Below are 144,179 nucleotides of genomic sequence, written 5' to 3'. Positions count from 1 at the left end.
TATCAAAATTTTCAGTTTCAACATTATTAGGACAAAAATTAATCTTTCGTCCAAACAAATTTTCAGAACTTCAAAGTACCTATACTAGAAACTGTAAATGGGAGTCTGAATCTAAATGAAAAGTCTACAAATATTGACATGAAATGTTTTAATTTACTCAAATCAACATGTCTTCTTTAATAGATTGCTGGAATGAACATATGTAAGAGTTTGATTTTTCATCCTCCTTCAAGCTAAAAACTTTTTTTCAAATGTCATCTTCCCTAAGAAAGATATAATTTCCTCATTGGTCCTATTTCTTGTGAACCTAAATTTACTAAGTGCACGATACACTGATTTCTGTCAGCAGATCACAGTGAGAATATACTATGGTAGAAATTAACTCCATCTTCTATCCTGAACTGTCTTAAGCAGCTCTGTTAATATAATAGGCTTGTGGGTATATATTATACAGTGACATGAGGCCTAACCTTTCCCTTTCAAGCAGTTTCTCATTTCCTGACTTCAACAAACATAAGAGAATATCACATGGTGAAAGAATGCTGTGAAAAGTATATTGAATCATCTGGCAGTATTTAAACCATGAGATGACATTTTATTTTGCTTATTCTACATGGAAATTCCTAACATCAGGCCTTGCTCAAATACATCAGGCCAGGCTCTGCTGTTTCTTTTCAAACACTTTTTATTATCCTCTTCTTCTTTTTGTTATATCTCTTTATCTTTTAGCTTGAATATTGATTTCTGTAGATCTCTAAAAGGAGATAAACACCCGAAGTCTGAGGTTTTCTTTTTTTTTTTTTTCTGAAAAAAAATCTGAATACAGAATTATTTAACAAGACTTTTTTCCCTCTCCCATTTTCTGTTTTCCCTGGACCCCGTCAGAGTCATAGGTATTCAATAGGGTGTTAACAACATGTGCTCAATGGCTGCCCTAATGTTTCAGGGATGCTCTAAGGGAACCTTCAATATATAATGGTCAAAACAGTGACGTTTTATATGTTTAAATCAATTGATTTCTGGCAAAGTGGCTACTATGGTCCAAGGGATCCATTTAAAACCGTGGTGCTTCTCAGTCCAGACTGCTCATACACCTAAAGCTGACCATTCCCTAGGAGCTTTCTTGGAGATGGTCCAGAGCTCTCAACACCTTGAACAGCTGAAGCTCCAACACAGGGTTATTTCCCAGAAAAGGCAGCACTTAGTGAAGTTATAAAAGTAAGAATTCAGGAAAAAAAGATATGTGACAGTATGAAAAGGAAAGAAAATTAACAAAGCACAATAAGACACCAATTGCATACCTCTAGAGACAAGTAAACAATGCATTACAGCCAGCAAGTAGCAACTGATTGCTGCCTTTGGAACCAAAGGGAAAAGGCTGTGCTGTTAGCAGGGAGGATCTTATGACACCACATATGTTTTCATGGATTCATAATCCAAAAAGGGCTGTTAGATCTAGTTATACTTGCTTAATAACACTGGCCACAAAACCTCATGCTCCTCCTTCCATTCAGTAATGACTTGTGTGCTGGCAAAAGCAGTCTGCCCCCTTGGGAAACCTTAATCTGAAAACTTCAGCAAGGGAAGAAGAGTCTCTCAGCCCTTACGGTCTTCTTACAGCCCATCCATTCCAGCGAAGGTTTTCCAGCCCACATGCACTCCAACAGCAATGCTGCATTATCCAGTGACACATTATGATAGGTGACAGTCCATGGTTCATTGCTCGCTTTAGGTGTTCCCAAATGTGTTCTGGCCACTTGTCACTGCTGGTGCTGGCAGCAGCTCACAGCTGGACAGGACAGCCCAGCGATGTGCTGCTTTGCTCTGGTGCACATACAGCTGTTCAGGAAGACCAGGCCTGGCTGAAAATCAGGTTATGGCAGCTACAGCACCTCCATTGCTGCCTAGGGCAAGGTAGAGACATTTGAATGTCACAGAAAACTTCTATATGTGTCAAGAAAACTTCTGTATGTCTCAAACTGATTTCAAATTCTCCTCGGTCATGAGGGAAATTACTGTCTACTTCAGCTGACTCCATGGAAGTAGGGGTATGCTTACTCAAGAAAAGAGAGAATATGAGATTATAGTATTAGATATGGTATTAGAAAGGCTGGAGCACTGTGACCTTACTGTGTTCTTTAGGGCAGTTCCCAGAAAAATTTGGGAACTGCTTCTCCACATAAGAAAAAATAGCTTTTTATGAGGGTAAGAGTTATGCCAGTCAATTTCCAACAAAAAAAAAGTCTCAGAGAAGAGGGCATAACCATACTTATCCTATACTAGAGCTTTGCTGTATTAATTAATATATGCAAGCTTTCTAGAATTAATTTTCTTTTCTTTTTCTTAATTTTTTTCTTTCTTCTTTTCCCTTCTTTTTTTTTTCTTCCCTTTTTTTTTCTTTTGTTAACAGTAACCCCTAAACCTATAAAAGACATGAGAAAATTTCTGTTTCTTTCTGGGCTATATGAACTAGAATCCTCAAAATGCATTTGTTCCTCATTTTATGAATAACTCTTCCTAAGGTATATAATAATGTTGAGTTTTTGTTGTACAGGGATTCTGTTCATTCTTTTTTAGTAATACTTTAATACTTGGTTGTCTTCTATCAAAACTGTACCCTAAAAAGTGTTCTGGCTTTTAGAGATACAGAGGTACTTGTAACAGAAGAGGAAAGTTCTAATGGTACCACAGAGGAAAATAGTTTTTCAAAAATTCCTTGGACTGCAACACTGGTACCCATTCCATACAAAACCCTGGCATGGTACAGGCACAATGTACCTCATTCCCTCTCCAAGATTGTGGTCAATCTATTCCATGCTTTTGCAGTAGGGAAAATTCAGAATTTATTCCACTATTTAACAAACGTTGATGAGATCTGTGTATGCCTAATATGAAATTGTAAGTTGCAAATAAAATAATGTTAGCAGCAAAAGAAGTTCAGGTCCCTGGAGAGCATTCATAACAGTTGAACAAGAGGTTTCATTGTTCCTGTGCAGCATGTATCAGAGTAAATACTAGGAAAAAGTCCCTCAGCGCTCAGAGAACAAATGCAGTTATTTTGAAAGGGCAAAAGGAAGAAAATGTAGAAGGGAAAAAAAGAAATTTACTCAATTAATTCAAGACACAGATATTTTGCTGACAAAGAAGAAATTATCAGTCTCAAAGCTCAGTCTTCTCTGTTGCTCAGCTTTTACTCAGTTACATGGATGCCCTGCACTTGCAGCAGTTTCATTGTCTGTTTTAATCGTACAAAGAAAGTTGGAAACTTAGGTAACCTGCCTGAGTTCCAGTTATCCTAGTAACAGCCCAACAACAGCCATGCAGTGTCTGCGAAACATCCAAGAGATGCCAGACAAATTATCTCCGAGGTTTTTCCAAAACAAAAGAGAATCTTTAAAGACATTTTATTATCCATAAACAGTTCTCAGACAGATAGCAATTTAAGGAAGACAAGCAACTTCAAAAAGAGTGGAAATTCTGAATTCCTGCCTAAAATTAAAATAACTTTTTAATAGCCTTGCCCTTAAAGAGGACTTAATGAATGTTCTTTCACATCTTTACATAAAGCCAGTCTGGCAGATGTGAGATAGATTACTACACGCAACATAAACAATATTTGGTCTTTTATCCTGACAGCCAGGAGCGTACATCTCTGTACTTGAACAAAAGACCGTTTCTAGCTCAGCACAGGATGTAAACAACCCCGGTCACTAGTTGCACTCCAGGAACCCAGAGGAATACCTGGGCAATGTTCCCACCAAACCAGCAGCAAGCCTGGAGCAGGATTTGGCCTGAACAGCAGGATTCATGACAAGAGTTTGCTTTTGTGCAGGCTGAGGACTGCCAGCCCCTGCCCAGCTGAGCTCTCCAAGCTGTAGCTAGGAGACTGCCTCCACCATGCTAAAAATATCCCCTGCACCCACCAGTGACAGCCTGCGTGCAAGTGCCGGGGGTGACCTTGGATGGTGCTGGGCCTGCTTTGGGAAAGCAGGGAGGCTGGCTGGCAGCTGGGCCCAGGCACTCACAGTGTCCCACCTCGGCCAGGGCCAGCAGGGCCTGTCCCCCTCATGCCACATGCACCGCTGCCCTCACACAGCTGCTGACTGGTGGCACCCTGTCCTGCTGGGAGGCCACCTCTCCTCCTGGCCTACAGCCAAGGAGACAGAGAGATCATGGTCCCACACACCCACCCACCATGAGGAGGAACGTCAAGGGCTTTTCCTCATGGGGAGAGCAGAGGAGGGACACAAAGATGATCAGAGGGATGGAACACCTCTCCTATGAAGACAGGTTGAGAGAGTTGAGATTATTCAGCCTGGAGAAGACCTTGGGGAAACCTTAGAGGAGTCTTTCAGTACTGAAAAAAAAGTCTGTAAAAAAGATGGGGGTACATGTTTTAGTAGGTCCAGTTGCCGTAGGACATTGGGTAATGATTTTAAAATATAAGATAGTAGATTCAGACTAGACATAAGGAACAAATTTTTTATGGTTAGTGTGATGAAACACTGGCTCACATTGCTCAGAGAGGCAGTGGTTGTCTCATCCCCAGAAACATTGGAGGTCAGGTTTGATGGAGCTCTGAGCAACCTGATCTTGTTCTAGATGTCCCTGTTCACTGCAGAAGGGTTGGACTAGATGATATCTAAAGGTCTCTCCCAACCCATTGAACAATTCTATGAAAACTCACTTGGTGCCAACCAACATTTCCACAGAACCTTAGCTTTGCTCCTCATAGAGCCAGTCCCCAGTTCTCTTTTCTGAACTCTGGGTTACCTGGGGTGAACACTGGGAGAACACAGGGGACATCTATCCCCACCATCACCAACTCCAGCAGGCTTCAGGCAATGGAGGATCTCTCCTTCCATTAGTAGGCTAGAAATAGAAATAGAAATAGCCCTGGGGACCTCTGGGGCAACCATACATCCCACTTCCAGACAGTATAAATTGTGGTTGAATAGATGGTTGAAGTTGACACTTGTCTTCAATATGGTGAGAAAAACAATATGGTGCTGAGTTGGACTGTGCGTGGTCAGGAGTGGGAAGATTGGTTCATCTGAGTCATCATCTGTTGAGATGTACATTGCTCACCCTGAAAACATAACTCTGGGGTGAAAACATAGCTAAAACGTACAACAGAAGAGAGAGGTCTTTTAATACCAATTATTCCCTGCTAGTGCTGCCATGCACATTGTGTCAGGCAATAGACAACCCAGAGTAAACAATTATGAGATTCTGCACAGAGATTTCACTCTCTCAAATTTCTGCAGATATCTGTGGCTATTTCTAAATTCCCATGCACATACCAAGAACACACCTTTGCAACACAGAAATGTTTGGTTTTGGGAACTGTGCTTTCATAGTTCAGCAGGAGCCTTGGGCAAGGAAGCTACAAGGAGCTCTGTGGGCCATAAGCACAAAGCCACCTTTGATAAACTGGATCTTGTGCATTTGCAGATTTATGATTAAACTTACAAAAAATGTCATTTTCTTTAACTAGGAAAATCTGTATCTCCTGGGTGTCATTAGTATCTATGGAGATATTGCACAAAAAAACTACTCTGCTGTTGGTTTATGACATATTAGTTCAAAATAGCAAAGAAAGCAAGAACCAATACCAGTTTAGTTGCTTGGAAATTTATAGATTTATCTACCTTACCACTCTGGGCATATGGATGCATAGAATCACAAATGAACCTTCCCTTCCTCCTGTCTTTTCTCATGATTTTCTTCTGTTCTTATTTCTCTTTTGTATGTATTAGTATCAATAATTCTTAACATGTTACCTTACAGTAATCAATGGAAGTTTAACATCAATCTCTTTTAGCATTTCAGGTATTGTTACACCCTGACATGAGTCTGGCAGAATTTGGGTGGGATCTGGGTTTGCAGAAGTGAAAAAAACTTGCAAAAAGGACTAGGTAATGGAACACCAGGTAATTTTTTAAAAGATCACAGATTGCATTTGAGACAGAGCACTGAAACAAGGGAGAGTCCTGTAAGTGGTGTCTTTCCCTTTTTATTTCCTCTAATATCCTGATTCCTTCAAGGTGTTAATCATAATAACTGGTCTTATTAAAGCTACTGAAAATATAATAAAGGAAAAATAGAGGACCTGACACAGCAGGAATTACCAGAAGTTTGAAAAGCCTGCCTGTTTTCCCTTTGAAATCTTGCAGGCACATAGAGTGCTCAAACCTGCTCCCACAGCCAGTTGTCATTCCCCATCCAGCAGTGGCTACCTTTATGATACTCCAGGTATGGCCCAGAGATTTTTACAAGTTTCACAAAATGTCTTGCAGAACCTGGAGACAAAACTTACAAAGAACACATTAGGTCTTGTAGACAGTTTGGCAGACAGCAGCCATCCCAGACAACCACATGACTGTTTACAGTAAATGGTACTGCCTGTTAATCACAAACGCACTTGTGTCAAGGCTGGAGGCAGCAGCATCCTGAGCACAGAACCTTCTGACTGCACCAGCTTTGGGGCTGGCTTCTCCCTGCTGATAACTGCCTGTTTGAATATTGTATTCAAATGCACTGAAAGGCACTACCTATCTCAAGCAAAGCCGTGTTTGAAAAATCATCACTTTTCTCAAAAACTGGGTGTGCCCTTGATCGTCCGTATTAAATTATCCTTAAAAGGTATTTGGAAATGTTTATTTGTATTTGTATTTGGGAATAATCAATAAAAGCACATTTGGATTTTATCTAGAAATCAAACTAGTTGTCACTTTCAGCCATTTTTTCCAGGTGACAGCTACAGCTCATCCTGCCCTACCTGGCAGTGTTGAGTTCAGTAGTCTGCTTGTGCCCTCAGGTCGACCAAGCCCAGCACCATTACAGAACCTGGTACTCAGCTCTGTGTTTGTGCAGGTTTTCAGGGTTTGTTCTCCAGCATTTTGGGGGTCAGGCATTCTTGCACGGTGAGCTGTGAGTGCTAGCAGCCTGCCCCTGTTGGGGAGGGTGGGAGGATGCTGCCTGCACACTCCTGCAGATGTGCTTACCCAGTGGGCCATGCACAGCTGCTGGCTATGCCACCCCTGCCACTGGTATGGTTACAGGAATGCCAGGAAACCTGAAGGGTCACCCAGCATTCTTGAACAAGTCTAACTGAGGAACACAGATGCAGAACAGCAGCTTCTCCAAATGCAAGACAGCAACACTTTCTTGCATTCTTTTGTACACTCCACATTCATACCTGTGTACACATAAAAGCATATTTTAATGCATAATATTTGGAATAAGTATCAGTAAGACATATTAATTTATGGAAAACACAGTTTTTCATATATTGCTGACTCCTCCACTTTCTCAGTCTTAAATTATTCACAGATACATATGTTTCTCACGGTCTTTTCTCTACTTTTTAATTTGAGCCCTTCCCATGCTGATGTCACTCCTGTTTTCTATTTCTCTTTCAGCACTGTTCTCTGCTATCCAGCTGTAACACAAATCTTCTTCTTCCCAAACACATTTAGAGCACATTGTATTGTGGGTATGTTTAGGGGTTTCGTGTTTTTTCTCAACATAGTCATTAGGAATCCTGAGTACTCTCTGAGCTTCCTTGGTAATGCTTATGAAAATCTCTGAAGCTGGTTGGGGTGGGTCCATCCCAAGCAATGGAAGAACTGCCTTTTTCCTCACTCTGAGATGGAAAACCCAACACACATTGCAAAAGAAGTGACCCTTTCTGCAGCCTATGCCCATAAGCCATGTCTGCTTAAGGAAGAAAAGGCAAGGGCTGATCCAATGCAATTTCTGAACAGCTGGGCAATGCATTCTCTGGGAGTTCAGGGATTGAACACCCTTGGTAAATCACACTAATGTCTCCTGTGCAAACATTCTCCTTGCACAGTTAAACACAAAACCAGCTTTTCTTTGACACACAGCACACATATTTCCAGTGTAATTCCTGAAATGCCTCAAATTAAGACTAAGAAGTCTTTGTAGGACAAACTTTTGAGGACCACACTCTTAAAAAAAATTTTAAAAAACAACAATCCAACAAAAATCAACAAACCAAACAAAAATGAAAACAAGCAATTAAAAAAAGCCCCAAACAGACCCCAAAGAAAAGATAAACCAAAAAACACACCAAACGTTTGGGATTGGCAAGCATCCAAATGATGCTCTTGTTTACTTATATTAGATAACACAATATTCAGGACAACAATAAACACCTTGTATTACTAGTCCCCAATAGAAGTCCACATTTCTCCTGGAAAGAGAGGCCCCACATCTATGTCTCTGGGAGGTGATGGAAAGAGGGATATATTACACACCATGACAGCCACAGTGAAGTGGTGTGGGCCATGACTGATTAGGAAAGGAACTGTGTGATTCCTTATCTTGAATAACTTCTCTTATCTCACGTATATGTTGTTTTATCCCTGAAACAAAAAACAGTGGAGTTTGGCAGATGGGCTAGAATGCAGTTGGCTATCCTACTTCAAACAGCTGCAATTTCTCGTGGTCTAATTTTAACTGAATCACAGTCTGCATTTGTAATTGAAACCAGTCATTTTACTTTTAGGATATCCTACCCTGTCAGGACTGAACATCTGCTTTCATGACCTTCAAAATTATCTTCAAATCTATGTAAAGACCACCTTTTCCTGTGCCAGTAACTTTCTTTGTTACTTTGTCTTTCCAGCAGAAACCACTGGTTTCCAATCCACAGCCTTACTCAAAAATATCTGAAACAATATGTGGGCTTTTGATTCATATGGCTCTCCTTATTGCCAAATATTTGTATTCCAAATCCATATCATTTCATTAAGGGAATATGAGTAATTCATCAGGTTATCTCCAACATCTGTCATATGAAAAATTAATTGATGAACTCCCCCATATTTTTTTGTGCTTTTCAGATACACAAGCCAAGTTTCAGCTCTCAAACTACAGGCATGCCAAACATAATTTAAGTGTGATCAGTGGTATGTATACAAGAATTTACACTTTATTTTTTCCCACACTCTATTCATAACATTAAGTGCTGACTTAAAAACTCACTTCATTGACGTGCAGATTCTCACTGGCTATTTATAAGGAGGCTCCCTCCGCCTTTGAGTTCTTCACCTGGACTGAAGATTGCAGATGGTTCTGTTGATGTTTGTGAAACACCAGTGTATGATTTGGATGTTCTTGTAAGCAGCATGATCCAAACCCTCAGCAGCTTTTTCAAAATGAAGCATTCTTTGTTTACTTTTAATAGCAAAAACTGTAAAATGTGGGGACAAAAAATCCCTAAAATGCTCAAGTTGAAACTTGAAAGCTTAGCTAATTACTGTGTACTTTCTCTTGTTGACATGCAATCTGGGGCACAGCAAGGGTATTTGCACACACAGTCCATGACAGCATACATCTTTAAAATTAGCCTTACCATTTTGGATTTATAGGTTATTATTCAGGTACAGAATTTTCAAAGAGGGCAAGAAAACTAAAAAATAATAGAAAAGTAGCAAAAATAACATAAAATTAACCATTGGATAATTAGAAATTCTGTTGAATTCATGTTAGTTAATTAAAGTTAATTAAAATTGTGATAAAGACATTTAACTGGCAAAGATTATTTTATGTTGTTCTACACTATATTTTTGGACTGAAGTGTTTTCAAATAAAGCTAATAGTATTTTAATTAGGAACTTGTAGAAGCAGCAGGGACTTCAGGAAAAACAGCACACTGAATTGTACTTTCCATTTGCACTTTTAATCACAGATTTCAGCAAACAGAGTCCATGTAGTGACAGTGATGTTACCCTGAAAAATTCTTATTAGAATTTAGAAAATCAGCAGTGCTTCAGTCAAAACACTTCAGTCAAAACAAAAATTGAAGTTTTACTTTGCTCACCACAGCAAGAAAAGGTTAGAAAAGCCCCAAGGAAAATGCATGTTTATTCATAAATCCAAATTATATGAACTGAAACAATTAAATGGTAGTTTAGAAGCACTAACTTCAAGCCAAAGTGCTGCAATGGTGTTGCAGTGCAGATTCATTAGTTGCCACTAGGCTTTGAATAATCGTGTTGAGGGGCCAGCCTTCGTCAATTAAAAATGATGTATGTCCCTTTGTCTGAATTACCCCTTGTTTTAGGCACAATCCATCCATCCAGAGGGAAACTTATCCATCTAGCTTTTGACAGGAGTCTGTAATCTGATTGTTCAGCTTCAGACAGGAATGTTCAATAATTAAATAATAATTAAATGTGTATTGATTGGTATAACCTTGGCTACATTTGTTGACCTCTGCTGTGCAGTGCTGTGGTTAAAGGTGGGAAAGCCTTCTTATTCTTTTGGACATCTTTGACTTCCTGGGAGAGTGCTCTAACATCCTCCGCTACCTACTGCTTTCTTGATAATTGAGATGGGCAAGGCTGCAATTAATGCTGAGTTTTTCAGCAGATATTGGAAAGTTGGGATTAAAATTTCTATCCAAACACTCTTTCTACATGTTTATGTGGAAGGAAGGGCAGACAGACTTGCAGGTCTGGGTGTCACAGAACAAGCAGTGACACAAAAACGAATGGAGCATGAAATTAAATTTTAGAACTTGTGCAGTGTTTTCTGCCACAGTGATAGTCAGGTAATGAAACTCCCCAGGTTCAAGATATCAAATGAATTCTACAACCCCACATACTTAGCCCTGGAACTCAGCCAAGTAATGATTGAACCTGCCAAAAGAAGATCCAGGACAATGTATTTAGATTCAACAAACCAGTCAGGGGTTTGAAGACATTTCAGACCTTGAAATAGACTGGAAATATCTTGTCCCAAAACAAAGAAGCTTCATTCTTTACCAAAGAGATTGGAAGACTATTTGCTGTCCACAACAGTGGAGGAACAAAAGAATGGGCACTCATTTCAAAGTTCACACAATAATTTTGAAATTCCGGTTTGCATAAGTAAGTCTGAGTAAGGACTTCTTTTTTCTTTCATTAAAAAAAACAAAACACTTCCAAGAGCTTTTACTCATCTCTCGCTTTAACACTCTATTTTCCAGATAGTAAGGTTTCTGCATTTCAGAAGCAGAAAGATTTTAGTGTTAAAGTGGTTTGCTGTGAGAATATTCAATAAAGATGAAACTTTTCCATTTTCCTCAGTTTCAGGTCAGGTAGTCTTTTGCAGGAAAACTTCTACCTCTGTGATCCAGTCAGGCTCCTTTCAATACACACAGAGCTTTCACTCTCTCTTGAACTTCAAATTTCTTTTATACATTTAACTAATGATAAAAAGAAGCCTTAAAGGCTCTTCATTTTAAAAAAAATTTAAACTAATGTAAAAAAATGTAAAACAAAAAATATATAATGGAGCTGATCTAGGATAGAACACAGTTTTCTTGAAATAGTCATCTTGTTCATAAGAAAGTCCCAGGCTATATTTGTTTTATTCATTTGGACCATTTTTACCTCAAATAGATGCAATGTTATTCCAGCAGATAGTAAATCAGAACATTTCTCTTGATTCTCTTGTCTCACCACTTTCTTAGCCTGGTATTTATTCCTGCAACTGCAGTAATCAAATACACTCGTTGCCTAAAATCATGAAACTGAAATTTCATCCTTGTTTGTCATGACTGAAAAGTGTACCAATAAGGAGTAGATTTTAAAATAGTGACTTTTTCTCTTCTTGCAGTTTGCAAGCTTGTACTGATGTAAAGCAATGCACAAATAACTTCTGAGCTGGATTCCTTCATATGCCACATTTACTGTCACCAGTGGAGTAGGTGCCAAAAAAACCTCAGTGAAATTTGTAGCATTTCAACACCACATAGCATGCATGTCAGTGAAATGAAAGGCCAGTGCATCCAGTGGTGCCACAGCTGAAAACACCCTCTGTGGCATGCATTTCACTTCTCTGAAAGCCATGCCAAATGTTATAAAATGCTGAAACCCTTCTGTCACTTTCACCAAGCCATCCCCATTCAGCAGTGTTTTTGAAAAGGGACACTATGAAAAAGCTAAACAAAATGCAGAGTTCTATACCGAACACAAATGGCTAACTGTTGCCACTTCAGTTTCTTTTGTACTTTTCCTGACTTGTTCAACACACTAAGTATGCTGGCACTGCCCCGGATCTCTGAATGGATATACTCCAGACACTGATCTGAAAACCTAAAATTTGACAAGGTTTCAAAATGGCAAAATGCTCCAAGTGTTAGAGTTTGCATTTAGTTATGAGCTAGTTGAAACCTGGGGTTCAAAATCTCCTTGTTAATACTAATGTAATGAAGTCAGTGAGCCATCTGAATGATGCACAGTCTTTCCTTAATCTAGTGACATTTTTTTACTCATCTGGGTGCATGTTCATTTGTGCATTTCTGGCAGATGTGCTCAGAAGGGGCTGTCCATAAATGAATCATGGACTTTACAGTCTGTGCTCTTCTGAGGAGGAGCTGTGATTCCCTGAGGGATTGCAGAGCAGTATCTTTGAGCAAGAACCTCTGACTAGGAGGATAAGGCTTCTGAAATAATATTTTTTAAAAAAGCAATAAAAGAAAATTTACAGCAGTGACATGACTTAGAATTTCATTGGGAAAGGCATAACTCTGCATGCCAGAAAGTGCAAGCAGCACATGGCACAGCACAGCCGGGCTTTGCAGCAATGATAAAGCCAGAGAAAGGAAGGGCGGTATCTCCTAGAGGTGTTTTAAAATAAGATCCTCTGAGCTGCCGATCTGCTCAGGAAGAAGGAGGTTTGGATTGTATCACATCCAAGTCTGTTATTGCTTTAATGCCTCACTGTCAGGACCCTGGTTCTGGCCATCCCTTCCTGGACAAGGTGGTGCTTCTCGCCGCTGCCACGCCCCTCACAGAACAGTGGGACTCAGCCTCAAGCTGTAAATCGCATCCCCAGGCAGCTCCCTGTGCAGACGTGCCTTGGGAGGGACACAACGGGGCCTGGCAGCTGCCCTGCCTTTCAGGAGCTCACGGGCCGACTCCCTGCCTCCCTACTGCCCAAAGAATTGCGTTGCAAACAGCAGTAAGGGAAGGACCTGGCATGGCTGGCAGTGCCTGGGTCAGGCTGATGACTGCTCTCATTTCAGCCCTTGCTGAGGGCAGAGAGACCACTTATGGAAAGCAGAGGATATTTTGGGTCTGAGCAATTGCAATAGCCAGTCTCTTCAGGGCTGGGTCTTTCTTCCATTCAGCTTCAAGGTTTTGCTTACTTAAAGAGAATATTTCCTGTTGTGGTGTTGCTTCAGACAGGAATTCCCTCATTTTGCCTTATCTGTATCCAAGCTATAAGGAGGTGGAAGAAAGGGTCAGTCTGACATTTTTCAACACAAAACTTCTTGTTTTCATGACCTGTTCGCATTCTTTGCATATTCTTTGCCACCAGAACAATAATCTCTGCCATGTTGAGATATGGACCCTCTGTGGAGACTGGGAGGCTTCACAATCACTTCTGAATTAAGCCTCCTGACACCCTTGCCAAGCACTGTTATCCTGTGTCTCTGGAGGAACATTAAACCAGAAAGAGATTAAATAACTTCTTCGAGGTCACATATCAAGTGTGTGACAAAGCTGGGAAAACAACATAAATTACTGCGTGTCACCATCCTTTGTCTCCATGAGCTTCCACCTTTTGTTGTTACTGTTTTTATATATACTGTTTAGTACAGACAGAGTTACAGCAGGCACAGTTCAAGTGAGGAGCAGACACCATTGCCCCAAGTATTGTGAAGGTGCAAGGATGGCCTTTGTCTTGAAGAGGCTGAAACCCAAAAGCAAACCTTTCAGTTGCTCACATTGCTGGGATTCTCTCAAGGTACAACCTTGAAACTTTCACTGGAAAGTCACTCAACATTTTAAAAATGCAGCTGTCTGTATAAGACAAACCACATAGGCCTCTAATGTAAGGGATGCGGGGCTCCAGGAACATGAAGGGCACTGAATTTCAGCATATTCCTTTTTCTGTCTTATACTGAAAAGCATTTAAAGCAGACAGGATTTTTGGTCATTTCCTGCAAATAGAGCTGAGAGGAAAAGTTACTGATTGCACTGACTGACCTACAAAAAGCACACCCACAGCATGCTCAAAAGTCAACTCAATAACATTCCCTGTACCAGTCAAGCCTGGCCTAACACCAGGATTACAATGTGTGGTATTGCCATGTTCAACTCTGACTGATTTTACAGACTGATCACAGGTTTCTCTTTAGTTATGAAACAGCTTCCAAACTTCAGACATGAATGCAATGTGCTGACTCACTGCCAGGTATGTCACACACAGGACAATAATGTCCAGGAAGTACAAGAATGTGGATTTATTTTTAAACTTATTTTTATTTAACACTCCTTAAATGCAACAGCAGCAAGTTTCTGCTTTTTCAATTCTTCCTTTATTCTGAGCTACAAAGTGATCAGACAATAAGTAACTCCAGGCACTGAATTTACAGGGAAATTGGTGCACTTTTCAGGTGGTTAAAGTCATTAACTCATACTTTATTACAGCAGCTGAGGCATGCAATAATCAGCCCCAAAAGTACTGCTCTTTGGGTCTTAATGCTCAATTAATTTTCTGGAATCCACATCAAGAAACAAAGGAATGGAACCACAATAAGAAGAAGCAAGGGAAGAGTTATTGTTTCCTTTATTCTTTAATTTCAGTCTTGGTTTATCAGAATTATAAATACTTCAACCAAACCCCATGCTGGTCAAGCCTCGCTGCCAGTCCAAATTGTTCTACTATTTCTGTTGACTCAAACAGGATTAATTGCAGAGGGCAACCATGTGGATCAGACCAAAAGTCAACCTACTCCAGCCTGAGTCTCCAGAAGGGCCCAGCAGTGGATGCCCAGGAGAGCCCACACAGGCAGGATAAGCAGAAAGTGGTGCTTTCTCCGGGATATTCTGTGTTTAGCCTCTCTGTGAATGAGAGATGGTTTAATTCTGTCTAATATCTCTCACTAGACTTGGATTCCATGAATCTATCACATCTTTTTTTTGAACAGGTCTATAATATTATTATTCCCAGCATTCTGCGGTATGAAGACAAATGAAATAACCTTTCAGGACACTCATCAGAAGATGAGTCCTTCATTTGGTCTGAATTTGGCAATTGCCATTTTTCTTTGACATTATGACTTTCCCTTCAGCTGTGTATTACTGGGGCATAGCTGAGAAAAATTTTGTTGTAGTCATCCAGCCTCCAAAGATCAACAGCATTCCTTCTTGAAAAGTAAAAAATGCTGTTTTCAGGGTAAGCGTTATAAACGCTTATTTGCAAAAGGAAAATAAATAAAACAAAGGGCACCCAAGCATTTTGCACAGGCCTAGAGAAGAGGTTTTATGTCTGAAACACTTAGCAGAAATCCTTTACTGACAAGCTACACTTCAAAGCAGTGCAGGCATGAAGTTTCTGGACAAGGTTCAGCCCCCTTTACTAGAACAGCTGTGGAGGAATGTTATCCATGCAAGCTCAGGAAACAAATATGCAACTCTATATTCATGACCCAAGGGCAGTACTCCTGAATTTTCCTACTGCTTGCGAGGCGAAAGTGTGCCTTTCTGATTATCTCGTCTGATCACATGGCCATGAATCTTAAAACAGTACTACTGCCACCAAGCCCACATTTTCTTTTGGAGATAAAAATACATATGCTAATGGAGAATTTAAGAACGCTCTTGGGTGCCAGCAATCTTCAGTTGAGAGAGAAAATGTTCTGTATTTTTAAAAAAGATTAGACAAAAAAAAATGGAAAATAAAAATTATTAAAGCAAATGGAAAAGCATGAAAGTCAACAGCATCAAATATCATTGTACAGTAGGAAGTGAATACGGCAGGAAACAGGACATGATAATATCTATAGGAAAAAAAAAGATTAATGACAAAAAATATTTAAGATAACTAAAACAAGAGTTCCTAACAATGGTTTTAGTACAGAGGGCAAGAGTAGTGAAAGATTTGTGGCCTTCTGGTTGGGAGAAAGACAGGTTTATATGATAACATATTTTGCGTACCATTATAACCATTTCTAAAGAGGATGCTAAGCAGCAGATTCCAAATGAAGATTTAATAATAACAAAATCAGACCATTCCCATGTATGGATTTTAAAAGAGCCAGACAAGGATCTCTTTAGTATTCATCATCATTTCCAGTAAGTTTTGAAACACACAGTAACTGCAGAGGATTAAAGGAAGCTGAGTTTGTGACAATACATTAGAAGTGTAAGCAGACATCTTGAGCAGTTACACTCCCGGCAGCCTGCTAGCAGAGGCAATGGAATAGTTATTCTTGGTTTCTATTAATAATAAACTTTAAAAGGTAATAAAAGAAATGCCAATCAACAAGCATTTATGAAAAATACTTAACCTTGGAACATTCTCACAGGATTACACATTTGAGTCACCTTTTACACATTCATAGGTAGCTTAATATCAGCACCTGAGGCAGACAGCCTGAGGACATGGTCCCTCCTAGGGAAAACAGTGCACACTGGGAAAGCAGGGACCAGGGACAACTGCAGAGGGAGAAGGGGCTCCTCAAACCCTGTTCTGTCAGTCAGAGGGATGTGTGAATGGCCTACAAAAGCTGCTTAAAGATCATTAATAAAGCAAAAGGCTTCCATTAGAGCTCAAGGCAGAAGAAAGTTCCATCACCGTGTCCCCATGTGTCCATCCCAAGCTGGGCATGGTCTTCAATACAACTTTGTGAAGGGTATTGAGGGAAATCAATATTAAGATCATATTTGCAAATGTGGTATCAGTTGCTCTAAGGTTTTTGCTTGTTTTAATTCAGCACATACAGCTGATATTTGCACATGGTTAGCAAACACTGATTAAACCTATAAACTCTCCTTTTGACCAGCTGAAAGTGTTACAGTTTGTGTATCCCACAGTGAACAGCAAGAAAGACTATTTAATGAGATCCAGTCTAAGCAGTATCTGAAAAATTAATTTAGCAAATATAGTGCCAAATAAATATATATACCTGGGTTTTTACCCTGCCTGCGTGCACGAAAGGTGCATAAACTGCATTTATGTTGTAAAATTGAAAACTTGCTTTTCATTTTCTGCCCACTAGCAGATAACCAGTTTTAGCAAATTATTCACTTAATATATTCTAAAACGTTCATTTGCTGTATTTATTCAACCCTTAGCTCATTGTTAGTTTTCTAATAAAATACAGTCTGGTTTTAAAAAAAACCTTATTTCTCTAAAATGTGAAAAGCCTTTCATATTTGCAGTGAAGTAAGCAATGGATATGCCTTCACCATTTCCCTTCTTTCAGAAAGATTCATAATCTTTATGATATAATTATCTATGCAAAAAGGAAAATTAAACTTCAGGTGGTCACTCTTATAAGTCTTATGCAATAAAACAGGCCTTATTTTAGCAAATACTTGTATTTTCTAGATGTCACAAATGAAGCAAGTATTTCTCCTCTAGTCCCTGGATGTTTTTTACATTACATTACAGAATAACGAGGATTTTGCACAGTTTAAGATGTGCAGAAGGAATGTAAGTGAGAGTCGCTGGTCAGGATTTGTCAGGTACACAGACAGGAGATTTAAGATGCAAGGCAATGCAGCCTCAGCTGTTGATTCCAATTGAGGAAGTATTATCCTAAGAAAATGCAGGGCAATGAATCTATCAGCTGCTTCTGACACTCAGTTCCTCCCTCCATTTCCTGCTCACTCCCGCTCCACTGACCTCCAAATCCCCTTGTTTCCTATCTTGCTGATTTCTTTTTCAGCATCCTCAGCACTGTTATCTTCAAGCATTCTGTTTCTGTACCTCCTTCTTCATTTTCTTTGTGTTGTTTCTAAGAGACCAGTTCTCAGTGAGAGCCTAATAACTATTCTGGCAAGAGGGAGGTAGCAAAGGGTGAATGACTATAAGATAATTTTTTTAAAAAACCATTAAAAACATACATGTTGGACTGATTCCTGCAAATTCCCAAAGATAAGAATATCTTTACAACCACTTGGAATGAACTTTGTGGAAGCAGCATTGTAGCAAAGCCTGAAAAAAAAAACTCTGCTTAAAAATGTCAATGACCGAATCAATTTCTTCAGCTCTTTTAGCAGTTAAAATGGCTACTGAAAAAGTTCAGATTTTGGAAGCTTTTATAAAGTCAGATCTTATTCCATGGATGTTTTGAATAAGTCAAAATGGAACAGGCTAAAATGCTTTACATGTTAAAAACTAATATTTTAAAATTTGGCCATTTTAAAGGCAGAAATAACTTAGAAATTGAATACCTGGTGAAATCTTCAGCTAATCTAAAACTAAGCTTAAATGGGACACTGCTCAGCTACAAAACAAAATAAACCAAATACATGCCTGGCGCTAACTACAAATACACTCTGTATCGCTGAAATATACAAAAGAATTCTGCAGATTTAAAGAGGACAGAATTTGACATAGTTTACTGCCATAGCAACTGGTTCCTAAACCTCATACAAATGGAAGAGATCAGCTGAACTGTTTAGTTCTTTTCATTTGAACAGTCGCTGTCAGAGTTTCCCTCATTGCAAGGATCTGATTGGGCTGGGATGTCTCCCATTTTTATTCTTCTTTTCTTAAGCAGTAGTATAGAGAGATACACTGCTCCAAACAGGGCATTTGTGCTTACAAAGCCCACAAATGTCCAGCAGGAGTGTGACATGACAGCTGCTTTGCAGTATTCTGGCACTGACAGTGCAAGATAGAAATATTGCTTTATTTTCTTAGGAGGATTTTGAGACTGTTTAACAGATAATTTTATCCCACCCTCTGGATAGTTCTTGATGAGCTCCCAAAAGAAAAAAAGCATCACGTGCAGCCCACTTCCATCCATTATCAATGCCCAAGGAAACCAGTCTGTCCCCCAAATCTGGGTTACAAGTGTCCCATCTCTCTACATGCTCCTTGTTCCCCCACACCAAAGCCTAGGGAAATACTTTGCAGCCTGCCTGGGCTGCAAATGTGGGCTCTGGGGCACAGCACAGCCCAGACGTGATGGACTGACAGGGGAGCTTCCTTTCAGCAGCCCCCACACTTGGGCATCCAGACAAATGTTGTGGCTGGGAAGAAAAAGAAAAGCTGTCTCTTGAAAAGGTGACTCAAACTTGTCTTGACCTTTCCTATAAATGGAAAGATAAACTGTTCACAGCTCAAGCTGTGGCTGAAGCAATGTATGCATTGTTTCAGTCTCGTAGTAGTAGTAAAGTATTCAATCAGACTGATGCACCATTTTTACCTTTTTTACTATATATTTGGTTTAGTTAAACATCATAATCTTACTCTGAATTTTAGGAAGCATTGCCATTGGAAAATAAGACATGCTACCCTTGCACCTGCTCTGACTAGCAACCCTGCTAATCTGGGATCCAGTCTCTGAAGGGGAAGAATACCAAACAAATGAGGGAGAAAAGTGCAAGAACATTTTCTATTGCAAAAAGATCTTTTCTTTTTCTCTGAAAGATTGGTGTTTTAAGTTTCTCTTCAAATTTCCCCACTGAAAAATCCTTTTAGTCCTGTTTCTGTCCTTTTAGCACCTGAGTGCTAAGACCACAGTGCAGCTGTGTCCACAAATTCATTCCCTGTCATGTGAAAAAGCACAGCCTCTTCTCACCTTTAAACTTCTTGCTACCTTCTCATTAGGTGTCCTGATTGCCTTGCCTGGTGCAGTCAGTCTGTCATGCACCGCAGACACATTCCCTGCTGTCCCCTTCCTGAGTTAAATCCAGGAGAAGGCTTTTTGCAGCAACAAGGGCTGCCCAGAGGCACGAGCAGCAGCTTCTCAGCTGACCGCAGTTCTGAGGTGCCCCAGGGCTGCTGCAACTTCTCTTCAAGAAGAAGTGTCTCTAAAGTTTCCTCAAGGCCCATTTTCTCAGCAGGAACTGGGCCTTTGTTAGCCAGAAAACAGGTAAGCAGTGCAGCAGAAGGAAGGAATTCAGCTTCTCCCCAGAAGAGACAGAAGGCAATGCTCTGCAGTGTGTGGGACCCTGGGCTGAGCCCCTGGAATGGCCATTTCCAGGCTCTGAGAGCACTGACAGCAACTCAGGGTTCTCACAGAGTATTCCTAAAAGTATTAACTCACACTGAGAAAGGCATTTGATAAATGGGTATTTTCCAAAATAATTTTTTTTTTGCTGAGGGTCCACTATTCCTCTCTCTAAATTGTGCCAACATAATTTTAACCTGTTTGAATACTGAACCATGCCATGTGGTATGAGAGTCACTAGAAGCAGTGACCATTACCTATCTGTGGCTGAAAATCAGGAGTGTATTAATTACTTGAGGATTTTTTGCAATTTTTTCACTTTGGGTTTAATTAGAACTCCAAAACTCTACCCTTGTGATCAATGGCATTGGTAATTTGATTTAAATCTGGGCCATAAAGACATATAATCTGAGGGGTTTTTAAACTGAATCATATAAATTTGAAAGAGACTTTTACCAGCAATTTACTTCAAGTTTGAAAAGCATTAACAGAAAAATGTTGGAATTTTCTTGTACCCTGGCTGATTGTCAATTGTTCTTTTTAAACATAAGATAATTTTCAAAATTAAGGTATTTCTCAAATGAGTGACAATGGCAAGGGAGTGAAACAAGTTCAGCTTGATGGCACAGCTGTTTGCTGTGTATGCTGACCGGTGACATTGAGTATCAGCTATCAAAGGTTTTAAGCCATTTGTGGACAAATCCTGGATTTTGAACTGCAGACTAAGAGTTCTTTGTCCCTGTGCCCATTCTATAAGAAGTCCAGCAGTACTTATTATCAGATTTGCATAGAAAGTAGAAGAATCTCAATAAAAATATTTGTACATTCAATTCTTATCACAGAAACAAATCATTCTCTGTTTGATTCAGAAGGAGCCATCTTCACAAATGCACCAGCTCCTGTTTCTGGGAAACCCCTATTGCCCAAGTGCCAGTCATGTGAACTTCTACCAGCATTAAGCAAATTTCCAGAATTTTTCTCAGGTTGGTCCATAACTTTAAACCCAGGTTGTCTCATGGGGACAGATCTTCTGGATGCTACTCTCAGTCACAGTGTTTGTAGAAACTGCCTCTCCTTACTGTGGAAAGAGTGTGAGAGCCACTATGCTAAGAATATACTGAATGTAACTCTTGATTCTTGTGGCTGTAATTTCGTGGTTGGAAAGAATGAAGAGGAGCCATTAGCATGTGACCAGCCAGCTCTCCAGAGGCTATTGTCAACTGCTCTGGGAAACACTGCTCAGCGACCTTGTAACCCAACCCTCAATAATTCCCAAATTCCAACTTTTCCCAAAGAGCCTCATTTCAGAGCACAGCAAAGAGCTGTGAGACAATTTTTTTTTCATTTATGTATTTATGTGTATTTCTAAATTTTGTTATTATTTTTGTTTATGCAGTCATGCAGTACTACGGAACTGATGTTGTTTACTTAGCACCGGCTATGGCTGCTGATGGTTCTTAGTTGATGTGGCCGGGGCAGTCAGTCCCTAGAGCTCTCCAGTGAGGGCCTGTCTCCTGTTCTCTCTGTCTTTCTTCACTAACCATCAATGTGCATTCTACAAAGCCAAGCACAAGCCTACCTGCAGCACTGTCACATCAGGTACAGGTCTGCCAGGAGTGCCTTTGCTGGTTCTAACACTGCCCATGTACTTCATAAAGGCTCAGGCCATCATCTGGGCCTAGGGCAAGGAAGACAAATCCGAGATGCCATCCTAGCTGTGTCTCAGGTGTGCAGCAGGGTCCCTGGAAGGAGGCTCCTGCCTGATTTCTGCTGCCCTGAGAATGGTGTGGGACCACAGCAGCTGCGATGGCAGTGCCTCACAGCTGCAACAGGACCATATGAAGTGTGGGCTATAAAATGTTTCCTTTGACTAAGATGTCTAGAAAGCCTTGTGCAGGGAGCAGGGTGAAGGAAGCTTCAATCATCCAGTCTCATTAAATTTGAGAGCAGGCCACAGGCACACAGGAGGATGTCTGAGAGACCAACACTACATGCTTGCCCTTCTTTCATACTCTTCCCAAGCATACCCTCTCAGCAGACAAGTAGCCTACATGGGCCTCTGGTTGAATTTGGTATGGCCAGTGACACTCCCAGGAGGGGATGCCAGCTGTGGGAAGGTCTGCTGGCAGGCCTGGTGCTCCATGTCCCTGTTCTCTGCAGCCCGTCACCCTGCAGATCCTTGTGTTCCCTGTATGCCTGGGTTTCATTTAAAGGATCTCAGCTTTGGAAAGGCATGGCATGCAGGCCCATGTCCTTCCAGCCTGCTGCCAGGACACCGGGAGGGACTGTCCAGGAGTGGGTCTGTGAAGCACACCACAAAGAAGCTGTAGTATAGACACAGCTGCAGAAGCTGAGCAAATGATGTCAATAAAAGGAAGATCAGATTCTGGTTCCTAAAATTACTTGCTTTCAGTTAATGTCAAATGTATTGCCAAAGCATCTTATACAATTTCAATTATGCACTAAGAGAATCTGCATTGTGAAGTTAAAGTTTAATTATATTATCATTAACTCTGAGGAATGTTTGTGGTTTAATCACTGTTTATGTTTATTTTCTTTTGGTTTACATTTTTTCCCAGTTTAAGAGATCATAAGATACACTGCATCAAGATTTCACATTAAGGCAAGATACTAGTTTAACATTATGTGGTAACTCCTTAAAAACCAAACAATTGTCAACATCGTGCCACTGAAATAACTGTCTGTTCCAAATTCGTGTTCCTGGAAATGATAGAATGTCCTCATGGTGAGGTGGCCACTCAAATCACTAAACAAGGGCTGGGGTCAGCTCTCCTGCTGGTGTAACACTAATGACTCCATGTAGCTGTGCCAACAGGGATTTTAGCCCTCCAAGAAACTGCTCACAGGATGTTCATCATTTGATCATATGGAACATGCACATGCTGTGGACATGTAATGGCCTTCAAATAATCCACCTCAAAAAAATGACTTTGGGGGGTTGGATACACACAGAAAGGATGTATAAGGAAACTGAACTGTGTGTGTGTTAACCCTGTGAATGTGGTCCCAAGTGGCTGCAGAGCCCTGCAGTGTAACCAGTAATTTCCATCCCAAACCAGCCATGTAATTACAGTCTAACTGCAGAACTAATGCTAATCTCACAGCAGTTCAATTGTGCTCTGAGTCCTGATGGTGTTGTCAGATACCAGGTGCCTTCCCAGACCACCCAAAGGTCAGCCCTGGCCTATAAATGCTGCAGCACATACAGAAGGCACTGGCACATGCTGGCATTCATGCATAAAGAAGGGGTAATCAGCAGGATTAGATCACCAGATAGGAGAGTCCTGCATTATCAGATCAAGATTTGGTTTATACAAATTTATCAATAATGTCAATATCAATAATTTCATTGCAGTAACTGTAGAAAAAGAATTGAAAGTATCATGTAAAATCTGTGTAGTCACAATACTTCACAATTTCCAAATGGCGAGAAAATATTATAAAAGAGAGGAAGAGAATGAAGACATTTCTTTCACTCCTTCCTATCTAGTTTATTTGTGAAAGACTTTTGATTTCAGACTACAATGTAGGTTGGACAATCTCAAAATACATTCAGACTACATGAACACCGGATTTCTCTTGAAGAAAATGTGTGTCATCCAGTGCACTCTCAAGAAGAGAAGAAAAATGCTGTGCAGTCAGGGAAAATGTATTATCATAAAATAATATACATATTGTACTGTACTGTAATATATATAATACACATACTGCACTGCATATATATTCACTAATATGCACGAGCACAAAAGTACACATATGAGTCTCTTCTTCTGTAGTTTACCCTGTTCTATACCAACCAAAACATACATGAAGTTTACTCAAGCTTTAATACAGAGTGTGCATTTATAAGGACTTCAGAATCTGGTTATATTAGAAGTAGTGACAATAATGTCAGAGTTTGTCCACATTCCTCAGGTAAGTTACATGCTCAAACAATGTGCAGAGGGCTGTCATGTCTGCTACTACCTCACCAAAATCCACATGGCTTGCTCAAATCTGTGTAGTTAATTCATATTTCCTTTTTTAATTAAATGACAGGTGTGCCCAGTACAAAGCATGAATATGTGTACAGACTGCTAAACCACTCACAAATGCAGACAGTTCTGCAGTCACTGAATCGCTTGCAAATAAATTCTGATTTCATTCTAATGCATTCTGCATACTGAAGGTTCCAGCAAATATTTTCAGTGACAAAATCTCAGCTGATGGGTGCTACTCAGCATTCACTGAGCACAGCCAGTAACCCAGTGTGTAGCCCTCGCTTTGATTGGATGAGAAGGAAGACTTTGTCAACAAGAAAATAAGGAAGAATGATTAATTCATTTCCCGTATGAATTTTAAGGCATTCAGAAACATTCATTCTAAAATTCATGAGACTTTGGAGATTTATTCATACCAGGAAATTCATTTCAACTCATTTTATAGAGACAGACTTAGCGAATCACAGACCAGTGACCAGCTCAATTCTGTCATGATTTTTCAGTCAAAAGTTTTTCCTCCATTTTTTCTATTTGATGAGACCTGTATATATATGTAAAAAATATATAAATCATGTCAGGGATAGGAAATACCAAAATGGTCGTGTCTTTGGAAATTTGTAAGGGAGGGGATGCTTTTGTGACCAATGTTGTAGTCTTTTTAGGTACTCTGCACCCTGAGCTTTCCTAAATGGAAAGATGAACTTACAGGAGAATGAATCACACCAAACTTTAGCCATCCAAAATGTAGGCACCAGTTAGGCTGGTCAGCTGGGTGGTCTTTTGCCTGCAAACAGAGATGGCTTTTCCACAGTGCAAGTCAGCTCAGCAGTCCCAGAAAGGGATAAAACACTATCTGGATTATTTATCTCCATCTATGGGGAGATGGGACTGTGGGGCCAACTTAGGCAAATAGCTTAGTGGGAAATTTAAGTTTCATGTACTGCAGCACAAGTCAGATGAATCTCAGCCTTTTGTCTGAACTTGGGAAAATAACCAAGTAAAGTAAGGAAGTCATAAGAGATTCAATTGGGTTTTTTATTACACTCTACAAAGCCTCATATAAATGTTGGCTAAGGCATTTCTCTATGCAGAACAATAACATGAACTGACATTGCTGGCTGCAGTTTTTTTCTCCTTTCATTCTGCAGAGGCTGAACATGGAAAACAAGTCACTGAGAGGGAGGGAAGTGTGAAAAATGTGTCTCTGTCTGCAACTGAAACCTTTTGCTTATTAATTCTCAAAGGACTCAAAACAGAATCTCATGGAAGTTTTAAAACTGACAAAGCTTTAAAAAAAAGGCAAGTCTTAAAACTTTTAAGGTAATAAATCATAGTCTTAAGATTGGCCATTTTTTAGAATGTCAGTTAAGATGAAAGAGCCTGAGAAGGAATAAAATACTTGGTCTTTTTAATTATTTTTTTCCTAGTCATCATTCCTGTGTTTCTCCTTATTTTGCCTACAGAAAATTCATTTCTCTCTGTGTAACTTACAGTTACATTGCAGGAGGTTAAACCTTTCCACAGCTTTTTGCATGGAATATAGAATAATTTTGGAATGGGTTGTTATCCTAATGTACCACACTGAAAAACTCATCTTTATCTCCTAGTAGACAGGAGAAAGAGGCATCAGATCACACATCTATTACTCAAATCAATCAGACAAAGTATCATTCTACTAAAAATGCCTCTGTAACTGCAGAAAAAGACTACTTTGCAAAGATGACTTTGCAAAAGGTTGCAAAGTGCAAAATAGAGATGCTAAAAGGACACAAAATTAAGGATGTCACTGGGACTTTGTTACTAAGATCAGATCATCACATCCAAAGAGCAATTTAACATTCCCATGCTGTGCACAGAACTACCTGGATGCAGGCAGGGAGACATAGTGATGTTTCCTCTGTAGCTCATGCAATCAGGTCAGGACTATATATAATTTTATTTTAATTTTTTTTTTTTTTTTATGTGCACTTGGGACTTAAAATTCAGAGTTTACTCTAGACAATAGGTAATAGAACTGTGCACAATGAGGGAGGAACTCTCATATCACCATGGCTTATGATGAGAAAACAAGTGAAAAGGTGAAGTACTTGACCAGGAGAAAATACAAGCTTAATTAACTCAGAAACAGCCGACTGGGAGACCCTACTGGACTCTGGGAGGGTCAGCTGGAGATGGAAGTGCAAAGTCACACCCTTGTCTTTGGAAAGCCCACTGCACATGGAGACACCATGCCACCAAAAAGGCAAGGAGTGAGCAGTGGCTTCAGGCAGCCTGGCAGACTGGCCTCTCCAGGGAGTTAGGTGACATTTAGGGACCCTCTCCTCCCACCTATCAGGGTCATGGTGTGAGACACAAGACAGTTCACTCATGGAGAGGCAGCTGGCCAGTCCAACCTGCTGTCCTGCCTCCAGCAGGAAGGCAGTGGCCATCAGCTGGTGCCTGAGGAGGAGTTGGAGAAGAGGGCAAAGCCTTACAGCCATGCTTCCCATTCCTGCCCCACCTTGTGATGTAATTGCTGCTGTCTTCGTGTCTGACAGCCCTTGATGGCTTTTCCTTCTGTGTTCCCCTCTAACAACATGAACAAAGCCAATCTCCTTCACCAACAGGGATCTCTGTGCCCCTCAGGGGTCCAGAGCAAGGGCCCAGCCAGCAGCAGTGTGGGACAGCTCTCTGAAGGGCTCCAGGTGCCTCGGCTCCACTCCAGCCTGACAGAGCTAGAAAATAGCTAGACTCAGTCTGGCCTCAGGACTTTCATGTTCCTTTTATTGGTGAAGAAATAGCATAAAACATCTGAACAGTTTCAGAATGCAATCTAACACATTGTTTTGTTTGCATCTTTTTAAAATAAAATTACTCGGGTATAAAGGCATTCTGGGAATTATGCTGGCTTTCATGTGCACTGGAATATGATGTTTGAATAGGAAAATTCAGAATAATAGTCTGCTGTATCAGATACCATGTTCACACAGTTAATATAGTGTTGTCTTATGATCTGAGAGAGGACATTTCCAGAGACAATCCTTTGTTTGGGTTTTTTTCATTTATTAATCTCCTTAACTCTGAGCTATGGCATAGGTGTTACAGATGAAGCAGAGATGTTCCTTCAGTGTGCTTTAGACATTCCACGGGGGTTCAGAAGACCCTCTCTCAGCAGCCACCTTCACAGGGGAACAGTACTTGACTTGGTCCCTCTCATCACCCCTCCAGGAGCTCAAATGGTACAGCTACCCCAGGGAAAGCTGGATTTTTCAAAAGACTTCAGCTCCCACGAAAGCTGAGAGCATTTAAAGTTTCATCACTTCATTTAGCTGCCTACATGGGAACTGGTGGGTGCTGAACCCTTTGGAAACGCTTGTCCTGTGAAACAAGCCTCCAAGCATTTTACATCACAGCTGACAGTGTCAGTGTCAACTTCTACGTGTTGAGTAAGTAAGGTCCTGACATAATACACTGTAATGACTCCCTGTGCAGCCCTTTAAGGCTTTTATGTAAAGACATACTTAGACATCTTAATAGCTCGGAGTTGTTACTTTTACTACTCATAGCTGTCTTACACATGTGGGTTTATAGATCGATTCACGTCAGTGGAGCTGCTAGGTGAACGTATTCACGTAAGCCTTGGAATTTTTCTTGGAAAATTCACCAAAGCTTTTCCCCCTCCCTGTGAAATAAATTATGTCCACTTCATGGAGTGCTTTCTCTGGTATTCCAAAGAGGCCATTGCTACAAGGCTTATTCAATTATCTGCCAAAAAATCAGTTGTGAGCATATGCCTGTCTGTGTACCCACTAAGGTAAGAGTTTTACAGTCTGGTAAACTAAGAACAAGTCTGCATTTAAGTCTCAGGTTCTTTAATTAATCATCCTTTCTTTTCAGTTTTGGAGAGGTTTCTTCATCCAACTCTTGAATTCATGAAAAAAAGGAATTTATATCTGGAGCTGTATGGTAACAAGAGAACCTTTAAATTTCATGTACATTTTAGACAATACGTGTACTTTACAAACACGCTCCATGTGGCTGTGTTTAACAGTCTGAAGTATATCGCAATGAATGAACATTTAAAAGTAATCACATAAAGGACAGACTAGACCTCTGGATTAATCACTACAACTTTTGGGTGGTCCAGGATATGCTTGTAAAAATTTATACTAAGCAAATTTCATATTTTGTAGAAAAATCATCTTTGCAGGATATTTCACCTCTGCATTCCTGTGTCTGCCTTTCTCCCTAGCAGAGCCAACACGGCCTCAGGCACCAACAGGGGTTCAGCTCCTGAGAGTGGAGCTGCTCTGCAGACCCTTCACAGCTCTAGGACTGACTGTGCAAGCATGTATTTGTTGGTAGATGGTGGATTTTTCCACTGGTACTTGCCAGACTGACAAACCAGACCAGCTCCTCTTCTTCCAAATGGATTCCTGATGCTTCTGAGACTTTGAGAGAGCCTGTATATTAATATGTTTGGCTTCATTTTTGGCAATGCAGACTCTCTGAACTCAACTCAGGATGAATGCTTTTTTCTTCCCTTAGCCTCTAGCAATATGTAAATAGGTGAAATCACCTCTTACATTTGAAAAATAATTAAAAAGTAGAATACTATCTAGCTAAATCTACTTTTCAGATCTGGCATTTATTTCTTTCTTTGTTTATAAAAACTAGGTCACAGTATGTGTTCATTTCAAAGAAGAAGAATTTAAATATACTTTTCAAGCACAAATTAATACTTCCCAATTATGCCTTCCTGTGGTGTTCAAAAAAAGTTTTTTAAAACAACAAATTTAGCATAGCAGAAATGAAAACATTTCTATTAAAAGAGAAAGGCTATCATAATTTGCTGACTAAAGCTGTAAAGTTATCAGGTTAAAAGTAAAGTAAGGTTAAAAACAAAATAATAAGGCTAGCAACACCTCTCAAAGGATAGATTTATTGGTTATGATCACAGTTATTACATCATTCACAGACAGTACTGGTTTGGCTGCAAACATGGAGCTGTTAAAGCAATCATAAATAAAAAAACCATTGTCCATGAACAAAGAATGAATGAGTGGGGGAAAAATGCTTTTCTATAGAAGGATATGTTAATTGTCCTTGTTATAGATGTCTGCCTATCTATAGATGTCTTCTATTCAAGCAAGAGAATAATCCAAAATCAAAACTTGCTTGCCAGATATTAAATCTTCTGGACCTTCTTCATCTGTAATGGCAAGAGAGGAAAGAAGCAGGCAAGGTATTTGGCTCTCTCTTTGGTGAGCTTCACAGGTGTCAGGAGCTACATGTTCAGCACTCCAGCACTCCCCTGTTCAGCACTACCAGCACAACAGCACTGGGATGGCAGAAAACGCAGTTTCCTCCAGATTATTATTAATTTTCCAGTGATCCTAGAATCACAGAATAACAGAATGGTTTGGATTTGAACAGACCTTAAAGATCACCCTAACCCCCTGCAGGGACACCTTTCACTAGTTTGGCTTGCTCAAAGCCACATCCAGCCTAGCCTTGAACATTTCTAGGGTTAGGGCATCCACAACTTCTCTGGGCAGCCCATTCCTGTGTCTCACTACACTCTGAATAAATAATTTTTTCCTAGCATGTAACCTAAACCTTCGTCTTTCAGCTTGAAGCTCTTCCCTCTTGCCCCATCACTGCACAGCCTTGTCAGAGAAAATCTCTTGGTAGAGAGCAATGAGAACTGTCTCCCTTACAACACTTGACACAGCTGCAGTTTCCCTCAGGGCCCAAGGAAGGGGAGCTGTGCTGACTGCTACCAGCAGAAGTTCTTGTCACCTTCAGGAAAACAGGAGTTTATTCCCCGTCCAGCTGAGCCCTCTTGGCTGGAAGCAAGCACCGTGGTGAGAGGCAGTGACAGAACAAAGCACGCACACCCCTCTGTTGGCTGAGCTCTGTGGCTAGATGTGCACCAGCTCCTATTAACATCTGAAGGGAGGAGTGACTGAAACAAGACATCATCAGCTCTGGCATTGCCTGTTGGTGGTCCTGCCAGAGGGAGTCTTCATCCAGGTGTAGGTCCAATGCAAAACATCCCTGTGAGGGTCAAGCCTGCAGGGAAACTGGAGGAATACTTGGCCAGGAGACCAAGACAGAAATTTGCACTGCTCCTGCACATATTAGCTTGACTGCATGAATAAAGAGCTTGCACATAAAAATAAGTGCATTAAAGTTTTTTTTTTTCTCTCTCTCTAGCTTCAATCCCATTGTCTTTTATCTGTCATGATTTGACCCCAGATGGCAACTTAGTTCAAGGCAGCCACTTGTTCAGCTCTCCTGCACCCCTGGTGGAATAGGGAGGAAAATCATAAGAGGAAAAACAAAACACAAGTGTTTAAATAGGAGCGGTTTAATAATTGAAACAAAGTAAAATAATGTAATACCATTAATGGAAATAGTAATAATAATTGTAATGAAAGGGGAGAGAGCTAAACCACAGGAAAAAACAAGTGATGCACAATCCAAGTACTCACCACCCACTGACTGAGGCCTGCCATATCACCAAGTAGCAGCTGGCCCCTTCCAGCCAGCTCTCCCCAGTTCATAAACTGGAAATGCCGTTCTGTGGCATGGCATAACCCTTTGGCCAGATCAGATCAGATCAGATCAGCTGTCCTGGCCATGCTCCTTCCCAGCTTCTGGTGCAGTTCCTCCCTAGCAGAGCATGGGAAACTGGAAAATCCTTGACTCAGGGTGAGCACTACTTAACAACAACCTAAACATCACTGTGGTATCAGCATTTTTCTTATACTGAATCCAAAACAAAGCATTGTACCAGCTATTAAGAAGAAAATAAATTCTATCTCAGCTGAAATCAGGACATTATCACACACACACAAAAAAAATTAACTCACTATTAAAATGCTCTTCATTTCTCTGGCTAAGGAAGGTACTAAAAGAGGATAGGTGCTGAAAAATCTGTTCCAGGCATCACCACTGGTAGTACAGATGTAATCAGTGAGGTTTTCACACGGGAAAACCTGCCTCTGACTATCTTCATTTTGAGATAGCTCTCTAGCATTGTTCTTTTCCAGCTCACATTCAACATGTAGCAGGACTAACAAGTCTCTAATCCACCGGCTGCAGTGCATACCTGTTAGGAATTTAGCTGACTAGAAAATAGAAAAGTACAAAGCTGTAGCTAATTCTAAGTCTTACACTTGCAAGATAGTGTGTCCTTGGGCCTAGCTGTAGTATGATAACAAATAGTGAAAGAGACATGAGAAAAGAAAGATGTAGGCCCAAAGGAATGAAGAAGAGTTGATGGTATAGTTTAACCAATAGATCGCTTGGCTTGCAAGCTTATTATTTGCTGTATAAGTGTTTGATGCTTTTTTTCAATAAACTAAACCTGTGATGAACCATCTAGAGTCCTGGTCCCCTTCCTACGACAGATACCTCTGAGTTTCTGTCCACAGGCAGCCACATATTAAGTACGAACAAAGCTGGTGTTCCTGGCCCCTATTGTTTAGAGCTGGCAGCAGAAATAAAGTAATAAAACTGTTAATAAACATTTTGAAATACCTACTCAGTCACAGCTAAACCAGACCTAAACTCAGTATTTTTTGGAAACAGGAAAGAAACAGACACTTCATTTCTGTGCCTCAGCTACACATGAGCACAGCCCATGTTTGTAAACCTGGCAGGCTCAGGCTCATGGACCTTAAAGGTACAATAGCATGATGTGCAGGGAGCTGTTTCCATTCACCCTTAGCAATCCCTAACTGTGTGTCCTCTTTTGGCTTGTTCCACAGTACACACAAAGAATGCTAACACAAAAATGCAAACTGCTTGGGACATTAATGGAGAGGTGAGAACCCAGAAGACTTTCCCCCTCAGCCCAGAAGACATTTTTCAGGAAAGTAAATTCTCTCAGAACTGACATAATTTAGGAATTATTCCAGCTGTAATTGCAGATTAAATTGTTTTCATCAAATATGGGATGAACTGGACCAGGCTTCATTTAAGATGAGCTACAGATATTTTATTTGGTCTTTGCCTCCCCTTTGCAATGGAATCATCCCTAATAATCACTCTCTAGAGGATCCAAGCCCCACTGATCAAGGGACTGTACACAAAATAAAAAGACTGTCTAAGGGAGTTTAGTCTATCTAACATATAGAGAATCAAAGAATCAGCTGAATGCCAGCTGTATTTACTTAGCTGATTTTTTTTCTATCTCAAATATACACAATATGTGGAATTTCTTTTAAGATCAGCTGAATATTGGTTAAAAATTGACCTAATAAATAAAATTGTTAAAATACATTACAAATGCATTCATTCACTGATCTTGTCCACTGGCTATTTAAAATAATAGTGTGTGATTAAAAATTGTTTTGGCTAAACTGAAATATCAGTTGTCCCAACCATTAAAATGTCCTGGCTGTGCTCCTAGGTGATGACAGTACTATATTTAGTCACTGAGTACCACCAGCTGTCTTGCTAACAGAAGTCTGGCATTTTCCTTAATTGAGAGATGCAGTATGTGTGAAATGATACCGCTCACACTCACTCATGATAATACTAGCATGACCTAGTTGAAAGCTTTGATTTTTTTTTTTTTTTTGCTTTGTTCAGAAGAATAACAGTTGGTTCAGTAAAATGTTAAAAACTGAAACCTATCCAAGGGGTTTATAAGGAATTCTCTGCAGATTATGATCTAGAAACCTCATTTTTCTGAGTCCCCTGGCAGAGAAGGGCAGGTGAGGGGGGTGAAATGGAAAATACAGCCTTCAACATTTGACAATTACCCTTCTGGTCACCCATACCTTGCAAGTCTGGGGGATGTTTTCTTAGGTTTTTTCCCTGGCTAGACCCCGGACAAGTGATAGCACAGAGTGTTACATTCTGGTGGACATTTCTGTCAGCCTTCTACTTTACAAGCAGCGGTGTAGGTGGAGGTGGATGATGACTTTTGTTGCTGAAGAGTTAGTCTGTCCCAAAAATTTATCTCTGTATTCTGATTTGAATTCCTAGAGCACAAATTTCAGAGATGAGCCAGTGGTCCCTTTCCCCACTCCCATCCCAAACTTCATTTCCCAGTAGGTAGGACAAACACCAGGCCAGAAACTAAGTGCACTGCTTCCCAGGAGAGCTCCCTGGCACTGGGGGGTGGGTGGTGGGTAATGTGGGTCATTTATTCTCTCTTGTTGAAATGCTTCCACTCATATTTGTGAATAAACATACACTGAAGCAGCAACCAAAAATCTGAAGTTTCCCTTGTCAAATGACCTAATCATCAACTTAGAGAGATGTATACAATTTTTTTATCCAGTAAGTATTTAAGTTTTCTTTTTTAAGTGGTCCAGGCATAAGAGAAAAGCCATGAGACCCCTGCCTCAGCACTCACTGCAGCTTAGCACTTGTGGTATTTTCTGAGTGGGTCAGCCTGAGGTTAAAATTCCTGCTGTTGACCAGACAAAAAGGGAATTGGACCCAAGGTCTCTCACATATGATGTGAATGTCCAGCCTGGACTGGGATCTAGGGCACGAGAGGAAGGAACAGCTTTAATACCAGTTTCTCTGAATTACCTCATTCCTCTTGTGAATCTGGCCCCTGGGTTATTTTTACGAAGTCTCAAAGTGGAACCAAATGATTCAAGGTGAATTAAATGTTGCAAGCAGTTCAGAACTGCTTTTTTTTTTTTTTTTTTGACTCAGTGAAAATGTTGAAAAGCCCTGTCTGGGGGGGCAGTCAACTACAACAGTCAAAAAGGATGGAAGAATGGTTGTTGAGCAGGAAACATCCTCAGTCATTGTGCCTGCTCCTGAAGGGCCGGCTGTGTGCAGCCAACCATCCTTACTGAGAGTGTGATGGCTTGTGAATGGGCAAAATAAATATTAAATAGCATTTGCAGACACTGCACTGGCAGGTGAGGAAGGCGATCCTGAGCCGGAGATTCAGACGAGAATTCAGTTCCCAGCTGGGCCACAGAATTTCTGCGCATCCTCGGGTGAGTTGTTTACTCACTGGATGTGCAAATGTAAATTCTTGTATCTCTGGAGGTTTCTCTGCTCCAGTGGACCGGTTATACCAGCTGGAGATCTTGGCACTGACACCTCATGGCCCCTGGTATAACAAGGTGAATAATGCTTGCCTAGATCAGAGACCAATGATAAAGTCACTAATGGGTCTCATGTGTGCCTATTGTGATGGGCTCATAAAGGCCTAAAAAACCAGAATGAGTAAAACAAATAACATGGGAACACATTAACCAGCAATTTATTGTATGCTGCACAGCAACTTGCTGTGTACCATTTCACAGGGTGATCACAGGCTTTTAAACCTTTAAACACAGGATGTTTTCCTGCTCTCACACTCAATGCTTCCTTCAAATGAGGAACTTCGGTGCATATGGCAGATCAACCATTCACATATTCATTGTCCTGTGAAGTCACATTTTTCAGGAATGAAGTTGTGTCTTTTTGCTTTAGAGGTGATTAAGAAGACAGCTGAACCCACATGGCTTAGCAAAACAATGTAGTTGGTCAGAACTTCTCACCATGTATTAACTGTGAAATGTACTAGAAAATTGAGATTTTAATTAAAAATCAGTGTTCTTACCTGACATCACTGGAGGGTCACTGAGCAACACAAGAATGCAAATGAGTTTGGCCTGCCTCAGCAGTGGTTAACAAGCCAAAGGAGATTATAAGCTTTCACAGAAAGCCCAAAGACAGGAAGAGGAAATGTTCTGTGTTTCCCAGCCTGTCAATAAGTAAAGATCATCAGATCTGTTTTCCTGCTTTTCTGTGCCACACTTTTATCTGCCTGGGGAAAAATCTGGAAGGGACGAGCAGGCTCTCAGTCACTGTTTAATTACTTTGCTTTTCACAAAATCATGAAACAGAAGTGTTTTGTTTTTCATTGCAATTCACAGCTTCTGCATACTAACTGCCTTCAGATTCCTGCAAAGAGCTAAATCTGGTGTGCAGGCTGCAGCAGGTAAACAAGGTATATCTTAATGAACTGCCAAGTAATAACATGAGGGAGCTTTTTAACATGGCTTTATTTTCATTACTCATGCGATACTCCATGAGTGCTCCTACAGCCTCTAAGCCCTGAAAAAACAGTGTTTGTCCCTGTAATTCCTGATGTAACATGACTAGGAGGCACAAACCTGACCCCTAATTTAGCATGGCTGAGTCACATGCCTTTACAAAAAGACTAGGTTACATGGTTTTTGGTGATGTGTTTGTTTGCTTGTTTGTCTTGGTTTTTTTGGTTTTTTTTTGTTTTGTTTTGGTTTTTTTTTTGCAAAAGAGGAAAAGTGAAAAAGTTGAAGATTTGGATTTAATTAGCAAAGATGTTTGGTTTCAGGACTATGCCCAGCAGGGTGGCATTTAGTAACAGCACTGTCTCTTCTGTGAGTAGCTGCTCAGAGTTGAGGCATCCATTTCTACCTGCTATACAAACATGATCTGAGAAATGGGTCCTTTCCAGAATATTTTAGGATCTCGAAATAAAAAGTGACAAGCTGGTGCAAGCAAAGAGGTCTTGGAAGGGACAGAGGTCAGGGAAAAAGGAAGATCACATGACAGGACAGTTTGCCTTACTGCAACTTGGGCACACACACAACACACTCTTTTAAGATGAGAAACATCAGTAAGCGCCTCCCATCAGCCAGCACCTTGGTGTGGACCTTGTGGCAATAAGGAGTCTTGAAAACCAACCTAAAGGAAAGGACAGAATCCCATTATCATGGAATGGTTGGGGCTGAAAGGGATCTTGGTGGGTCATCTGGTCCAATCCCCCATGCACAGGCAGGGACACCTAAAGGAGGTTGCTCAGGATCATATCCAGACAGCTTTTGAATATGTCTAAGGATGGAGACTCCACAACATCCCTGGGCAACCTGTGCCAGTGCTCAGTCACCTTCACAGTGAAAAAGTGTTTTCTGATGTCCAGAGGAAACCTCCCATGTTTCAGTTTGTGCCCATTGCCTTTGGTCCTGTCACCAGGCAACCAGCAATAAGTAGGGTGTTCTCTAGGAAATGGTTTTCATTCATAGATTGCAAGGATCTAGGTCTCTGTGCTCACAAAGCATGAGATGGATGATTCGATAAAATCCTTACCAGATTACTCACAAAACACAGCATTTAAGAAACAATAGGTCTGCTGCTGACACTAAATTGAAGATCTTTCTTGAAAAATAAACATACAAAAATTTGGAAATTCTTTATCCAGTATCTCACTTTGCAGTAAGCCAGGGGCTGCATGTTCCATTTGAAATTGCTTTGCTTCTTAGGATTTCTATCAGGGTTGCTCATACTGCCACGCTATTATTTCATATGCTTCAACATAATTGCTCTCCTTTCTAAATCAGCACCAGAAATCGAAACCTTCATTTTGAGCATATTAAAATCATTAGCATAATTAGCATTAAAAGAAAATGCCAGGTAGCCAATATAACTTCTCTGATGTTGCAAATGCTGTGAAAGCAACAGCTTTGTTATGTGACCTACACTCACTCATCTCAATGCAATATTAATAATGGAATGCTAATTACAAGCAGAAGGCTACTTCTTAATTCAACATTTTAATCTATTTTAGGGGTCACTATTGTGAGAACATCACCAGCAGTAGCAGTTGTTATGGAAAGGTGCAACAGGCTGCTTGCTACTGTCATTGATGCTGTAGAACTTGAGCATTTTTGCCAAGGCATGAATTACTTACTGGAAAGAGAATATTCTCCAGATTCTGCACTAAAGGAATCTGCTGCCTTCTGTTCCCAAAAATAACAACCAGGTTACATATCTCTGTGTCTCTTAAGACAGTGGTTCCCCCAAGTCCATTTCCACAGTGCATCCACAGTACAAAATTGGCCAAATGACCAATAACTAATTTAGCAATTCATTGTAGTGTTTCAAGTGATGGTACATAGCTCACTCCCATTCAGCTGCTTTCACCTGGCCCTGGATTATTTGCTGACTCACAATGGTCTGTTTCTTAATAAGCATTGCAAATGATTGCTAGCAACCAAAGTAGACCTAAACACAGCAGAACATCTGTATTATGTTTTCGACACAGAAGCCAGATGTCCAATACCACATACTAACAGAGAAAAGTGGGGTTGTGGTTTTTTCTTCCCTTATGTTAAGACCTAGCTTAAAAAAACAAATATCTGATGGAATTTGTACAGGAACCTTCTGGAGCTGACAAGCCATCAGGAGTACTGCTTAGGCCATGTCCACACAAAGCCCACAAGGGTATGTCTGCAGCATCTGAACTTGCCTAAAATGCTTTAACAACTTGAAAATATTTCAAGACTTAAATACTTTTAAAGACCTGAATCTTAACACTGGAAGGTACATTTCTGAAGGGTGCAATTTGTGAGATGATTGTTGTCCAATTCAAAGGGCCACAAACTACAAAAGATGAAGGTTTTTTACGCCTGTGGGATAAGGAAAGAAAGCAATTAGGGAGCTTCAGGGTGAAGCAGCACCTTACTATCTTCTATTTACTAGAAGTTCTAGTTACTGGTGTCGTCCAGCTTCAGAAACTCAGCTGTGAAGGGCCTCTGAATGGGAAATAGGGAACTAGCAGGAAAAGTGGAAGTGGAAAAAAAAATTACTGTTTGGCAAGGTCCTCCATCACATCCGAAATTGGACAGCTGAATGTAATGAATGATGCCAGAAATTGCTTTGAGCCTGCATCTTTGCCAAACACAGTGACTGTGCAAAGACAGCAGCCCCATTTCTGTGAGGTGTGGACTTACAGGGACTCAGGTAACACATCTTAGTGACCAAGGCTGGCAACTCTTGCAGGGAAGCCAAGGTTGGAAGTTCTGTGTGAATCTGAGAATGTTAGTGCCTCTCTAACCAAAAGTAGTTTTTACAAGTGGGCTTCTTCCCTTTTCCATATTCTGCCATGAGGAGAAAACAAGCCAGTTTCAAGCTAGGCTTTTTTCTGGCTTTGCTCTTTCTTGACTAAGCTATGCACAGATGGGTAAGGAAAGCATAATAAATTACATGACAGATTAGTCTCAATAACTGAAGCAGAAATCAGAAAAATAAATAAGTAAATAAAAAAATATGAAAATACAGAAGGATCCATCTATAAAAGTATATGTCTCTTTTGCATTGTTCATTTTTCACTTCCATATGTAAATTGCATTGGGACATCTTCAATATTTTCCATGCCCATTTATCTTATGATATTTTCCTGCTCTTGCCTCTTTTTTCTTCTCTGAGACTTTTCTAGCACTGTGGTTGGAGAGTGCAGCTGGGATACAGCTGTGTACTGTCCAGCTTTGATGAGCTATAAATGTTTTCCCTTCTGCTAACGTTGTGGCATTCCCTACTGCTTTGGTTTCTTGAATGCTGATGCTTAGAAGGCAGATTTGAAAACCCCAAAACTGCTCTTTTTAGTCAGCTCTCCCTTTGTATCAGCAGTTTCTAATTAAACAGTACCATACTGGAAGACCTAAAGATCATTAAAGCTGCACTCGTGTGTCCAAGAATAGCAACACAGTGCAGGTGTTGTTCCCTCAGTTCAAAATGGACTGGTCAGTCCCCTCATTGATTAGCAATTGTGCTAAATGTCATATAAAAGCCTGACCCTAACACTGCTAACACCTATGGTCAGCCCAATAAATTCTTTCAAACTTTCACAGTGGAAAAAAACTTTCTATTTTATGATTTTATAACCCTGTCATTAGCAATCTTTGAAACAGCATTCCACCCCCAGGTTGCATTCTGTGGTTATGAACTTCATTTGATCACTGCCCCATCAATTTGACATTAACTGCTACAATTTACAACTGCTCTGGCTTTCCCTCTATTATTGCCGTACCTCTGCAAGTGCAAAAAACTGCTGCCCAGGGGAAGTCTGAAAGAATGCAATGTCTTGTTAAAACCTGAAAGGGCAACAGGGGTGGGGGAGCAACCTCCTAGAAGAGAAAAAACCAAAGGTTGATAATGAATAATGCTTCATTCTCCACCGTGAACACGGGTGACCTGGCATGTAGACCACAGCAAAGTAGTGAATAATTCACCGAGAGAGTCACAGACCTCCTGGTAGACCACAGCATTGCTTTGTCTCACAAATATGTTCTCCCACAGAACAGGGCTCCACAGGACCTCTCGGTCTACAAATGTTTAAACAAAGGCGGGTGTGACAGGGCGTGCAGGGGAGCACCGTGTGTGCACGGTAGTTTCTCCATGGGCATTGATGGCTCCTAGGCCCTGAGCACAGGGGCATGGACAGAAAAATGGCTCTGATGGAGGTGAGGCACACTGCTCATGCACAATTTCTAACTCAGACAAGAAACCAGTTGCACTCTCAAAGAGGGATATTTAAGCAGCATTAACTGTCTGAGCTGAAGAAACAGGAGCATGGGCATTTTGAGCAGCAGCTGGAATCCAGCCTGATTTCCCGACCTTTGTGCTCATAAAAAGAAAATCATCCAAAGGAACCATTGGGGCTGGAATATGGTTCCAGTTTCCATGTGAGTTTCTTTCTTTGATTTTGTGGGTTTCTCAGCCTGAGATAGGCCAGGTTTGTTTCTGGTTTAGTTGCAAATGTTCTTGTTGCTGAACTAATCAGTTTGTGCCTCCTTCCATCTCTGAGCCCAGGGCTGTGAATGTGGGCCTGGATCCTGGGGGCTCTACTGGGGGCAGTAGAGTGGTGCAAAACCCCCTAAATCCCAGCTCTGTTCTGAGTTGCTGTTGTGTTTGGGAGCAAAGCTAGCAGACATTTTTATTAACTTGGATATCAAACTGTTTATAGAAGCTAACATGTTCACAGTTTAAGCCATTTCTCTAGCTTTTCCATCTTTGTAGCCAGAAATAGTCTGAGGCTAATCTTATGGAATATCTGAAGTTTAAATTGTTTGATCTAATGGGGCTACCGAGTGAGTCACTTCTATACCCATACCCTCTCATGTTACCTTACTTACACTAAAAAAGACTGTTTGATTTAATTGTGGTCATTTCCTGCACATAAGATAGTTCATGTCTAGCCTGTGCTTTTTTTCTCTTATCCTGACACACTGAGATATTCTCAGGCTCTGTAATTTGCCAAAGTATCAAGCAACTATTCCTATGTTCTTCCTTCTGATTATCCTGCCATGTTACACAACCTTGTATAGCTCTTTTTTCTAACACACCAGGCAGCACCTTATTCTCTCACATGGCTGGTCTGTCAGCTCATGTGACAGGAGCAGGATGTCCAGATGCTGAAACTCCATTTTGGGACCATATGCTTTGGGTGTGGGGCAATGAGGCAGAGGACACAAGTGCCAATGACCTGGTGGCTGCTGTACCTGGCTCAGGAAGTCACTGACAGAAGAAATGCTTCAGCTTGTCACCATGCTTCAGAAATGAGCAGGGTGCAATGGTCAGTGCATGGGCAGGGAATGCAGGGACCAACTGCAGGACTCTCATGCTGTGCATGGAGCCTCCAAAGGAAGGAACTCATGTTTTGTGTGGGATGTCTTTCAGTGCCCTTCCCTCTTGGCACTTTTTCCTCATCCTCACTGGTACTGACTGATACTCACTATGACTCAGTTCCACTCAGCATCACACCACAGAGGAAAAGAGACACTGCTCTTGTGATTTTATGTAAAAAAGCTTTCTGACTTGTCTCTTTACAGATCACAGGCTGGGAAAAGTGTGACAACTCATTCTGAAGATCACCTTTCCAATCCATGCAGTTCTGCTTATGCTTGCAGTCTCTTTATTGGAATGCTCAGAGTAACCTGGTTTAACAACTAATGAGAGAATTATTTCTTTTTTTTTCAAAATAGCTTATTTTCTCTATACTCCAGATCTGTATAAAATTTTTATTTTTATAAATTAAGCCATTTTGGCATAAGTGACTGCGGAAAGATGACTATTCCACCTTTTAATGGTGCTTTTAACTCTCAAATCAGACTCGTTCTTTTCCTACTTAGCAAAGCCATAAATGTTGTGTAATAGCTGATATCTTCATTGAAGATTCTTGGAAATATTTAGTTGCCATTTTGACTGGTTCAAATGTATTTGAGGACCTACGCTTAATGTTTATGAGCTTCCAGTGTAATCTTTTTATTTTTCCAACTATAAAAGTCATATGGTCTCCTGCAAATTAGCTCATGGAACGCCACTTTCTTAGTGTCTTTTTCATTATTTCCATCTATTATACACTACTCTCAAGCTGAGAAGAAACTTTAAAAGCACATAACTAAAGAACCTTTGTTTATTATTTGGAAAAGTTTGGATGTATTTCCTTTGGCCAGATTTTACTGACTATGACTGGAGAACTAAATGTTCCTGTGGTTTCCAGTAAATAAGCTTTAAAATACAATTTTCTGACCAGTGGATAGAGCAGAAAACAAAGCTACTGGTATCAAATGAGCCCTCATATTTTTCCAATTGATGGATGCCTGGCAACTTCTATGAGAATATTATCTGAGAACAGACCTACTTATTGTTCAGCTTCCTACAGCAGGACTGCAGATGGGATCCTGCCCCTCGCTGTCTCCTGTTTTCCTGCTTTCTAGGGGGGCTGGCTTGGCTTCTGGGTCCCAGTAGCATCCAGGGGAGCCTGGAGCACTTTCAGCCTCTGAGAAGTCACTCAAACCCTTCAGGGCGGTGAAGGGGGGTGATGAGTCCATCATTTTCAAGGATGGCTTAGACAATCTGAATGCACCAGAGAGGTAAGAGAGCTGCAATCCCATTTCAAGCAGGGATGCTCTGATAGTCACTGCACAATGCCTCCTGCAGATTTTAATAGGTGTCCCACCTCGTTCAAAAGAAACCATTACCAGCACAGTACAGCTCCAGTGCTTGCTACACTGCTATTTCAATCTGCTTCTTTATCAAGGTGCTGCCCCTGCCGCGTGGGCATCGCTCACTGCTACCAACCTGTTAATGAGACTTTATGTACTGACAGTACAGATCAGGCCCTGCTCCCATGGTGCACACTGTGAAGAGCTTTCCTTCTCCAATTACCCCTCAGAAATAGGACAGACAGAACCTAACCTTTTGCCCTATAAAAATTGCACGTTGCTCTGAAAGTCAAAATGCAAATTATTCATTAATTTTGTAACCATGTCTAAGGGAAGAGAAAAATAGTAGGCAAAATTGGAGTCTTCTATTTTTACTCATGTGTCTGGTTGATTACATGTCATTCTTCTCACACAGAACTAAATATCTTAAATGCAAATAGCCAGAGGTTGTTGTACGTTTTTTGCCCTTTCCACAGCTGTTCATTACAGAGCTCAACAGCAGCTGACAGCAGGTGAATGTGTGGATGATGGGCCATGGATATATTCTGTTAAATAGAATGAATAAACCATTAAATGATCTTGTTTCTTGATATGCCTAAATGCAAGCTGCACCTTCAAGCAAGCAACATTAAATTCTGTATAGCAAATCCCTCTTGTATTTTGCAGCACATCAGTCATGCAAATTTTATGCTATAATCTTTTAAGCAATTATAACCTCCATTTATTTTTAATGATATAGTATATCCTTTTGCTTTTAGTTCTAGACAATTGAAATAAGAATGCATGAACCTGGAATAATAGACTGCTTATATCTGGTTCATTTTGTAATCTATATTTGGTGTTTTATATAACTTGTTTGACCTGGGTAGAAATGAGTGACAATGTATCTTCCCTTTTTGAGAATCAGTATCTTCAAAATCCACTAATATGTTAATTTAGCTGTATGTCTGTATGCCATTGCTGTCGTAGGAATTGAGAATGACTGGGAGTGTTATTTTAGAGGGAATGAATATTGCATGTATATAATATATATGCATGTATACAAAGTAGACATAAATTGTACATTTTAGGCATAAGGAATTAAAATAAGAAAGAATTATAGAATTATTCCGAAATCATCCTCTCAAAAAAAAAAAAAACAACCACCAAGTTTAACCACTTTTTGATTTAAAAATCAGATGCTGGATTTGGAAGTGTCTCTCTTCAATAAAGGGTTCATATTTTCTATATAAATATTAACTCAGATGTAGCTCTGCTCTCCATTTGCTCAAGAAGGGATTTATTTTCCCATGGCTCTGGGAATAAAGGACCTCCAACTCTTTCCATAACACACCATGCACACAGGCACGACCCTCCTCCAGCCTAAAGGCAATTATTTGACCCAATGCACATGAGCATGGGTTTTTGAGAGGTCAAACATATCAGAGCGTTCTTCTGTGTGGGGAAGAATTAAGATGGAGAAGTACAGGACCAGACTGGGCTGGTGGCTTCATCTGAGGGATGGTGTCACTGCACGGTTATTACTCCAGGTCCAAGTGCGAGGCTTGGGGGAAAAAAGTGGCCAAAGACCCTTAAAATGTTAACTGTCCCTGCTCTGGTGCCTTCCTGCTTAGTCTCCCCACCTTGCTTACACAGTAGAGCTTTTGTCTGGATTCCAAAAGCTGAGAAGAAGCCTCTCACCTTCAGAGACCAGCACTGCATTATCCACTCTGGGAAATACAGGGGAACATTTGTCTTGGATTAGTAACACCTGTATCTGTAAGATTTACATAAGCAGTGTGCAAAACAGGATGGACTGTACAAGTGAGCAGTTCCTATAGCACTAAGGGCCTGGTGGAGAGATGGTATTTGATATAATTAGGAGTTCTCACATTCCTTCCTTGTATACAAGCAGAAAGCAGTGTGAATTTCTTCTCCTTCCACTCAGTAAAGCTCAGGTGGAGCAAGATTTACTAAAATCAAAACTATAGGGCATACAAGCTTTAGTAAACCTGAGATATCTTATCCTAACAGCCCACAAGAAATTCAGACTCAAACCCTCCATAGCACTCCACTGTATTTTGTGTGAAATTAGGTTGCACTGTACAGCTGGCCTAATGCTGTTTCTTTGCAGCCAACTGTGGACTAAAAGTAGGAGAGATATTTAGTTAAGTCTAATAATTGTTTTTCTTCCAGCTTTTGGAAACATGTTTAGTGCTCTCTTTTTGGAGTTTAGAAAATTCCTCTGTAACCAGCTTCCAGGGAACACTTTTTTCCTGTCATGCTGCTGCTGTTTGGCCACAATTTTGACCTGATGTGCTTTCAGAGACAGCTGTATCATTTCTCTTAAACACTGGAAATCCACTGAAAAGTGTGATGTGGTTACCTGCAACACTGTCACAGGTTTAGAGGAGTGGGTTTTGCCGCTAGCAGAATTAAAGAAGCCTGGCAACAGAAGCATATAAAATATAGTAATAAGAAGATAATGAGACAAAGAGCAAAAATGAAAAGTTACATGTAGGCTGCAAAAACATAAACTAGATAAAGATTTATATATTAAAAAATACTTTGGTAACATCAAGAGAAGTTGCATAATAATGAAAAGCAGATACAAAACTGTCTAGCTATGTACAATACTACAGATTTGTGCATGTAAAACTATCATAAAAAATGAACATTGAAATAAACCCAGATGAACAGACCAGAAAACAAAGAGCAACCCTGTCAGCATACCAAGTTGCAGTAAGATTAATATGTGCCACAAATGTTGTTCCCAATGTATCTCTCTGCACTCATTCATCATCTCCTTCCATGAAGACAACGTGAGCTTGTGGCCTTTCTGCTGCCTAAGGCAACCTGGTGTATATGTGCTTGGGAGTAAATATAGATTATTTGTCCAGTCCCCAAACCAACAGTACTCACACAGTTGTTTGCCAGCAGGACATTTTTCTGTCCCCTTACTGAGAATAGCCAGGCTTTCTCCTGTTCTCATATTCACCCCAACTATGCTGCACTACTAAAAAAAATGGCATTTCAGAGTCCCACACTAAAATTGGTGTGAAAAGCTGGGCACTTCTAGAGTCAGGAAGTATTTAGACACTTATTTTAAAACTATAAAAGGCATCATATTAACTGTAGAGGAAGCCTAAGTGTCTAGCTCAAGCTAGACACCCACTTGCACATGGTTAACATTAAGTAAGTGAATTTAGCTCTTTGAAAGATGCATCCAAAGCCCACTGCACATGCAAGTAGCTGCTACAGTCCAGCTGAACCAGTCCATAGCCTAAATACTCATTGGACCAACACCTGAAAACCATCATAGGCTCACCAGAAATTTCTTTTTTCTCTCCAGCAGACACCAGCTGTGCCTTGAAATTAGCTCAGATTAGCTTGCTCCCTTCTTTTTAATAAAACAGTAACTCATAGTGTTACTATGATACTTTTACGAGCCCTTACTCACAGCATTAGCACCAGCTCCCAATTCCCTTGTCTGTGCGTACAGAGCCCATAGTATGTCCCATGCTCACAGCAGAGAGGAGGGAGAAGTGGGAATTCTCAGAGCCCTCTCAGAGTCCCTGTGTGGTGCCATCTTTTTCCTCCCTCCCCAGATTTCCTCTGGTGTCATCTCTGATGTCATTACTAGCACAGAGTTAGGCTAACACATTTCTCACAGGAATGTTGAGGGTGTTAATTAATAAATGTTCATAAAACGCTTGGAAACCTTCAGGCTGAAAAATGTAAAATAACTTTCTTAGAAATATTGTTCTTACTTTCTGTATCCAGATACTACGTCTCCTGAGGTCTCTGCAATCTGAAAGTAGGTCAAAACTTGGCTCTTAATAAGCTGAATTGGGAACTCTGAAATTTTCCTCCAGACACAATTTTGTACTACTTAAAATAAGAAACGTGAGGCTCGCTTCCTTGTACCTAAATTCTGCTGTACAACAGCTGAGGACAGCAATGAAGAGACTAGAAGATGTGCTCCTCACACCCAACCAAGGTACACTTGCCAGCCCAATGTTGACCTCAAAGTGTCAACCAGCCCCATGCTAACACACACCTTGGACTATGGACTTGCACGTTTTTATGTTTTGACTCCCCCTAACAGTGTCATCCGTGCAATGTATCATTTAGAGCGTGAAACGCTTCCTTTTGGAGGAGCCATGATAAGCCAAGTGGTTGCACACGTTTGTTTCATGTCACTTGGCCAGGCAGAACATGGGCAGTTGAAATTCTCTGTGTGTACCAACTGGAATGGTGTTAACCCCTACAAGAAATACATGGCACTGCTCTTTTCATTTCCATTCTGTAGCAACAGACACGGCTGAGACACAGGGTGTTTCCTGAGGTTAATGATAACCTGAGGTTAATGGTTTCTGGCTGAACTTTAGGCCCTTGGCTTCCCCTAACCTGTCATTAATCCCCAGGAAATGCCTGAAACCAAGCGTATTATTTAAATCTGGCAGCAATTAATTTATCTCTGGACCTTACAGATGCTCATATTAAATTAAAAAGAGGATGATTTATGGAGAGCACCAATAATGTCCAGATCTAGGCAAAGATAGATGTTATCCTTAATATTTAAAATTCAGGTTTCCTTTTTCACTGAGTCATTGACTATCAGTTGTATTAAAGGGTTTTATTTAATTATTCTATCAAATAGGATCTTTTCCTTAATTATTCCTTTTAAAAAGCACTTTATCTTGTAGATTCTGCCAGCTGCATCAAGATTTTATCTCTTTTTCTCTTTGGGAGTGTTTCATGAACATTGTTCACTGTTGCTTTGAATCAGAAAATAAATATATTTTTAGCAATTTAGTTTAAAAAGAAGCAATCAGAAGAAATGCAGTGGCATATGTAAGAAACAAGAATTATCCTCCCACTCAGCAGTAGATCTATAAGTCTCAGTCAAAATAACAGCTGTGGTCTTATTTCTACATATTAAGAAGATAGGCCAAAAACACAGTGTAGGGCTGCTGGTTTCTACAGAGCCAGAAGGTAAAGCTGTACATTGGTTTCTATTCAGTTTATCTCTGGCTTTTAGGCTGAGGCTGCCAACAGTGTGCACACTCTCTGTTAAGGCTTCTGCAGCCTTACCAGAGCTCTCAGTGATGTGGTTTGGCAATGGGTACCACTAAATCACCGTCACAGGCGTCAGTGCAGTTGGCTCCGTAATTGCAAACAAGAGCCATAAATCCATTGAAACTAATCCACGTACGAACCGAAATAAAATCCTTAATCTCATCTCCTTTCTGGTTTTCAGCTCTCACTTTCAAGTCTTATCACAGTATAGTGCCATTACCTCTACAGATAAAGTGGGGTCTTCCAGACTCCTTAAAATCTGAGATTCTGCTGTAAAAACAGCTTAAGAAAAATGGACCTTCTGAGTTAAAGGTGAACTACAAGGGGACAGAAATCAGAGCTGTGGATTTTTTTTTTCCTTCTTTGCAGAGAATTCATTCAGTAATATGTTTCATGAAGAAATGGTTACTGAAAAACCACAGTTTACATTTTAATATTTCTGTAAACTGATTAAACCAATTCCCTACAGAAAAATTACTGCCTGTATTGCAGTATGGGCTCTCCTGATACACAGGATTACTCCGCTCTTAAGAATAGGAGGAACAATCTCACATGTATATATGTGGTCACACATCTGGCTTTGTGCAGTATTAGTACTCCCTTTCCTGAAATCGATCTCTGTTGAATATTTTTTTCCTTAACAGCCTCTTCTCACGTGTTGGTTCTGCTGCCTCTCAGCAGTTTGTGGTGTAACCCACCCCTGGAGAAGAAGACAGGGCAGGTGCAGTGGTTGTGTTATTCTGGTAAGGCTCCTGCTCACCAAGGAGGGTCTCAGCCTCAGCACTGCCTTTCCTGGAGCAGCTCGTACCCCTGGTAATGCCAGTCTGTACAGGTGGAGAGATGTGCTTGTAAATGTACAACACACACTGCTGTGCACATGCAACCATGAACACTGCTGTGAACGTTTCCGTGAGAGATGGAAAACAGACTTCAGCCTTCCCCACTAACGTGTGGCTCCTTCACGTTTGAAGAAAATTATCTTTCTCAAAGTTCAGTTCAGAAAGTCTTTTTTAACCCCATCTTTTTTACAAGCTTATGGAAGAACACCAGCATCTCTTTTTGTTACGATATTTTGTCTTCATTTTGAAAATAAAACCATATGTGTTCCAGCTACAGATGTTGCCCTGTTTCATAATAACTGATTAAATTATATATATATATACTGCAAGATCATTTTCTAATGGCTAAGAAGGGATTACATACGTCTGTAAAATATTAGTCAGGGAAGACAAGAGCAGTTTATGTCACAGCTGTACCTGCCCCATTCCTGCAGTCATGTACAGTGTCCATTTCTTCCAGCATGCAACTGAGCAGCAATGGAGTTTCATCAGTGCCGTGGAGCGTCCTGTTCCAGCTGGTAGAAGCAATTTTGGAGCAATCAAAACATTTTAACCATGACAGAACAGCTGAAGTTTCCACAAATTTTAATGAGCTAAAGCAAACATATTTCAAGTGTTCCTCTAAACACTTAAGATCCAATCCATATCCTACATAATTTAGGAAGGATTTGCTATGCCTTTTACTAAACTTTGGAGTGAAAGATGGAGTGTGTTATCATGCACACTTTGTGGAGATCTTTGTGGCAAGAGTCAGATTCAGTGATGTTTACATGCTGCTTGGCCAATAAAGGCTATTCCAAGAAAAAAGAAGCCAGCTATCAATATACCGCCACATTTCTTATGGTTTCCTGATTTTCTGCCTTTTGGTATACCTAAATCCTCTAAATATGAGCTACTGAATCAGCATTTTGTATGCTCAGATGTAATTAAAGCTGTTCAGAAGGCACAGATTCCATTTTTGCTCTAAATTTCAAGGGCTCAGAATTTGTTTTCATTATTCAGAGGAATGAAAACAAACCCCTCAAACACATTTGCCAATGGAAATTGTTATGAAATGTATGTTTCTGGACATAAAACCTGATCTTTTCAGCTCAAGTTCTTTCTCCTCTGGCTGTAAGTGACAAGGGAACCCCAGGCAAAAACTTTCTCAAGAAATGTTTGTCAAAACTGATATGTTGATACAACATTTTGGCTTTGATGAAGTGACATATTTCACTTCACTGAAAATATTCTGACCAGCTCCAGATGGGATTGACTTATTTAAGCTAAGAAAATGATTCATTGTGAGAGTCTGAATAAGCCAATAAAATAATAGAGTAATGCATGGTGGAGTCTAAATAAGCAAATACAATAACAGAATAAACCAGCATTCTTCAAATCAACATCATTGGATCTGAACCCTTGCCTTATGTCTGAGATAAACTCATAAAATATAAACAGATTTAAATAGTAGAAACTATGTTTATGTCCATCCAATACAGACTACTGGATAATATTGGCCTTTTCCCTTAGAATCCTGAAGCCATAAGAAAACAAGGTCTGAATGCAACTTTCTCCTGTGCTTTAGAATGAATACACAGAGAAGACATCTGAGAAAAATTTGTGAAACATGTTTCTAAAGTTTTTTATTAGAGGAGAGTCTAAAACTTATCCAGATAGTTATTCCTTTACTATTAGGACATGCTGATAATTGAAATTTTTTTCCTATAACATAACCTTCATTCTCCTCAGATGAAACCTCAGATAATTAGTTTAAGCAGAAGTTTAGAGGATCATCAGTCCACTTAGAGGATAATCAATAATTGCAGCATTTCCAGTTCTATTTTGAATATAGTAAAACTTCACAAGGTCCTCACTTGTAATTCCTTTTTCCTAAGTAAATAAAATAGTTCTTGAAGAGTTTGCCAACTACCTCTGTTTTCTGCATTTTTTAACTTTTTGAAGAGAAGAGAAAATAAATTAATTTCATGCGATGATTTCTGAATTGTCTTTATATTATTCATTTCAATACATAACCATATATACAAGTATTTGAGTAATATTTTCTACATTTAGCTTCAGTACATCACATTTAGTAAGCGGCCTCAGCCTCCTTTTCAATAGGAGGAAGGTAGTCAGATTGTCCACCAGTTCACCACTCCTGCTGTCGTAAGGGTGTCTGGATTTAAGTGGAGCTCTGACCCCAGAGAATGCCATGAAAGCCTTGACACAGCCACCAGATGCAGAGCATGTAGGGTGGCTGACTTCTCACGAACCTCCCACTTATCAGGGATTGGAAATCCCTGCCTGAAGTAGAGCTTTGAGTATGGGCTGTGGAATTTCCCGCGCCATCTGACAAAGTGCAGGCATCACATCAATAGCTCCTGCCAAGCCGTAGCAGGGATCCAAATACCTTTCCCTCTCAGTGTGTCAAGAAGATTGGTGTGCTATCAGCCCAAGCTAGAATTGAATCACAGACATGGCTTCGCCGTGAACAGGAAAGAGGGGATAAATAATCAGTTGCTTTGTTTTCAAAACCAGAGAAGACCAAGACTTGCCACATTGATTTTCAAGGAAAATGTGACTGCCTAAGCAAGGCACGGTTGATCAAAGAAGATAACTTTAAAAATCTATTTGGGATGTTTGCCTAATTAATATAATTGCAGTATCTATTTAATCCAGAATTAAGGCTATAGGGAACAAAGCCTGATTCTTAGTTTTGTCTCTTGGGAACAGTCTGCCCAAGCCCACATAGACCGGAAAATCTAACGCGCGCTGTTTTTCTTTCAAGAAAATTCCTGGGGCCAATGGAAACATATGAGGTTTTATATCAGGTCATTAAATTGTCATGCTTTGTCCTTTGATTTAATTAAAATCTTCTTAGTTATTCAGACTTCTGTGCTGCAAGCTGAAATGTAAATGAATGATAAGATGAATGGTTTAATATAGCATCTACAACTCTATATTTCTTCCTACCTGAGAAGTTAAAATTTGATAATATATTTCTAACTCTACACAATCATCACTTCTCAGTGCTCAGAGTAACTGCTTGTGTTAAAAAACTAAAAAATATATTTTATAGTTTCTACATTTCAAATACTAAAAAAAAATCACTTTCTTCTTCTATACAACAAATGTTTAAAATTCTCTGAAGTTCAAGAAACTGAACAACATCACACAGACTATTTTGATGTTTTTCTATTCTGACTGGATAAGCACACAATTGAAATTATATAGCTCATAATTCAATGTCTTCCTTTTTTATTCCTTTGAAATAGGAAAAGCACTTATTCCCATGTCTATAATCTATTTTTTAATATACCACTAATGATTTATTATAGATGTCTCTCAGGAAGAAGAATGAGCTTCTTCTGCATTCTTCTGATTATTTCAGTGCTATAATTAGATATCTTACTTTATTTCCACTGATACTACTAAGTTCTAAAATCTAAGAAAAATGTGTATTGCTCAATACCACAGGAAACATTCAACACAGATGTTTGCATTCTACATAATTGCATTGTCCATAGTATTCTGTTTTTAAAATCTCTGCTTGGTGTAGATGGCAAACTACTCAATTACTTTCAGAGTATTTTGCTCTTCTAGACATAACATCTGCAATTCAATTAAATGTTCCATCTATTTTAAACCTGTAATTCCAGGGTATAGACCTCGATTCTGTTAATTCAGTGTTGATGCTTGTTGTGGAAAGGACATTTTGAAACAATGCAACACTTAACAAATGAGAAGAAAACAGAGTGTTTTGACTTAGGAAAAGCTACTATGGGATCAGATCAATGATTGCTTTAAAATCACAGCTTTTCCCTGGCAGACAATTAGAAAAGATCATATATGCTGGATTTCTCTGAGGGCACTGAAATGCTTAGTTTCTGTTCCAGCTTCAACCAAGAAACAACTTAACAGTTCTACAGAATAAAATTCAGTGAACAGTCTCTGTTCTTCACCTGCTTTTTAGATAATTTTGTAATAATTTCTGCAAGAACAAGTCATAACTTTGAAGAGGGGGATTTGCAGGAAGAGAACTCACATGGATTGCTGTGGAGTAGATCAACACTAGACAACCTGCAAAAACAGCAAATATTTCTATAGACAGGATAAGAAATGCCTAGTACTCTCAGGTAAATGCATTTACAGGCTATTCTGCATTGCACTGACTTTTCTATGACCTTGTCATTTTGTTATCTGAGCACATCTAAACATTATTGGGTGAAAACATGAATAACTGTTGCATTTTCTTTCATCCTCTGTCATTTCTTCCTTGTAGGGACAGTAGAGGACATTTATCTGTTTAGGTCCATTCCCTTATTTTGTGTTTGGTGCTTGCACGAGCCCAGTTACTTTGGGAAGTCTCCAAGGAGTCTGTGCCCTGTCCTCCCCTGTCTCCAAGGAGGTCCCTGTGCTCCACAGGTCCTGCTGAGGTGTGTGGCTGTCACTCACCTCTCCTCTGGGCCATCCCTGGGGGCGTCACCCCGCGGCTGGTGGAGAGGGCAGGGCAGGGTGGGCACAGGCGCCAGTCCCAGGGCCTCTCCTGTGCCAAGTGTCCCAGTGCTCTCTGGCCACCAGCTCTGTGCTGCTGCTTGCTGTCTTCCCTGGGGACCCTCAACCACTTTCTTTTGAGGCATCTCGAAGGCTGACTCTAAGCACTGGGCTCTGCCTTATGTCAAGAAGACAAAGTTTTGGAGCTTACTGTCTGTGTATCTGCCCACACCCAGACTCCCTCACCAAGCTAAACTTGGACACAGAGTGGTTTTGAAGAGTTCTGCACCCCAAAATTGTGTCCTTTGTATGGAGTATGTGCTCTTTTCCCAGCCTCATCTTTTTCCTTCTCCTCGTTTACATCATACTTGCTAGACCAATGCACTTTATGCTCAATCTACAAATAACCAAACAGCACACAGAGGAGATGGCTTATGACAATAGCATCAAGTGTTGATACTCAGGGATTATTACTTTATAATAGAAGCTAGAACAAATTGTTTTTTGTGAAAGGAAGTCTGCTTTCTCAAATGCATGGAGTTTATATAATAATCAGAAAATGGCCAGTTCAGCAGATTTTATACACATAAATATTATATGTAATATTTTATGTATAAATGTTCCAAGTTTACTCCAGTGTAAAGCTTTCCTTTAAAGAGTAATTCTCACCCCATAATTCTCTTTTATGATTTTCTTAGGGCTTTAAGTGTAAAAGCTCAATCTGGTTTTGTTTTATCCTTCCTTAAAAAAAAAAAAGAAAAGCACAGAACAAGTTAATTTTTACATTCAATCTGCCAAAGACATGCTGTCACATATGAAGCTAAACATGTCACTTTTGCAAACACATGCATACACACATGGGCACATCCAGATACACAATGGCTTTTTAAGACTTAGTGACAATAGAAATAGTTTCATGTGGAAAAAGGGAGGCCCTGGCCGGAGCTGTTGACTGCAGCAGGCTGTGCTCATTCTTGGGCTCCTCTCCAAACCTCCCTCCAGCCCTCCTGTTTCACATCTAGTGTAAAGATATTTCTCTCCCCCAGACAGTTTCTCACAAATCTGAAACTTGGGCTTTCTGCCAGACGCTGGGTCTTAGGCTGAGTCCTTTGCTTTACTGCGACCCTTTCCATGTCCCGTCCCTTCCCTTTGGTCTCAGAGCTGCAGCAGACAGCAACAGCCAACCTCTTTGTTCCTTCTCTTTCTCTCCTGCCCTGTATGATCAGAGCAGAGCACTGATTCCTGCTCTGTCAGGGGCACACATTCTCAGGTGTTTTAATACGACCTCAAAAGAGAGGATTTGATGAAGCTAACTGAAGAAATCACATATGTTTGGCCTGGAGTGTTATCAGCGTTGAACCATCATGGCTTCATGAGGGGAAAGTCCTGCTTATCAGGCCTCATTTCCTTTTATGACAAGGTAACTCACCTAACTAATCAAGGGAAACCAGCTGATGTATTCCTTTTGGATTTCAGCAAAGTTTTTGATAGTGTTTCTCACAAGATCCTTCTGACAAAATGTGTAGCTGAATAAACACATCATGGAATGGGTGAGCAACTGGCTCACAGGTTGGGCACAAGGGGTTAAGAGCGACTCCAACAAATGAAGGGGATGGGCAATCACCAAATATATGAAGTTCAGCAAGGGAAAATGTCAGATTCTGCACCTGGGGTAGGGCAGCTGTGGATGTACAGACAGACTGGGGCATGAGAGGCTGAGAAACAATGCCATGGAAAGGGACCTGGGGTCCTGATTGAGGAAAAGTTGAATTTGAGTCAGCAGTGCCCTGGGTCCCCAGGGAAGCAGCCACAGCACCAAACCTCACAGAGTCCAAGAAGCATTGGGACAACACTCTGAGGCACATGGTGTGATTTTGGGAGTGGTGCTGTGAAGGGCCAGAGTTGGACTCGATGATCCTTGTGGGTCCCTTCCAACTCAGCTCATTCTGTGATTCTGTGATTCATCAAAGTCAAGGATGAGGCTGCAGGGGTGTCTGCTTTTTCAATCTCTCTCTTTCTTTGACAGCAGTTCAGCTTTTAGACATACCATGTAACCACACTTTTTTGCCCCAAAATATTCTATTTTAGACAGAAATTATGTCCGGTATATTCTAGGATCTAAATTATAACTGCCAGAATTACAAAACCAAAACCATGCGTGGTTTGCATTACCAGAAGTGACTCCCTGAGGGTCTGAAGTCCTAATACATTTCCTCCCCATGTAGACTGTACTGTACTCAGGAGCTGCAGGATTCCCTTTGCATCGTACTTCATTTTTTAGCACTTTTTAACTCATGTGCTTGCTGCATGGAAATGCTTTTACCATGAGGATGCCCTAAAAATGTGTTTAAATTCCCTGCTCATCCACACAGGGGTTACAGCACAAGTAATGGCAGAAGACACTCCACTACCACCACGTCCTGAGCCATTACTATCTTATTTCTATGGCAATTTCATAGGGATGATGCTTATTGAAGTAATACTATGGGATCAGACACTAATGTGGTCCCAAATGTTTATGGCATAGCACTTGGAGCACCTTACAGGATTCCTGCTGCTCTCGAGTCACAGTTTTTGCTGTGACTATTCCTCAGTTTTTTGCCATTGTTCTTAACAACCACACTTTTAGAGGTGGCTGCAGTTGTGTAGAAATCCATTTTCTAAGATAACAGATTTTTCCAGTCGAAGGAGATGCATCCATCTCACCAGGACACTCATTTGGACTGACCACCAGAAATGAGAAATAAGAATTTGTCTCACAGGATTGCAGAGGATTCCTCAAACCTCTTACAGTCATGATTATCCATGGTGCTCATATTTTGGTTTACTTTTCAAGTGAAAAAATTATGCTCCCCAAGGCAAAAGATGGGTGCAGTTTCAGAGATAGTTTACTCCAGGAACTACTGCTCACTGTGACAAGTTTGTTTCCCAGCAAGCCATGAGGTACATGCTCACACACAGGCTTACAACTGATACTCCCAGTATCAGCATTCTATAAAAACACCAGTCTGCAACATTACCTCATATTTCATGCACTTTACACTGAAAAATTACTAGCAAAAATACATACACATCTTATGGTCACAGAGATGCTCCTGATGCCTCTATGCACTCAGCAGCTCTGCTATAGAGAAACTTCCTCAAAAGGGTGCAGGTGAGATTGCTCTGTCTGTGCTGTTCAGGCACTATTTGGTCCCATAATGCACTTTTTTTTTTTTGCTGTACTGGAAGTCTTTCCTTGGAGCACTTCAATTTTTGCAGAACTGCTACATGAGGTGAGTGTGATCCTGTAAAGGAAAACATACAAAGAGCACAGCAAAGGAAGGGAACAAAGTTTGCACAAGCATCTTAAATTTGGCATTTCCTACCCTGTAAGTAACTTCAGTGTAGGTTTTGTATTGTGCTTTACTGTGAAAATTCCCATCCTCGTTGTAAGGTTATTTCTCCATTACAGATCACACAAAGCTTGATTTGAAGTGCTCCAAAATGGGAGCTCACCATCCCTACATCTTTAACTCTTTTTGGATCCAAGCCAGAATTGACTAGTTTAATGTGTCACCATAACAACTGCTGAGCACTTCAGTTTAAGCACATTTTCTCTACTCTTTTGTTCAAAGAACCAGTAGCTGAGCCATAGATTTCACACTCTTATTCTGAAACAGGCTCAAGCAGACGGAGACAACCATTTTCAACTGTTTGTCCTTGACACAATAATAGACCACAGGCCAAATGTTTTCTTGGCCCCAAGGGGTAAAGCCATTGAAGAGCAAACTTTAATTGCATTATTATTGTTTTGCGATCAGAAGAAATTCATACTTCTGACAAAATGTTGGTTTTGATTTAGTTACCATTTTAAAAATATTTCATTTCCATTCCTAGCAAATCTTGAATCAACATAAATAAATATATCTAAGCAACAGATTTCACATATCAATAATTTCAAGGAGATTTATTTTTTTTAGTGAGCACACTCATATATTTTCAGATGAGCTTTAAAATGTTGGTTTCTTTACAAAAAATTCCTTTACTGGAATCAAACACTGGAAAATGCTTGATAGCAAAAACTTTACCTAAAATAGTTCATAGTAGTTAAAGTTACAGACATGTTTCATCTCTGGAGCATTTAAACTTAGGATCCTTAGTTTTAGAAATATTTTAAAAATGTATCTGTTTAATAACAAATATTATGTCATATATATAAAAAAAAGGAAAATAATAATAAACTTCCATTACAGATTTCCTACAAAACCCTCTTTCCTTTACTCACCTGTTGGGGCTGCAGACAGCAGACACTGAGACACATGTGGGGACCAAGCTTCTACTTGCTTCTGCAGCTCAGGTATTGAACTATGAAAATAATGTTGGAACAAAGTGAAGAAAAACAGTCTCAAATACACATGATGCAATATAATTTGGAATGGGTTTCCAGCTTTGTCAGATATAAACATCAGGATTAATTTAATGAAGGAGGCAGCTCTGCCATAGCCATGGTGCTCTGCACACGTGTCAGAATAGCTGCACGTGTCAGAAGGTTGGGATGCAAGACAAAACATTGGCCAATATCAAACAAAAGCAAATGTGTATCACACCCTTGCTTTTTACACCACTCCTTTTGAGTGGCTGCATAACCTGAATACTTTTTCATTTTCATGTTAGAGATGTCCCTGGTGGTATAAAAAGCCAGAATAACATCCTGAGTGATGGAATCTTAAAGCATTGCTGATGCCTTTGAAAGCTTGTTTACAGCAATTCAAATATCAGGTGCAGCTATCAGTCAGTGCACTTCTTAAAGATGCTCTCTAGCACACTGTGGCTGGGTAGGATGTAGACGTGCTCAAGGCAAATCCTTCTGTGGTCTTTCTACAGATGGGACTGCAGCTGAACACCTGTAGGAAAGATTACAGACAGATGTCTTCAAAGACTCAAAAAAAGAAGAGCATTAAGAAAAACAAGGTCCTGTGAATTAAGGAAACTATATTTGGATCACTCCAGTCACCAGAGCACTGCAGAAGTCAGACTAATTTGTCATCTAGAAAGCCACAAAAGCTGTCAAATAAATGTGAACCTCCACCAGCCCCTATCCTGTTTCAAGGCTAGAAACAGCTTTTGATTAAGTAGCTGAGAAAATAAATTAATTTAAAAGTAATAAAGCAGCTTGCAAGATCATAGCAAGGTTCTATCCCAAAACTATGTAGGTCTAGGATTTATTTACGCACATGTGGATCATTCATTTTTCAGACTTAAGACACAAACTTTTAAACAACACACAGTAACACATGAATTCACAAGCATTTTCTCAGACAGACAAATTTTCTCAAGTCTTGATTTTGAAAAGGCAAATGGATTTCTAGAGTATGTTATGATACTTTGAATATGAACCTAAACTTACTTTCAGCATAAACATTAACTTGTGCCTACACTGCTCAGACAGTTGTGCCAGTAGCAATCATTTAACCTCCACACTTTGATATGATTACCTACTGACTCATTGAGAAGAAAGCTCACAAATTATTATTCTGAAAAACATAGATTTAGTGGCAATTCAATAAAAAATATTTAATCTCAAATGCAGTTCTCTTGTAAATTGGTTGACTAACTTGTCTGGCTGAGGCAGAGATTAAATCATCAGGAACATATTGAAGTATGCTTTACAGATCTTTAGAAATTCTGGCAAGATTTCCATAGAGTTAATAGATTGTTATCTTCCCCATAACTAAGTAGGATGAACCAATGCAAGGAAAAGAGATCTAATTTAAAAATAGGATGCTCTAGATACTCTTTTCTAACAACTAACTACAAATTCCTGCCCTGCATCTGATTCCCTATTCATAATATAGCCTCCCTCATTGCACAGGATGTTGTGAGGCTGTCCACACTAAACAGTGTGATTGATTCAGTAGTACAATAATGGAGTAATCCAAAAGTCTAAATAAACAACAGTAAAGAAGATGAAGTCTATGAAATCTATTCTTCCATGAGAAGGACAAGTTCTCAAGGAAGAATTGCTGTTAATTGGGATCAGAGGGGAAAACACCCTACTTTTGAGGGGAAAAATACATGGCTTGAGCTGTATTCTTTGCCCTCAGTGTGCCAAGGACCGTTCGCTACTCAATGCCCTCAGGCCATGGTCCATATTATGCATCAGAATAAGCATAAATCACAACCCCAGACTAAACACTTTTCACATCTGCTGAAAGACAAATTCAGCATCTTGTATGTTGTTGCTGATGTTTGTGGTGTTAGTATGCAGAGAAACATAAAGCACAATAGGGTGATTTTTCCTACTGTGCCCTATTCCCACAACCTTCTTCACATTTTCTTTAAATCCCAGGCATGCATTTCTGTCATTATGGAAAATATATGCTTAATTTAAGGCCCCAGACTGAAATGCTGCTTACAGTAATGCTTTCTTGAGTCTTATTAACTTATGAACTTTTGGTGGGTTGCCCAGCACTCAGAGCAGCTTTTCTGTTATTTTCCAAGCTACATCAAAGTGTTTGTCTCAAGGGCCTGAGGGTTTTTTATAATTTTTAGTGAGGGAAAGTCTCAAGAATAATTTTCTAACATTAGTCAAGTCAGCTATTGCTGCATTTCTCTCTTTATTCTGAGCTTAGTGGTCCCTGTATATTTAACACAGAGGGAAGCATTACTCCAATTCTTGACAAGGTTCTTGTACAGGTTACCTGATGTGTTGTTCCTTCTAGAAGCCTTGGGAGTCAGAAGAGGGCCTCATCCACACAGTGGGAATCTATACCCAACCCTATTTCTGCGATATTACACAAGGGTCTCAGCAGACTGCGGGTGAACAGCAAGGCAGTGCACCAAGTACAACACAAGTTTTGCTTACAGTAGCACCTATCATTCCCACATACACTAGGAATATATATATCCTAGTGGATATATAGGAATTTATACGTCCACATCCATGAAATGCATAAATCCAAATAATGGTCTTTAGTTAGCAGCATTAACAGCTAAAGATGTATCACGGACCATATGGATTATTCACGTGCGTATGCTTGGACAGTGACAGAACTTCCTTTTTTTCCTTTTTTCCCTATAAAGCCCATTTGTATAAACAGTACTTTTTGCCCCTGAACTACATTAAGTGAGACCTGCAAAGAAAACACATTGCTGATGGGATGTGAAAGGCTTAAATTAGCATATCTTACAGACTACTTCAGCATATACTGCACAATATTTAGGTGATTAATATCCATACATTTCCTGAACCATGCAGGGCAAAATTCATTTAATAACAATCTTCTGACCTGTGAAAAGAGTCAGAAGCTTCCCCTGATGCCTGAAGAAGCAGCTGCAGTGTCAGCCAGTCAGAGATGCAGGAACACCAGCAAGGCCCCCCTGCTTGGAGCAGATGAAGCAGGACCACCATGCACACGGCCGAGCAGCACCAAGGTCCCTGCTCAGATCCAGCTCCTGCTCACACCCAGAGCTAGCAGCCCCTGTATATTTTGCCACTGTATTTTGCCTCAACAGTTTCTGGAAAACTTGAGAGCAGGATAGCAGATTTTAATTTTCTCTACTTTTTATCCTACTCCCTGCTGGAAGCAAATCTCTTTTGTGTTATCCTTTTCAGATGCCTTGCATGGCTACTGATACAGTAACTTCAAGCCACAGCAGCACATAATGATGCCAGGAGTACTGAACATTTATTGTCTCAGCAGGACACTGAAAACCAAACATGGTAAACCAGCAGTTCTCCTTTCAGCAAACAAATGTCCTGAATTTGCTTCCCAGGGATCAGAGCTTCTCGTCTTCCAGTGTCTGCGTCTTACAGAAGAAAACTACTTACATGTGTAAACTCCAGAGATCTGCTTGACTAGAAGTGGTCCTTAAGAGGAACCTGGAGTGGACCTAAGTCCACAATATGACCGCTTTATGTTGTTATGTGAGATAAAGTCACAGTAACTTCTAATGCGACTCCAACGTTAGGGGCAAATTTGTGTTAGCAATAATCACTGTGGGCATGGATCTGCAAAGAGCAGCCAGGCTTGCTCTTTAATACATGCACAAAACAGACACAGACATATGCTTGAGAGGAGTCCAGAAAGAAAAAAATGGTATAATGTCTTGCTTGTTTTTTCCCAGTGGAACAGGCAGTGTGGGGATTAATCAACATGTCTGCAGTGTGGATGATGAGAAGACCTTGGCTCCCATGGAACAGGGAGAGACCCAGCCAGAGTGTGCAGCCCTGTGCTGAGGCAGCTGCATGCCCCTCTCCTGTGCTGCCCTGGAAACCTGCACAAGAAAATCCAGATGGGTCACCCCATGAGCCTCCCTTGTGTACCAGCAATTTGCTCATGGAAGGAGGAGCTGAGATGAGCTGTTCCTGACTTTTCCCCAGGCTGAGCCTCCTGCACAACGCTCAACAGCAGCGCAACACCAAATCAGTCCTCTCAGCTCTGACACTACCCAGACTGGCTGAGCTTTAGGTCTCAGGCTGAGCTTTGCAGTTTACAGACAGTTCTTGTAGTATGTGCTGGGATTTTATGCTATGTGTAGTGTACTGTAATTCACTATATATTCCCTTTCTCACTGCAGCTTCAAAGAAAAGAACTTCTTATTTAAAAATAATTCATTCATCTGGGGCTACAGGCAGCCTTAAGTGACACCAAAGGCAGAGACAGGTAACAAAGACAAGACCTAATCTTGGGCATGTTAATGCTGAGTTTTGCTGGGAATTTTGTCAGACCTGGGATAAGAGTAACTGGCTGCAAAGAATTTCTGGAAGCACAACTCTCAGAAAATGGAACCTATTGAACTTTTCCTAATTAGCAATCAGGCTCCTTTCATTCATCTGAATTACAAACATCAGCAAGAGAGGGAGGGGAAAATCCACACTGATGCTTTACATCAATTAATTCCAACAGAACATCAGAGTTTTTATATTATAAAACCTCCTATATAATTATACCTCTTGAAGTTGTTTGTTAGGTATGTAAAGTTATCCTTTTTTTTTTCCTGTATCACTTGTTTCATGTCTTTCAAAATTTTAGCTGTCATTAATAGTTCTTTTTTTTTTTTAATTACAGTTCTTTGGTTCTGATTAGCCATATTTCATTGTTAACATTGATCTAACATCAGCAGCAATGCAGGACCAGACTCTGGTCTCCTTACTTAACAATAGCCAAAAGTTGTGTGAACCTCTGTTGACTCCAGTGTGAGTATCTGCCCACCAATGGAAGAGTTTCACAATCTGGCATGGGCTGCTTTGTTTGTCACTGGCACACTGACACTTCTGAGTTCAGTCAGCTTTCAAAAAGATAGTGACTTATCATTATTCTGTCATTGATTTAAATCTTGACAGTCTTGTAAATAAGCACAGGGAAAAGAAAAACACTCCTGACAGCCCCATTTTATAGATTAGAAAAGGTGCACAGAAGGATGATGTACCACATCTAAGCCTTGCTTTATAGGTATTTCAGAAACAAGATGGAAAGTGACTGCAGCACCAAGTACTGTGGCTCATGGACCCTAAGACAGATTGTCAGGAGACACTGTCTGCAGCTTCTGGGCTCATGACTTCTGAGGCCAGGATGGAATCCAGACCTAAGTTGTTCCTATCTATTATTTGTATTTATAGGGTGTCAGTCGCTGAAGTACTGAAATGCCAGACTAGCCCAAGGCCACAGACTCGCATCCAACTGGAATTCAGATCTCAGGAATTCCTCTGTCCCATTCCCATGCTCTGTTGCCTCCTCTGTGCCACATAAAAATAAAAATAAAAATAAAACTCAGGCCACCTTTATCTCCAGGACTAATTGATTTCATACAATAGATAGAAGAACACCACCACTGCTCCAGAAAATGTTTATCCATTTTGGCTACACTTCTATAGGAATTTTATGATACAAAAGACCAGTGCTGCAATCACACAAATTAGGAGACTTATTTCAGTACTGTGATAATAAGCCAGTGGCATTCCCCTTGCTTGGAGCGAGCATGAAGGAGTAAGAGAAACAGTGGTGATAGAAAATAGATGTTAACATTCAGCCATATCTCCAGTGTGCTCAGCAAAGGGCTTGCTCATTGTCTTAATTCACTTTCATGTTCTTTTTTGCCCTGTTCAAGACCAAAAAAAATGCAACTTGGGGAAACAGTGAGGCAGTGCAAGAAAGGAACAGCTGCTTTTTAAAAATTATTTTGTTGCCTTAACTTTTTTTTTCCTAGTAATAAAAATCACATTATGAACAGGGAGTGTGACATTTTATACAAGTTTTGCAAACTAGAGGGACTTGGGTACTTCAAATCTAAATCTGCTAAGGAATCTAGGGAAGTTAACTCCTTTATTCTCTTCTTGCCTAAACCAAGTAAAACAAAGAGAACAGAACAGGGCTCACCTAAAGTATCTGAGTACGTTAGCCATGTTCCCTTTACTATTAACAGAAAGAAACAGGCAACTCAGCTAAGGAAGGCCAGGTAAATCTTACTCTATTTCTTTTTCTTCAGTAGTTACATGGGAAGTTTGTTGGCCAACTTAAGGCTAAAATCCTATGAGACAAATCCCAGATTGAGTGACCACAGTTTAATCAGCTTCATCCTTATTGTTTCTGGATGATGAACAGTTTAACACAAGGCATGAACTGTATTACCATTTATTTCATCTGCTTGGAATAAACATTGTAACCTATCATTTCCCTGTTCTCTCTGAATGACTCAACCGTAAGGGCCCAACTTACCAGGTACCACTGAGCTACAACTTCTCTTTATGAGTAAGAAACAAGCGCCAGAGACTTGAGCTCACAGAGCTCCTCTGCCCTCCTGTCTTTTAACTTCTCTCTCTGCTCTTCTCTCTCACCTAAGTTCTCATCACCATCTACAGCTTTTAGCAGCTGGTGGCCATGATAAAGCAGATCAGCTGCTGAAATTCTTCAGATAGCTTTTGACAGTCAATTTGGATCAACAGTCTACAGGAACAGTGCATTTCTGAAAGCCACACTCATTTTATACACAAGTGCAAATGGCTAATGTTCAAATATGTCAAATGGCTCAGGATTAAGCGTACTGGAAAGTATGAATTTAATTTCCTCTGTTTAAGAATTAGGAGAGAAGCTTGTTTTTAAATTTCCAGTTGCAAAATAGTAATTTCATTTTATTTCAGAGTTGCTCTCTATAGGTGTGATGGTTGGAACCATGTACAGCATTAATTCAAAAATAAGCTTAAGCACACGGAGTTTAAAGTAAGCAAATAGCCCTCATGAAGTAAATAAATTAATATTCCACTATCCTTCAGTAGTCCAGACCTGAAAGCCTGAAAAAATAATTTCTAATTTCATCCCCACGAGAAAAGCAGTAGGAAAACATTTCTTTTTTTAAAACCTATTCATGCAGTAACTAATGGCTTGACTTTGGACTGTGGCATTGTCTTGATAAATGTTCCTTCCAAGATACTGCTTAGTTTGCTCTGGACAAGGGAGAAAGTGAGCAAGAGAGGAAGATTGACACAGGGTTGTGTTTGAGGCCAGATTACCCAGAGGCAGAAAGTGGTGGGCAGCCTTCCTTGGGACCCTGTTCCAGTGACATAGTGTGTCTTTTCATTAGAGAAAAACTGCTTTCAAAGGCATCATAGCAACTCCTGAAGGACACTCTGACATTCAATATGGGACAGAGGGTTACTGTTTAACACTGAAATACTGTTTATTAGATAAACATTACATTTAAATAGCAAGAAAACACATGGAACCATTGCAAAAGTTAATGTATTTTCTTTGCGGTAGTTTTGTCCTTCATGTTATTTTTCTTGAAGAAAGAGTTTAGTATTGAAGAAAAGGTTCAAAAAACAACAGTAGTATAAACCAAAATTTACTTCCTCAGTTGTACTGTGAATTCATCAAACCACTCCATCACTGGTTTCAATGTTTACTTCTGAATAAAAGGGTTTTTTTTCATAACTCAAGGATCTTCTCAGTGGTGCAGGAAGAAAGTAAAAACTTCTCTGTGTGTGACAACAATCTGCTGCTACAGCAATGCGTGTCATCTTACATGCAACCTTTCAGGCTAAATTCTGCTCTCAATTAGACTTGATTCATGCTGTTGGCTTGCATACTTTTACAGGAATTTAAGAGAGAGATCTCTTGCACGACTTTTATGAGTACAGCTCTGCTCCTGTGCTAATCTTCACCCATCTCAACCAAGTTGCTCCTGATTTACATGAGTTTACCAGCAATCAAGTTCAAGCATGAAAATCATCAGGAAGTTATAGACCTTTATTCAAAATAAAAATATCTTTTCTCATTAATCAGGAAAGGCTATGGAAAAAGTAAAGAAATAACTTTACATTTTGTTGAAAAGTGAGAACAATTATCCCAGTACTAAATCCCCCTTTAAAGAAAAATAACGTGCTAAAGCTCTAAAAGGAGTCCAAACAGAGGATTAATTGAGCAGATTGATTTCAGTTCTCCCCACCCTAGTTTAACAGGCTTTTTCTCAACTGGATTTTGGGGAGTTTGGTCTTTTAGACCACTTATTCTTAACAGCAGTAAGGAAGAAATGTGGAAATTGATTTATTGTGAGGATTTTCCATTGAACTCAATGGACATTCTGTGTTGCCTTGTTTCTTGCTTTTTGTGGGGTTTTGGTTTTGGTTTGGGGGGATGGGGTTTGCCTACTTTCTAGCTAATATCAGTCTGCTAGGGTTTATACTTTGCATCTACTAATATGATATATCTTCCTCTGACATTGGACACAAAAGACTTGGACCGCATATTTCAAAAATGAACATTTCATGCTGGTATTTTACTGCAATACCAGCTCTTCTTTCCAGAGTGCTGGGAATTGAGAACTTGCTGATACACTGCTGTGCTTTAGAACTGCTGTGTTAGCTGAGGAGAGTAAAGTTAGGTCAAACCTGAGAACAAAATATCTCCCGTAACAAATGCAGCATTTGACCAAAGACCAAATCCTGGTTTGGTTTTGGGTCATAAAGGTGCAAGCCCTTCATCAATCAAGTTCTTTTTTGAACTGATCTTATTCCAGGACATTAACTCTTAAGAGCCCCAGGAGCCAAGACAGAGAGGAAATGACTCCTTTTAACAGAGGATGCTCTTGTAGCAGCAGCACCAGGGCGCACCGACAAAGGCGGCTGTGTCCGCGTTCCAGCAGCCAGAGCTCGGGCAGCTCTCTCAGGGCCCTCCACTGGCTCTGCTGGTATTTCGGGTGGGGACACGCACTCAGAGGAAGCCGTTTCTCCTTGTTGCTCTAACCTCCTGCTGCTGGAATCTCTGGCACAGAGCAGGGGATCCAGCTTTCCTGCAGCTCTGCTGGCAGGTTTGGTGTGCTCCGCGCACCGGCGTGACTCCGAACAGCCAGGCATGCTGGGCCAGAGCCTTGGCTGTGCTCACAGACCACACACCGGCAGGCTCAGCCTTACATCAGCTAGCAACAGCTCAGGCTGCTCAGAAACCAGGAGGTGAGTGCTCCTGGGTTTTTAACAGCATAGCTTTTAATTGTGAAAATGTTCTTCCAGGTTTATTTAAGTCACAAGGGATCAGAATGGCTGGCAGGAGATCAGCTCCCCAGAGCAGTATTCAAGGCCAGGTTGGATGGGTGTTTTAGCAACCTGGCCTAGTGGATGGTGTTTCTGCCCATGGCAGGGGGGTTGGAACTAAATGATCTTTAAGGTCCTTTCCAACCCAAACCATTCTGTGATTCTTTGAAGAGTATCCCAGGCACACCTCTTTTTCTTTAGGAAGAGATATGTCCATACCATGGCCAGAAATTGCTGACTCTGTGATGCAAAGCACATGATCTGGCTCCTGTACTACATTTCCTGTCAAAGCTGTACCTAGAATTTATGCAACTCTGGTGATTTTTTCCCCCTCTGTTCTGTTTTAGATCAGGCTGAGAATACATCTGAGCATTCAGAGATTTTTAATATTGTCTTTTTCTGGCTAAACAGATGTAATGTTTTATTATTTTCCCACACTTCAGGCTTTCCAAAATGTACTGCTCTTACAAGTATAAATGTAGGGGAGGAGAGAAAATGGGTAATTATATCCTCTATCCTTCCTTATCGAAGCTGTGTTGGAAGAGAGGGAGAGACTGAGAAAAAATGAGAATAAAATTTATTGCAGACATTTCTCAGCTGAATGCCTTCCAACTAAGCTTCCTCTTCCAAATTTTGTGATTTTGAAGACAGTGTATGATACATCTTATGTGCAAGGATTTAAAGGTGGGGGGTTTTGCAGTTCAAGAAAATAATGTTTCCAGTCTAACTCAAACACCAGGGGATGAAAAGTGTGCTCAGTGACAACTCCCAGAACTACAACTGCATTGTGATTGTATAGAGATTTTTAAATGCCTGGCCTGTCTATAGAAACCAGCTGGGGAAAAAAACCCTATTACTACAGGAACCTGAAGAAAAGAACAATTAGTGGATGTTCTCACTTGCTCTCCAAACACTCTAGCATGTGCTTCTTTCCCCAGGACATATATTAGAGATCTCAAAGGAGTGTTTGCCTGTCACATTACACCCTGGAGCTTTGAATCAGTATTTGCCAACTCCTGTCAACCTCAAGCACTTAAAAGTCATGAGTCCTACCCTAGGCCAATGTATGATGATCTCTCAAATATGTAGATGCTTTTTCCTGACTCTTTCATTTTTCATTAGAAAGTTCAGGTCTTATTTTTAGATTATATCTTTCCTTTCCAGATATCCATGTAGTGTTTACAGCACTGCCAGATCCAAAATATTGAGAAAATTGAGAAGTACTTTTGGAAGCTCTTTGCAAGACTCCCACTAGGGAGTCACAGCTGTAGTCAGCTCACCATGGCTTTTGTTTGGGCATTGTGTCTCCCCCACTGCCACACAAATTCAGGGACATTCATTCCACATCTACAACTTAACTTTCCAAGCAGCTAAACCCTGAGAACAAAAGCAGGCACACACCCTCCAGTTATAGATCAGTTCAGCCCCTAAACTCACATCTGTTTCTTGACCTAGCATCACCCCTGCTCCTTTTGCAGCTCTGGAGGCTCCACATCTCATGGGGTCAGTCTAGGGAGGGACAAAACCCTCCCCATCCTTTTTGGCCTGAAGAGGGAGATGCCTTCTTCTGAGACAGATGAGGAGGGAGTGGAGAGCAAGGCCCACAGTCCTTCTGAGCGGCTGAGTCTTTCCCTAACACCCTCTTTTTCTTCTCTCCTGTGGGGTTAATTCAGGGTTCTCCTTCTTCTACATTCCTACAGAAAATGTTGCCTGCTCATGCACAAGAGGGAAGGAGTTCTGTTGGCTGTCCCCAGCAGCCCTGCTGTCTCCCCTGTGGCTGCTGGGCCATGGCAGAGGCAGCAGAGTGAGGACTGCAAAGTATGCAAGGACTGCAACCTGTCACTCACCCTCCTGGGACCTCAGTGTTTGCTGCACATGTTCATAACACCGAGTCCTAAAATGGGACTGGGCTCTTTCTTTCCTCCTGTCCCTTGAGAGTCCCAGTCAGGCTGGTTACATTCAACCACACTTGCAGGAGAGATGAGATGTTGTTCCTAAAGCTGCTTTCCAGTGACTTCTTTTATTTCTTCAACTAGAAATTTCCTGGGACACCATTTCATAAAATATCGAGTTTATCACATTTCTTATTTCTTATTACTTTTAGTGACCAAGCTGTACCTAAACATGTAGCTATCAGTTACACTCACAGTTCAACCCTCCCGCAGGAAAATTGGCTAATCAATCACTCACATGAGTGGCAGGCTTCAGGTTTGGCCTCAGTTTCTGAGGCAGATTTTTGCAGTTCTTAGTACAAATTATCGTTATACTGTGGCATAATGACATAATTGTCATTATACTATTCAGTTATAACCAGCTATTGCAGTTATCACAGTACTAGTGAGAAAATGAGTAAATCCTAATGCAAAACAATGGTTTTTCACCCTCCATATAGGCATGGAACATGCATTAAACTTATTGAATGGAAACTGTACAGAATGTCATGGGGGTTAGAGTTAGGACAAACCCCAGGGTTCATATGAAAGATCAAGTATATCATGGGAATTCATGTTTGAAATGAATGTGGCTTTGGGTTTGGAGTAAACTTGGGGTTACACTTTTCACATTTCCCAATGTACCCTCCTCCTCTACATCTATTTTATGGTGATCTATTCACTTTCCGAAACTCCAGTGCTGCATAGGTGAGAAAGAAGAATGGTTAGCTGTTTATGGGTATAAATTCTACCTAGTCAATGTGATGAAGCACAGTGAATACTTCCACACAAGAGTATTTTTAAAAATAGGTTCAGCCTACCAAGTAAGACTGAAGAGGAAATATCTGAGGAAGAGTGTTGTAGCATCTCAAATCCTTTAGTATCTGGGAAGACATGAAAAACATGTAGGCAGGGGAGAGATTTAAGATAAGATTTAGAGGAAAGAATATGGAAAATATGAAATCAGATTGAAAGAGCAGAATCAGGAAGCCTAGCAATCTAGAGACAGCTGCCTGGAAATGGCAGGGAAAGAAAACAGTGAAGAAGGTTTTCTATGAAATATGAGTAATGGTTAAAAAGTTTGCTACTGCTGAATTGAGTAGCAACAGGAAAAGATAAGATGCTTTGGAGAAACTCAGTAGGTTCTGGTTACTCTTTCTATGTTGGAGGCTATTCTTTATATATTTTCTTCAATCATGTGGTCTTGGGGAGTGGATTAGCAGCCTTACATCTTTCATTACCACTATACTTGTCAAAGGAATTGCACTTAAGTTATTTATGTATTTTCATCTTTGGAATTCCTCTTAAAGGACCCCTCTGTGACTTGGATCTTGCATGCAGGACATGCAGACCTGCATGCATCTCAGAGCTTCAGGGGAGAGTCATGGAGAGCAGATCTCTCTGCCATACTGATATATAACAGTCAAAGGAATTGAGTGAAGTGCAACGCCTCCAACAATATCCACAATGGACTGATTTTGATGATTGTGTCAAGATTTAGCTTCACTGTTTGATATTTCCCTTCCTGAGTGTATTTACTGGCACACTCTCTCACCCTCCACTAAGCTTCTGCAAGCCTGCTGCATTGAAGAAGTATCATTTTGCACACTGAGAGTAACTCAGCCTCTCAAAGGCAAAAAATCAACTTTTTCCATTTGAATTGGGAGGAGAGGCAGATAAAGAAAGCAATGTCAGCAAATTTCTAGCAGTGAAGAGAGTAGTATAGTCTCTATTAAATTCTGTTTTCCAGGCAAAATTCTGCTTTCAGAGTAAAACAGTTTTCACTGACCTCAGCAGAAGTCATGGGTGAGTATCTAAGGGTGGAGTTTGTCCCCTTGACATTTTTGTGAATCAAGGGGAGAGAAACTAGTTGTTCCAGGATTTCCAGCTCCAACTAGTGCACCAAACATACCCATCACTTCATACATATTTTATACACATTCTCCCTCACAGTATCCCGTGCCTTGTATTTCACTTTTGTTTGGGAAACAAAACAAAACAAAACAAAACAAAACAAAACAAAAAAGGAGTATGTTTCTCTTGCAATACATTTCTGTGAATAACAAATCAGACTCTAAAGATGTCATAAATTTTGCTTATAGGAGTCACATTGATAAAAAACCTCTGTGATTGATAAAACCTCATGGACACAGTGTCGCACCCCTCATTTTCGAATGCTGTCTTCCTGAAGAGGAACCTGTTAAACAAGCACCCTGGCCCCTAAAAAGGGAAAAAGGGGGGGAAAAGCCCTTCTCTGATGCTGTCAAAGTTGTATCACCACCCAAGAACCCTGTGTCCTGTTTCTCCAGTATAGTTTTCAAGTAATTCTTCTGCAAGATAGGAGACTTTCACTTTAGCCTTAAGCAGTGAATGGAAGAGAAACAAGGTAGTGAAGTCTCAGGTTGCTGTTCTGGTGACCAGGCTGATGTATGAAAGATGGGAATCACACTCTCCACCAACTGTTATATGAATCTGAGCCTGAACTTCTTACAATTGCCATGCACCCTCTTGATTTTCCAAGCCAGGACCACCATTACAGGTACAAATTTTCAAAAGAGAGTGCTCTCCTCACTGTCATGGCCTTGTCTGCAGTGTCTTTGACCAAGTCTTAACTTCAAAAGTATATTTATTAGAAAAGAAAATGAAAGTAATTTCTTCTTTCCCTCTCTTAAAATCTGTTTTCATTTTGTGTATTAGCTACATTTGCTAAATAATGAGCTAGGGGTCAGCGAGATTTTGCCATGGTTTGACATAGCTTTGGCTAGTACTGGCTCATCCTGATACTTTTCCCACTGATTACATTTCAAGCTTTGACACTGAATCAAAGTATAGGGACTTTATAAGGTATCTTTGTGAGTGAGCAAATTTCTCAGATTGGGACAGTGAGAAGAATGAAAGGGATCTGAGCTAATAGGCACATGAAAGTAATGTTTTCTAAGTATGAAGGAAATGTACTGAAAGATTTTACAGAAGGTTTTTATTCTGTATTTCTTGTACCCAATTTTAAGCACATTGGCTGAAACACTTTCCTTTGATACAAATAAACAATGTACAGAGTAAAATCATGCTGTATCACAGAGAAATTCAAAACAATCTTTTGGGTTCAAACTGAAAGAGGGGAAAGCTAGGTTAGTATATGCAGGAATTTTTTACAGGGAGGGTGGTGAGGCACAGGTTGCCCACCCCTGTGAGTGCTCAAGACCAGGTTAGATGGGGCATTGAGCAACCTGGTCTAGTGGGACATGCCCCTGCCCATGGTAGGGGGAGTGGAATTGGATACCTTTGAAGTTCCTTCCAACCCAAACCATGCCATGATTCTATAATCTGAAGAGTACAGTCAGTACTAAGAAATTTTCTTACCAATTAGCATAAAGTAATTCAGTGTGAGTTTGTAAATCCTGCTTTGCTGACTCCTTTGTTTTGACTTTCTGGAGTTCCCATTATAGCACATTTAACTATGTAAGAGGCAAGCAAAGAAATATAAGGCATGTTGAACTGATAGATCAGGTGGCTTGACAGATTTTCATGTCAACCTTGACAGATAGATAGGCAGAGCCTGAGAAAATTACACCTCCAAATGAACAAGGATCCCTTTTTATATCCAGTACCTCAGCTTACTTAATTGTTGACATCTCAGAAAGGCAACTAATATACAATGAACCTCACATGATGGAGAATTAAAAAGTACAAAAATTTGGCAACTCTCCCCTCTAGATCTGACTGGATCTAGAGAGAGACTTGGTGTTAAAGGGAGCTGTCATGGCGATAGGAAATTGTGTTGTGACACTCCATGGAAGAGAAGAAAACTGAAACACAGATCAGTGCTTAATTATCAAAAACTGTGGCAAAAAAACACAAGCATTCAAATTCTGTAAACATTTCTGATTTTCAGAAATGCTGCCCACTCATTATTTTCTTCCCCTTCTGTTGTATTTCTGGCTCTTACCCATTTCCAAAGTGCATCCTTTAATTTACTCATGGCTTTTATGTTTCTGTGAACTCCCATGATACCAAGTTTTAGAACTCAAATGTTTTCCAAAAAGGCATTTCAAAATCATTTCAAATTGCTAAAGGAAGCAGAATCCTAAATTTGTCAATATACACAGTAGCAGCATAGTGCCTTCAGCCAGTGAGTAAATAAAAATAATGTCATTTTGCCTGATACATGGGAATGCAAATAACTTGAATAAAGAACATCAAATTCTGACAACAAGATATGCATTTAAAATACAGAAAGCAGATTTGTTACATGGTTTCAATAATATAAATCTGAGCATTTTTTACTTTGTTTGAAGTCTTTTTTTCACACACAGTTATTTTTCAAAGTAACTTTCAACAAATTTTGAAAAGAATTGATTTGTTGATAATTAAACACACAATAAAACACATTTTGTCTAAAAGAGAGGATAGAGGATAGAGAAAAGAAATAGTTCTGATGACATTACCATTTCTGCCTCACTGCACAGGTCTAGCTAAAATGCTATTTAAATTTGATTGAATTCTGTTTATCCTTTTCATTTTCCAAACCAATGGCCTTTTAGGCAATGGAATACATTTGTCCCTCCTGCAAACTCTGCATTTATGGCTCTGAAATGCTTGTTATAATGCATGTCATTGAGGCAAAAAAACCTTAAAAACTGTGAGACAGCTCATATCTAAATAATAGTCCTAATCATAACAGAAAGTGCATTCCCAGTACATGAATTTCAAATCATCTACCTAAATATTTGTGCTCTGTGTATTACTGCACTCATCCTACCACCATCAAAACAATGTCATGTGAGGTTATTATTTGCAACTAATAGCTGCATTCAGTTACATAGCCTGAATAATGATTACTTCCAGGGAACAGTTCATCTCTGGTGTTAAAATATCCCCCAACTTTATCAATACTTCTGAAGTATTTCTCTTTTAATTTGCAAAAGAAACATAATCTGGTACATTAGTGACCTTCCAGTTTACTTTTCTGCGTGGAAGATAATTAATTCCTTTCACTTTTAGCATGATGGTCAAAAACCCCTGAATACTTGAAGAAAGTTTTGACATCTGCTGGGGACTGCTGTCAAGGTCAGACTTCACCTGAGTCCAGCTGACTGACAAGTTATTTCATTAACAGTGGTTATGCTTAATGCTGAGGTTTATTGTTTCTTGGAGAATCTTTTTCTAGGTATGTTACATGACTGAAGACAAAAAGGGACTTTCCATTGATTTAAATGTCCAGCAAGTCAGGTCCTTTTTTCATGGAAATAACAAATCAATTAGTAAATTTAAAAATCCATATAACTTGTAAAACCAAATCCTTACAGCAATGCAAATCCATGTTCATTTTTGGCACTTAGAAAGAAAAACACAAATTAGGCTAAAGATAAATTTAGCACAGGAATTAATTGTTTAATTTGCTTTAAAGAATGTGCTTTATGTTTTGTAACTGTTGCATTGGTCACATAATAGTGGAGGAAATTAAAATCTGTAATAACAACATGATGCTTGCATTAGACAGAAGTAATGCATGGGAAAAACAAAATATTTTAGGCATCAAATGTCATCTCTGTCCCCATACATGAATAGGCTCTTTCAGATTACACTTTTGTACAATCATTACTCAGTGCCTCAATCAGGCTACTCACATTTTAATTTCAATTTGATTTAATTGCAAGAATTGTAATTTCAAAAGAAATTATCAGCACAGAAACCAGTAGTGTTTTATCTTAATTACAGCTTATTCTTCATGTCATCTATTCTTCTCTAAGAATGATGAATAATTGATTACAAGATTTGCCACAATTATTTGATGAAAAATCAATGGTGTTCAATCAATTTGTTTAGCGATTGCACTTTGCAATTTACATTTAAGTAAAAGATTAAGATCTCTGCATAGTTAAATAACAAAATATGTTTAAATAATGTTAAAACTGGAACACAGTGAAACAAAAAGTTAATCAAGTTAGGGTTGTGATTTACACTCTTGCCATTATAGAGAAGGAAAAGGACAAATAGTATGGCATATTGTGCCTAACTTCTAACACCCTGGCTTCCCAAAGTGTCATTTTTAAGCAAACTGAATTTACTAAAAACAAAAGATACTTAAAATAATTATTGTTATTTATCTAAAACAATATTTATTGCCTTCTGTGAAACAGTTTTGGTTTTTTTCTGTGTAGCATTTACAAAACTACATCAATCTTAAGAAAGGTTAATCATCAAGTGCCTTCTGCATGGGGGATCAGACGTGTGCTCTCAAAGATATTTTATCTCTCAAAGGGGGGACAACAGGAGGTTGTTGGTGTCTCCCGTTCAGACAGAAACACCTCCATGCAATGAAACAGCCACACACTCTTGGGGAAAATGCTGTGAAAATCCACTGTAGCCTCATGCAGGTAGGAGATGGGTGGGTCTGGGAAATATGTATGCAAAGAACCACTGGGCTTCCGAGTGCTCTTTTGGAACTAGAGAAATGCAGGGAATTCTGCCATTGTTTTTTGAGTGCAACCAGATTCAACTGAGACCACTCAGAAGGCAGAGTACAATGATCCATGGCTGGAATAGTTACAGAAATGCTGGGATGTTTTCCAAGAGCTGCTCCAAGTGTCACTGTAGCTCACAGGAATGACTCCAGCTCTGGCAGAAGGGAGCAAGGCACTGCAGCAGATCTTGGAAACAGGACTGGCATTACTTACATGTATTGTAAACTAAATGCTGCTTTTTTTATCTCAGTCAAATTGCCCATTTTTTTCTAGTCCACAGGAAATAACTAGGCTAGAAGAACTAATGGAATAGTCTGTGATCAAAGGCAAGGCATGAAGCCTTCAGAAAGGAATAACAGTTTAGCCCAGGAAGGACATAAAGAGTTAAATATCCAGGGAAGGTGCCTGCAAAAGAAATCCATAAGAAAAGTTTTTTTTATCTGGCCATGCAAGGATTCAGCTGACTTTTAAACAGAGATTAGGCAGAACTATGCAGCTGAAAAAGTTATGGAGCCATAGGAGAAGGCCAAGACAAACAAAACAGACAAAAATCAGCAGGAGGGATCTTATACAAAATGAAGGACTATTGCAAAAATAAATCAAAAAAGGAGATACAGTAAACTGGAACAATACTTGAACTGGAAAGCTTGAGAAGTCATTCCCTCTCCAAAATGCAAGCATGCACTCCAACTTTATCCTGACCATGTGGCAGGATGCAAATCCCTCCCTCCTTGCGTGCTTCACCCAGGTTTCCAATGGAAAAGAAATCAAACCTGGACACTGTGATGGGACTCATGGTACTCCTCAGTCTATCCCTGCTGTGACTCACCAGGGACCACATTTCCAACTACCCTGCAAAACCATACAGCACTCAGGGAAGGTTTGGTGTAGATTATTAGGTTGATGCAGATACAGAAGACAAAAGTGGTACAGCTGCCAAGTTTAGGGGGAAACAATCCTCTTAATGTCATTTGAAAACTCATTATTAAGACTGGGGGTTTTTAAAACCCAATTCTATACAACTGATAATGAACATATTGCTGGGTACAAGCCAAATAAAAGAGTTGGGTTTATAAGAATCAGCATTTGAAAGCTTATGCCTAATTGCTTTGGCCAGTCCACATTACTTGATTCCAGTGAAAGTGTCCCAAAACCACCAAAATACCTAATACAGAGTTTTAACAAGCTGCTTTTGTTAATATTAATAATTGAAGTCTTCCATACAGCTTTATGTCTGAAAAACTCTGCATAAAGATTAACTAAGCCTCATATGACCCGTGTGGTGTGAGACAGTTTCATTCTCTGCATGCAAACAGGGAAACTGAGGCATTCCTACTGCTGGTTAGAGGCACATGTAGGAAAGGAATGGCCACTGTACCCATTATGACATCCCTTCCTGAAGGGGATAGTAAGACAAATAGAAAGAGAAAGCAAAAATCCAATGTACAGTGTTATAGAGAGCAAGCAGCAAAAATTAAAGCACTCTTTCTCTCCCAACATCCCCAAATGAAGATGGACTATGCTTCATACCTTAGAAAAAAAGCCAAACCAAAACAAACAGTACAACTGGACCTTGCACAAAATTCAAATCTTGTCCCCAATTTAACAAAAATTTTGGCTCAATACACAGTAAACCCATCACAGACATCTGTGGGGTGGCTGAAACTCAGCGTAAAGACCGCCATGTTTCACTCAAAACTCTCCATCTTCAGGCATGGCCTTTGTCCATTCCCCATACTGAATTGGCTTAAGTAATCAGACATCATAATCAGACCTGTGTTGGCTGCATCTAGCAGCTATGGATCACAGGGTCAGGGTTAGAAGGCATCTCTGAGGGCTGACTGGTCCAGCCACCTCTTCCAGGCCAGCCTCAAAGCTCCATCAGTGCCAGATTACATGTTGGGTACACAAGGAGCTACTCTTGTTTGCTTACCTGCAGTTGCAGCTGCAGATTTGTATGTACAGTTTCCATTTGTAAACATGGGATACTTTAAAGATAATAAGAAATATTTAAAGTATTCCCTGGAAGAGGTAGGATTGGAAAAGGAAGTCTGATGGATTGCTCTAGGCATTTCCTTCCAGGGTACCTGTATGAATCTGTACAGAGGCTTTCCTCCTACTTCAAAATGACAGAAAAACGTCTCATACTTCACATTTTTAAATTTTAACCTCCTGCAAAGTGGGCCAAAAACTGCATTCCTCACATGAAATTAATGATAACTGTCAGCAATACTTTCTACAGAAAAATTCTAAATATAGAACATATTTTAGAAAACATTTTTCATTAAAATGGGCAACAGTCTCATGGAATTTAGGGTTTTTACTATGTTACTATAGCAAAGGTGGGACTCAAGCCCCTTTTAAACTTGCTAATCAGCAGTTTATTTTTTTTTTTCTTGCATAGATATTTTTGAAATATTTAACAGAAGTTTAAGACATACAAATATATAGATATTGTAATTCTGGGCCTTTTTATGTGTAAGCTTTCCTTATACCCTCTTGCAACCTACTTCAGTGGCAGACTAGACCCCATCCTCAAATTATCCACACTTCAAGTGAATAAAAAGTGCATGCAATTAAAACCTAGGAACAGTACCTGAGGAGAAAATGCAACAAAAGCACAAAACAGCCAAATAGCTCCCAAAAAAAGAGAAAAAAAGTTGATGGAAATGTTATTGTCCCTTCCTCACTAATTGCATTTGCAGGTTGTAATCTTTTAGCTTTCTTGCTTTTTGCAATAGGTGTGCTTTCTCTTGGACACAAAGTCCTGTAGGTCCAAAGAGAAAAGTGTCTGTACTCTTTCAGGATTACAGTTGGTAACTTGGACATGCTCTATTTCTGTCCATGTTGTGAAAAACAGAGCAGGTTATAACACTTTTTAAACAGCCATGCTGGATTTGCATTGCAGACATGGCTGTAGAATGGGTAAATTACATTAGTGTAGCAAACTTCCCAGGCTTCCCATATGGTTAAGTAGAAACTAGGAGTTTATAGCTTAATTAGAGGCACTTGTAAGTGAGGATCAGATAAAGAGATATACAACTTAAAAGAGTGCATTGGCCATAAATTCTTTCATTCCAGATTCAGATCTGCTAATATATGACTTCAAACACCTTTGACAAGGTTATTTAAAAGCCAAGCAACCTAATTTCCTATGTCTTTGGAACATGAAGTGGGAAGAAGTAAATGACAGAAATCATGCAGTGCTGCCAGCAGAGCCTAAATGCATTTAGATCTTTGTGATAAGTGATAGAGAAATGTTTGAATAGGTGGCAAGACAAGGGACAAACAGCTCTAAGGCAGCAGATGGCTCCTTTGCCATCTTTGTCACCTCATTCCCTTTACAATTAATTTTACAATATTATTATAGAGTGCTATTATTATATTCTATATTCTACAATATATTTAAGGTTTTTTTTCACACTCCTGCTTCATCCTCTGTGTTTTTTCTTAAATTGGAGGAGAAATACAAATTTATTCTGATGGAAAGAGTGAGAGAGGCTGACTCTCCTGAGATTTCCCCTGTCTGTACAAGCTTCTATTTTTTTTTTCTGAAAAGTTTAATGATGCAATTTGGAAATGTTTATTTTCAGACTTGGTTAATATTTAAAAGGAATTGAAAAATTAACATTTAGAAAATTGAAAAATTAAAAGAGCACCAGGGCTTGAATTGCAGTTGAAACTTGTAAGGTGATAAGTAGTTTTAACACTTTTAACTGTAGCAAAGTTGTAGCCTATGGTTGTAGTCTGAAGTTGTTTCCTGTGAGCTGTTTTTATTTTTTCAGATAGAGAAAGATGATTTTGACCAGATTGGAATACAGGTAAACTTATTCTGCTAACAGAGGAATACCAAATGTGCTTCAAAACACCAAGGGAAAATTCTCATTTTCATTTCCTCATGTAATTCCTTGTTTTGAGAATCAAGAGAGACACTGTCAGAGACACAGCTTTATAGAGAACAACATCTGAGGCTCCAAACACACCTTTTTCATCAAGCAGGGAGAGTTTGTGACTGCCTAGAAGTCACTCTGGCAAAATTATTCTCACCTTCCAATTTGCACCTATGGAAGAAATATAACATCGAGTTAAATGCCATGCGACTAATCCTTTGATGTTTCCATAGACGGTTTAAACACTGAGACCACGAGAGACCCAGGAGCTCAATCCACGTTGTTTAAAGGCTGTTGTTAGTTGCGAGCAACACGATCAAGGGCTGCAGACTCCAGCAGTTTAACGGATACCAAAAGTGCCCGCAACGTCAGAAGGAAAGGGATTTATACGTGTGCCTGGCTACTTCAGGGTCCCTTTACTGCCGGCCTCCTTCGTTTTGCCGTCTCTTTGGTGCTGAGACCGGGGCTCCGCGGCTTTGGGGCGCGCCCACCCACCCCCGCCAGCCCCCTCGGGCTGCGGACCTGCACCGCCGGCCCGGCCAGGGGCCCGCACCGCACCGCCTGCTCTGCAGCAGTGCCCGGTGCCCGCCACGGCTGTGCGCAGCCCCCGCCAACACCGCGAACCCATCGGGATCGGGCTCCATCTGTGCACCGCTCTGCACAGACCGGCGGGAGGAGTTTCTAATTAACTTTCCCCGTCCCGCTCCCTGGCTGAAAGCCGGCGGCTTCAGGGCTCCGTCGGACCGAGGGAAAGGGAGCGCAGACCCGCCGGTGCCCTGCTGCTCCCGGTCCTTCCCGACCGCCTCACGCCGCGCTCCCCGCGCGCTCCCCGCACGCTCCCCGCGCCGCTCCCGCCGCCGGCCCCGCCCCGAGCCCCGCCCCGCCGGGCCCCGCGCGCCGCCCGCCGCCCCGGCCGCACGGCGATTGGCGGGCGCGGCGGGCGGCAGCCAATGGGCGCGGCGGAGCGCGGCCGGCGCCGTCCCGGGCGCGGAGCGGCCGAGCCCCATTAGGGCGGGGAGCGCCGGGGCTCGGGCAGTCGCGGCGGGGCGGCCGAGGAGGCTCCGGGCGGTCCGTCCGCGGCGCTGCCGGAGATGCGCGTCTCCCGCCGGCGCTGACTGCCTGGGACAGAGCCGGGTAGCCGTCTCCCCCCTCGTCTGTGTGACGGACCACACCGCCTCCCGGGAATACGTCGCCGTGGTCCGGCTGCGCTGCGGGGAGGGTAAGTGGAGGCTCCCCGGGGTGACGACTGACGGACAGCCTGAGGCGGTGCGCCCGGCGGGTTTGGCGGAGCGCCGTCCGCAGCTGGCACCGTGCCGCTGGCGGCGGAGCGCTTCCCGCGGTGCGGCGGGGGTCCTGCGCCCTGCCCGGGGCTCGCATCGCCAGGGCGCGCCGGTGAGGAGCCGCCCGAGCCGGGAGCCGGCGCTCGTCAGCGCCGCTGGCGCCGTGCCGTCCTGCGCGGAGTTGTCGGACGGGGCTGCGGGCTCGGGAGAGCTGGGGAAGCCGTGGGGGGCGCAGGGTGTCCCGCTGCGGGGGAAGGTGTGGCGGCACCGCCGCCGCGCCGGCTCGGTGCGTCCGGCAGAGCGAGCGGCGCGCCGCGGTCTCCGGTCTGGGTAAGGGTGCAGATGTTGGAGCTCAGCTGTTGCCTGTCAGTGCGTGTCAACTGGCCCCTTCCAGGCAGCCTCCGCCCTCGCCCTTATCCCGAGCGAAGCGTCCGCCTCCGGGCGCCCTCCTGCCCCGAGAGCTGGGAACCTCGCTCTGCCATCCCGGCGGCGTCTGCCGCGCTGTCCGCTTTAACTGGGGGTGCTCCCTGCAGCCACGGACCTCGCTCAAGTATGTGTTTGTGCTTTCCTTTCTTAACGAAGAGAGCTCGGGAAGGGCGATGGATCGTCCGCGGGTCCCTTCTCCCAGAATATTTGCGCCCACGGCGGGGCTCCGTCCAGTCGCCTTCGCTGTGCTGCGAGCCCGCGGCGGCTGGGTCTGGCCTTTGACAGGAATCTCTCCGTGTTCCCCAGCGGGGGCGGCCCGGGGAGGCCAAATAAAGCACCCACCAGTGCCGGTGTTTCTAAATGCTGTCAGCTGGAGAGCGAGGAAACGCAGCGGGGGGGATTTTACGGGCTCGCTGAGAAATGTTTATACAGCGAAATTTAATGGTTAACAATGCATATTCCCAACACGCTGAAGAAAACCTTTAAAAAGGCATAAATAAATTACTAGCGTTATTGTTGCGAAACTCCTTGCCATCATTGTTTAGCTGGTAACTGAGATCTTTAAACTACATGTTTTGCACGGCAAACTCTAAAGTACTGTGGTTTTTCAAGTAGGATGGGATTTTTTTCCCGTTTAGCTGTGGTTCTTGCTATTTCTAGGGGGAATTAAAGCAATTTGTACTATTTGTTTGCAAGACAGGTATATCACAGTGGCCGGGTTTTCTTCCCAAGACGTGAGTAGATCAGAATGAGCTTGGACAAGGAATGGAAAGGCAAGGAGATGGAGAGAGCCGTTACCCTGATGCAGTGACAGATCCTTTCATTTCTGCCTGCAGAGCCCCGGATGAGCCGGGCTGGTGCAGTTCTGCCAACAGCACAGTTAATTGTGTCCTGTAAATCAAGGTCCGTGGAGCTGCTCCCTTTCTGTACAACAAAAGGGTTTGTAATGAGTAAGCCCAGATCAGTCATATAAAAATTTTAACATCAGCTGGGCAAGGTGTGTGTGTGTGAGGACCTTACAGGGTTAATAGCTAAACTATTAAGATTGGAGTCAGATGTGGGTAAAAGCAACAGGAGAGTCTGGTTTTTCCTAATATCCTGTAGTATGATAACTCTCTGAAAAAGGTAATTGTTTAAAAAAAATCTGTTTCAATTTAAGATTTATTAAGCAAGGAGAAACTTATGTAAACATAAGAATCCCTTTCTTGTTTGGAAAGGCAAGAAATGGCTAGAAATGTCATCTGAACTTAAAGACTGTGTGGATTTTTGTGCATATGTGCAAGAATGTTATTAATCTCATTTTCAGCTAGCTTATTCTATGTCTTAGAGGGTCTGGGGTGTTTAACTCAGGCCTTTGGCAAAATGGCTTCTGTGCTTTTAGGGTTGTTTTTTTTTTTTTCCCTAGCAAATGAGTTATTTCTAGCATTTAATAAGACTTTAAAATACAGGAGCAAGAGAAAGCAAGTGCCTTCCAAAGAAGGAGAAATGGAGGGGGTGGGAGGGGGAGTCAAGTTTTACTTACATATGTTATGAGTTGGGAATGTAAATTTGTATATAAGGAGAAGATCTGAAGAATGACTTGGCACGCTAATGACCTGGCTTTTTGGAACTTCAAGAGTTTGGTCTGTCTCCCCCTATGGTTATAATAAGAGATTAAATGCATTAAATCATATTTAATTAATTAGCATATGAAAATAGGATGTCTTTTACTTTGTCATTGTTTTCCTGTGAAACTTTTCTATGCTAATGAATGTCTACATTTTACAGAGTCATTTGCTTTGCTTCACATTATGCTTTTGCAGATTGGTTTGACCCTTTCTAGTGCTGGAAGCATTGGTTTGGTAGCCTAAAAGTCCTTCCGCTTTGTCGTGTGAATCTTGCGTAATAAATACGTTGTCAATTACTGCTATACACAGCTTCTAACAGGGCAGACTGAAAGTTGCTCTTAAATTGAAAGCCTCTGTTTGCTTGGGTGCCATGTCTTATGCATTCCAGAATTAATTGGATGTGCAGTGACGAATTTCATTTAAAACAAACAAGCTGGGTTGTGTTTCTGTTTTCTGTGACTAGTTACCCTAGAGTAAAGAGATCCCTGCTGCTGGGATATAAAAGCATGCTCTGAAACATTACTTTTTATTTTTTAAATATTGAGAAATTATATTTCTGGGAAAACTGTTGCATGATACAATATTGCACTAAGAATGCTGGATTGAGATGGTTCCCTAGTCACCAAGTGGCTTATATCAATATTCAGTTTACCCCCTTGTATTAAGGCTTAAGCTTCAGTTTGGCCAGCACTGGTTTTTGCTTATGCTGTTTAAACAGAAGTAAACTTGAGGTTAGCTCTAGCCATTAGTGTATGCTTGGTGTAAGCCATGCAAGCTTAGGTCCTGCTCCTGGAAATGTTTACAGAAATGAGTAGCTTTTACTTGTGTGCTTAAATTGTTTGGATTAGGAGTTGTATAATGGGAAGAACCAGCTTGGAAGGACACAGCACAGCTATTGCTCATCTTTTCCTCCTCCCACCTTATGGCTGAAGAATGATGGGAAGAAACATGTTTTTCAAGTAATAGCACACTGAAGTCGTGGCATTTCTGGCAGAAATTCCCAGATAGACTATCAGATCAGTTTGCCAAAATTACACGCTTTTTTTTCAGAAACAGCTCCTTGGCTGCTGGTTCATTGACAAAGGATATTTCCAGCTACTGAAGAAAATTTCACAGGTGGTCTGCTACAACTCTTCCTCTTTGTATTTTACTTTTTTATAATCACAAAATACATTATATATTTTTGGCAGAACTAAAAGAGCAAGCATTTCACTTCTCAAAACAAACTGATAATATTCCTCAAGCATGTTTTTGTGCAAAGAGACTTTTTTTTTAAATGTACAAAATGAGTGAAGTGCTCATATACAAGAGGTAAGAGCCAACACAAACATTTTTAGTATTTTTTAAAGGGTCTGTAAATGACAGCTTCTTGCTAGTTTACCTTTTCTTGGAACCCTGCCTGGAAGTCTTCTTAAAAGTTCTTAAATATAGCCATAAGGTTGGTGAGTTGCTTTTCAAGATCATTATGAACCTATCAAGCCCAATGTTTTGGTAGGTAGTAAACCTGGGGTAGACAGTCTCTCAGGTAGACCTTTCACTTCCAGTGGGTTACATATCAACAAATGCTGGAACTTTTTTCAGTTGTTCTGTACCAAAGCTGTGTACTCCTGTCTAAAGTCTCTATGCAAAATGTTGATTTATAGCACCTGATAGCTCTGTTCTGTCTTGTGTACTTCTTCATTTTCTCTCTCTTCCCCTCTGTCCCCTCCTTGAGATGCAAGAATATGGTGGAGTGTGCTTGTAAGTCTGTATCTGTAACAGATATAATAAGTTTCATTCAGTTGCCCCACTTTTATCTAAGGACAGATTCTGCAGTTTGCAATTACCATCTTTGACTTAAGAATTTTTTTTTAATTATTCCAGTTACACTCAATATTAGCTTTGTGGAGTGGTTGCATGCCAAAAAAGCATTTTCAGCTGCAATCCAAATACTGAAATATAATTGCTTGTCTTTAATAATAATAAACAAAATAATTTTGTTTCCTGTGATGTTTTTGTAACCACCTTTTTGAGCTTGTTGCCTTCTAATCTTGCATCAAGTAACCCCAGACTTAATACTGCATGATTCCAGAACTAGCTTCTCTGTTGGCAGCATGCCAAATCCTGTCTAATGTCTGTGTTAATGTGGTGTATATGAAAACTGACTTCTCTGTGGATTGGAACACTGATTTGTATAATTGCAACTGGCATGATTAAAAATCTGCATGTCAGTATCATGATGTTTATAATAAAACTTATAGGGTTTTTTTTTAAGCAGGGTGATGTTAGTCCCTTAAATTTTCTTTGAGAGTCTTCATTGTCCAAACATCATTTCTGAATGTGTTTGAATGTTTAAAAAAGAAAATAAGAGCATGCATGCAGTTATGAGTATAATAATCTAGGCCTTGGATTGTTCTGGGTGGTAGGACTGCACCCTCTTGTTCTGTAGGAAAGCTGCATCTTCTCTCACTAGTCTTAAAAAGACTGATATAAAAGACTTGTCTCTGAATCTTTAAACATATCTAGACAAGTGCCTTAAAATTCCTAAAAGCACACATCCCTCCTGTGTCCCTGTGATCCCTGCTGGAGCCATGTAAGCCACCTCTGCCACGGGCACTGTAATTGCTCAGCTTTACCCGTTCTGCTGTCCCTGCTGTCACCATTAGCCAGGTACACTCCTGTGACAGGGGTGGTGCTGGCTCAGCAGCAGGCTCTGCCGGGGCACCCCGGCACTCCTGCTCAACCCGTTGAGCGCTTGGGCTTGGCGGACACTGCCCTCACCCACGGCCCATTTCGGTAGCAACAGAGACACACAATAACCACGGCAGAAATTGAAAGCCACCTTGTGCTTTCAGGTGTGGATCAACTTGTCTAACAGCAGTAAAACCTGACTTGTTTTCAAGTATGTTAAAAATTAATGCATGATTAGTGAAGATAGTTTTTAAGGATCTCTTTTTGTAATCAAGCGTTAATCACCCAGAAGTTCAGAAGTGTTTATGTAAAGAAATTGCATGTGTTTGTGTGCATACTTTAGGATTAATACATTTTTACTTCATTTCAGACTCTTTGCAGGAATTGGTATTTTCATATAAAAATTAAAGCTTCGCATGCTGAGATGACTATTCAAAGTATGAATATTTATGTACTTTAAAATGAATTTTATGGAGGCGCTAAAGAAATGTCTGAACCTTGCATATTTGCATCTCTGTATACAAACTGCTAAATAAATTATGCTAGGTCTAGAACCTCACTGGTGAATTGCAGATGTCTTTTGTAAAAGTATACATATGGTTTTCCAAGAGCTTTGAACTGTTTCCTCATGCTTTGCTCATCAGAAGGATGGTATGGATAACTTCATTGTGAGAGGGCATTTTTCCAGTCTTGTTTGCAAAGCATAGTGGATCTGTGTGGTAAATATTGAGTTTTCATTCATCTTTGGACTGAAATGAGCTCATTCTGTGCATATGGAATATGAGAAAAACATATACAAAGGATATGTTTATATTTAATAAAATTAATAGTATAAAGCAAGTGCAGAGAAACTTACGAGCCTAAACAGCTTGGCAGGCCAATAGCCAGCGAATGTCTTAGAGTACTGCCAAACATGTACAAAGCAGACCAGGCTCTCATCTGTTATGAGGTACCAAAAAACTTCCAGCCTCATGAGGATGTTGTTTACTCAGGATGCAGCTTTGTTCTGTTCTCTTAGCAGCTTGGTGTAGGTTTGGATTTCAGCAGGTATCTGCTGGGAGGTACCAATACTATTCAGGAGAAATGTGACTCCCTAAAAAAATAAAACAAAAAAAAAAAAACCAAGCAGCTGTGTTACAGCAGCTCTCCACAGAGAGATCCCAGAGTCCCTTTTTACAGGGTCTTGGCCTCTCCTTGGGAGGCCCTGGGGAAGGAAGAAGCAGTGTACCAGAGTAAGAATGTCTGCAGGGTAAGAGGCAGGCCTATGTGTTGCTGTTGTGCTCAACCATGAGCTGCCATCAAGCTGTAGAAGCACTCTCAGCAAAGGATGCTGCGGAGTAGATTACTGAGCTCCATGGTTTCTTTAGCTGTTTGTGAATCCAGTAAATGTCAAGCTTTGCACCCAACCTTTCACACAGCCCATCTGCTTGGACAGTACTCTGGGTGTTTCAGATGGTGTGAAGCTGGTTCAGTGGTCTGGGCTAATACTCTATTTTGTTCCCAATATTGATTTCCCAGTTGCACAAAACTCTTGATTTCCTGCAAGAACAGCTTGCATGTTTTTAGAGTAGCTGTTAAAATGCTGAAATTGAACAATCCATTTATATGATTGAACTGAAGCAACCACAGTGACAATCAGGCACCGGTTTCATTGCTGCAGATTTATTATTTTTCAGATTCCTTTGCAAAATGTCCCCCAACTGTCAGAGCTCTATTGTCTAGTTCTCAGTCTGCCACCTTTTAGGCTGTAATTTTGGAATATTGCTTTTTTAATGTCTCCCTGTCTCATATTGTGCTGTGGCTGTGCATAAACATTTCTTACCTATTAGTGGATGTCTTATTAGCCTGGAGCTAATGCTGTCAAGAGGTACTGACAATATGATGGCCCTTTCAGGTATACTTAATGGATTTATTCAGGGACTGGGGTGATAGCAGGTTTGTGTTCATTTAAGGCTTGTTTTTGAGTTTTTTCCAAACTTTGATGCATAAGTCAGTGTTCAACATCTAAATGCTAGGTTGAAAACAAAGTTGGGTATTCAAGGACATGTATTTGTTCTTGGGTCCCTTTCCACCTTGTAAGGGCCTCTGGAAGGAGGTTTATGCTTTGAAAGAACATGTCTCATGAAGATCAGCAGTTACACCTTCAATTATGCAACATTTTTTTCTGCAGGTAGAAGTAATCCTCCTTTATGCAATTCTCTGCATTTACCTTCATCCTGCTTTGTTGTGTACTAAATCAGCTGATATTTAATGCAATTTTGAGCAGATAATCTAGACTTGTTTTTAAAAGGAAACTGTTGGCACGTGTCCTGCTGGAGTGCTGGGGGGTGACTTAAAATCTGCTGTGAGCCGTTACAGGGGTTGTGCACATGAAAGTGGGGGAAAAGCATTTACAGTTATGGTAATATTCTGTCAGTGTTGGACTCTGAATAAATATGAATTACTTCAATCTTACATTTCTATGGTATATAAAACAGGTAATTAAGTCTGTATTCCCTCTGTAAAATACTCAGGCTGTTTCCCTTGCACTGTCACATCGTTGTGCAGGCATACCTCAAGTGAAGGTACAGAGATAGTTTGAAAATATTTGGGGGTTTTCTTGCTTCTTGGTTTTAAGTGAGCTTCCCCAAATCAGCCCAATCAGTACAAGGATTATGTTTGTGCACAGTGGGGTGGTGAAAGAGAAGCTTCCTAACCACGTGCTGCTACCAAGGAAAAAAAAGAAAAGCCTAAAAGAACATCTACTATAAAGCTGTAGCTTCTATTCTTCTATACCTCCAAACCATGAAGTGATTTTCTCACCTATGTCATATGTAGGACTTTGTGTGACTTGAATTCCAGTCTGAAGTGTTACTCTTTCTAACTACTGTAATCTTAGTTTGCAGAAGATCCTGAAGAGTTTTGGAAGATCATTGGCTTGGGTATAAATGATCATTGGGCCCTGTTTTTGGTGATGCAAATAGGTCAGATCTCCACTTTCTAGGAATGGAAAATTGTGTCTTCCACAGACAAAATGGTGTGCTCCTCATTTTATAGAATAACTGTAGGGAAATGCAAATCAATCATGTCTGTCTGAAAAAAAATAGTTCTCACTAAATATGTTTTGGTTTTTTAGAAGCCTATTTACTGACTGGGGTTCTGACTTACTAATATCAGTCCCAAGTCTTAAAAAACAAACAAGCAAACAACAAAACTCCTGAGTAAGCTGCAAGTTCTCTTCTTCTCCACCCCCAGCTAGAGCCTCTTTGCCTGTCTTTGCTTGTGTACTCTATCGGTTTCACAGTTCATATACTTATGTTTTTTTAAAATTTCCCCCTACACTCTGGTGGGAAACATGTCTGCTGTTTCCTTTCAAGCACACAAGGCTTGATTCTCCTCTCACAATGGCATAAATTGTGAAGAACTCCGCTTGAAATCAATGGACGTAAAGACATGTAAAATGGGGTGAGAGAAGAGCCCAGCCTCTGGTTTCTATTTTTAAGTGAGTCTGGTTAACCTAAAATTGTTCAATGTGCCACTGTGACTTTAGTTTGTAGATATCAGTTACTATGCTTGTTACTTTTTGTACATAATGTTTCATTTTCATATATAATACATCATAGCCAGTACCCCTAATCAGGATGCACATGTCTTTAATTTAATACCTTGGTACTACTACGTCAATTTTGGTACATAATAAGTAATGTGCATGGTAAAATACTTACCTTACTAGAGTCAGATCCTGCAGAAAGTCTGGGGTATAGCTGTATTCCTGTGCAGGCCCCAAAGGAAAGAAGGCTGGATTGGCTCTATCTCTACAACTTAAACTTTGTGGTTTTCTCTTGCTTCAGTAGTTCTAATCTGTGAATCTTGTTCCTCATTATCCAGGTTCAAAATACTAATTCTATATAAACAATACTTTCTCAGTTGCTGTTGTTTTTTTCTGTGCTTGTGAAGTGTTCAGCTCCATTCTTATACTTTGTACATGCTCAAGAACTTGTTATAACGTTAAATTTTCTCTGAACACTGAAGTACTTTGGAAGAAGCCTGGAATATCCACACATGATTTTTTGCCCAAGTTTTGGTGGTTGTTCACATTTGTTTATTTTTTGGCAACGGATTATGGTCCTTAATTACCATCAGTAGTCAAATAACTGAATGAGATTATACAGCAGTGCTGTAAAAACTGTTCATGGTAGCTGTGATCTGTACATGTGTGGGTATCTTTGAGAACAGTCACCTCATTCATTAACCAGTGCAACAGACTCCAACTTTATTTAGTTTTTGAAATTAATGCAACCTTCTCTACCTAACTGAAACATTGCTTTGACTACTTCTTTCTATAGTTTAAAAAATGCCCATGTAGTAGTTGGCTCTTGTAATGTATTCAGACTTGGAATAAATTTATTGGTGTATTTGAATTTTTGTTTTCTGCTTGAACAGCAAATCATGGGTATCCACAAGAGAGTCTCTTTAAATCTGGAGTTCACTTAGTATATCCCTTAAATTTTATCTCCAATTTTATTATGATGAGGGTAAAAACCCTGTGGTGTTTACCTGTTTAGTCGTTGAGCTTTCCCCTTCCATTTTAGTCCACCAGCCCCCAAAAAAGTCAAGAGGTTGCCTAGCTAGTTATGTGGTGGCCTTATGTATCAGGGACAGCAGATGTCACAGAGTTTGCTGTGCTGCACTGGTTAGAGTGATGCAGACTCACACATTCAGTGTGGCTTTGCAGGCAGAGAAGTGGTGTGGAACTGGCTTCTGACCCCTTTATGACAGTTTTTCATTCCAGTAGTGAATTATTCCTTGTCCCTGATAGATTTTGCATGACTTAGCACAGGGAAAATGGTTTATCATAGTGAGTTCATGGTAGCTTTAACTCTGGCTTTTTGGAAGTGTAGCTGTTAGACAGGGAGGTGGCATGGTGGAGGCAGAGAAGTGCTGTTAACTGCTGCTGTGGTCATGAGCAGTGGTGCTTGTCTACATCTGATGTGAGGATGGTGGGGGCAGAGAAGAGTGTTTGATAGGGATTCATGTCAATTCCATGTGCTTTTCCTAGCTGGAAGCTGGATACTTCTCAGCTTTGTTGGATAGAGCCATCCTTGTGAAGTAGGGAACTGACAGTCTCCCAAGTGCAGAGAAGTGCAGGTGACCTTCCTGATGTTCTTACGGTTTTGACTCATTCTGTCTTACCATTTTGGGGGCATTTTAAAGCTCTTCTGAAAGTTACAATTGTAGAGGCTGCAATGCATGTCTGTTCGTGCATTCTGTTCATGTCTGAAACAGAAACTACTTTTGGGAGTATTTTCAAAGCATAAGGTTTGGTGTACAAAATTAATTTCTGGGTACAAGGGAAACAAAAGGTTATGTGGTTAGAATATGAGACTCTGGAGCAAAATTAGTCTTTAACACAGACTGGTATATACAGCAAGCTTGCAGAAAGACTGAAATCTTACAAAGCACCTTATCAGGTTTATGGATGAAGTGGCTTCTATTGGAAAAGATATGGGAATAGAAGAGCATGCTTCTGGCTCTGTCATTAGTTCAACAAATCAAAGATAATAACATGTTATCAAGTTGATGCCTTAAAGGCTCTGAAGAAACTTAAGACTTTCTACCTGTTGTGAAACTGGTGGTGTAAGATGTGACCTCAGGAAATGGAGATGGTTTTGGGGATCCAGAGCTTGAATCTGTTTATAGGTACTTTTGAAGAATTGTCACCACCAAATACACACCTGATGGTACAATGCTTCTGCAAGACAGAAATCTGTTCTGGAAGCAGCAATAAGCCCAAGGTAAATCCTAGAAATCAGTCCTTCTTGTAAATAATTCCAGAGCCATTTACTTGCGGTCTTGATTTGTATGTAAGTATGCTAAAAGCTGTGACTACTGTATAGTTCACTACCTATTCCAGCCATCTTTAAAAGCTGTCTTTTTTCACAGAGAAGCTTTCTGACAAGAGGCCTCAGATGGATGCTTGGCACCCATGTCTTTTGTGGCAGAAAGCAAAAATTTATGGGATCAGAAGTCTGGGTAGATTAATCCTTCTGTTCCGTTGCAGGTCCATGTCACTGTATACACAATAAGAAAGTGTTTAAAGCTCTTTAAGAATATTCATGTGTTAAGGACAAAAGCGTATGTGGTGGGGAAGTAAAGCAATATTTTAAATAATGCCAGCAGGCTCTAACTTTTAAGCTGTGTCCTGTTTAAGGAAAGTAAAAATGACTGAAAATTGGTATGCTGTGGAAGGCTGCATAGAAAATATATATTTCTTGACATCCTTCCAAAAGTACTATTTAAAGACAGTTTTGTAACATTGGTGTCTTAGCAGCATTCTGGTAGCCTCAGTTTTCTTTCCCGTGGAACAGCTCCAGCTCTCACTTTCAAATTAGCCTGTTGTGTGATACCTTATGAAACAAAGTAGATATCAGGAGGACACGCTGCAACACTTATGCCTAAATTTGCCCCCAGTATGCGCACAGCTTGGTACAGCTATGAATTTTGTCCTTAAGAAACATTTTGGAAAACACCCGATTGTGTGTGCACATGGTGCACCTGTACCATCATGGATGTACACCAGGCACACCTATGTAAGATCCACGTCTCCAAAGCTGAAATGTTTGTGTGACTGCTCAACACTAAAAGGTGCTTTACCAGCATGGAGGGCAGAGCATACCAACCTGAGGTGTACATGTATCAAGTCAGTGCTGTGACAGCTTTCTGCAGGAAAAATGCTTGAGAAAAGTCACAGTGAAAATGTATAGATGAAACGTACATGGAATTAACATACAGTGCTGGGCATTTTCACTCTAACACTAAACTATGGGGCTTAGGTTCTAAATTCACTTCTGGCTCTGCAAAGAAAACCAGACTGGTGTGACAGTGCCTGCCTTGCCTCTCTTGCAGCTGGTAACTCCAGGGAAAAGTAGGGTGTTGCAGCTGGGAGGGTAGCAGCCAAGGCTGGTCAGGCAAACACCAAGTACAGACTCAAAGATGCAGAAGATGTACTGGTTAACTGGTGGGGTTTGGAAGGCTCAGCTGTTGGTTTTTAGGGCTCTGGCTGCTATTAGTCTCCAGTGTGGGCCTGGCAGTTCTGGTGGAAAAAAGGCCATGTGCTGTTTGTTATTTCCTTGCCTGGGGAAGTGCAGTGGAGTTGCAGCCATGGAGTTAGTGTGACTTGTGATGGTGGCCTAATGCAGAGCTGAACAAAAAGTTGCTGAATTGTCGTAGAATGGTTTGGGTTGGGAGGGACCTTAAAAATAGAATTCCAATCCCCTGCCATGGGGCAGGGACATGTCCACTAGACTGCTTGCTCCAAGGCCCTTCCATCCAGGCCTGGAACACTTCTGGGGATGAGCATCCACAGCTTTCCTGGAGAACTTGTTCTGGTGTCTCACTAACTTCACAATAATGGATTTCTTCCTAATACATAATCCAAACCTACCCTCATTCATTACAAATCCAATACCCCTTGTCCTATCACTGCATGCCCTTGTAGGAAGTCCCTTCTAGATTTCTTGTAAGCACTGGAAAGCTGCTATGAGGTTTCCCTCAAGGCTTCTCTGTTCCAGGCTGAACAACCCCACCGCTCTCAGCCTGTCTTTATAGAAGATGTGCTCCAGTCTTCCCATCTTCCTGCTCTTCCTCTGGCCTCTCCCCAGTATGTCCATATCCTTCTGGTGCTGGGGACCCCAGAGCTGGATGCAGCATTCCAGGTGGGTCTCACCAGAGTGGAGCAGAGGGGCAGAATCTCCTCCCTCAGCCTGCTGCCCACGCTGCTTTTATGCAGCCTGGGACATGTTTGGCTTTCTGGGCTGCAAGTGCCCATTGCCAGGTCATGTGGAGCTTCTCAACACACCCAAGACCTTCTCTTCAGGCGTGCTCTCAGTCTGTTCTCTGCCCAGCCTGTACTTGTGCTTGGGGCTGCCCTGACCCAGGGCCTTGCACTTGGCCTTGTAGAACTTCATGATCCCCCCTCAATCCTGTGCGGGTCCCTCTGGGTGTGATCCCTTCCCTCAGCCCTTCCCTCAGCGCGGGGCGGCACCGCCGCACGGCTGGGCCCCGTCCGCGCCCGCCAGATGGCGCCCGTGCGCCGGCCCGGCCCGGCCGATCCCGGGCTGGCTGATCCCGGGTGAACCCCGTGTACCGGCCCGGCCGATCCCGGGCTGGCTGATCCCGGGTGAACCCCGTGTACCGGCCCGGCCGATCCCGGGCTGGCTGATCCCGGTTGAATCCCGTGTACCGGCCCGGCCCATCCCGGGCTGGCTGATCCCGGGTGAATCCCGTGTACCGGCCCGGCCCATCCCGGCCTGGCTGATCCCGGTGAACCCCGTGTACCGGCCCGGCCCATCCCGGCCTGGCTGATCCCGCTGAACCCCGTGCGCCGGTGCCCAGCTGATCCCGGGAGATGATGCTAAGCAACATTGCCGTGTGCGAGTAATGGAGGTCGCTGGTGCTTTTCTGTCTGTGCTTGTGGCAATGGGAGCACTTCTGCCTAGCTGTGTTTTCAAGGCTGAAACTATTTCAAGGGCTGGCTCACAGTGACATCAAAAGCAAAGCTATTAAATTTCTCTCAAATTGCTTTATACGAGTGATGTGGAAATGGTTTTGAAGGACAGAGAGCAACCTGTCCATGCTGAAAACCCAAAGAACTGGCTATTTTTTCTGTCCCTCTGCTTGCTTTGTCTCTGTTAATTTGCCAGTATTCAAAATTATACCGAAACCCAAAGGAGAAGGGAGCAAGCCTGAAGGTCCCAGCCCATATGCTAAAAGATCTGCATAGATGTTCACCTTTTGGCCGGACATCTTGCTTCATGTTTTCTGTTGGGAGGAGATGAACGTGACTCTGGGTAGAGCTGGAGAACAGGGACACAGCTCCTCTGGTTACCCCAGCTGGCTGGAGGGAATGGCAGGAGCCCATCGGGCTGTGGAGAGTGAGCTCTTCCTCACCAGGTTTGCTGTCCCCGGAAGATCCTCTGGCAGGGCGAGGATGTGAGGTGCAGCTCCATAAGTGTGCAAGTGGTCTGAGCACGTGGGTGGAGGCAGGAGCCTTCTCACAGCCACTCCACAAACACCAGACAACACAAGAAATCCAAGCACTTTGATGTGGTTCTCTAGGCCCCTGGTAAGCTGCCCAAACTAGTTTAACCAGGCCCAGAGGCAGAAGAGTGGGAAGAAATGGGCTCTGTTGGATAGCCAAAGGAGTGCTTCCTTATCAGCCTCATTCCTGGGGAGCTTTTGCACTGAAGTGAGCCTGTCCCAAAGGTATGGGAGTGAGATAGGCCTGCCTGAGACTGAAGGAGAAATGTATTTTCTTATTAATTGTGAGGAGGCCACCCAGGGTCAGTAACTGTTGGTCCTCCTTTTGAAGGAAGGATGGGCAGGTGCTAAATTCAAGTCTGCTGTGTAGTCCTGCTTGGCTTGTGTGGGAACTCGGCACATCCTTTTGGATGTCCAGAGTTGCCGAGAACCCTGTTGGAGGACTCGGAGACCCTGGCATGCTGCCCAGAGTACCTGGGGATTTGATTTTGACCCTTCAAGCAAGTTACCAGCTTTGTTTGAGGATGTGAAAGTCACACAAGTTTGAATGGTGTAATAATAAAATATGCATGGGGTGAAAATGTAGTTTTTAGGAATTTTGGTATGGGGGTTATGGGGACAAGATGGAGGAATCAGGGTGTGTCTAGTCCTTCTTTCTTCTTCTTGTTCTCCATTTTCTGCTGCGATGTTGGCACTTTGGGATTGGTTTAGAATAGAAGTGCACTGTCTAACATAGGTGATGGGAATTAAGAGTAAATATGATGTACGTAGTTTGTAGTATAAAAAGAAGATACTGCCTCAGGGGCAGTCAGACTGTCTGTGGCTTCCCTGCAGGACAGACCTCCACTGGGCAGAAAGAAAATTTTATAGATAAGAATTAATAAACAACCTCAAAACCAAAAAGCGAAGAGTCCAGACTCGTTCTTCAGTTGTGCGGGCTGAAGCAGAGACATCCTGCACATCTCAGGGCAGCAAATATCAATCAGCTACCCGAGAGGCTTGCAGGCTGTGACTGTCACCACATCCTACTAATAACCTTAAAAGGTCACTCAGACTTCAGATGACCTCAGGAGGTCACTGAAATGTCAGATAGACTGGGCCTTCCAACAACAGTGTCCATATCTTTCCGTGGATGCAGGGTGACCCTCAAATAAGGAAGGGATGTGACTCACCTGGCAAACAAAAAAAGCTGACAGCCTGTGCAGCCTGCAGCCAGATTTTTGAATTAAAGCTGTCAAGCACCCTGAGCTGTGTGTGAGGTGAGCCCTTCCACCTCAGTTAAGCTAGTGTAACAGCAGAAGAATGGATGAAATATTCAGTATTGAGAAAATTTTCTGCAGAAAAGAAAAGGGGAGGAATTGCTGGCACTGCAGAACTTGGGCATCTGGCCAACTTAACCAAAATATTCTTTAAAAATAAGATGGTGGTTTCTCAAAATTTTAGGCATATGGTTTGAGTTTTCAGCTAAATCCTTGTAAATGTTGTCCTGTTGACATGAAGTGTTCATAGCTTTGTAGACTTTCTGATGGGGCTGTGAGACAGAGGTGCTAATAGTGAATGACCTGAATGGCAGGTGTTGAAGCCATTCTCAAATAGACCAGAAGGCTTTTTTTTTGCTTTTTTCCCCCCCTAATCTTCTACAAATACTGATTAGAGCTACAACAAACAAGACCTGTCTCCTTTTGTACCCATCTTCCCATAGGAGAAAGAAAACATTCTTTCAGGAGTGGTGGGTTTGGGTTTTTGATAGGATTCTTTTCCTTTTTTTTTGGTTCCTTGATTCCAGTCTTGGGAAAGGAAACCCTTGGTGGTAAATAATTGCATTAGGAACTAGCAGGATCAACTTAAATGAAAGAGCCTTGTTCAGCAATTCATTACTTAATTGTACAGTGGACTTTCTCAGCACTGCTTCCTGGTAATCATCCAAGTCCTTCAGCTCTGATACCTGTAAACAATTAGCATTCTCCCACATGGCACGCAAACACTTTATCAGTGTTTAACACGATATTTGTGCATGGCAGTACTTTAACCTCGTTAAGGATTCTTCTCGTCCTGCCTTTCTCTTCCATGGTCTTTCCTCCCAGTTACTGGTGTATTCAATTTATATACAGATTCTAAATACAGCTGTTTATATGTGATGCTGCTGGCTTCTCTGTCCTAAAAGCTGTAATTGCACAAAAAAGTCAGGTTTTCATTGCATATCTCTAGTCCTCCTCTAATGTTCACAGCTGCTTTTCAGTTTGTTACAGGGGTAAGCTGCTGATGGGAATATGATGTTCTCCTCTCTCATATTGGAAAAAATGAAGTGGTTCTTTGGCCTTCTGAGAGGTTCCTTTTATTGCTGTCCTCCTCTTGGGTTTGAGCAGATTACAATGCTACTTGCCTCTGGACTGGCCAAAAGCACAATACATGGAAGCAAGAATTACTATGAAATGTGCATTACCCACGGGGTGACATGGAGATAGACCTGTGGTGCTGAACCTCTTATACGGTGTTAAAATAGATTGAAAGTCTATATATAAATATATATGAAAGACTCTCTCTTCTATAATGAAAGACTCTTAAAAGTACATTTCTGAATCACAGGACATACTGATATGGAATACATACAAATGAGAAAAGTCTGGGAACTACTTCTAAGTCAGTGGTGAGGGGTAAGTAAGTGAAAACAAGCCCCAACTGAACAGTAAAAGTTGTTGACTCCTCTGTGTTTCTACAAAATGGAAGAGGTCCTAAACAACAGCTTTGTTTGAGTGAAGCATTGCCTAGCACTGGTGCTAGTTTTAATGTGTGATGATGTGGCATGAAAATTGCCGTGGAAAAGTTCTCTGTGCTGCAGTACTGCTTTGAAAAAGAACCAAGCCCCACATTTGTGGGTGTTGTTGCATTAGCTTCCAGTTTTCATGAGGTAATGCACAGCCTGAATGATGTATTTACAAAGAAGAACTTTTTTAAATGTACTGAAGTAGAATAGAAACAGTGTAGTGGCACCTGAGATGCCAGTCCTTTGAACATCAGCTGCAGTTGAAGCACTTCAAGATTCCATGTGTCATGCTTGTAATTCTCTTGGTCTTTAGCAACCTGTGCAAGAAACTGACTTCAAGGATCAAAGTTATCCATATTTTACACCACAAGATGGTGAATGACAACTAGCTGGCAATTTACCCATCAACAAATATTTATTTGTCAATAAAGGCCTTCAGAACAAGGGAGAAATGGAACTAGCTCTTTTTTAACAGCTTTTTTTTCCTTATAACAACTAAAGTTTCTTAATAATGAGGCTTTGTATTTAAAAGTAGAGATACTTTTATTTGGAACTTGGAATATGTAAGTCTTACTGCAAGAACTACCTGTATGTTTTGTCTGACTGACCATTTCTTATTAATTACAAAGCTAGAAGTAGATGGGGTTGATAAGGCATAACCCTGAAGCTGCTTCCTGTACATGATCCTTTGTGTTTTCTAAATTCTTTTCTTATCACATTTAATCATGTCTGGCATCATGACACATGCCTTCAGGGGATGACAGGCTGTGGTCCTGTGGGATTTTTGTTTAAGTCTTCTGGTGTAAATTTTAGGAAGCTTCTATTGACTAGGTAACACTTTCAACTTGTGGATAACATGCTGTCTGTACCCTGGCATGTAAAGTACAGAAATACAAAACATTGACATTACAGGAACAGTCTGAAGTTGATATTCCATAGTTCACTGTTTGTGCTGTGACCAGGGCAAGCTAAGATTTGGCAGGATTTTTAACTCAAGGAAAGCCTAGTGAAGGAAATAAAATTTTCAGTGTTGCTTCAGTCTTAAAAAAAATCCCTCTAAAAGGTAGACAGCTTGTGCCCTTCACTGAAGCCTGAACTAAATATCAAAGAAATTTCTTGAAATAAGACAAAATGCATTGAAAAACAAGTGCAGGGTGGTTTTGGTATTTTTCTGAAAGCTCAAGTAAATTCACTAAAGGGCTGATATTTCATCAGTGCATACTGCTGGTAGCTGTCTCCACACAGCACCTCTTTGCATAGTAAAACCACTCCTTTAATGAAAACCTGAAGTATCTCCTATCCCTTACTGCAGAAAGTATAGCTCTGTGCCACTACCTGGGAGTTTTGGGGTTTTTTTGGTAGTTTTGGTTTTATATAGGACTGATTTCATATGATGGACTTGGTTGCTGAGTTTCTCTTGTAAAGCCACCATGTGGTGCGTCAAGGCCACACCTGAACAAAATGCTTCACAGAAGTACGTAGTATCACTGGAGAACCTAGCTAATAAAGCAAAATGAACATCTAAAACACTGAAAAAGACCATCCTCTGTAGCATGTCCAGCTCACAGTTGCTTAACTTTTTTAAGCTGATGTTAAATGAAGGCTACTCTTGGGCAAATTCATCCTGTATAAAAATGATCACTTACCAGTTCTGTACTGCTGCTGCCAGGTCTTTGGAAGCTGCTCCCTTCAGACCAAAACAATGTTTAATCAACCATCTGCACACAAACGAGGCAAAAAATGTCACTTGAAAAAAATCCATCGTTTTTCCTAAAGTAGTCATACTCGGAGTTAATGCTTAAGCTGTATCTGTTCATCTGACTTGTTTTTGACTTGTTCAATAAAATGTTACTGCACCATCGCTATGGAATGCTTGAAATTGTTGGAATAGGGTGACGTTCTGACAAGTATCGATTGCTTTGGCAGATTTACAGAAGGTTATGTTTATTCCATCAAAAGCACATTTTTTTGATCTATACTTTAAATTTTAAAGAGTTGAAGAATGTCAAGTTACTTGTTCTTATCAGTAGAGTCTGTCAGGAGGACATTTAGAAAATTAAACTTCTTATATAACAAGTCTCATTTCCATTTAAAGTGTTGCATATGTTCTTTCCTCTTACTGGTTAACTTGGTCCATGCGTGGGTCTGCTCTTCTCCCACTCAGTGTCTGAGTCCTGGATTATTAGAGTGGTGAGTACAGAAGGAAAATGGTACTCAGGGGAGCATAGGAAGAACGCAAGAGGTAAAGAGGCTGGAGAGGCAGAGAAAGGAAAGTAATTACCGTCTCTATTTTTCAAACAGTTCCTCCTTTCATTTGAATAGTGAGAAGTTTATAGTGACCCACTACTGCTAGCAATGAAATGGCAATATAGCTCTGACCTGAGTGGGAGTTCTTCACTTCAAAGGATAACTTAAGTAGGGTGTTGTCCTGATCAGGAGACACAGTTATTGTATGAACAGTGCATGCACATCTCTACCACCTACTAGTTTGCTTAGAAAAGCAAATACAAGGACATCATGCTCAAAAGCATTAAAAATTCATTTTAATGGAGAATGACAGTGCTGTAGTGCTTGAAGTTGGTTCTCACCAAACTGAAGTAGCCACCACATTAGGTGGGAGAGTGTAATCACAGTTGTAAATCATCAGTCTTCACACCCATAGACCACTGGAAAACTCAGGGTTGGACGCCCAGATTTACTTTATCATTCACACTTATTTGTGTAGGTCAGATGAATGCAAATCCTGTGAGAAAGTTACTGTAGTTACTGTGTTACCCATGTAGGAGAAAATACAAGTGTACAATTTTCTAAAGTCATTCTGGTTGGAAATGACCTCTGAAGGTCAGTTGACCTAATCTCCATTCAAAGCAGAGTCAGCTGAATTCAGACCACACTCTGTCAATGCAGCATTTGGATTCCTGCAGCATGCAGTGGGTCTCCTAGTAAATAAACCAGTATTTTTATGGATTGTATCTTTATAAATTAGAATGCATTTAGTAAATTACATGTTCCAATTGGAAGAATGGGGATAGCAGAAAATGCAGGTTTTTCCCTGTGTGTACAGTTACTCTTTGAAGCTGCAGTACTGCATCATGACCAGTTGCAGAGTGTGTTGACCTGTTTGACTGGCTTCCTTCATTCTTGGGTGCCTGGCTGCTGAAGTAGCTTCAGGGTGACCTAGTGGCACTTGAGTTACTGTATCCTCCAGTGCTGTTATATGGGATTAAGATTCAAGTAGCCACTAAGTTGCTTTTCTTTTGAAAATACCTTGTAAAATACTAATTTTGAAGCTGTATTCATTAAATATAGGCTTTGTGTTGCTGTTTAGAAATGTGATATAAGCAATAGGCATTTGGGTTTTGTCATGGAAAAGCATCTTGCTTGTTATGTGGGACAGCAGACCCTACTCATTCATGGCCCATGAATGCTCAGGGATTTGTTCTTGAAATGTTTACAAGACCTTCAGGAAATTCTTCAGAAACAACTGCTTGTGAGTACCAGTCCAGGGTACTTCCAGAGGAATACATAAATAAAAGGCAATCAAAATTTTTATCTTTTAAATCTGCATGATATGAAATAAGGTTGAGAAACTGGTCATTCTGGATGAGTAGCAATCTTGCAGCTGAACTTGAACCTCTGGAGTTTCTTTTGTTTTCATATTCAGTATGTTTGCATCATGCTCCCTTGCAGGTACCTGAAGCTGCATGTTTGTATCCTTTCAGACAAAATTTTTGTGAGTGTGGACTCCTTCCAGGTAATTTGGTAGTAAAAGGAATGTTTGATAAGTCATAGTTATGCTTAAAAGAACAACTCTGAGTTTTTGGATGCCCAAAGATCTGTTTGGTGATTTAGTGGAAATTTGATTTGGGTTGAAGGTTTTTGTGGTGTCTATCCTTTCATTCCTGTTGGTTTTGGGCATCTGAGGATGTTTAGGGAACTGTTCCAGGTATCTGAGCATGACAAGCCTATTGCCAGTGGGTGCTGCTGGCACTAGTAGGTGAGTTGGCCGTGCAGGAAAAGCTTATCCTTCTAAAGAATTCCACTGCTCTGCACTGATGCTCAGATTCACACTCTAAAGGGACCATTGTATTCTCACAGTTTTTGTGTTACTGTCTAGCATGTCAGTCTGTTACTGTTCAGTCAGTCTACAGTGTTCTATGTAAGTAAAATTGGATTGTTCTTCCTGTAAGTGTTCATCGTTCTTAATTCTGTTTGTATAAAGTATTCAGGTACTTCAGCCCTAGATGTTCATATATTACACTCTAAACCTCCAGTTGTCTTTGCTAACACAAACAGCTAATTCCTACCCAATGGAAATCTGTCTTGTGTTCTTCCTTGCCTAGCCCACTGTGCAGCTGCAAGAGAAGAGAAAAGTTCAGGGTGTCCCACTGGATGTGAAAGTGAAATCACTCAACATGGATACAGCAATAATGATTTGAGAGCAGCAAAGGGAAAAGTGTCACAGGGGGCCTGGTTCCACTGGCTTAGAGCACTTATTTAGATGAGTACTGCTGTGGTCTGCCTCTCCCCTTGTAGTGGCATTCTTGGTTGTCTAACCTCATAGCGAACTGGTTTAAAAAAATCAAATCAACAGGAAATTTCACTTTTCTCTTCTTTGTTTTTTTTCTGCTTGTTTAAATTTCTGCACAGTTCCACCCTGCAATCAGCCGAGTGCCAGTGCTAACACAGTGCTTGTAGTCAGTAAGGAAGAAGAAGGCAGAGTCCATGCAGCACCCCAAACATAAATGGGTTTCAGTTCTGTTTTAAGACTCTACAGTTATGTAGTTCTTGTGCATCTTCAGCTGAACCTACTTCTCTCCTTCAGCTCCATTTACATGGCTCACTTTTATGGCTTCGTTAATAGTGAAAAGTTCCTGAGAAATGTTGGCATGTGCTAAAATCGTTTGGAATGTTACTGCTCTTGATGGTGCAAAGATTATTCAGGAATGGAACCCTCTGCCTGCCATTTCTGCATCAGCTTGGCTGGTCACCCCTGGCCTCTTTGCCAAAAGTTATTGCTCCTCCCCAATAGCGGTGGTGGAGTGTAGGGTGGGTTGAGGAGGTTTTGGTCTAAACCAGGAATAGAATCACAGGTCTAAATCCAAATGATAGGTAAAGAGTACATGCTGTCAGGAAAAACGTGTATATCATTTGGACCAGGATGAGGGCATTAATTAAAAAAGCTGAAGTCTCCTATATGACAGACTTTTTAAAAACATTTTTCCTGTAGATAAAATCTGAGAAGATTTGTCCCTAGTACCTTTTTTTTTAATTTTGTGATAGACTGTGAGATGGAATGAATTCAAATTAAAAACAAACAAAAATTTGTATGTAACTATTTGTGTTTGGTTCTTAGTTTACCATCCAATCTTCTGAGTATTTCTCTAGGTTATTGTAACTTGTTTTGGTTTGTGGTTATTTGGTTGATATTTTGGTGTGGGATGTTTGGTTTGGTTTTTAAGTGCCAGGAAAAGACTCCAAAACTTGCGTTCACATTTTTCAAATGAAGAGATTTGTGTGTGTCACACTTACGTCATAGTGATCTTCATGCTGATAAGGAGACCAGTGGTAAAAGATTAAAGAATGCTTTTCAGTAATTGTCAACCTCTAAAAATTTCTGGAACTTGCCAGATCTTAAATGCTAACTTTATTCTGCAATGTAATTATACCATATGCTTTCGTAAAATCTCCTGATTTTTTGTTCTTAATTTGATTGTTTGGTCTCCATTGCACCTTTGAGTGCAAACTCAGGTTTGGTGCTTATAAACAGCTGCTTATAAATATCAGGTGTACAAAGCAGAAAAAGGAAAAGGCTTAAAAAAAACCCAACCAAACAAAAACAAACAAAAAACCCAAGCAAAGCCACCAAACATTTTTTATGCATTCCTACTGTGTGTTCACTTCTCTGCTTTTAATGAGGACTTCAGAGGTCCCACATTTAAGAGCTTGTACAGTAGTGCTGTGCCAGATTGTGTGATGCTTCCTCATTGGGTTTTACATCAGTAAATGGATCTTGGTGTTGCCACAGAAAAGTTCCTTGAAGAGGGGGCATCTTATAGAGTATTAATCGACTGTTATTTAAAAAATGGTGCTCTGACATGAATGTATATTTTAATAGATATCTGCATAAAATATTTTCTTGGTCAGCTTTGTGATTTAATGGTTAAGTTATCAAAAACAATCATACAGTAAGTTCAACGTGTTTTTAAATTGTGATCACAACTAAATATTTTAAATATTAGTATATTGTTGCAGAGAGCAAACTTCTGATTGTAGTCTATTATTGTGAGTCTCAAAAATTTGTGATTATAAACTTCACAAATTTTTGAACTAAAGCATGATTAAGGTTGTTCCATGCAAGTTGTGGCTATGAAATACTTGCCAAAAATTGTTGTTTCATTATGTTCTAGTCCTAGGGAAGGGGGATGCTGGATGCAGCTGTGTGCTAAGTAGGCCACATCATGCTTTAGCAAAGACAAGAACACAATGTACAGAAAGAAGTTCATTTGAGGTGATACCTATAGTTAAGTGATGAATTGATATTAAAACTCTGCATTGGCAGCAATTTGTGCTGTTCTTACTGTGGTTAAATCTTCCTGTGGATTCTTGTAAATGTAGATCTTAGAAGGAAAACAAAAAAGGGCATCAGATCAATTAATGAAATTAAAAAAACATAGAACAGGCCATGCATCTTCACACAGTCCATTGAACTGCTATGTGATCTCTTCTTCTGTTACGCTATGTGCAGAAAGGCTGGATGTTCAAAAAAATAATTGGACAAAAGACAGCAGGCAAGGAGTGGAAAATAAAGTTGTCAGATCCTCCAGCTGCAGTAGAAAGCAAACTCAAATGCTAGTTGCTGAGGTTTCTACAGCACTTGGCTAATAATGCATTATCCTGCGGTATTCTTGACTTGGAGCAGCTATTGTGCTAAAGTGTGGGTCCCGGCTGTCAGAGTCTTTCCCACTTTCTGTGTCCAGGAATGGCTGGAGCTCTAAAAGAACAGATTGTCTGGCTCTTTTTTTTCTCTTTTTTTTTTCTAGCCAACCTTGTTTCCAATCTGGTCTGAATGCAATCAGTTATCTGTAGATAGCAAGCAGTGACTGGCTATGAATAACGTCTGTGTTACTTAGAGGTGACATCTGTGACTTGCCAGACTGCCTACGTGAAATGCCTCCAATGATCTCGCTGTTGCTCCTGCACCCATGTAGGAGGGGACAGCAGCCTTAGTGCAGGACCAGAGTGCTCTACTTCACTCTGTTCACCTCGGTCATGCACTGCTCTAGCCCCAGATCCCAAATCCTGGTATGTGTGATCCACTCTAAAATGGCACCAAGGCTGCAGCAGGGTCACATCCCACTCCTGTTGCTGGTGGCTGTGCCCTCTTCTGCTATTGTACAAGTGGTAGTACACAGGAAAACCAGGACTTCAGAAACCCTGTGTTCTGACACTTCTTCAGAACATTTCCTTTTCTGAAAGAGCTTATGTGTTGAGGTTGAGTCATGAGGATTTTGCAGAGAAAGCTGAATTTTCACTTCAAGGGTCAAAACAAAATCTTTCGAGAGTGATAATATGAACAGTAGATCAGCCTGGTGTGGCTGAAGAGTATATTTTAAGAGACTTCTGAGCTTCATCAGCCTCTGAGAAGGGAACAGAAGGATATTTGCTCAACTGTAATTAAAACTAGGATCTAAAAGGCTCTAGTTCCTCTGAGGTGTAGGTGTACCTAGTGCAGTATAAAATAAAGTCTGATTCAAAGGGCTGCAGTTGCAAGCTGCTTGCACTTACAGCCTAGAGAAGATATTGATGACAGATTGCTCTCACTGCCATGGCAAGTTCTTTATCCTACTATATTTCATGATGCTGTTAGGCTGTTAGTGCTCATGTCATCTTTCCCTACCTGCCCTGAAGTGTGTGCAGCATTTTACTGTTTATGTTTACAGGCAGGTCAGTGTTTGCAACCATTCAGAAGAGATGGAAATACCCTTTTTAGGAGGGAAGAAAACTAACAAGGACAGTTAATTGAACAAAATCCACTTATTTATCAGCAACTTCTCACATCTGTTAGCTATCCTGATTGTTGATTTAACAAGGAATGTAGAGATACACTTAAGTACAGAAGAAGGCTTGTTTGCCATGCTCACATCTTTCTTCTTGGTTGGTAGAAAGAGGAAAAAAAAATGACTCTCACATATAAGCTGTAGTATGTTGCGCAGAAAAGTGGTTTTAGAAAGAGTTCTAATATTGAATGCTGTCTTAGGAGTAATAATTGCAGCTTTGAAATCTACTGAAGCAAATGACTGAATGCCTGTCTCAGAATGCTCTTATTTTGAGTTGGACTTGATGATTGTTGTGGGTCACTACTGAGGCAGGATCTTCTATGATTTTTTAAAAGCAAATCCATATCACAAGATACTTAGAAACTCAAGTGGAGTTAAACTTATCAAACCCAAGTAAAGGACGTTTTTTGTCTTTTTATCTCAGTTCCTGTTGAGTTAGGTGTAATAAAATACCTTATAGTTTAGGTCATGTTAACTTAATCCTGAGCAAGAGCATAACTATTACTTGTTTGTATCAATTGATGGTGAAAAGTTAAGGTAACTGAGTTTAGTTATGCCTAAGGAAATCAGACAGGGTTGCTGGTTAGGATGTCTCACAGTTCTGGCCAAGTTTGTGGGTGATTTGTCTCCTGAACCCTGGATGTTTTTTGGCACTTCTGTTATGGACAAGTGAATAAAACTTTGGTGCTGTGTCAGTATTTCTCAAGCCAGGTTTTGGGCTTGCTGTTAGCTTACATCCATACTCCCCAAAAACCTAGTAGCAACAGGATGGGTTGTTCTCCATCATCTGTGTAGTTTTTAACTGGCTGATTTGAGGAACTATGGTATGCTGATATGAAGACTATCCTTTGAAACCAACCCTTGAATCTGCACACAGGTCTTCTCTTGCAGTGGATGAATAACTTGTTCACACGTTAAGGTGTGTATTTACAGAAGTTCTGTTTCCTGTCTAGCCAGGAGATGGCTCTGTCTAGCCATTCCCAAAGCACATCAAGATTTCTGAAGCTAGAGATGATTAGTATTCCTTGGGAGAAATGTGCTTAAAAATTGGCATTTTATGCATCTGTTTCATGAGTTGTAGGATAACTGCAGGGAAAAACTTGAATGGGAAGTAATTCTGAACAGAATTAAAGTAAGAAAAATGGATGTATACTGACATGCTTGCTTGTAATTGGAGATCTGTTTGTAGAAGGTCAAGATAAAGGCTTTACAATAACCAGAACCTGGCTAAAAAAGCCTGGCAAGCAGTCACAGCATTGTCTGGCTGCTGCAAACACAGCCTTTGGGCTGAAGCATAAGCAGCTGTGAAGCATGGTTTTCTTATTTCTTTACAAGTGTTGTTATACCTAGTAACTGTTTCCACTGATCTTAACATAAAATAAAATAATAATGGTACATTCTGAGTGGCCTCGTGCTGTTGAGCCACTGATATTTCAGCCCATGTCAGTCACAGGAAGAAATGGGAGGGCTACTGACACAGTCTTTGGTACTTATTGAGCTAGTACAATATTGGGGGACTCAAGAGGTGTGAATAATCTATTTTACTAAATTGCAACACCGAGGCAAATACTTGGAAACACCCAGCAAGAGCAGTTGTCCTCTGTCTGCTGCAAAAATTGGGAAAAGCACATGTTGAGAGTCTTGTGTGCTGCACTGAGGGAAATATCATGTGAAGGAAGTTTTATGTGTATGTAGATTTTATAGTTAAAGAACTCAGCTAAAAGAGCAGATGCAATCTGAACATGAGTTGTATTTTTGACCTATTAATGCAGGTGGTGAGGATCATAATTAATACTTTTGTATCATCTAAATGTGCACAAGCAAATCCTTGATGATTAGGTCATGTGAAGTAACTACTGAGTATCTTGTCTACCGATGTAGGTTCTTAGGTCAAAGAAAACAGAGTGGTTTTCTCATGGGCAGTAGGTTAATAACAGTTGTTTTTTTCCTGAAGTCAAATTAAAACTGAGTACTTGGGTAGTAAAAAGCTGTTTATTGTTCTTGTGGTGTCTTCTCAATTGCATTGCAGATGACTTGCTGAATTTGGACACACATTGATAAATCTGTAGAGTATTCACCAAGCATAGGTCTCTTAAGGTAGAAGATTTCAGTCTAATTGTACTCTCTACTGGTAACATATGTTGCTATGACTTTACATAAGCAAACATTAATGAAAAAGGAGGAAACTGCATTTTCCAGTAAATATTCGAAAGTTCAACATTATTATTGTCCCAACTTCCAGACAGCTGGACTTATCTGTGAGTTTTCACCATGGTTACTTTTGTTCATATATTTGCTTTTCTTTTTCCCCAGTGGTTTTGTGGAACTGAGTAGCTTTTGGGCACACAAGGCTGACTTCTTCTTATGTGTTGTTGTTGGGGTTTCTTTACCTGAAATTTAAATATTTGTATAATAATACTCAGGTGTTTCTGACCAGTTATAAAATCTGTATGGCTGAATGGTCTCATATAATTGTTTTGCAGTGACAACATATGAAGAGCTAATCAGTCAAGGGAGCTGTGTGGAAGATCAGTGGTTTTTTGCTTTCTGCGGTCCAAGTTCTGCAAGGCAAGACTAGACTATTTGAAAAGGTTTGGAGAGCTGGCTGATTTGCTGTAAAATGCCACTGGCTCTTTACTCGAGGCACTGGTGTAAAGAGATCTGAATGCTTTTCTATACAAATAAGTATAACTGCAGTTACCCTTTCTCAGATGTTTGTGAAGCCAGAGGCTGATCATAGGGAAGTTAATTTTGAGATGCAATACATATGCTGTACATATTTTGAGCAACAAGTTGCAAAAGAGAATGAAAAGCACTGGTTTTTAAACACTTGAGTATCTGTGAGGCTCCTCCTCAACAGGGAACATCATAATTTTTCAGAGCTGATTTACAGTTGTATAAATACTTTCCCAGTAAGAAAAGTAATTGTACTTGATTTTTTCCCCCACCCTCTTTAATCCTTGTACTTTTTATAGCTCTAAAGGAGGATGGTTTGACAGCTGCCTCATGAGCAGCTGAGATATCTTTATTACCCCTTGTCTTGGAGAAGGGTGGAATAGGCAGGTGAGGAAGGAATATTTACTACAATTGTGTAAGGAGAAGTTATTCCAAACTCTTGGCACATCTAAAATCAAGAGGATCTAGAAAGCAGACTTGAGCTTTTTGTGATTCTTTGATTTACTTCTTCTAAGTCTTCTAAATCTATGAGAATTAATTTGGGGCTTTTAGTGCAGCACTGTGAAATAGAAGGTTTGCATTAGTAAGCTCTTCTCTTCTGATGCACAACAGCTGGTTGTTGAACATGTAATTTTGCAAAAGTTAAAGTAAGTGATTTAAGAAAGAAGCTTTTGCTTGTAACTTGTGCATGCATGTAATTAGTAGGTTTAAACTTTTCCATCTGCATGATTGTTCTTTTGCATTACATAAGTCTTCAGGAACAGGTTTAATTACCTAATTAAGACTATAGTTATTATTTCCTGTGGAACATTTTAATTACTAATAAAATCTGAGGTGAAGTATCTAATGTTGAAGGAGGAGGTTTGCTCTGAGATTTTACAGCCATTTATGCTGGTGTAACTTCGTAAATGTTTCCATATGAAACCCTAAGGAGTGGGAACACTTATTTACATACATCCACCCACAGGAGCAATTCCTGTAAAGGTAGCCTGCAGAAGACATTCTTGAAGGTGCTCTCAAGCCACCTTTGCTTTGTGCCTCAAAGTAGGAGGCCTAGAAATTGTTTCAGTTAAGTGGTATATATTCTTTAAATAATTGTTTCTTGGACGTGTATTGCATTAGTTACCTGCATCTTGATGGACAGCTTCTCCACAGCATGTGTTTTTGAGGGTTTGCAAGGTACAGGACAACAAATGGAATTTCTTCAGAATTTACATCCCTGAAGTATTAGAAGGCGTTAAATTAGTTATTTAATGACCAAAAATAAATTCTCCATTTAATACATCAGATTTTCCTTTGTAATGAGAAAACATTAGAGAAAATATCTGCTTAGACTTTCTCTAAGTCCTGGATTCTCAAAAATGTTGATCTTTTGAATTGAATGTTGAAACCTGAAGCAGATTGGCTGAATTCTTGTTTGGTTCTTCAGATTTTAGTCTTTTCAAGAAGGCATTTTATGTGAGAAGATACTCTCTTCTCCATCCCTCAACTGTCAAGAAAATGCAAGCCAAAACCTGTATTTTTTCAGCTGTTTTTTCAACAAAAGCAACAAAAAGCAGATAATCCTATGTGTATGGCAATGGGTCAAGAACTAACGCTTGTACAATCCACCTGAGTTTTCTGTTAACCAAGACCTGAAGCTTTAGTGTGGAAATGATTTGCAAGTAAGAAAAACTTATTTGGAAAAGGACACTGTAAAGATCCAAGTCCACAGACTGCTTTTGTGGAGGAAGCCACGTTCTCCTTTCTACAGGAAAGAAAGTGAAACAGATGGACCAAGTGGTTTGGCAGAAGCAGAAAGTTTAATTGTTGGAAAGGATTAGAGTTTAGGAATTTTGGTTTAGTGGCTTGCACACACCCTTCTGACTAAGTACTTATTAATTTTTTTTAATAAGGATGTGGTTTGAGATGCCGAATTTCTTGAGGAGTTTTGTTGAGAGGCAGGGGAGATAGTCTGTCTTGACAATTTAATTCATATGTACTTAATGCTGTGCACTGGAAATGCAGCACAGACAAGGTTCTAATGATGAGCTCCAGAAATCTCTCTCTTGCTGGGGAGAAAAATATCCATGATTTGTTTGCTCTAGTGAAGTGAAATGTGGTCACAGATACATGCTTGCATTCAGGCTTTTCAGGGACTGGAAGAGTTGTAGTGGAAACAAAGCAGATTTTCATGCCCCTTGAACAAGTGTGAGCCTCTTTTGGGACTGGCAATGAGAGAGGTTAACCTATTTCTTCTCTGTTGGTGAAGCTTTATGAAATATGCGTTCTGTGGATGGTTCTTGTTCCCAGTGGATTTCTTTCTTCTTCAGCAGTGCATGTCTGGCTCAGGGCCCTGGAGTGCAACAGATCAGGTGGATGGAAGGGATGTCACCTGGCTGTTAGGCTAGCACTTTAGGAAAAGCAGCCATGGCTTTACACAAAATATAGTATAGCTATTCAGGCTCCAGCCATAGAATGAAATGAAGGAAAAAATCCCCAGCAATTTCAGGCTTGTTAAGCTTGTTGGGGATTTCAAGTTATTTCGGAGCAAATGCCTCTTGTACCCACACAAATAATTAAGAAAGTTCTGAAGTCAGTTTGCATTAATTACTCTGGAAACAAATTTTACGGAATACAAAATGAATTATTCCACCATAAGATAGATGGAGGTACTTCTTAGAATAAACTGCTTTGCATCTTTCAGCTGTGTGCTCTTTAAATTGTGCTATTACTTGCTTGTATCAACCTGTCTACTCTTGTGTCCTTAAGTGCTCTGGAATCATCTTGCTTGCTTATAGCCTTTCCTGTGTGTATGTATACATACATATACACACATGTAGTGTACACAGCTTGTTTGTAAGTAGAGCTAGAGCCTGCAGCCCAGCCTGTCTTCATTGTAGCTCACAGTCTCTGTGCTCTGTCTCCCTGTTGTCTTGGTTCAAGATCTTTCCCTCCCTGCCCTTCAGAATCCTGTTCTGAGAATAGCAACCAATCTGCTGAGAGAGAGAGAGAGGGAATGTCTGGATCAGTTCTGCAGTGAAGTTGTCAAGACTGAGATGGCCCTGGGGAGAGAAATCCCAAGGCCTGTATTGTGTCACTTCAGATTGTAGCACAGGTGGTGGGGCAGGTCCTCCTTTTTGCCAAGCAGACTACCATGGATATTTTTGCCATCAGAAAAATAGTTGAAACCTGAAGGTCCCTTAAGCAGAAAAAAAATCTGATGCAAAATCCAGTTGTAGTGCTGGGCATCCGTTATTCCTGGGCAGAGGATGAGCAGGAGATGCTGGCTGAGAGTAAAGCAGACTGCATTCTGCACTGAGCAGATCATCCTCTCTGACCATGGTTTACTGTGGCTTTCTGGCTTGCTCTTCTGAAAACTCTGCCTTTTTGGGAAAGGTGGCTCTGTGCCAGCAGTGTCCTTGCTGCAAGGACAGCCTCTGGCAGTGCAGATGCTGTTACTGAGCCTGCTCCTGCTGTCACTTTCCCCTTCCCTGAGATCTCCTGGCACTGCTGGAGCCTGGTGGACCAAGATCCAGTCACAAACAGCCTCCAGTGCATGGTCAGCCCTCTCATCCCAGTACTTTTCTTTCCCTATGAGCAGTTCCAGTGATTTATATGGTTTAATAGAAATTCTCTTCTGTCTTCCCTTCCCTTCCCTTCCCTGCTCTACACAGCAGTGCCTTGTGTTTTGGCCTAAGGCTAAGGGCCTCCTAAGCAGCTTTCCTCCCAATTTCTGAGTCCCAGCTCAATCTGCTATGTTGGTGTTGGCCTGGCCATTTCCCAACATTGCCAGTGCTGACTGTGCTGCTTATTTATCCCATTGGAGGTTATTAAAATAAAGCTTCAGTGTCATTTTTAGGCTGTTTGGTAGATGAGTGCTGTTTGTAACTAAGCTGTCATAGTTTCACTGATATTCAGAGATTTAACTGAACGTAACAAGCCTTTCTACATTCTGTCCAGTATTGAAGTCCTATCTGAAACTCACCCTTAAACAGCTTTTAATTTAGAACATTTCTCTTTGGAATGTTTTTTCCCTTGATGAGCATCTGTTTCCAGATCCAGACTGTTGGTGTTAGCTCTGCTGTTCACCTGAATGACCCCTTTTCTCCTGGGTATGACAGCTCCTTGTTAGGATGGGGGATGAGGATGGCAAAGGAGATCGGTTGTTAAATCTCTTCCCGTCCTTCAGCTGGCAGGAAGATGGTGATTCATCCTCTCAGCTTTCACTTGGAGCATTTCTAGGCCCCAGATGTGTGTTCTCAGCATTCCCAGATTGGCTGTACTTCCTTGGAAGCAGAAGCTGTGGGGGAATGCAAGAGACTTCCAATTTTAGCGGCACAAGAGCGATGTAAATGCAGCTACACCATTGCTGGGCCAGGCTAGATTTCCAGCTGCACTGCATCATGTGGCTTTATGAGCCTGTGTCTCCACCAGCCCGTGAGTCTCTGTTTCTGATCTGTTTCTTGGTGTCGGCACGCACGTCTTGGCAGATGTGTGAGCTCAGGGGTCCAGCCCCAGACGGCTGCAATTCTTTATCTTACCATTTCAAGCACTGGCTCTTGAGCTGTGATTGGCAGGGAGCCCAGCAGCCATATGGCAAAGGACATATTGCCCAATGCTGAATTCTCTTCACTGACTCCATTTGGAGTCATATCTAAGTTCTGAACCCTCCAAACTTCTGGATGAACTAGCCTGTTCTTCCACTTTGAAGCACTCTCACCAGAAACAAGTGGGCAACTGTGATACCAAAAATACAAAAGAAGATTTTAAACCTTTTTCTTACCAACCCCTTGAAATTAACTCTCCAGCAGGACTTTTCTTAGGGAGGTGTGCTTAGACTGTGATGAGCAACATGAGCAAACCCAAAAGGGTGATGAAGGAGTGACTTAAGACATAATAGCATTAATGAAGAGATCCGATCTTCTAGATCAGTGGTAACTATTTCAGAAAAGCTAGTCCATTAGTTTCTGATAAAACTTTACATACTGATCTTGCTTTCATTGGCTCCCAGGCCTGTCCTGGGTTGCTTGTCTGTTGCACTCTAAAGTTAGACATGTGGTATTTTTAATAAATGCTTATTCCTCTATCTTGGTCTAATGAAGAGATATTTCAGGATAAGCTGAATGCTGCAAAACCTTATTTCAGTGTTTATTTTTCCTCAAATCATGTTACAAAATGACAGCTTGCACAGCAGCTAAAGGAGGGTTGTCAAGGGAAGACATCTAGATATTAACTGATGAAATTTTAACTAAGCTTTTCATGATAGAGCTCTTTTGTCAGTCAGGTCCCTGCTTATGTATGCATTTAAACAGTGGCATTAAATTGACTGTTCTCCTTGAGTTAAAACTTACACAGGCATTTTAGCCTGCTGTCCCATGGTTTTCTAATATAAAATTTGCAAAAAACTGTGCAGAAGGGCATGATGATTATACCCACTGTAAATTACTTGTTTTAAATAAATGTGTACCAAAAAGGTAGTAGAAATTCATGCCTCATTGCTAAACTTGAAATCTTAACTCTAGTTTTTTTATTCCAGTAAAGCCTACTAAATGCTGTTAGATACCTGAGGATTGCAGATCGTTTTTCAGTAATACTGGCTTCAGAATTCTTCTAAAGGAAGAAATTAATATGCTGCACGTAATTACTAACAGAGTAAAATGGCTGGATGGTCCCTGGCAACCACTGGAGTAATAAAATTCTTCCCTGGTCACAGGTTTAGAGCATCATCTGTCAGAGTGCTTTTCATTACTTGATGTTGAAATGCTTTCTATTTCAGCATGTACACCTAAAGCAGTGTGTTTACAGAGGCTCAAAGACTTATCTGTACAGATGCTCAAGTTTTGAGATGTAAAGAAAGTGGGCAGCTCCAGGGAAGGGACTGCTGGTGTACATGCTGGTTGTGTAAGCATGCCAGTACACACCTGGGAAACTCAGGCACAGCTGCTTGGTTTTAACTTTTGAGAGAATCTTTTCTGAATGTATTTCTGATAGAAAAAAGCATAGAGGTTGCTGGCATAAATATTTAAAACATCTCTTACTAAATTCCTCCAATTTTGTCTTCTTTGCTGAAAAGCAGGTTTTTCTTGAAAAGAATGCTCCTCCTGGAGAGAAGGCAAGTACTAAATGTTTATAAGTAAAAGACCAGTAAGAGAGCAGAGAAGTACAGTGTTTTGCTGTACTTTTGTGACTAATTGAGAGGTAATGCATTAGAAGGGAGGTGGGAGGTAGAGGACAAAAGAAGAGAAAAGGGAAACTAAAGTGTGCAAGTGACAACCACAAGCATGGAAGGAGAGGGCACATCGGTGTACTTTAACTGAGATGGAATAAAGCTGTGAGACAAAACTGTTTGTAACTTGTGTGTTATCACAACTCAGCCTGTCAGCCATGGAGGTGGGGGTTTTATTTTGCCTTGGTCAGTTTTACTAAAACTACAGTATTGCCCTGTGTTGTTGTTGTGTCCTGCAAGGTGTCTTATGTTGGCATAAACTGCTCCTGCAGCTTTGCTGCTGGGACAGGTGGGAAGGATGTGGGTTCTCTGCTGCTATAGTGTATCTTAGTGGGATGTGATAACATAATAGCTTTTGTTTGCATGTGCTCTTTGTAATCATGCTTGCAGAAGCTGATATGGGACATCCAAGTGAAAGGGGCTTTTTACCATTAGAAGGGAAGTACAGTAACTGGAGAAAGGGTAATTCCTTCAGTGAAGATTGAATCTAATCCATATCTGAGTTGATACTGCTTTTGAGAATTAAAACTTTATTTAGTCAGGCTTTGTTTGTGCTATCAATAGGCATATTTTAGACGAGATGACCTTGGTTTGCTGTGGGTCACACTGTTTACTCCTATGTGTAAATTGCAGCCTGTTGATCAGACAGGAAGTGTTTTGGGTTGAAAGCTTCCTGTCATGTCCTCATTCATGTGAAAATGAAGTTTCTTGCTGTTACAATCCTTTCTGGCACATCTTCTTACCTGTGTCAGAAGGGTTGCAAGCTAACATGCTGAAGGAACTGCACTGCAGACATTTTGAAGAGACTGCAGCACTCTTTGCTAATGATGCTGCTCTATCCAGGCAGATGGTTGGCCTGGAAAAACAAGGCTGGTACTCTGGGCTGTTGCTCCAAAGAAAGTAGGGAGAGAGTTAAGTGAAAAGGAATTTTTAAAAGATGAATGATGTGCATACTTCTTGTGCTCAGGGCAGCAGACCTTTACTTAAAACATCTGGTTTATGTGTGATGGAAGGTCACACTGAAGGAAGATCAAATACTGGGAAAGGTCTGAAGAAAGTCATCCAAGATCTAGATAAAGGTATGTGCAGCCAGTGCTGATGCAAGCTGGCAGATGTGGGATGACCACACATGCACCTTAACAAGCATGACCTGTATCACATGATCCTGTGATAATTAGAGAGTGACCATGCTGACTGTGCTGTGTCCTCACTTATAGCAAGCTAAAAAACAAACAAACCCCTTGTCCCTTTAATCATCCAAGGCAGTACCAGCTGCCCTGCCTATACAGCCTGCTTAAAATGAATCCAGGTTGGTATGTCAGACATCAGATAATCAACAGATCTGCTCTTGCAAGTGTCCACTCCTCTAAGTCCTCCTCAGTAATACTGCTGTCTGCACGTTTACTCCTATGGGAAGGAAAGTTGCAGGTTTGTGGGATACACACAAATCCAGCTGGACCTGCTGCAGCAGATTCATAGAACCTTATCTTGTGGTAGCCCTGTTTCTCTCTTGGCCAGGTATGGGCTTCTCTGTACCTAGGACAAGAAGGGGACCTGCTTTGGGTGTGGAGGCGTGTGATGGATTTGCTGCATTTCACGTGACTTATTTTATTACCTGGTTTTAATTTGCTTAGAAAGGACTCTGACCTCTACATGAAAAAGTCTGTTGGATAGTGATGGCATAGAGAACTTGGCAAAATCAAAGCATTTACAACATCTGTATCTTTGAAGTGCCTCTTTAATAGTGCCATTGTCATGCCAGTTGGAGGCAACACTTCTCTTTGCAATTGAAAGGCTCAGCAGAACTAGCTGATAAGCACTGGTGCCCTGCTGGGAAATTGACCCTTTGAACTGGGAAGAATCTCTGCAGATAAGCAAGTAATGGAATTTTTATCAGGAGGTCTTGCTTTTTATTGTAGCTTGTTTAGGGTTGTCAGGCTTTCTATGTAGCAAAAGTGTTTTCTCTCTAGTCTAGTAGGTGAGGGGGTAATGTAATATTCACAAGCTAAAGATGCTGCTTCCAGGCTTGGAAGGGATAGCCATGCCACAAACAAAAAAGAACAAAAAAAAACCAACAATGACATTATAACTTAAATAACAAACATATGTTGATTTAAGAGCCAAACTTCCTGAGCATCCTAAATCCCAAGGGAAAGGAGACGAGTTTTGAGGATACTCTTAGGATCTTCATAGGACCAATGTAAAGCTTTTTCACTGGTTTTTTTTGGTTGTTGTTGTTGTTTTGGTTTTTTTGGGGTTTTTTTTTTTGTTTGTTTGTTTGTGGGTTTTTTTGTTTTGGTTTTTTGTTTTGTTTTGTTTTTAAAGCCAGGAAGTTTATTTAACAAACTTAAGTTTTAATTTTGCAATAGAAATAAATTAAATTAAATAAATTCCTCTACATTAAACCTCATAGAAACATTTGTTTCAACAACATAATGCCTGAAAGCAAAGCATTGTTAAACACTGGGCTTTTTTGTGTGGGTGAGAATCTGCTTTCATTTAAAACAGGGATTGAGCTTTTCAAATCTTTTCTTTCTAAGCCATAAAACTGAACCATTTGACTTCTTGCCTCAAATCCCAGTAACAAAAAAGCAATGAGAAGGAAACTAAAATTCAGATTTTACCTGAATTTTGAGTCATGTTGTGTCCCTGTCCTGAAGTGTTGATATTTCTTTCCAGTTTGGCCATTCCAGGAAAGCACAGTGTGAGTCTTGTGGCAGGGCTGCTGTGGTCTGTGGGAGTGTTTGAGTGGGCTTTGCATGTTCTGAACTGGGACCTTGCACATTCAGCCTGCTCAGTCTGTTTAGCCAAGCAGCCATGTCTGGGAGCCTGCACACCCCATACACATGGTTTGAGTTGTGGACTTTGAGACAATAGCAGAGAAGATACGACTCTATTAAAGTTGTCAATTTGAACAAATCCATCTCGGGGATGACCTACAGATCAGAAGAAAGCTCTAAGGGAGAACACAGCAAAGCAGTGTGGGAAGCTGCTGCCATTGCACTGGGGGACGGGAAGTGTTGCTCTGAGTACCAATTAATCAAGTTCAGGCTGACATTCCTTCGTGTCAGGTTTCCCCTTTGGTCTCCCTAAGACACTGCTGCAGTGGAAAACCTTTCTCTCCAAGTAGTTTTATACCATTAATTGCTCTTTAAAATGTGCTTTATTCCTTGCTAATGATGTAGCACTGCTGTGCTATATTAATGAATTTGTAGTTTAAAGAAGGGGGCCAGGGGCTGACATATGGCAAATACATACTTTAGTTCTGGTAAGCACATGATTTTGAAGATAAACAAAGCTGTTTCCTTATCCTCAGCATGTACTTTTTTTGTTTGGCTGATAATGAGAAAAAATTAACAGTGTTAAACTTGATTGAAAACAGCAGTATCTTCTGAAATTAATGTCTGTGTGAATGACATTGAAAGTCCCTCTGCTTTTTTGCATTCACTCTAGGGTTCTTTTGTAAGTGTAATATGCATTAAAAAATCATCCAAACTCAAAAAAGGAGTTTCAAATTTCTCTAATTTTGTTTTCAGTCTAGTAACAATAGTCTCTCTGCATTTGCTTCTAAAATGTATATAACTAAAAGCTGTTTTTATTAAAAATTGATTCTATCAAAAAGTTTCCAAATGATGGAACAGTTTCTGAAAGTATTTTATAACTTAGATGTTTTGCATTGAAGTTTATAACTACTTCCAGCACTCAGGCTGGACTAAGTCATAGTTCCAAAATTTATTTTTTTAAGGACGTGTTTAAAAGACGTGTAGATGCAGCACTGGGGGACATGGTTTAGTGGAGGACTTGGCAGTCTTAAGTTAACAGTTGGACTTGATGATTTTAAAGGTATTTTTCAATCTAAATGATTCTGTTATTCTAGGGGAACTTATGTAGGCCTAAAAATTGTGGGAAGGCAGCAGTTACACTGCTATTCCACATTTTAACCACATTTATTAAAGTCAGTGGAAGACTTCTCAAAAGCCAACACTTTTACCTATCTAGGCAGTGTTTCATTTAGTAGTAAGTTGTCCTCTGACCCTGAGACCACATGCTGGACTGTCCAAATCCATTGCCCTTGCCCATAGCTTCCCATCATTGTGCTCTGCAGCACCCATGTGCCCTTTTCACAGACTCTTTGGTGGGTTGTCTTTTTTCACATTCTGCATGTCTGAAATGCTCATCAGGGAGCTGAAGGTGGCTGTTGTGTGTGTTGGGGTGCTACATAAAAGCATGGGCTCCAAGACTCCTTGAGGGGGGACTGTGGAAGAAGGATGGAGAAACCCAAGCCCAGCCCTTTCCTGGCCCAATGGTAGGAGCAGTCCATGTATCCCACTCACTGTGCCCAGTAGTTCTAGTTACTCAAACCACCCTGTGAGGTGTACCACCAGTGAAAGGGTGTGAGTGACTGCTGGAGGCTGGGGCTCACACTTGGGCCCTGTTCCTGTTCAATTTGCCAGTGCAGAGATGTTTAAGTGTCCTTTCCTTTAAAGGAGGCCCGAGGTACCCTACGTGCTGGTATTTGGTGTCCAGAGGGTATTTGACACTGTACAGGCTGCAGTGCACCAAAAGCTCATGGATTTTTGTCTCAGAGCCACTCTCATGGGTGTGACTCACTGATCCTCCCAGACCCTGCTCTCATGACATGAGTGTTCTCCAGTGCCTCCTGGGCTGGGTGCTGAAGGCTCTCAGCACTGCTCTCAGCAGGGACACAGCGGGACCTGCTCACCCAGCCTGCCCCTGGGGCTTCCTTTTTGGTGATTGCTGATCCCCAGGGGACAGGCAGTGGGCCAGGAGTCCCCAGAACATCCCCTGCACCTACAAGATACAGGTGCAGTTAGTTTATTCTGCATATGTGGTACATGAGAACTTAATTGAAGGTGTAAAAAGGGGAGCTGGTTTGAAGAAATGCTGTGGTGGGTACCCTTCCTGAGACTAAACTGTGATCAGTAGTTTTCCAGAAGAAAAAGTTTGGCACTGCTGCCTTGCCAGTAGTGTTGCAGAGGTAGCATCATCTCTAACTATTTACTGAAGCATTCTAGCAGCGAGTCTTACTGAGTTTGGCAGGGATTCGGGTGCCATCAAAAATAGGAACTAGTTTATAAAGATCTCTAGCATAACCTAAGTCTATTCTCAATTTATAAGATAACATCCCTTTTAATACAAAGAGCAGCCTCTGAAGTGCCTTCTCTCTGCCAAATCTGAAAAACGTCTTTGTGCCCTTGAGTTGTGGGAGGAAAAAAGAAGAGAGCATGCAATTTGGGGTCATCCTGTGATTTTTTTTCTCTCTTTTTTCTTTTGAAATAGAGAAGTGACCTATCCCTTCTTAGCTGTTTCCATGGACTGAGCTGTAGATGTAAATTTTTTTAACCCCTTGTTATTTATGCTGTGATGTTCTCCTACAAACTCACTGTATTGTGAACAGCACAGTGGATTATTTTATGTTTCTTCATAATTCTGATTAATGATGTCTGATTTCTTCTAACACCTCTCACACAAGGGTTTTAGCTCTGCTCTTTGAAGCAGACATACACCTGTGGTGGCAATTAGATAAACTCCAGGGACTGAACTTGGTGTGCTCCCCCAGAGGGTTTCTCCTTAGGCTCCATAACCGAGAGATCTCCATGCAGATCAAAACATGTTATTTAGCTGGAAAAGTGGATTCTGTTGCTGTGTTGGTCTTCTAGATGAAAGATGTGCATGATGAAACCTTTATTAATCAAAGGGCAAGGTTCAGTCATTCAGAGCAAACCAAGCTAATTGTTACCAGTATTTCATTTATTCTTCTTTGTAGGTGAGTTGAGGCAGCAGTGCTTTCAACATTCTTGTATTGTTACCTCTTATAGTGAAACATGTTTTCTTGTAACATAACCAGAGTTTGAACAGTGTGACATTAATTTTTCCATTGTTGTGAAAAGTTTTTCTTTGCCTTCATTTAACTGTGTCAAAGTACCAAAATGTTGATAATACAGTGAGGCACTATTTTACAGTATTGTCAAAGCAGCAGTCAAATAAGTCATGAATCTGTGCAAGAAAAGGGTACTATCAGCACATCTTTCAGATGAGGAAAGCTGACAAAGAATGCCAGTGGTGTATTAGTAGTCACAGGAAGTCAATACCTTGATCTGTATTTGAGGAGTTGGGTTTATATAGGGCACTCTGTTTTCTTACCTGTTATGTCTTTCTTTAAATGTTCTGTATGGGTCTAATGATACAGAAAGTTCATTCTGTTCCATCGACCAGAATTGCAAGGGTAATACATACGTATTTTTCTGCAAAATGTGACAGGATACTACTATTTGGCAGTGGGTACAGTTGCTGCTGCTTAGGATAACTGAGAAGATGTACAGCTCTGCCTCAGGTAGTCAGCATTGTCCCAAAGCAAATGCCTGCTGTTCAAGGGATTCAGTCTTTCCCAGGACAGCCCATGTGCTTAATTATTGCCTTGGCGTTCAGAGCTGAGAGTGGCTTTCTAAACCGTGGGGTTTGCTTTGGGTTCTCATTAAATGCTGTGTGCTGTAGAGTGACACACAATATGCCCTGCAGTGTGTCATGTGCTGTGATGCTAATCAACATTCAATACCAAAGGAGGAGAGCAGCTGCTCCACAGTCAGCATGTCTGAACAGTCCTGCACTCAGCAGGGTATCACTTAATTCATGCTAATGGATAAAAAACTGGCCTCATAACACTTGTGTAAATGAGGCTAATGATCAGGGAAAAAATGCAAACTAGTTTTCATTTGTTCATAGAGATACGTGTAATTAGAGGTAATAGCTAGATCCAAAAACTTGCTCTCCAGCGTTTATTTGTTGATAATACAAAATGTGAATGACTTGTTCCACTGTTTCTCTCTTGTGAAGTTATTAACTTCACACAGGACTTGAAATATGTGTGCTCTTAAATTCTCATTGAGAGAGTTACAAGACTTAATGGGAAAAAGCTACAGGTAATTGCATCTCATAAATTTACCTCAGTCATTTTCGGTGTGGTAACGGATCTCTATTGTAAATCCACTGCTGGCAGGATCAGCACACTCTTTCAGGTTTTTGACCTTCTTCCACTGTCTCCACTGTCTTCTGTAGATTAGAGAAATCAAGAGGCAGCAGCTTGTCCATTGCAGTGATGGCAGCTGAGTAATAATGGCATAATTAGGTACAAAAGTCTTATTTTAGCATCTAAGCTGTAGAGTACTAACTGCCCTCTTCCATTTCCCCAGCACTGTTCATTTTCCTCATTCAGGAAGTCTGCTATTCCCCTCACAGGTGTGTCGTCCCAGTGGCACTGCTGATGCCACTTGGTCATACATGTGTAGAAGGATCAATCTGTCACATTGTGACATAGTCCAATGGTATCAAGCAAAGTTGATCTACCTGAAATTTTAATAAGTCATTATCTCATTTGATTTGCTAAGAAGGGCTGAGTGTAGGCTTCTCACCCTGCTCTACATGCTGGTTTTGACTGTGCAGATTTCTCCAAGTGTAATCTTACCTGTGTGATGTGCAGGGAAGAAGTAAATCCAGCCTTAATCTAAAATACAGGAGGAAGCTCTATAGTCCCAGCACAGAGCCAGTCTGGGTTTATGTGGGCATTCTTTATTTTCTATAGCCTCATGTTGTGCAAACTAGCTACATAAAATTCCATGAGAGTGGGTTTCATTCCTGCTAAGCAGGCCCCTCTCTAGACCTTTGCATGGTAATTAAGTCTTGAAAAAATTTAGGTTATTTATCTGACCAGTACACCAAGAACTGATTGAGGAAGGACATTCTTAATCCAGCTGTCTAATGGCACCATGTTGCCTGTCAGTATTCTCCCTTCTTGATTAATCCATTTCTTAATGAGACTGTAGTTAACTAGATGGTCTTTTCAAACCTTTTTTCTTTTTTTTCGTTTCTTTGATGTGCCCATTAGGCACATCTGTTAAGTTCCTCTTTTTGTGCATGGAGCTTATGCAGCAGTCTGAAGGTGAGTGTGGGATATCTGCTGATGAGGGCAAGTCATCCAAACCTAAAAAGTGATTCTTGCCCCAATCCCCACCCTGCTCTTTGTTGGAAAAAAGTGGTTCTTGCTTTAAAACTTAGTGGGAGACTCAGAGTACCTTCAGAAGACTTGGGTTCTTGTTATCAGGTGGAAGTGAAGTCCAGACCAGCTGTCAATTGCATTTACAAAAACAGTATTATTATCACTGAATTATCACTGACTCATTAGTTCTGCATATCAGAGGAGCATTATGAAGCAGTACCACTGAAGAGAAAGTAGCTGCTGGCTGAGGAGGGAGGCACGTGTGTGTAACGCAAAAATCCTAAGATTACGTTAAGCTGGGAAGTCATGTGTATATGGCCATTGTGAAACATTGATTCTCATCTTTCCTCTGCTTACTGATGGTATGAGAGTTGATCTTGTTCTAGCAGTAATTTCTGTAGACAAGAAAGCAACTTGGGAAAATATGCAAGTACAAAGGGACTAAATTGTTGAAAACTTAATATTAAGCATACATTAACATTCTCAGGACTTTTAAAATAGACTCTATATGTGATGAGTGCCATTTTTCAGACGTGTGAAAATGCCATGTCTTGACAAATCACCTGTCATACGTATCTGGAGTCATATCAAGCAGCTCTCATATTCACAGGTTTTACTTAACAAAAACCTTGTTTGTTGAAAATTGAGTTCATATTGCTATCTCAAATAAATGCTTTCAAAACCTATTTAAAAATAATAAAATATTATGTAGTGGAAGAGTTTGATGCTTTTCTCATGTCTCCTGCTGAAAGTGGTTGAACTTATTTCAGAAATTAATCTTGAACTATCTTTGTGCAAGTGGCCTGACACTTGACTAGATTAGTTCAGCCTCTGCTATTGGAACTGGTAGCAATGGTAAACTGGTTCACTTTATAGTGGCTGAATAGAAATATATTCTAAAATCTAAAAAAATGGAGAAAAAGTTGTCAATCCTAGAGGCATGCATTGCCTATGGCCATAGATTGCATTAGCACTTATTCACTTCCATTGAATTCTGGTACTCTTTGTAACCTAGGTATTATTTTTTTCAAGGCTATGCACCCAAAGGAATTCATCCTCCTGGGCAAGCTGCTGAGAAAAGCTGGGATGTGCTGGCAAGCCCAGGTGGGTGTAGCTTAAAGCTCTGCCAGCTGAGTATCAGGTGTCAGTTATTGCCAAGCAGTTGCTGTTTCAGCAGCTGACAGTACCATGAGGGTTTAGGGATCAATGGATGTTGCACAAAGGTCACTCATGTCAAGGGTACCAGTTGAGTGTCTTAAAACAATTTCATTTGTACTGTTTGCTTCATACATAAGGATTTTCAGTACCATAAATAATTAAAAATACTTTGCTCCTAAAATATTCTTATATGTTCTTAAAAGTCTACAAAGTTTTCTGTAAACACAGATAAGGAAATATATATGTGTTGGAGGCTCCAGAATTTTATATAGTAGTGTCATGTTGATGAGATGAAGCTTGATATTTAGGGGATTTCAGCTTATTTTCCCTGTTGTAGTTACAATTAATTATCTTGCCAGTTGGTGTGGAAAGGATAATGACTGCTAGCTAAGAAACATAATTAACTGGATTTCTGTTTGAATATTTGTTTAATATTTGATTTTCAATATTATCCTACTGAACAAACAGACATAATTTTCATCTTGAACAGACACTGCCTGAACACTTGGCCTTTAAATTCCAATGCAGTGGAGATGAAGAGAAGGAAAGGAGTGCTTTTATTTTTCCAACTACCCTATCCTAAGCATCTAGCTCTGTGGAGAAGGGAATACTCTTTCATAGTATCATCATAGAATCATAGAATGATTTGGGTTGGAAGGAACCTTAAAGATCATGTAGTTCCAACCCCCCTGCCATGGGAAGAAACACCTTCCACTAGACCAGGTTGCTGGAAGCCCCATCCAGCCTGGCCTGGAACACTCCCAGGAATGAGGTATATCAAGCCATTGCAGTTTTTTGTGTGCCACTGCCCAGCCAATTCCTTATCCTTTCCAATGCCTGTGGATGGTGGCTCTGCTAGGACTGAGGCTTTTATTGAACTAGCACTTCTTGCCTAATCTTTCTCCTCAGTTTATACCTGGGTATCCATAATCACAAGGGTATTTGGCATGCACCTGGGAAAAGTGCTCTTGAAGCTGTCTTGCTGACTGCCTTTTGATGTGGTTTGCTTGTGTCAGTGTAGTTATGACAGCTGACCAGGAGTGGGACCATCCCTCTTGGTGTTCCTCCCTTTCCATTCCTAACACTGACAATTGGGCTCAACTCATCCTGCAATAAACCAGTTCTGGAAGCTAAACCAACAGAGAAAAACTAATCATGCTTAGAGGAAAAAAAATAAAAATAAAAAAAAAGAAGCAAAGGGAGAAGGGAAAAAAATGTAGCCTCCGGATGAGCATTCTTCACTCTGTTAAGCAGAAAGCCTCTTTTGGTTTCCCAAAAAATGTGCTCAGTCATCCCATTGCCCCCCACTCCCCTGGAAAAGAAACAGCAAGCTTCAACCATCTGTGTTTACCCCACAACTTATTTTGTCACACAGAGTTAGATACTTATGAGTGGGGTGAAGTTTGTACTAAGAGTAAAAGCCCCTTAACACTGATTTTTATTTGCCCAGGCATGTAAATGGGGGATGGTTTGTTGCCCATTTTGGGTTAGTGGGCTACATTACAGTGCTTCCATTGGGAAAAAAGAGATTGGATTTTTTTTTACCAAAATGCCAGCATATGAAGTTTCCTAGTGCATTTAAGAAAGGCATAGGAATGAAACCTTCGTGGCTGTAATTGAAGGAACTTCAGTTAGGTGGATGACTTTTTCTTCTATTCTATTTTTTTTCCTTCCCTTTTTTTTTTTTTTTTTTTTAATTTTAGAGTTGGAGAGAATAAGAGGAAGGGGGGACATACGAGTATCATTTTTATTTTAAGGCAGCAATTTTAAGGCAACTCACTGCAAAACTGTGTGTCAGTTCTGGAGTCAGAGTGTCATTTGGATGCTGCCTGGCCCATTCCAAGCCTTCTTAAGTGTGAGGAAAAGAAACCTCAGACAAATGAAACTACAGTAACAGTAGTGGCAGGCTGGATAGAAGAGCAGTGAACCTCTGGTGAGGTAGGAGCCTGCCCAATTTTTTTTTGCTGAGCAAGAAGTGATTCTGAGTGTTCCCAGTCTCACCTGGCTCAGACAATTATTTAGCCATTGATCTTTCTATGCAAAATACTGAAATACTTATATTTTGGTGTTGCCTTCTGGTAGAATTTCATGGTCTTCAGTCTTGGCAGCTCATAAATCAAGTAGTGTCTCTTGCAGCTGCTGTCCTAAGGAAAGTTAGTAAAGGTGTAATGCATCTCATTACCCACCTGACATTTTTGCATTCTTCTTGCATCATTGTCTGCCTCGAGGTTGACCTGTGACACTAGTTTGGTAAAAATAAACTAATAGTTAATCTGAGTGTTGTCCTCTCCCTTGTATTTGTGGTGTGCTGTGCATAAGCTTGTGGAAAATGGCATATGTACCCTGTAGAGGGTACATATGTCACAGGTTGCTGGATTTCCCTCTTGCAGATTTTAAGCAAGAGAAGGGTATCACAAACCTTTCAATATCTCATCTTTGCCCTTAAACTCAGTTTTGTTTTCTCTGGATATAATCCTGCAGGAGCAGTGGTAATCCTCCATGTCAAATTTTGCCTTCACTAAAGTCAATCACTTGTGGTTTTTTCCTAAGTTCAGGCTATTGAAAAGCATTGCCAGCGACAGGGAAGACTGAGTGTAATTGGAGCATCCCTCACACCACAAAACTGCACTCACAAAGGGTTTTGAATTTGTTTTCAAATACTAGCTCCAATATTTGTTTGAATTATTAGTTTATAATATTAGTATGTTATTATTATTATTGCTATTGCTATTATTATTGCTATTATTATTGCTATTATTATTATTGCTATTATAATATTATTAGCTTCTTTACATAGGTGCCAGCTCCTGGGTTAAGTGTCCCTTTGTCTGCATGTATGAATGTTGACCACAGTAGAAGATCCACAGAGTTCATGCCATTTCCTTTTTTAATCTAAATAAATTTTCAAACCAATTTAGATAAATTGTGAGGGTTTCTTTGGAGGCTAGGCCTGGGAGCAGAGCTTGACACAGAGAAGATGACATCATTCACCATCCACACAGGCTTTGGCGCAATTCTTGACTGAAATTCCCTCAATAAGCAAAGAGTGCATTAGCTCTGCAACACCTTCCCGTTGCATAATGGTGTTTGTGCTGGGTGTTATTAAAAGCCCAGGTGGTGATTCCACCTGCGTCAGCCCCTGCTGCTGGCAGAGCACTGCAGGCACACTTTGTTGTTGCAATGCCCTTTGTTGTGCCCCTGCAGCCTGGGAACGGGGCACTGACTGTCCAGGGGTGCTGGTGAGGCAGGGGAGCCCCACTGGCACCCCACAGCTGGTGATTGCAGTGGAGCTGTGGGCACCTGGGTGTTTACCTGTGCCCTGTGTGACTGTGGGCTGCGTAGAGCCAATTATGATAAAATCAAGATTGCTGTCTTCAGAGGAGCCTGTGGGGTTAAGAGTTTCCAGATACAGCAACAGACCTGTTGGTTCAGGAGCAAGTCCTAGCCCGATCTGACAAGGAAGGGCATTTTAATGAAATTTTAATTCTTTGCTGCTGAAGCAAAGTAGGATTGTGGTTTTAGATGTGTTGGTCTTCAACTCTGAGAGCATTAAGGAAAGGAAATAAAATAAACCTCTCTTAGTCAAGCATTCCCAGCACACACAGCAGCTTATGCCAGCCAGTCCTCAGGCCCTTTATAGCTGGTGTAGCTCTCCAAAGCAAGCAGTAGGCAGTGTTTCCCATCTTGGTACCTGATTGCTTGATGCCTCAGCAGATCTGTGTACCACTGGCAGGTGAAAATAAAAATGAGCTATTATTAATATTAGTTTAGTGCCACTTGATTGTCTCCTGATCTGTTACCTGATGTTAATATTTTCATTTGGTGTATTGACTTACTGGGGCAGGCAGAGAGAGGGCAGGCTTTTAGGATGTCAGGGAATGCAGCAAAGTGAGAAGAGTGGAAACCAAGCACCATCATACAATCACAAACCCTTGCTGGGCAGAAGTCATCTTATTCTTATATTTTTAACTTGTTGCATTTCACATGCATGCCTCATTTTAATCCCTGTATCTCTTTACTGCATATAATCTCTTGTGTTTTACATGTATGTCTCCTACAGAGGTGTTTTTCTCCAGATTTTAAATGTTATCTAAATGTTATTTTTAAACATTAAAGATTGGCAAAGAGTCAGACTTTGGAGCTTTAAGAAGTCATGAGATGTTGCATCCACGCCCTTTCTCTGCAACCTCAAAAAAGAAAATAAGGAAGACGCCAGTCAGGGGCACGGTTCAGAGGCCTCAATGTATTGGTGACACCTCTGCTTTGCCTCTGCTCCTAGCAGCACACAGTGATCTGCTCTGGGTGCCAAACTCCCCAGTTTTGGGGGGTGAAACAGGGAGAAGTTGAACAGGGAGATGTTTCACATATGGCTATAGGCGTGGAGTGGCACAGAGAGGGGTGGCCTTTGCCAGGGGGCCCATTGAGATCTGCAGTGACTGTAGATAGTGATAAAATTGTGCAAACTGTTCCCATCTATGAAGACATACTTCCATACTCATAACCTGGAGAGGAAGCCTAGGGCTGGGTTTGACAAGATGTTTAGGTATCTAGAGGTGGATGTCCATGGGGGTTTCTGGGTACACCAAGGCAAACAAAGTAAAGTGCCCTTGGAGGTCAGGCCATTTTTATACACCAGTTAAGCAAGTGTATGTAAACAGCCAATTATTCCAGAAGAGAGAGGGAAAAAGGCTGGCAATTGCATCTCCACAACAGTCCAGCCTCACAGGAATCAGTCATGGTTTTAACTTGTGCTAACACTGCCAAGTCTAGGGAATAAGACCAGTATTCTTCAGTGGATTCCAGTAGATCATCTCAGATCATGATGAAACTGCTTCCCTTATTCTGGTCTCTTTGCTCCCTTGGGGCATAGAGCCAGGGCCACTGGGAAGGACCTTGGTGCTGTAAATGCATCCTAGAGCTCCCTGCGCTGTGCCTTCAGGCAAGACCATACATGGTCAAGTCATCATCCCTAAAATTCCTGAAGAGCATACCTGCCTGTGTCAGACATTGCTTTGATTTGTGCATAACCACTGCTTGGGGAGCAGTTGTAATTCCTGCTCTGTGGACTCCTGTGCTGTCAGATATGTGGAAAAGCTTTCCTGCTTTATTTGAAAATACAAAACCTGGCTTATTTTAGGGAGTTTTCTTATTGATTTCTCTGAAACAATTATTACTGAGATTTTTTTTTTGTTGTTTTGTTCTGGTTTCCATTCACCTTGCTGCACGCTTTCACCTTTCATAGCTGAACTGTAACTTTTTGCTTTAAATGAATACGTGAGATGATAATTAAAGTCTGGGAATGGAGGTGGTGATCATTAGAGTGTGATGATGTAGACGGTGAACTCCTCTGTTTATCCACAGAACCAATCAGGCTTGAGAGGTGGGTGTTGTGCCACTGTTCTACCTGGAGAAGCTGCCTCTGAAGCACAAGAGGTTAATTCGTTTTCTGCTGCTTGGTCTCTCTTGTGTGACTGCCAACAAAGGTAGCAATTACCAGTGTCATCTGAGGGGATGTTCCCTGATCTGGCTAATTTGAAACTGGGAAACCACACTGACAACTCAGCAAATTTCTTACAGGCCAGACGATATCCCTGACCTGGTCAGCAGTACAACAAAGTTGTTACCTAGACTAAATTTGTGCTAATACCTTAGGGCAAAAGGTTCCATATCCATTGCAGGTCCCTAGAAGCATTTGGTTGTTTGAAGGATCAGCTCTACCCCTATGCAGTCAAGAATGTGGAATGTGTTGGAAAGGGCGAGTCAGTTTGTGCCTGTCTTTTTAGCTTTTATTATTTTTTTAAGGCAACTTCTGTGGCATAGTTTGCACTTCACATAACGAGTACGTATGCTGTCATATTTGTTGTGTGAAAATAAAGAAGAAATCATAGCAACACATTTGTTCTTGTGGAAGCAGCTGAAATCAAAGGAGGCAGTTCAGGAATGACTTTCACAATTTGCAAATGCCTAAGGGGAGTTATGATAGCTGTTTCTTTAGCCTAACGTTCAAGGATACCATAGACTCAAATGTTTGAGCACAGAAACACAGCAATCTGAGATTTTAAAAAGAGAAAAAAAAGAAAAATAACATACTGTAAAATAAGTGACTACCTGAAATAATTTAAAAGGGCTTTAGATGGATTTAGCAGAAGTTGTAGTGGGTTTTTCATTGCTGGTACTTTTAAATAACGATAAAATGTTTTGTTCATGCAGACAGGAAATGTAGGAAAAATCTTATGACCACATTAGTTCAGACTAGAAGATTACAATGGTTGTCTTTGGCCTAGTAATGTATAAGTGCATTGTCCAGAACAATACAGTAATTTCTGTGCTCAAGTCACAGAAGTTCAGGACAAAAAGAAGAGCCACGTAGCCAACTATCTCTGTACACCCTCTGACACTTCAGTGTCAAGGAAAGCGTTAGCAAAATGGGGGACAACTTGATTTTCCAGCAAAGTAAGTGAAAATGTCCTTTTGGGCTTTGGTAGACTCTCGGTCATGAAACTTTGCAAACTTACCTGCAGCCATTGAGCTGGTTGTGCTGCAGAAGTTCCCAAAGGAGATTCTCATTTTTGCAATTTGCTGTGCAGAGGTGTTGAGCTCCCCTCAGTGTAGGGAGCCGCTGAGAAAATGCCAGGCGCTTGTGGAAAAGGAGTAGACAATATATGCAAATTGTTGGTATTTATTCAGTCATGTAGTGAGGGAGAATAAACATTATTCCTGACATTTCCATTTTTGATTAATGATGAATGGGGCTGGCAGATGTTCAGCTGGCCGCCAGATGGGGTCTGCTCAGTCCAACAAACAGAGTAGGAACAGTCTGGATCTCGTAAAGCCAGCACAGACAAAAGCTCTGACAAAATCTCTAGTTCATCCAAGTGATACGCCAATTTTGACCTCAAAACGACTAAGCTGTTTAAGAGTGGAGGTAGTACAACCAGTGAAACTGCTTATGGACGTGAAATGGGGTATGGAAGGATGGGAGCTGGTTAGTTTGCTGGAGTTTAGCAGGTTTTTTCCTCCTGCGGCTCTGATTCCGTGTGGCTGGAGCTACGCGGGGCCCTGTGCATTTACCCTGGGTACAGGTGCAATGGTCTTGTCCCTGGGCACTGCTGGGAATCGCCTGCCTGGAGCGCCGTCAGCCCGGGATGGGCCGTGCCCCTCGGGGTCACATAGCCCGGCCTCGGTCCCGGGCCCTGCTCCGAGCCGTGGGGAATCAGCCCGGGAGGAGCTGTGGGGGCTCTCCCGGCTCGCCATGAGCCTGGCGAGTGCCCAGCCGAGGGTCGGGGGCAGCCCGCGGGTCGGGGGTGACAGTGACAGTGCTGAGGACAGGGACGCTGCTCTGAGCACCTCCTGTACCCGTCAGCACCGGCTTCCCTCAGCGCACTGCGGGAAAGCCATTCAAATTTACACAAGTGAATTTAAACCCATGCAAATCCGGTTCCTGGGGGAAGCGATAAGTGTCTGAGAAGTGTCCCCTGCCGTCCCGGGCAGATGAGCCGCCCCCGGCTGCGGGAGCTCGGCGGGGAGCTCGGCCGGGCTGCGGGGCTGGGCCGGGCTGCCCCTCGCGTCGGGGCCGTGTGTGCCGCCGCTCTGACCCCGAGATGCAGCGCGAATAAATTCCCTTTGATAATGACTTCCCCAGGGAGACAAAGAGCGGGAGGGAAGAGGAAATTTGACCGCGGTGTTCACGGTTACATTGGCGGTGCCAGGGGGAAGCCGTCCGCCTGCCTTTGAAGCCGGAGCACCCGCCTCTCGGGGCTTTTTATGCCTACGGGCTTGGGGGAAGTGGTAAAAGCAGGGACTGGCAGCCTCTTAGAAAATGCCCCGGTGCTACTTCTCTGTGCGTAAGCTGGGGCTCGGACGCCTCTTTCCCACTTGGAATTGTGCCAGGGGAGGCAGTGATGGACGGCTGCTCTCTGCGATCCTCGGCTTCAGATAGGGTTTATTATTTTTATTATATTTTTATTATTCATGTACAGAGACCTAGAACAAATGTTTTCCCGTCCTGAACCGAGTCCTTCCCGTCTGGGTGCGCGGGGCGGCGGTGGCCGGGTCGGGTCAGCCCGGGGCGGCCGGAGCGCGTCCAGGGTGGGGTGGGAAATCTATTTCGGGCGTAAACACGAACAAAAGCGCTGTAGCCAAACCGTGTGTCCGTCGTGTCCTGAGCGCAGAATTTATCGCTTCTGCAGGCGCTCAGTCCCCTGGGTGGGTATGCGGCCGGGACGGCGACCCTTCCTGCCTCGGGGGCGGTGGCAGGAGACGCTCCCCCTTCCCACGCTCCTTCCCCCGCCTTGGGCAGCGCTTTGAAGGAAGATCGCTGGCGGGAGCGATTCCTCCCGCCGCCTGACGGAGGAGCGGTGAGGGGCGCGGGGCTCGGCGGGAGCTGCCGCTCCGGTGCCGGTTCGGGAGGAGCGCGGGGAGGCCGCTCCGGCCGGCCCCGGCTGCCCCCGCCCGCGGGAGGGGACGGGACGGGGCGGCGCTGGGATCGGTCCCGCTGCGCTCGCGGCAGGCGGGACGGGAAAGGAAGCGGCGGCGCCGCCCGGCAGGGACAGGGCAGGAGCAGCCGCCGCCGCCCCTTGCCCCGGCGGGACCGTGCGTGGCGCTGCCCGCGGGAGCCGCCCGGGTGTGCGGCTCGGGAGAAGCTGCCGCGGCGCCGGCTCGGGGCTGCAGCCGGCATCGCCTCTCCTGCGCCGGCTCCGCCGCTGCCTGGCCGCTGCTTGGGTGCCGCTCCGAGGTAATTGCGGTGACTTGTGTCCGCTCTCCCGGGCGGCAGCTGCCCCGGGGGTGCCGGAGCTGCCGGTGCCTTTGCGCATCCGGCTCCCGAGCGTGGGGACCCGGGGACTGGGGGTACTCCTGAGCCACCTTCAGAAACTTGCTCGGGATGGAAAACCTGTCCTTCAGGGGTCTCTGCCTGCTGAGGAAGGCTCCGTCCCGCCTCTCCGAGATGGGGGCGCGGGGCTGTCAGCGTGTGCGGGGCTCGGGCGCAGAATTTTTTTGCTTTTCTATTTTTTTACAATTCCTGTCTTGTGACTTATTGAATGCTTTCTTCAAGTGTTTTCTCTGGAAACTTGTCTCAAATGAGGGCTGTGAGCCCTAACAAAGAAGGGTGTTGTTCGACAGCCAACAGGTGATGGGGTGAAACCTGAGTATATGTGTACATTGGAGTAAAGTCTGGCTGCTGTTTAAAATAGAATTTTAAAAATCAATGGGAGACTGTAAAAGGCAAGATTTCCGTCTTTCTAAATCTGTACACCCTCTTAAGGAGAGAGGCGGGGGGGAGCATCCGTGAGAATACCTCTTTCTCGGCCGGAGGTTTGGGTCTTGCCTCACTGCAGTGTGTGCTTGAGTTTCCATCGGCGATGTGCAGAGCCAAGGATAACACGGCCAAATCAGATGTGTTGGCATGGGGCGATGCTTTGTCACGGGGCTTCCTCCTTTTGCTAAATGCAGGTAGCCTGCCTGTGCAGTATGGCTTGCCTAAAGAAAATACCGTGAGAAGGATCGTCTCACTTCCACTTGGAAAAGTCGTCTTGGCACTAGGATGCTGGAGGGGGAAAGCACTTTCCTCTGTTGCTCCTTGTATACAGGCTAAAAAAAAGGAGAACAGTTCTTCTACGGTCTATCTATCTGGAGGTCTTTTGAATGAACAAGTAGACTGGCTCTATTCCTTCCCGACCTCTCTGGGTGGTTCATTACTCAGAAGGACCCAGCAGCTGTGTGCTGGTGCTGATGCAGATTCTCCTTATCAGTTCTGGGTCCGGATTTCCCACACAGAGAGCTACAGAGCTCACCGTAGGTATGTTATTTGTGCTGTAGCTAGGGAATGGGACTTCCTGATCATGTGCATAATACACATTGGAAACGGGCTTTGAATTATTAATAGTTACTTTATGGTGGTTTATTGTTGTTGTATTGTGCCCTTCCTCTTCTAATGTAGCTATCTTGCACCAGAGATTAAATAAGCAGGTGAATGGGCTGCCCGTGCTAATCTCGAGTCGTTGAGGCTTCATTGTGAATGGATGCATGTGATATGCATCTTGTATCCCCTATAGCCTTGTTAACAAGCCTTCTAACAAAAAAGTTGTTAAAACAATTTGCCCTGCAGGACAGAGTAAAACAGCAGGGGGTGGGCAAGGAGATGTTTGTCTAACTTTGCTTACAAATCGTGACCTCTTCTATCTGGTCAGGGGGAGCATAATCAGTGAGCTGGAAATCCTAGCATGGGGATAACCTTCATATAGGCTTCAGCAACAGCTTTGTTCTAAGTTTGATATCCCAGTATTTTGTGTACCCATAGCTTGGTAATTAGGAGCGTAGTTTGTCTTTGCCTCTAAGGAATTTGTCGTATGACTGTTTTAATTCATCAGTGGAAAAAACACAATAATTGCCTTTCTTTTCAAATCAAATTTAGCTGTGTAACTCAATTATGTTATTCATAGTTGTCAACCTGCCAGTGAAAAACCTCCTTATAGGCTATAAAGCCTTTTTTGAGCGGTAGTATTTGAACAGAGCTGAAACCTCAAAATGTTCCATGGTCTTTAGGAAAGCAAAGCAAAACAACACATCCTTGCTGTGTTTTGTAGGTGTCATGGCAGGAGTAGAAAGACCACCTTTCTAGTCATCCCTTGGAAAGCACTTATTTTTTCAGCTGTTGTTTATATTCATTTGAATCCTCCTTAGGATGTAATCATTTTAAACAGATCACTTTGAAGGATGAGTGAGGCTGGGGGGGGCAGGGAGGAAGAACCCTGTCGTTTTAAAATGCAAACCAAATTACCCTTGAACAGGAGAGGAAGAAGAACTCCTAAACAAGCAATTGCTAAAATACTTCTTCAGATAGCCTGCTGTTAAGACAGGCTGGGTTAGAAACCTTCTTCTCAGCAACCCCACAGTATTTATGATGTGGCTCTATTTATATGTGGTGTGTTGTCAATCATTTTATAGCCAGCTTCACAATCATTCTATGGGAACTTTTTTTTTTTTAAGTGAATTATGTCCTTTGAACTTGAGGTTTGTGGACCTTGCTTTGAACATTTCTAATTACCTTATCTGGGGAGGAGAACCCTGACTGTAAAGTTGCATTTTACATTTGGATGTAAGATGTATTTTTCTTTTATTCGCTATCAGACAAGCTTTCACACTGCCCTGTGTGACTGGAAACTGGACCTGTGGGTCTGTGGTTTCCTCTTGTTGGAGCTGGTGTGTGCGTTCTGAAAGGGACGTGTCAGAGGAGGCCAGGCAGACCAGTCTCTGCAGAAAAGCAGCCTTGTCTCTCTCTTACCAGCGCCTTGTCTTCCTTAGGAATTAGGAACACTCCTACACTTCTGTACCTTTACTGTGCCTACGAGCCTGACCTTGTCCAGTGCTGCTTTGTGGGAGTAATATGTAGTCTTAGTGTTCAAAATACTCAGAAAAGTTAAGTCATCATGCATTCAGATTTTGTGTTGTTTCCTTGTCTTTCAAGAGAAGTTCAAGAAATTAATCTTTGATCTTGTGGAGAGAGGGTTTTGAACAATCAGTATGAAGCAATTACTCAGTTACTTGGTGTGCTTGGAGTGTTGGTATTGTGAGAACAAGGCAGGAGTACACTCTGCTCAGGTGCCCAGGCACTGCCAGAGCTGAGCCTGTCTCTTTGCCTAAATTGTTTCAAATCTGCTTCCTGCGGGATGTGGTTGAGGTCCTGCTGCCTAATGAAATATTGTCAAGGATGTTTAACCTACTGACTCCTTTTATTCCTGGGATATTGGGCAGGAGTCAGTTCTTGAAAAGGAACCATTTGACAAAGTTCTTGCAATGCCCTAAGAACTGGAAATACCAGCTGAGGCGTCAGTGAGTGAGCCATTATTGCAAACCAGGCATCTGCCCCTTTCTAAGAGGAAATGGTAAAATAGTTCATCTGCTGCTCAGGTCATCTTGGAAGGAATTCAGCTTCTCAATGATATTCCTAGTGACTTTATATTTAAGAATTACTTGGATATAGATGATGTGTGACACAAGCTGTCAAAGTGAGCATCCCTATCCATCAGCAACAGTGAACACTATTGCCTTTTTTTCCTAGAGTGATTTCCTAACTGCATCACATTATTCCTCTATCCCTCCTTCCTCACACCCCAGTTTTATTCAAGCAGTAACAAAAACATAGCTGATGCATGACTTTACTTCCACCAGTAAGTGGGAAAGGGAAAGTTCTGTATTCCTTATCATTCATTTCTCAGAGCAACTAATTCAGGGGATGCAGTATGTACCAGGAAGCCTGTCTTTCTGTTTTACATATAAAGGAATGAGCTTTAAGGATTGAGTTTGATTGTACTTACCTTCCTTGAGAAAGACTGTAACATGGTGATGTTAAGCTCAGAAACTGTTGTGCTAACCTTTAGTTGTTCAACTTGAGTAAGATTTCAGACATGTGCCTGACAGCTCACCAGCTTTCCAGAAATAGCCCATTCTCAGAGGGAAAGTTGGCAGGTTTGCTTGCCCCTTCAAATATTAAGTTAATCTCCTACTACAGTACAGCTATGAAGTGTGTTGGCATCTTAGCAGTGCACCAAAAATAGTGGGTATGTTTTTAAAAAAAAGTTTTGAAGCAAAGTTAAACAACTTAATTTTTTGGAGCACTAGCCCAGTGGAAGAGTTAAATAATCCCATCTCTTTTTATGGGCTGTGGGAATGTATGGACATATTGAAAATAGAGCAAGATAAGACTATATACTGAATATTATAATTTCTCTGAATTTGTAGCTTTTGGATGCATATGCCCACTTTTTGTGGAGTGAGTTTGGGTTTATGTGCTGAGTTAGCAGAACCTGGCACTAACCAATGCCTCACACTTGAAGGAGAAACTCCTGTTGAGAAACCAGCAGAATATTTGGGTCAGCAGTCTTAAATCTTTCACCTGTGATCTAGGAGCCACTTATTTTCTCTAAAACAATGGTGATGAGACTGGAAATGTAACATAGGACCCACCAGAAGTTTTTAGATTGCTCTTCTCATTAGACCCACCAGCAAGGTTTATGTCAAGGAGATCAAAATTTTCTACAGCTCGGATGTAGCACTGACAAAACTGGATGTGGGTTTAGATGAGCAGGTGAAAGAATGTCCTAAAACAGGGAAGGAACAGCTCACTCATAACGTGGCGCTGTAAGAGCAAGCTTGTCCCTGCCCCAAGAGGTCAGGATATTTGCTGTGTTAGGACAAATCCTCTGTGCTTTTGGTTATCTGTATTTCATTAAAATGCCTCATCTGAATTTCCCAATAACTTCTGCTAGAATTAATGCAAGACGTATATCTTGTTAAGCTTTTTACTGCAGACTGCTGCGGATCTTGCTGAGAGCCTTCTTTGCCAGTTGCGACTCAAAACAATCCCACTGATATTAAGCTTTGCAGGCTTCATGAATCAACAAAATCATCTCCCTGTAGGGTTTTAAATTGACAGAACAATCATGATGTATTTTACAGAGACTAATCTGGCATAATTGGATTTCAGATATTTAACAAGACCCACGCCCTTCCGCTCCCATACTGCTCTACCAAAGTTCTCATCCAGCAGATGCTCTGTGCCTGCCTTGTGAACAGCAGGATGCTACTTGCACAACCATCTTTCCCCAATAGTTTCTTTAGTTTTTGACAAGTGGTTGTCATGTCTTTTGTTTTACTAGGTTAGTGGTTGTAATGACTTCAGGAAGAGCTTGTGTCATTGCTGTTGTTAGTACCTGCTCAATGAGTCTTTGCTAGTTTACCTAAATATGTATATATCCTGTGATGTGAAACAAGCAGAACTGTAAAAGGTGACAAGTGCTAATACTGAAATACATTGTGGTTCCCAAAATTGGTAATTTGTGCCTAGGTTTCTGGGATTTTTTTTTTTCTTCAATAGTTTTATTTTCATAACTTTTTTGAGCACTTTTGAATTGCTTGTAGGAAGTTGTAATGAAGCATTGCTAATTTATTGTTCTGGGCAACACAAGGAATACTAAACTGTTGTAAGATCATTTACACTGATAATTAGTTGTTCATTGTTCAAATCTATTAAAGCTCTATTAATCTTTTTCTCCAGATCACTGCTTGATGAGCTGCAGCTGAAATATTTCACACTTCACACTTATGCCATTGGAGATGGAGCCCAAAGCCAATAACCTCATTTTTGGGTGTCAGCGAAGCTCAACCTCTGATGATGACTCTGGCTGTGCCTTGGAGGAATATGCCTGGGTCCCCCCAGGCCTCAGACCAGAGCAGGTACCAACCATGTTTCTGCATTTTAAAAATAAGCCTCGTGAGGACTGTCTGAGGGAGTGATATGCTGCCTCTATAAGTCTAATTAAATTCTTATAATGCATAAAACTTTAATTCATGTAGAACTTTTCACTTCTTTTTTGTTTCCTGTCCAATGGGGCTGTGTGTAGGGAGCTTAAAGTTCTCAGCCCTGAGGAGTTTAATGTTCCAAAAAAGTTCCCAGTCAAGGTTTTTCAAAAAGTATATGCTGCAGAGGCATGTATTGCCAAGTAAAAGCAGCACAGAAGTTTGCTTTCTTTCTGAAAGAAGTTATTAGGTTAAATTAAAGCTCATGGCAAACCTCATGACATTATCCTCCCTGGCCAAGTATTTCACTGCACTTGTATGACTCTTTAAATAATTAGGCATTTGACATGTAGAATATGGATGGTACGACAGCGCATATAAATGAAAGTGTTCAGTCACTGTGACAGGTAATAATGTATTTTACGCTTGTTTAAATAGTTGTATGGCTGCCATTTGTTCATGCCAGGATTCCTCGTGCATGGCGTCTGGAGCTGACACTTGTGGCTTGGTTGGGCTGTGCTTTCCCCTCTTTTCAGTCCCCTCTTTTTGTGCAACATCACATGGCAATGGGAATATCAGTGAAAGTATTGATGACCAAGTTGCTGTGGGAGACCATGAACTGCTCATGGTATTCATTCATGGTATTGATGATATTGCAGCTGTGCTGAAGCTGTGTGCTCAGTAATATTCAGAATTCAAGACTTCAGTGTTAAATGACCAGGGTGGCTTTGCAACATCTGCTAAAGGAGGCAGAGCAATCCTGGCAAGCTTATACAGTCCATAGTTTAAAAAAGTGCAGAAGATGTCTCTTTTTTGCAATGCAGAGATTTTCTTAATAATGAATAAAGTAACAAGTCAGCAGGAATTGCAAATAACAGGCTATTTTTAGGGCAACTCTTTTTATCACTTACTTAAGCATCTAGAAGGATCCTGATGAATCAGACCTTAAGGCAAACAGTGAGCTAACATTCTGCCAGAACAATTAAATGCCCTAAAATATCCTCATAATCCCAGCTAGCCCAAACTCACCAAAGATGGGAGGACTTTTCCCCCAGAAGGACTTATTTTGAGAATAGTGCAATAAACTTGAGAAAAGGGCATAAGCCATTTTTAAAGCTTCACTTTTTGCTGCATGTTATCTTCTCTTGGAGCATCTTGAAATATAGTCAGTAGCAAGTGGGCATATAGTAGACTTCAGTTGTTTAAATTTTGGTTAAATGAAGAGCAAGTCATGTTTTGTACTACCTGTCTCTCATAATTCTGATTGCTTCCTGACTTAAGTGACTGATTAATGCCTTTTTTTTCATCTGTCTTGCACAGTAATAAGCTGTTGACCTGAGCGTTATTTAAATCTGTATGGCAAGTAATATTTTTGCCAATAGTCAGCTCTTACAGCCCCAGGCCTCGTGACAAGCTGGAAACTGCATAGGAAAAACAATAAATCTGTAGCTGTTCCACAAAAATATTTTTTGCCATTGGGCTTTGTCATAGTGTTCATTACAGCTTTCCTGTCATAATATTCTTCTGAAAAAAGAAAAAAAAAGGAGTGAAGACTGATACAAAAACATTAATCCCGTGAAAATTTCCTGGTTAATTTGCATTTGATTGAAATGTGGCTGGATCCAGCCTCCTCCCAAGGGAAGGATGTTTCCACCTTCTTACCAAAGCCCACATGGAAGCAATGAAAGCTGATGCTTTGGGTGAACCTGATCAGCAGGAGACTACAAAACAGCTTTTGTCTCAACAATGTGTAAAATGCAGAGAGCAAATTTAATTTGTTTATATAGTGGCTGTTTTCTGGAAAGCTTCGTGCCTTGTGTGGTAAATTGCAGAGGGAAACTTAGAATTTCCATGGAGTTGTTGACCAGCCCTGAAGGGGGTGGGAATAATGAGAACATTAAATGTGCATAATTTATGATACCCCCCTAATTGTCACTGCAAATTGCATTCCAGAAAAGCAATTCAGCAGCTGGGTGCTAGTTTTATCAGAGACTTCAGGTTTGCTGAGCTGGTTCATCTGGGTCTTGTATTTTCAGCACAAACCCTGTCACAGTCTAATGCAGTGTGACCTCTTCTTCCTTAGTAAATGAGACCTGAGATAAAACAGTAGCCAAAGGACACTGGCAGTGCTTGGGGCATGTGTGTCCCTGGGTCTGAACTCTGCATTTCTCCTGGTCAGGTCCAGCTGTATTTTGCCTGCTTGCCAGAGGAGAAGGTCCCTTACATTAACAGCCCTGGAGAGAAACACCGCATTAAACAACTTCTCTATCAGCTGCCACCCCACGATAACGAGGTAAATACAGAATTTAGGATGAACTGTCAGGGCTTGGGTCTCCCTGGCAGCTTTTCCGTGGAGAATTACCTGCCTGTGCATTTATTACAAGCCTAAACCATGGCCTGCAGTGGCATCTGAGCTATAAAGCAGCACGGTGTGTACACTGAGTCCATTGTTCAGCTGGCCGCTTGGCTTGTGTGCAGATAAGAGCTGTCTGGAAGGACACTGCCTTTGCTTGTTAGGGAGGCTGGTGTCACTGCAATAAACTTAACACAAGTTGGTTTTATAGTGTTTGCAGCCACCCACCAATTACCAGGAACATACAAATTCCTGGAATTGCATTGTGGCGCACAAAAAGGATGCTTTGTGATAGTAAAAGGTTTGCATCTCAGTTATGCAGTGTAATTTGGAGTAGAAGTGGAAATAACAAACAAGCTCTTTGTAAGGAAAGGGGCGGGGGTGTCAGTACTTAAGGTCTTGTGTATACTGCAACACTTAGTCGTGGGCACTTAACCATAAATCTAAAGGACAATATTATGGCTGATTTAGGTTCATTCCGTTATTTGAGGTTAGCAGCAGACTTTGGGCTAGCTTCTAAAAATGTTTCTCTTGCCTAAACAACTCCTCAGTTTAGCATGGTGGGTTTTTTCCTGTAATGAAAAAAAAAAATATACCTCTCCATATTAATTTTGTGTTATGTCATATTACCTAAATATTAAGATGGTAGAGAAGGCAAGCAGGAGAAGTTTAATTATAATTGGCAGCATGCCTGATGAATTCCTTGCATATATGCACTTACTTACTCATCTGCTCCATTAGAATCTCAGTCTCTAATGTAAGCTCTCCTGTGTTTTCACTGGAAGGTGAGGTACTGCCAGTCGCTAAGTGAGGAGGAAAAGAAGGAGCTGCAGATGTTCAGTTCTCAGCGCAAAAAGGAGGCACTGGGACGAGGCACCATCAAGCTGCTCTCCAGAGCAGTGATGCATGCTGTTTGTGAGCAGGTAACATACTGGTGCCATGGGCTGCCTACAGGGCTGAATAATGTCAAACTGCAGTATCTCAGTATTAAAATTTAAACTTACCTCTGTCTGTGTCTGAAAACAGCAACAATAAAAGATTACTTTTGAAACTGCATGGAAGAAGAAAGAAAGGTAGTGCTTGCTTAAGCAAAATGTAACCTTTGATACTACTGGAAATGAACTGAGTCTTTGATATATTTCCTACTCAAAAAACCCCCTAATGCTGACTCATATTAAAGTAAAAGCAGACATAAGCTTTAAAACGTTATTTTGTATAAAATAAACTTATATTCGCAGAAGGTTCATTGAGATGCACTTGATCTAGACCAAAACTGATAATATTTTTTTCCTCTTGTCAGAATTTTGGAATAAAATCTCATATTGGGTTTTGTGTTTTAACTTAGTTTATATGCAAGAAGCTAGTAGTTTTGGATGGCAAGTGTGTTCACTTTCTGGGTTTGTTCCTAGTGCGGTACAAAAGTCAACGGTGGTGAAGTTGCAGTTTTTGCCTCAAGAGCTGGGCCTGGTGTGTGCTGGCATCCCTCCTGTTTTGTGTGCTTCACATGCAATGAGCTTCTTGTTGACCTTATCTACTTCTACCAAGATGGAAAAATTCACTGTGGCAGACACCATGCTGAACTGCTCAAACCTCGATGTTCAGCCTGCGATGAGGTAAAGAATTCACATTTTACAGCCAAGCTACATTCCTGTCGTTCAGTTCACAAACTGCATCACTTCAGAAATTCCTAACTCCAGATGCAGTCACTTGAGAAGTCAGGACTCTGCTGCATAGATGTGTTTGAATACTGAGGGATATTTAATTTCTTGTCAAACTGAAAATATTACAAGCAATAAGATGGTATTTAGAAAGCAAATACCTGTTTAGAATTGAACATTCTCAAATATTACAATATATTATCCTTACAGAAGCTTCTTTAATGGTGGAGTTCCGGGGTTCCTTTTTTTTTTTGGCTGTGGAATGTACTGTCTTTCTTTCTTTTTATTTTTGTTGTGGGCAATTGTTGCTTCTATCTTTGTATTCAAAAGGGAGCAAAATGAAAATAAATTTTGTGTGTGAACTGCAGAGTTAAGATACTTTACATGCTTTAACTCCCAAGGTGAGGTTTTGGCCACTTAACTAAAAGTATCCTTTTTATCTCTGAAAAGATAATTTTTGCTGATGAGTGCACAGAAGCTGAAGGTCGCCACTGGCACATGAAACACTTCTGTTGCCTCGAGTGTGAAACAATCCTGGGTGGACAGAGGTACATCATGAAGGATGGGCGCCCCTTCTGCTGTAACTGTTTTGAATCGCTCTATGCAGAGTACTGTGAGACCTGTGGGGAACACATTGGTAAGTGTGTCCTTTTTAAGCATTAAACTTACAAATTAAGGGAAAGCCAATTTATGAAATTATTTCACATTCCAGAAGTATGAATTCTGCAAGTAAATTTTTAGAGAGACCCAGAGCATTGCTTTTTCTCTCTTTCCAGGTGTTGACCATGCTCAGATGACCTATGATGGACAGCACTGGCACGCCACAGAAACTTGCTTTTCTTGTGCTCAGTGCAAGACCTCTTTGCTTGGCTGCCCTTTCCTTCCAAAGCAAGGGCAGATTTACTGTTCAAAAACCTGCAGCCTGGGAGAGGACGTTCACGCCTCCGACTCTTCTGATTCTGCGTTTCAGTCAGCTCGATCCAGGGATTCCCGGAGGAGCGTCCGCATGGGAAAGAGCAGCCGGTCCGCCGACCAGTGCCGCCAGTCTCTGCTCCTGTCACCAGCCCTCAATTACAAATTTCCTGGCCTTTCAGACAATGCTGATGATACTTTGTCTCGTAAGCTGGATGATTTAAGCCTTTCAAGGGAAGAGGCAGGCTTTGTTAATGAAGACTTCTGGAAAGGAAGAGTAGAGCAAGACATGCCTGAAGACCCTGAAGAATGGGCTGAACACGAAGACTACATGACCCAACTTCTTCTGAAGTTTGGTGATAAAAGCCTCTTCCAGCAACCCACTGAAGCAGACATTCGATCAGGTGAACACTGGATTTCTGATAGCATGGTCAAGAGCAAGTTGGACTTGAAAAAAAATAATCCAAGCCTAGCAAGTAAGAAGTATCAATCAGACATGTACTGGGCCCAGTCACAAGATGGGTTGGGAGACTCTGCATATGGCAGCCACCCAGGCCCTGCCAGCAGCAGGAAAATCCAGGAGCTAGACATGGAACACGGGGCCTCAGGATACAAACATGACCAAGCACCGTGGTATGGAGGTTCACTGGAATGTTTGTCTGACCTGAAACAGCAAGAACAAAGTGTTCGAGACTCAATGGACTCCCTGGCTTTGTCTAACATAACAGGTAATGGGGAAATCAGTTAATGGTTTTGGATGGAGGGGTCAACAAAAGCATGTGTGTTGGAGTATTTTGAAGGAAAATTTTTCATTTTAGTGATTTCTAAAAAGCTGTAGTATCAAGAGATGGATGTAAAGGTAGGCAGCAGCTTTTATCGAGCCCATAATCTTTTACAGGACATGTTTCTGCTACTTAAAATCCTATTAGATTTTTCTCCTTTCCTTTTGAATTATCTTTTTTTTGCTTTAAGCAATAATGTTAAGCAGAATAACAGTCTTCAACTACACATTTATTATATACAAACCACTGCTTTAAGCAAATTACTATTTTTCTATACCTTATGTATAAGAAGTTGCATTATATATTAGGATGATATTAAAGATAATCTACAAAACACTTTAGATGACTTCCTCATTTGCTTGTAAAAACATGTAGAAAATCTGAAAGGATGGTAAACTTCTTAGCCTTAGGCAGTTAGGTTTGTAAGATTTCTTTTTCCCCACTTACTAAAGGGAAACTGATAGTGCACTTTTATGAACCTCCTTGTCAAACATTACTTTATCCCCCAAAGGGATAGAGTGTGTGCTAACCTTCCTCTCCTATTTTTGTACAAAAAGCCCAAACCTGGAAGTTAAGAGCCATTTGAAAAGTTGTCCAGTCATCATCTCCTTTCCTTTCCTCCTGTAACCCAAATTAGGGCGGCTGCTTGTCTAGCTGAGGCCCAGCCACAGGCTGGCTGCATTTGTCAAGCAGCAATGAGGGAACTGAGGAGGGGAGCTTGGCTCAGGGGACATGGGAGGAGGAGGAGGCACGGGAGGTGTTGCACCTGGGACCATCAAGGGCATGTGATGCTTTTGATGATTTTTTGAGAGTAAGGATCCTTTTTGCAAGGCAGTAAGCTTGGCTTCCCTGTCGCAACAGCTGGAACGTGTATTTGGCAACACTAGAAATGTGACATTATTTTAGCCTTAGGAATGGCAAGCACAGACTGCAGAATAATTTTAAATAAGCCTTTTTTATTAAAAGGCATACCTGTATGTATATTTCAAAATTTTCTACCCATGAACTTCTAATCTTGATGTCCTCACAACAGCTAATTCTTTAGTCACCAGAGTTAATAGTTAAATGTTTTAAGTCAAAACAAAGCTTATTCTACTATGAAGGAAGTGGTTTTGGTAATAGTTCAAAAAAACACTTGGTGACAAGAAATGTTCCATATTTTGTTATAATACTTGTCTCTTTGGTTCTCCTCTCATTTTCTTTTTCCTTCTTTCTCCATTCCCACCACAGGGGCCTCAATGGATGGAGAAGGCAAGCCACGGCCATCTCTCTACTCTTTGCAAACTTTCCAGGAACTGGAGGTGGAGGACTGTGAGAAGATGAGCAACATGGGAACTCTAAATTCTTCAATGCTCCATCGGAGCACTGAGTCCTTGAAGAGCCTGAGCTCAGAGTTGTGTCAGGAAAAAGTGCTGCCAGAGGAAAAGCCAGCGCATGTGCCTGTACTGAGACGATCTAAATCCCAGTCTAGACCACAACAAGTGAAGTTCTCAGATGATGTTATTGATAATGGAAGTTATGAGAACCTCGAGATACGCCAGCCTCCCATGAGTGAAAGGACTCGTAGGCGTGTTTACCATTTCGAAGAGCGTGGAAGTCGGCCTTCTCACCACCGCAGAAGAAGTAGGAAGTCTCGTTCAGATAATGCACTTAATTTGGCCACAGAAAGAAGATGCTCTCCAAGAGAGAGATTTCGTTATTACTCCCCTCAGGATCATGAAAAATTTATTCAGAATAGAAGCTCACGTGAGCTTCGGGCCTATATCCAAAACGCAGAGCTGTACGGACAATATGCCCATACCAGGTCTGACTATGCACTGCGGAATCAGCTGGCTGATAAGTTCTTTGGATTGTATGGGGAGGAAGATGACTCCTGGTGTTCAACTTCATCCTCATCATCTGATTCTGAAGAGGAAGGATATTTTCTAGGACAGCCAATTCCACAGCCACGGTCATTGAGATATCCATACTATACAGATGATCTTTCTGGTCCAACTACTGCATTATCCAGTTCTCAGTTTGGACAAAGGACAACCAAATCAAAGAAGAAGAGGGGACACAAAGGAAAAAATTGTATTATATCTTAATTAATTACTAGTATTTCTTAATTGGCAGGACCAGTCAATTCTGTAGCTACAGTTTGAACCACATCTTTTTTATATTAATAATTGTACTTAGGCAAGTTGCTGAAGTTCATAATGCTTTACCACTGTAAATGATAACCGTGCCAGAGTTTACATTGTAAAAGTAACATTCAGAAAGAAATGTCACCACACCAAATGATCTGCTCAGATACTGCTAGGTTTACATACTGTGTTTCAGCTGTCAAAATACTGTTACTGCGGTTCTTAATACAGAGGTTTTGTAGACATTTTATTTTATGCTCACTATTGACCTACATTGAATTATCTGAGAGAGAGGATTTGACAAAGACGAATAAATAAAAATGTCAGTCCTGTGCTGTAGCTATAGACAC

The 144,179-nt window shown here is 41.2% G+C and overlaps 1 protein-coding gene across 2 annotated transcripts; it reads left to right on the top strand.

Moving 5' to 3' along the window:
• The first annotated feature begins 78,866 nt into the window (after positions 1-78,866).
• On the top strand, positions 78,867-143,878 carry PRICKLE1 (prickle planar cell polarity protein 1). Of its 2 annotated transcripts, none has more exons than XM_059472656.1 (8): positions 78,867-79,041; positions 135,757-135,935; positions 138,178-138,291; positions 139,137-139,274; positions 139,761-139,964; positions 140,460-140,646; positions 140,786-141,649; positions 142,934-143,878. In XM_059472656.1, exons 2-8 carry the CDS (start codon positions 135,804-135,806, stop codon positions 143,788-143,790), a joined length of 2,496 nt encoding a protein of 831 aa, XP_059328639.1. In that variant the 5' UTR covers positions 78,867-79,041; positions 135,757-135,803; the 3' UTR covers positions 143,791-143,878. The 2 variants fall into 2 exon arrangements, with proteins under 2 accessions (XP_059328639.1, XP_059328640.1); XM_059472657.1 differs by lacking the exon at positions 78,867-79,041 and adding an exon at positions 130,214-130,437.
• Positions 143,879-144,179: the final 301 nt, after the last annotated feature.

This window comes from Ammospiza nelsoni, chromosome 5 (assembly GCF_027579445.1).
Source record: "Ammospiza nelsoni isolate bAmmNel1 chromosome 5, bAmmNel1.pri, whole genome shotgun sequence".
Taxonomy (NCBI): Eukaryota; Metazoa; Chordata; class Aves; order Passeriformes; family Passerellidae; genus Ammospiza; species Ammospiza nelsoni.
Note: the sequence above shows the minus strand (reverse complement) of the source record. Positions and strands in the feature narration are given on the sequence as shown.

Coding starts and splice junctions, on each gene's coding strand:
- PRICKLE1 (XM_059472656.1), top strand. CDS start 135,804: ATGCCATTGGAGATGGAGCCCAAAGCCAATAACCTCATTTTTGGGTGT. Junction 135,936..138,177: donor CAGGCCTCAGACCAGAGCAG/GTACCAACCATG, acceptor TCTCCTGGTCAG/GTCCAGCTGTATTTTGCCTG. Junction 140,647..140,785: donor GACCTGTGGGGAACACATTG/GTAAGTGTGTCC, acceptor CTCTCTTTCCAG/GTGTTGACCATGCTCAGATG.